This window comes from Tachypleus tridentatus, chromosome 5, assembly GCF_004210375.1.
Source record: "Tachypleus tridentatus isolate NWPU-2018 chromosome 5, ASM421037v1, whole genome shotgun sequence".
In the NCBI taxonomy this organism is placed as follows: domain Eukaryota; kingdom Metazoa; phylum Arthropoda; class Merostomata; order Xiphosura; family Limulidae; genus Tachypleus; species Tachypleus tridentatus.
In genome coordinates this window covers 20,947,645-21,090,330 of record NC_134829.1, presented here as the reverse complement: position 1 = coordinate 21,090,330, position 142,686 = coordinate 20,947,645, and the positions used below count along the sequence as shown (strand labels likewise).

At 33.3% G+C, this 142,686-nt stretch overlaps 3 protein-coding genes across 10 annotated transcripts; 2 read left to right on the top strand and 1 right to left on the bottom strand.

Annotated features, from left to right (window-relative positions):
• The first annotated feature begins 23,615 nt into the window (after positions 1-23,615).
• On the top strand, positions 23,616-91,734 carry LOC143250671 (phosphatidylinositol-binding clathrin assembly protein LAP-like). 5 transcript variants are annotated; one of them, XM_076501560.1, is made up of 20 exons: positions 23,761-23,988; positions 40,643-40,785; positions 46,322-46,427; positions 49,407-49,482; positions 52,225-52,327; positions 55,608-55,647; positions 56,245-56,301; positions 57,287-57,398; positions 58,188-58,294; positions 58,799-58,840; positions 63,493-63,584; positions 78,365-78,521; positions 80,658-80,702; positions 82,566-82,860; positions 85,488-85,580; positions 86,915-87,092; positions 87,197-87,332; positions 87,716-87,814; positions 89,467-89,646; positions 90,057-91,734. In XM_076501560.1, exons 5-19 carry the CDS (start codon positions 52,233-52,235, stop codon positions 89,641-89,643), a joined length of 1,725 nt encoding a protein of 574 aa, XP_076357675.1. In that variant the 5' UTR covers positions 23,761-23,988; positions 40,643-40,785; positions 46,322-46,427; positions 49,407-49,482; positions 52,225-52,232; the 3' UTR covers positions 89,644-89,646; positions 90,057-91,734. The 5 variants fall into 5 exon arrangements, with proteins under 5 accessions (XP_076357672.1, XP_076357673.1, XP_076357677.1 ...); XM_076501557.1 differs by lacking the exon at positions 46,322-46,427 and having other exon boundaries at positions 23,616-23,988; XM_076501562.1 differs by lacking the exon at positions 46,322-46,427 and having other exon boundaries at positions 23,684-23,988; positions 52,225-52,409.
• A 2,787-nt stretch (positions 91,735-94,521) lies between these two features.
• On the top strand, positions 94,522-101,840 carry LOC143250672 (interferon alpha-inducible protein 27, mitochondrial-like). The gene is made up of 2 exons (XM_076501563.1): positions 94,522-94,732; positions 101,384-101,840. The coding sequence occupies exons 1-2, from the start codon at positions 94,699-94,701 to the stop codon at positions 101,710-101,712; spliced, it is 363 nt and encodes a 120-aa protein (XP_076357678.1). The 5' UTR covers positions 94,522-94,698; the 3' UTR covers positions 101,713-101,840.
• Positions 101,841-110,626: 8,786 nt separating this feature from the next.
• Positions 110,627-124,797, bottom strand: LOC143250669 (cilia- and flagella-associated protein 298). Of its 4 annotated transcripts, none has more exons than XM_076501554.1 (8): positions 124,678-124,797; positions 121,535-121,688; positions 117,990-118,157; positions 116,283-116,350; positions 114,466-114,624; positions 112,799-112,930; positions 111,204-111,299; positions 110,627-110,867 (listed from the first exon to the last, which is right to left on the bottom strand). In XM_076501554.1, exons 2-8 carry the CDS (start codon positions 121,671-121,673, stop codon positions 110,757-110,759), a joined length of 873 nt encoding a protein of 290 aa, XP_076357669.1. In that variant the 5' UTR covers positions 121,674-121,688; positions 124,678-124,797; the 3' UTR covers positions 110,627-110,756. The 4 variants fall into 4 exon arrangements, with proteins under 4 accessions (XP_076357669.1, XP_076357671.1, XP_076357670.1 ...); XM_076501556.1 differs by having other exon boundaries at positions 124,561-124,708; XM_076501555.1 differs by lacking the exon at positions 124,678-124,797 and adding an exon at positions 124,143-124,306.
• Positions 124,798-142,686: the final 17,889 nt, after the last annotated feature.

Genomic DNA, 142,686 nt, shown 5'->3' with positions numbered 1-142,686 from the left:
CATTCATAACCCCCTCTTACAGTTCACGAGAGAAATTTCAAAATTAAATCTTATGTACAACACAGCCACACTGTACAAAAAAAAACAACAAAGCCCGACCTGTTAACGTGACAGCTAGAACGAATGGGTTAATATATTGAACAGTCTCATAATGTATTTCTATAGAATAAGAGAGACGATTTCATAACAGAGTAGCTACACCTCGACCACAGTTGTTTAAATATATTTAAAAAAAAAAGCCCAGCGTGGCTTGTTAGGGGGCTCGACTCTTAATCTAAGGGTCGAGAGTTCGAATCCACGTCACACCAAACATGCTTGCTCTTTCAAGAGTGGGGGCTTTATTATGTGACAGTCAATTCCTATATTCGTTGATAAAAGAGTAGCCTAAGAGTTTGGCAGTGGGTGGTAATGACTAGCTGCCCTCCCTCTAGACTTACACTGCTAAATTAGGGACGGCTACCGCAGATAGCTCTCGAGTAATTTTGAATGAAATGGAAAAACAAACAGACTTTTCTAAAAATATTCAGAAAATCATAGTCAGAGACAATTTTAGAAAAGTTTGTTCAGTACAACATTTTTCAGGGAGATTAGGTTACTCACACCGTATTTCTTAAATTTAATATCGTGAGATAAAACACTCTGATAATTCCGTTCGTGATATATAGAGGCATTACAATGTTAATTAGAGCCATAAGGCAATGCAAGGACTTGTGAGGGAGTTAAAGCTATATTGATTATTTTTCTAATCTTTATTAATTTGGGTTATTTTATAAAATTTTCAACACTGTTGAAAGAAATGATTTTGAACATAGTAATAATCATATTTAAAAATTATGTATAGGATGCTGTATTTCATTCTCTGTATGTTCACATATTAGGGTGTGTGTGTTTTCTTATAGCAGGGCCACATAGGGCTATCTGTTGAGTTCATCATATACTCTGGCCCGGCATGGCCAGATGGGTTAAGGTGTTCGACTCGTAATCTGAGGGCCGTGGATTCGAATTCCTGTCGCACCAAACATGCTCGCCTTTCAGCCGTGGGGGCGTTATAATGTGATAGTCAATCCTACTATGAGTCGGTAAAAGAGTAGCTCAAGAGTTGGCAGTGGTTGGTGATAATTAGCTGCCTTCCCTCTAGTCTCACACTGCTAAATTAGGGACGGCTAGCACAGATAGCCCTCGCGTAGCTTTGCGCGAAATTCAAAAACAAACTTATAATTATAAATTTATGATATTCTTTACAACCACGGAATGCTGCAGAATGTTTATTTGGGGGGACCACTGCTAGTACAGCGGTATGTCTACAGATCTACAAAGCTAAAATCAGGGGTTCGATTCCCCTCGGTGGGCTCAGCAGATAGCCTGATGTGGCTTTGCTATAAGAAAACACATACATTTGGGGGTATTTTCTTTTGATACTTCTCAAAACTGTGACTTTCATCACACAGCACGTGACAGTTTGTTTAAAAAACACTCGTGATATTGTTTTTCTAAAAACGTTGATGGAAAGAAAACAAAACGTCTTATTTTGTTTGTTTGTTGAGTTTTTGCACAAAGTTTCTTGGTGGTTATCTGCACGAGCTGTTTGTATTTTATAAGTGATAGATTAAAGGAGAGGTAGTTGATCAACTAACCCACTATCAAATATTGTGCTAAATGAACAGTGGAATTCACTGTCACATTACAATGCCCCTATGGCTGAAAGAGCGGGAAATTTCAGCGATTTAATTATTACAAGTTAAGTTCCCTTACCGCCAGGTGATGCCAGATGAAGTACTTAACACATGTTTGCTACTTTCTTGTTTAACATAAAATTTTCAGTTATTTTTATTAATACAGCTGTATGTAGTTTAAACATAGAATGTTAGTTAAGAAAGTCCACACGTTTCTTTTCCTATAGCTATCCATTGTTCAGAATAATTCACCTAAGGTATTACTTTTGCCTTCTCGTGGAAATGATTATTTTAAAGTTGTAAACACTGTGTGAAAGTAGAGAGTGATTTTTCCCATTATGAAGGAAATAATCAGCATTTGTGTGGGTAATGCATGTGGGAAAAGACTAGCATTATTATTTTATGTATATAAAGCTATGTTTTCTCACTTTGAAGAGGTTGAAGAAATTTAGAGATTTTGATACCCTTGTGATTCTACTTTCATAAGAGCTTTAACCAGCTTTCTCTGTTGTGAAATGCATCTTTTGATTCTTTTCAGAAATTTGAATAAAGATTGTTTAATTTTGTCGTATATTATGGCCATTTTCTTTTGTTCTTCCAACCCAGTGAAAGACGTATAATCCAAAATTGCTTTATAATACATTTTCTATCCTGTTATTCTGAAAAAAAAAAACTACCTTCTGACTATTAGTGGGCTCTAAGTGGCAAAGCAGTAAGTCCAAGGAATATAACACTAAAAACCGGGTTTCGATACCAGTAATGTGTAGCTTTGTGCTCAACTCCAAACAAACAATAAATCAAAACAAAAAATACTCTTAAAGTAAATTAGGGCATGTAAAAGTACAAAAATGTAACTAAGTAAGTAGAGTTTACTAATATTCAACATTGTAATATGACAACGTTGTATTTAAAACATGTAACTTTAGTCTCATTAATTTATTCACAGATATTTGTTTTCATTGCTCAACTAATTAAGTCGCAAAATAAAACAATTAAAAATACAAGATGCAAAAATAATAAAATAAAAGTTGTGAAATGTTTAACCCTGCTATCGCCTAAAATGTTGAGATGTTGTACAGTTACAATATTCAAGTTGATCAAAATACAGAGAATACTATTTTAAAAAAAAAATACAGCCAACATTGGTACAGTAACTAATTTTGACTCCGTGAAAAATTTGTTCAAAGTCGAATAATATTGTAGAAAAGGTTAAGGATTCAGTTACGAGAAGGTGAAATAGAATCTCGTGTTCGTAGTTTTTAATGCATTTCAGTTAATAATTTTAATTTCTACAATTTAATTAATAATTAATTGCAGTAAAAAGCTTACTTTAGCAAATTGTTTTATATATTAAATTGTGTCAGGAAAACTTTGTTGAAAATGATGTTTGTGCTACAGAATTAAAGTTATCTATTGCATTCTTTAGCACTTCGAAGAATTGAAAAAAACAATAGTTTTAACAATAAAACATTTAACTCTAAATACATTTGAAAAATTGCTGAAAATGTTCTTACAACATTTTAAACATTTACTGTAATGTATGAAACAACCACACAATTACCGAGACAAGATAACAAATTACAAAATTATTAGCACAATACAAACTTTGCTCTGGCCAGCACTTTGTAAGTAAATGATTCAGCTACGTTGTCAGTATAAATGTTTAAAGCATATGATATTATAGTATTAATATTGAGTTATTCAATGATAAGTGAATTAAGACTCAAAGCCAGTTAAAGGTAGTAGACACATTTCTGAGTTTGAAATGAATTTTTTCTCAAACTCTGAAACATTCACTTCGGAAGTCAGTTTCTTCAATGTTCAGTTTTTTCATCCAAAGTTGTTTCAGAGGTAATCTCGCTAAATTAAAAGGTTTGTTTAAATATTATGATAACCATCATTCGAAGAATTGTTTTCAGATCTTAACGTTATTTAAATTTAAGGGATTGAAAGAACTTTTTTCTGTCTCGTTTTTGACAACAGGTGTCGCCAATTTACTAAATTCGCCTTATTGTTTCATATTATGTGTAACACTAGATGTCGGTGCTGATGAATAAGTTTAATAAGCAGTTTGAATATGTTTATGTTCAATCATTATTCAGTAAAACAACAACATTGTGAATGCTGTCACAACTGCTCAATTATTCAGTGTACAGTAACATATAAGAGAAAGTTTGATACATGAACCTAGATAAATAAGCCTGCTTCTTATTACTAATTCTGGTATGGCCAAGCGCGTAAGGCGTGCGAATCGTAATTCGCGGGTTCGCGCCCGAGTCGCGCTAAACATGCTCGCCCTCCCAGCCGTGGGGGTGTATAATGTGACGGTCAATCCCACTATTCGTTGGTAAAAGAGTAGCCCATGAATTGGCGGTGGGTGGTGATGACTAGCTGCCTTCCCTCTAGTCTTACACTGCTAAATTAGGGACGGCTAGTACAGATAGCCCTCGAGTAGCTTTGTGCGAAATTCCAAAACAAATTCTTATTACTAACAACTTTGAATATTCTAAAGATTCTATTAATGTTGGGGTCAATTAGAACTAGACAAATATTTTGTTATTTCAATATATGTCAGTTTATATATGTGTGCAGTACTGTGCAAGTGTGTTAGTACAGGAGAATATATTGTCATTTTTTTTTCATTTTATGGGGCTAATTTTTCATGCCATGACAGAATGTAAATTTTAACACCATGTTAATGCTTCACTGATCCTATGGTAATGCTTCACTGATCCCTGATGATAACTCAATGAGCCAGGGACAAGAGGCCAAGTCCGTGAGCGGATGGAGGGCCACATTAAGTTACAAACTTGAATTATTTTTTAGGACCACCACGGACCGGGTGGATGTAATATTTTGTTTGGGGACTGAGGGTCGAATCTGGCCTGCAGACAATATGTTTCCGACTCCTGCATTAGAGGCTGGCATGGCCAGGTGGTTAGGGCACACGACTCATAATCTGAGGGTCGCGGATTCGATCTCTATCATACGAAACATTCTCACTCTTTCAGCCGTATGGGCGTTATAATGTTGCGCTCAATCCTACTATTCGTTGGCAAAAGAGTAGCCAAAGAGTTGGCGGTAGGTGGCGATGGCTAGTTGCCTTTCCTCTAATCTTACACGGCTAAATTAGGGATGGCTAGCGCAGATATCCCTTATGTAGCTTTGCGCGAAAATCAAAAACATATAAAAAAGTCTTTAGAATTTCCATATACTTGTACCAAGAGTATGCCATAAAGGTTCTACTTGAGGGAACATACTGATCAAATTTAGTGTCTTAAATAACTGTCATGGTATTCCGTATATAGCACCCTGTGTAGAAAGAAGCTAGAATATGGGTATAGCACTCCACAAATATGTCCTGATAAAAGCAGTGTTTAACACCAAATATTAGGTTTTGTTATCATTCCATGGCCAAAAAAAATGTAGAAAATTGTCAGTAGAGCTTTATGTGATGTTATTTGTAATCTCTGACAAATTGTTGCAGACTTGAAATGCTTTCAAAACATTGTCTAGTACACCGTATGTCGTCGTGAGACCGAGACAAGTAAATTTGAACATAGGAAGGAATAAGGCAGAACACCTAGACTCGATGATACTGATATTACGTATCTTTGTTTATGTAGCCTTCGGGACAAAAGAATGATTGTTATTTATTTCAAGCATGAGATAAGCCACCATGTACCAGATGACAATAAAAGTTTCCACATCTACAATATCTGGAGACTCAACTATAATGGAATATTCGGTCGCGTGGTTGTTAGAAATCCTTTTCTTCGATCTCAAAATATTGTCAAGAGACTGAAATTGTATTTTAAAAAAATACAAAACTGGACTGTTAACGATTAGAAAAACGTGTTATGGACGGATGGTTCGATGTTTGAAATATCTTATTCAAACGTAGGTTGTATGTTCGGCGGAAGAAAGGTAAAAGGTCACTGCATTGTTCTTACCATGGACGAGGCATTGTGATCATTTGGGTGTGTTTTTCTGCTGGTACGACCGGAGATATTTGCAAAACAGATGAAATAATGGACCAGCGCAAGTACCATCAGATAGTTATCCGTGTTGGTATACCTAATGGTTTGTGTATTAGTGGTAAAAGGTTCCACTACCAAGAAGATGATGACCCCAAACACTCATCCAACCTAGGCAGAAATTACTTATATAAGAAAGAAGCTACTGGAGTCATTTAAATGATGCAATGGTCCCCATAGAGCCCCGATCTCAACCAAATTGAGCAGATCTTGCATTTAATAGATCAAATACTTTTCAAATGAAAAGTTACTTCTAAAGAAACTTTAATGGAGTGTATTAGAGCCATTCGGAGTAAAATTCCAAACGATACTTTGATTAAATAAGTTGCATCAATGCCTGAAAGACTGTTTGCAGTCATTAAAGCTTAAAGGGGGACACACAAGATATCAACTGTTTCCTGAACTCAAGCACTTCCACTGAGTTTTGCTTGTTTGTACTAAATATGAAGACTAATAAAATATTGATGTTTCACCTATAATTTGCTTTCAAGTATTCTTTAAAAGTAGTTTGAAACCTCATTTTTGACTATGTCTGAACACTTTTGTACAGTACTGTATATTTAATGATGTGTTGACCAGACCTAAAGCTAACACGTTAAACCTTGTAAATTAATAAAAAGAAAAGTTTCTTCAAGATTAATTTAAAATAAGTATCATCAAATATGTTACGTAAACAGATATTATATTGGATTCGCCAGTTGATGTACAACTTTACTAAAGTTTAATTTAAGTTTAATAAAAGTAAATCCTTCAGCAGTTTTCCGTGTTTTTTGTTGTTGTTTTTTAACTTTGATAAAATTTATATCTGAAAACTAACCTAAATGTGCAAAATATGTCAGTAAAATTACACATGAAAAAAAACACATTTTTGTCGATAAGTAACTGCTATGTCCATTATGTGTACAATGATTTCCGTTCCATATGATTACACACATTATGTGTACAATGATTTCCATTCCATATGATTGCACACATTATGTGTACAATGATTTCCGTTCCATATGATTGCACACATTATGTGTACAATGATTTCCGTTCCATATGATTGCACACATTATGTGTACAATGATTTCCGTTCCATATGATTGCACACATGTGTACAATGATTTCCGTTCCATATGATTGCACACATTATGTGTACAATGATTTCCGTTCCATATGATTGCACACATTATGTGTACAATGATTTCCGTTCCATATGATTGCACACATTATGTGTACAATGATTTCCGTTCCATATGATTGCACACTATACAATGTACTAACATAGCCTTGGAAGCAAGTTTATGAAGAGAATATTATGAAATATATGTGACAGTAGTTGGTAATTCACTCGATGTTGTATTACCAAACGAAATGAGTAACAACAATTAATATGAAAAACACTGCATTTTTCCTGATGTCACAGGTTACAGAAAAAAGTCATAACTTCTCTGGCTAATCATAAAGTAATGCAACACTTTAACTTATTTAGAAATCACTGAATGACTCAGTTGTTGTTTCCCTTTATTTTTCACTGAATGTTAAGATAATATGTTCCATGAAAACTGGTGCGTTCTTCTCAGTATCTCATTATCAGGGGTTCGATTCCCCTCAATAGACTCAGCAGATAGCCAGAGGTGACTGCTAAATGAAAACACGCACACATACACACACACACTTTCTTTCTTTGAACATTTCATCATCATTACGATAACAATTTAAACTCGAATTCTTTAAGCATTTGCATACGAAATTAAAACGATAGCGAATTTTATTTGCTGTTGTCTAAACTTCAGTTTTTATTGCACTAAGCTCGTGAAAACTATTACAAGATGAATCTTAGATGACGCGTCCTCACACATGCTTCTTATTGACCCTTCACTGTATCGGCTTCCAAGATCACATTTAAGCAGACCAAAAAACAAAAACAAAACAAAACAAATGTTCATTGAAGGCGCATAAGTGGACATTTTAGATGTATCTGGTCAATTGCATGGTCGTTACTGATTTCAATTACACCCTAAGAAGTAATTAGGTCTGTACTACTCGCAACTAAAACTAATTCTTTTATGTCACTACAGAATGTAAATTTTAACACATGGTAATGCTTCACTGATTATTGGCAACTGTTGTATTAGAATGAACTTAAATAATTGTAAAGCTGCACATAATAATAAGTGAATGAGACAGTGATCTAATCTGGCTTTAAAGTTGTTCATAAGTTTAACATCAATTTCAAACTTGCTATAAATAAAATGTTTATCCATCTCAAACACTTCAGAGTTTACAGTTTTTAACATCATGTCCAACTTATTTTTAAACAACAATCAATAAACAGCCATCCATTAATTATTTTTAACTTCATGTCCAACTGACTTTTAAACAAAAATTCTTCACAAAATAAACTTAATAATTATTTCAAACTTAATGTCCAACTTACGACTAAACTATGCCAGGTGGTTAAGGCACTCGACTCGTAAACCGAGGGGTGTGGGTTCGAGTCCCCGTCACATCAAACATGATCACCCTTTCATCCGTGGGGGCATTATAACATAACAGTCAATCTTACTATGCGTTGGTAAAAGAGTAGCCCAAAAGTTGTAGGTCGGTGGTGATGACTAGCTTCCTACCCTCTAGTCTTACACTCCTAAATTAGGGACGGCAAGCGCAGATAGCCCTGGTGTAGCGTTGCGCGAAATTCCAAAGAAACAAACAAACATTCTAATATACAGTCAGCTTTGAAAATATGATGCATTACTTAACAACTCGTGATATTCCAATGAAAGTGGAACACATTAAGATCTTATTGCGAGTATCTTAGTTACAATTTTGTCATTAAAATTCTTATTTTTTTCATTTCTATTTCCAGACCAAGTTCGTTAAAATGTTTCTTTTAAATTACAGTTTTTTTACAAACGACAACCCAATGATTATTTTAAAATGTCCTCCAAGCAATAACAGGCAGCAGAACAAAAAGTACTTTATACTTAAAAAAATTAATACATTCAAGTATATTTTACTAAGTGTTTGAAAGTATATAATCTCAATAAATAAAACTTATAGTAGCTAATATATTTTAAATGTTTTTCTGTGTCTTTACTCTTAATATAGTAGCACAATGTGTCTGGAAAAAATATGGATCTGTAGTCCTTGAAATTTTTGTCCAAGGAAGCATTTGACTGCAAAAACCAGGGTAGTTTGGATTATCTAAAGATGTCTTTTCAACTAAAACTATCTTAGATTACATTGACAAACAGCTATCAATCTGTATTTCAGGTACAGTACAGTAAATCATGATTAATGTTCTACTACCTTTGTATTTTTCATTTTGTATAATAAGCACATTTACCCGTATATTTTATACAATGCCCTGATTTTCTTACTTAATTTACATTATAATCCATGTGTTTATTCAGCCTCTCATTTCTTCTAATTTTTCTGCTAAGTTTTATATATTTAAATACCATTTATATTTCATTAATTTGTATGTATCATTACATAATATTATTTTAAAACTTCGCTTGTGATAGAACAAACGGATTCTGAAACATTTGGCTCATGTAAATAAAATATCAAAATTATTAAAAATAGACACTAACAGCGCAAAAATGTAACCAAATATTAATATACTGAGAATTGAGTTTGATTTTCTCACGTATCGATTTTATTAAATAACGAAGATTTCATACGTAACAGCACATTAAAATATACGATTTTTTTTTTTACTTTTATATTTATAAGAAATCAACAGATGGCAGTAAAATCATTTATTTTCTTTTATATTACTTCTCTCCTTATGGACATATATTTAAATGAAACCCCTGAAATTTGCATATCCGAATTTTCACGTAATGATATTTTGCTGAACCTCAAATTAAGACCGTGTTGAGTCTTACAACAAACAATTCAGATTTCTTATTCGACAACAACCTTTTTTAACAAACAGATGGCGTATTGGTTGCCTTCTCTCTGGGTCCAACGACAATCAGTATGTTTCACTTGTATCACGAACAGAAATGGTTGACACCTGTTCCTATGACTTCAGACCTACCCTTTACAGAAAGTATGTAGACGATACTTTTATTCTTTTTTACAATAAGAATCACTGTTTTAAATTCTTAGAATACTTGAACTCGCAACATCCTACCATCAAGTTCACTTGTAAAGTTGAAACTACTTTACGTTATTTTTAGACTTCGTCACTACCTGCAACATCAGTGAATATAATACATCAGTATACAGAAGAAAGACGTTTACTGGACTCTTTGGCCTAAAATAACTGTGTGGACAAGGCACTAAAGTCGTACTCTGAGGGTCGCGGGTTGAAATCCCCGTCACACCAAACATGCTAGTCCTTTTAAGCCGTAGGGGTGTTATAATTTGACGGTAAATCCCACTATTCGTTGGTAAAAGAGTTGGAAGTGGGTGGTGATGACTAGCTGTCTTCCCTCTTGTCTTACATTACTAAAATAGGGACGACTGGTGCAGATAGCTCTCGTGTAGCTTTGTGCGAAATTCCAAAACAAACAAACTGGACTCTTTACACAGTGTGACAGCTTCATCCCGTTCATGTACAAAATAAATCTTTTAACATGATTATTAAACACAGCTTATAATCTATGTTCCACGTAACTTAATTTACCCTCATAATTTTTTCTCACAAAGAATACTCTAAAACGTAAAAGCTACCCATAACATTTATTACAAAAAGTTATTAATACCTTCTTAACTAAGAAACTTACAGATCCACCCAGACTACCATTTGTAGCCAAACTTACCCTATGGTTTTGTATTCCATGCATTGATAAACAAAGCTTAACTTTAAAAAAATCAAATTAAAACTGTAGTCCATTCTTACTTCCTCCAAGCTGATTTCAGGTTAGTTTTTAAACCCATTTCATGTATACAGGATCTTTTTCATACTAAAGGCCTTCGAATTCCTTTTCAGTCATGGCTTGTATATCTTTACACGTGTAGCCAAACGTCTCCTACTAGTTAGAACTAATGAACATAAATATGAGAATTTCCAAAAACCCCGACACCACCATAGTGTAAAAACAGGACACGAACTTAATATATGAAATATTAATATTCTTTGTAAAGCAAACATTGATCTGTAGTTACTGATTAAAGAAACTTTCTAGATTAAACAAATTTCATCAACACTGAATAACATGCAGTCTTCTTTCAAATTGCATATTTTGATTAAGAATTATCGTATATTACACTCCAGTGAGTTTCTGATGAAAACCCTCCATTAACCACAGAATAAGAAACATATGGACTTTGTACTCGTTCAAATATTTTATACCCTCATCAGCTCCTGTGTGACTTATTCTTAACGATCGACCTAGACGAATGGGAATACAGTGATTCCAATTTCTTTAACAGAATTGGGAATTTGTGACTAAGTCTGTGAGCCTTCATGAACATCAAATCCGTGTTTATTAATATGTTAACAGGTCTTAGCTTCAACGCAATAGTTTTTTGGGTAAAATGATTCTTTTACAACCATAGAATAAATGCTCTGCTGTGTTAGTTTTTCACTTCTTAAATACGTTATGTCCTCATAACACTGCATTATTTAACAAGCTCACTAAACAAATATTCCTCGGGATGGTTTTTGACATAATCTTCAATTTATAAGTAAACATTTATATTGGCAGTGTACTCATATGTTTTGGAAATTGACATGCCCCAGGGTTATATACAACTAAACAAACTGTCTATATTATGATGAACAGACTTTTCCTTTTAGTATTCATTTAAAAAAGAACCAACCATTAACAACATTAAACAATTTCTCAGCTGAAAGCAGTACCAACTGTCCAAACAAAATAAAGCTTCCGGATAAAATATCGAGAACATAGTATAGAGAAGAAATAGAAAAAAATGAATGCTTTAGATGAACTCATGGAAAACTTGAAAAGGTTTATCAGATTAGTTTATCTGGATACTCCACGAGAAGGAATGCATCAGCCTATGATCAATTCATAAATTCGACAAAAGGAAAATGAAGTATATATTTCTTCTTCCTATAATCCTTATTATGGTTGCAAATAAACTTTTTCTTTTGGTTCAAATCTTCTGTCAAAAACTAATTACGTTTTCTACGGAAATTGAAGGGTTTCTGAAAACAAACTTTAGTGGGCATGTAAGTTTAACCTTTCTTTTTTGGTGTCATTGTGTTTTCTCTAATGAACAAGCTTTCTCGAAATATGAATTCAAAAAGGTTAGAAATTATCTGTTTTTAACACCTAAACATTATGACGTATTAATATTATTAACGTTTGGAAGAACAATTTAGAACTTATATTGTATATTGATGGATTTTTGGTTTAGTGTTTATTTTTTGTATCATGATTTCTAAGGTAGAAAATAACTGTGGTTACCGAGAGAGAGAGAGAAAATAAAATCCTTTTCACACGTCATTTAGATGTCAAATAAACAAAGCTCTTTGAGTAAATAAAACACCTTTCAAACCAAAGTTTGAAAGTCAACCAGATGAATCCGAGCTGTTATTATAAAGGATATAAAATGATGAAGGTAGTAAGACAAAATTTGAAACAATTGTTTAGATGCCAGTACATATATATGGTAAACAATTACAAACAAAATGAGGAAAGGACGCCAAATACGAAATGAATAACACCTTTGGAGTTTACCAATAAAGCTTAAAGCAAACAGTGTAACATCTCATGATACGACTACAACCATTCTAGAGATATAAGCAGCAGTAGCACTCTCACTGAAATTAAAAAAAGGATAACAAAGATTCTCATAACATCCAGAAATCTAGGCAAAATTTTCCAGAGTAAGACCCCATGGAGAAATATGTTGTTTACTTTTTTACATAATAACAAAAACCGTGAAAAACAATCATAATAAAAATTTCCCTTTAAGAAAGGTATCCATAAGTAAATGGAATCCATCTGAGGATATTTCAACAGGTTTAAAGGAGTAGAGAAACTTCTGTCCAACCACCACACTCATGCATCCCAAGTGTCCAGTGAGAGGGAACTTCGAGGATTAGAAGGCTTCATGACATCTAGCACTTATAAGCCAAACAAAAATATAAGAATCGAGAGTTCTAACTGAAACAGAACTCTGGCATACAGAGTAAACCTCAAAATGTAGAAAGTTTCTCATCTAGAATCTTTAGTTTCCCAATTTAACAGATTAGGCATTCCATTTGAGTTTCTGTACATTTAGAGGCCTCAGACGCCCCAAATCAGCCACAAATATACCTTTAACACATTTATGCCCCAACACAAGTTAGCAAAAGACTTCAGAAGAATGAGACCATTTCACTTCAGACTACCTCTGTGCTGTAAATAAATATATTTTTCATAAACGAAGAAACCCATAGCTTTCACTATTTTAATGAACATAAACAAAACTGACTAGCAGACCAAAAGAAAGCGTCTGATAATGAAACATGGTCACATAAATAAATTGAAGGTAGCAATAAAAATTGGATGAATACATGTATAACAAAATAAGCATCTACATTATCTGCTTTCTTCATCTACTATCACCTATACTGAAGAAATCAACCTAGCAGCTCTTCCCTGAACCTTTTACAATAGTCAATATCTCTTGTTAATTAGTCATAAAGATTAATTTGTGTACAATGATAATTAACAATTCGGACTGTGAGCAATATACTTATAAATATATCATTTTATTATATTATCTTCACTGTTAACAACAGAATACTAATCAAGTGGCATGACTAATTTATTGACCACCATTCCATGATCCTTTTTGTCTGTCATACTATCAAGTAAGTTCTCATCTGTATTAAACTTATGATCCAAATTGTAATTCAGATGCGTTATCTTGTATTCACTATAATTAAAAGTAATTTGCCAAATAATCAATTCAATTAAACAACAGATCAAATTAGTTTTGCACTACTTCAACATTCTCAACACAACTATAAATAAATAAAAACATGCACAGTAGTTTGAACTCATGAGTATGGCATTCCGTTTTCAAGCAAGAAAATGGAAAAGATTTATTGGAACAGGAAAGCAGAGAAGAACGAGTAAAAGAGGCAATAGAATCTTCCATGTAAAGCAGAGAAGAACGAGTAAATGAGACAATAGAATCTTCCATGTAAAGCAGAGAAGAACGAATAAAAGAGACAATAGAATCTTCCATGTAAAGCAGAGACTTCAGGGCTCAAGAATTAGTCATCACTTCATTCTTTCAATGTTACACAAACCATTCCAGACCAGCATCCTAAGGTACCACAGATTTTAGATGAAAATGAATAAAATAAATGACAACAAACATTCACATGGAAATAATAGATATTTAAAAAAAACAATAACAGTAATCCTTGAAGAGTGAGTGGAAGTGGCAGTCGACTCAAGATTTAAAAAATATAGCCAGAGAAACAAATGCACGCACACGAAAAGAGATGAAATTCTCGAACAAAATCTTCGAGAGACTATTGTTAGAATAATTACCATAGAAACCAGTTCATTAAGAATATCAGTAAAACACAATCATGAAAATATCGTCACGTTACAAGTAGCTTTAATACTTAAAGGTAGCATAGATACATACCATATTAATATAGTCATGTTACAAGTAACTTTAATACTTAAAAGAAGCATAGATACATACCATATTAATACAGCAAAATGTTAGAGAAATGAAAGTCACTAACCTCACCATAAAATACTAAATAACTACTCAGAATAACATAAAATGCAAACAACTATGGACTATTCGGTCTTTAAAAGCTGTCCTGCACACAGCACCTCGAACAAATATAAAAATCTAAACCTATCCTTCATTAAAAAATTGTTGATTCTCTTTTAAACCCTGTAAAATGTTGGCTTTCACTAGTGGAAGCGTTGCTGGTAGTAATTAATCACATGAGTCAATAAATAGATTGTCTTTTCTGAATTTTATAATTGTGTCCTCTCTTCCTACTATATTCAGAATATAATAGAAAGAAATACGTTATTTATTCTATTAATCTCCTGAATAATATTTGATAATATCATCATTTATCCCTCTTTTCTTAGGAGAAATAAATAGAAATATTAACCTGCCATTAAAAGACATCCTTTCTGTTCCCGGAATCACTAAAGTAGCTCTCCTTTGAGCACTTTCCTGTAAATAAATATCCTTTCTCTATGTATGTAGCACAAAACTTCAGTTATTCAAGGAATTGTAGCTCAAACATGTTATTCTTTTATCTTAAAAAGAATCTAGAAGGTTAAGATCTACACAGTTAAGGACTATGTAAATCTAATTGTGAAGCACGATTTTTTTTCGGTAATCAGGTGCACCTAAACACTATTATTTTGTAGACGTAGAAAATTATTTTTAAATTGTAGGCGAGCTAACATTAATAAAAACGTTCTCGAAACTCGAAAATCTCACATTGTATAATCTTACAAGTTTCATGGAGACCTATATGTCTCTAGACAACTTTAATGCAGCTAGAGCTATGAAACATCACGCTTGTGCAACTAATTTTGAAGGTTATCAGGTTATGAACAAACCTTTAATGTTAGTATCTTGCGTTATCTGGAAACTAAAGTTTTCGTCCACTTTATAATAAAGTGAAAATCATGTTAATATTGATCGTTCCCTTGACATTTTTGGCCCCCGCTAGTACAGTGGTATGTCTTCGAATTAACAACGCTAAAACCAGGGTTTCGATTTCACTCGGTGGGCTCAGCAGATAGCCCGATTTGGCTTTGCTATAAGAAAACACACACACCCTTGACATTTTATCTAAATTACCGCCTACTTTTTCGTTCTACTAAAATATATCTTCTATTTTTACTCAATACTTGCGTTCCTTTTTTTCTTTTGAATTACATTATATGGTACATTATACCAATTATTTTCAATGTGCCAAATACCCCACAAAGATTATTGTCGAAGTGAGTGAAGTTTCAATACATTGTATCACAAAAATAATAAAAGCTTTAAACTTATTAACACATATAATGTTGTTATATCAGTTGGCCTTTTGACAAAGATCTCGGGAAGATGATAAAGTCTGAGCTGATTAAAAAGTTTGACGCGAACCGTGGCAAACTCTTCGCAATCATCCTGCTGTTCATAAGCAATAATAGATGTAAAAAAACAGTTTCACGTCTAGCATTGGCAAATATTGTAAATTTACAAAGATGAAAAAAAACTAAAAAATTGAAAACAAATTATCGGGTGCTAAATAGAAAATTTAGAAGTAGCAGTAGTAAAAACATTAAAGTGCAGAACTCGTTTAAGGTGTCTCTGTGTTGATCTTCAAAAAATGAGTTTTGTTTCTCAGTTAACTACGTCCACTTGGTCCCTAGAAAAAAAGAAGTAAAATAGTTTTGAAGTTTTTTTTTATTCGTGCAATTTCAAAGTCCAAAGCTCACTGAACATTTCAAAAGGGATCAAGTTACCAGCTGTCAAAACATTCCAAAGTGGTTCAAGGCATGGACTTCAAGCCAAGTGTAAATGAAACATATTAATCCATTGACCTCAAAACATGCAACTGGTATCAGCACGAGAGAGATTGTATGTTTGGTGTTTGAATAGATGTTCCTGAAGTCTGATCTTACATATCAAATATCTTCTGACATCGAAGAGGGAGTAAAAATATTTGGATCACTAAGTTGAACATAGTTTTTGCTAAACCAGACCTTGGTTTGCATAATACGAGGCCTGGAATCTAAAGAGAAACATCCGCTTGAACACTTCCACAATAATAATGCAATTAACTTTCATTACTTTCAACATTTATAGCCTGTAAAACCTGCCTAGTATAGCATACGACATGAGTTCTAACAATGGCAGTTCTTTAGTAACAGTAAGAGTTAACATACCATGCACTTAAGATGATGGAAAAAAAGCATGGTATGTAAGACTTTGAATGTTTATTGAAATGTACATACATCAGTCTAAATAAACTTGATATTCAGGTAATAGAGGGAAAGGTTAATTGAATTAAAATCATATTTTATGGCAGAGACTCAGCAACTAATTTGATACTAATGCCTAAGCTTATTGAAAAACATATAAACATACCCAACCTATTTCCAACTATGAATGTCATACTAATAGCTCTAGTCTTCGCCCTCACCACTGCTTAAGATGTAATGGCATATTCTATTCTAGAAAACTACAAAAATTGCATATTAATGAGATTAATTTAAATATTTTGATTTTCTCTATTGTCACTTTAAGTTGATAGTTACCCACTACTTCTGTTGTGAGTCGGCCCGGCATGGCCAAGCGCGTTAAGGCGTGCGACTCGTAATCTGAGGGTCGCGGGTTCGCATCCGCGTCGCGCCAAACATGCTCGCCCTCCCAGTCGTGGGGGCGTTATAATGTTACGATCAATCCCACTATTCGTTGGTAAAAGAGCAGCCCAAGAGTTGGCGGTGGGTGGTGATGACTAGCTGCCTTCCCTCTAGTCTTACACTGCTAAATTAGAGACGGCTAGCACAGATAGCCCTCGAGTAGCTTTGTGCGAAATTCCAAAACAAACAAACAAACTGTTGTGAGAAGATATCCATGATAATCACGATATCTTCTTCCTCATCACTTGAACCAAGATTGCCTACAAAATCTATTCACTGTCCTTTGGCAGTAGCTCAGAAACAATAAAAATCCAAATCCAGAGTCCTTTTCACTTCAAGCAACTCGTAGTTGCTTCCTTACTAAGTCCAACAGATGTCTCAAACTGCGAGGAAGAAACTGATGAAGTTTTGACAAACTTGTCTATTTTAGCACAAATTACGAAGGCAAGTACAACAAGTGGAACTATTTCTAATAGATGCAGTACTTCAAGCATAGATATGTATTGCATTGCAATAAAGCTAATTCATTCAGTTATGTAGAGGATTATAGCGACAAAATTCCAGAAGTGTTCAACTTCTAGTGACACATTCATATCTTCCCCTAGCACATTATCTGACGACATAGAATTGTTACACTTATCGAAAGCTCACAAATTTACTGAAATAAATTAATTTCGTAGAATTACAGTCGAAACAGAGATAATGATACTATTATAATGGTTTCAATAACTGTGCAAGTTTCTTCAATTACGCTATGTAACAAAATTATTACTTTTTGTTGTTCCTGGGCAGAAAGTGTCATTTCCCAATTGCTTATGCCTAAAGTAAATGTAAAAGACCTACTTTTCTCTTCAAACTTTGTGACGTGGGAAATGAAATTTTCAAATTTACTCATTTTTCAGAACATTCCAGATAGATTCAGTGCTGAGTAGCTGTTATGGAATATTCTCGAACTTACAAGAATTTTCAAGAACCTTTTAGAGTTTTTTAGAACTTTCTATAGTAATATATATATATATATATATACAGTGGCTCACCACTCACCGCTTCCGTTTAGTTCTAGCTGCCTAAGTGAACACACAGACCTATCTGATTTTATCAAAGAAGGCATCAGACGCATTCTGCTATGTATGTGGACAATTTATCAAGACAAGAGCAAAAAAGTACTCTGTGACAGCATCTGCTAAAATGTGTGAAGCCTACAAAGCGTATTTGGGCATGTCTGTCAGGGATCAAGACAAACCCTGGGCACCTCGTTTTACCTGTGAGCACTGCACAAAAACTCTGGAAGGTAAAACGGACAATTTTTGCTTGCTTCAATTTCAGACCTTTTAAAATTTAAATATCTTTCGGTGCACCTCAAAGAGGAATACAACAGCGTCAAGACCTTGCTAGAAGCCTTGAAATATGATGAGTATGGCTGGGATGTTATCCGAGACTTCAAAATGGTGGCATTCCTGATGGGTCTCCAAAAAGGCTTTTCCAAGTTTCCCTGTTATCTTTGCCTTTGGGACAGCAGGAGCACCGCAGCATACTACAACAGGAAGCACTGGCCACAACGAACCGAGTTCTCTGTGAGGAGGAACAATGTCAAGTGTGAGCCACTAATGGATCTTCAAAAGATGTTGTTCCCACCATTGCACATAAAATTGGGTCTCATGAAACAATTTGTCATAGCCCTTGAGAAAGAGTCTGCAGCCTTCAAGTACCTTCAAAACTTCTTTCCTAAGCTGCCTGAGGCAAAGGTCAAAGTTGGTGTCTTCGTTGGACTACAAATAAAGAGGATCCTGGAGTGCACAGAATTCCCCAAGAAGCTCAGTAGGAAAGAAAAAAACAGTCTTAATTGAAGTTATATAGTTGTCTGCTCCCCTTTCATCGTTCTTCCAAGTACGATCACTACAGGTGACTTTCGGTTTGTTGCACTAACTGTTCGTGATTGTATCGAACTCCATATCAGCTATGTTCATCACCTCAATACACCCATTTTTGTTGTTATTTTAAGTCCAGCTTTTGGTAGTGTAACTTTCGTATAGCGCATATGTGTTATCTAGATGAAAACTGTAAAACTATTTAAAGTTCGTCTAACCTCACTTATGTGTCTTTGCATACGATCTGTTGCGAGGGTAAACACTTTCTCGAAGTCAATTACTCATGCACCATTTTTACAGAGTGAGAATGAATTCCAACTTTCTTCTTGTTGAAAATTTACGGCCACGTGCTAGTCACATCAATTCATATTTTACTTCATCTCTGAAGGCAATTTCCCACCTTTCGTTATCAAATAAGATCAAACAATTGTTGTCATAGAATCAGTGTCAGCCAACAAAATGAGAGGCTTTCTATCAATTAAATCGTTTTTTCGTAGACTAGACATTGTTTCTTGGTTCATTATCAACAAGTAGTTTCTCACATTCTCAAACGTAATGTTAACGTTTTCCATACTTATAGCAGTTTGTTTTCCATACTTATAGCAGTTTGTTTTCCATACTTATAGTAGTTTGTTTTTCATACTTGTAGCAGTTTGTTTTTCATATGTATAGCAGTTTGTTTTCCACACTTATAGAAAGTAAAGCGTTTATTTCTTTACCCATAGTATACAATTTTACAGTAATAAGGACAAATTAATCAATAGCTTGACCAGTGAAAGGGAATGGTGATCCCGACCTTATGAACCGTCAAGTGGCATTTTACGACTGAATGCATATACAGCAGTTCTGTTGTAGCCATTTCATTATTGTCCAGTTGATTGAACGAAATGGGTTTTCCTTGCTTTATTATGGAAAAATGTTATAAGAGTGTTTATTGAACAGTTAGAGCAGCTGGTTGGTTGAAAAATGACAAAAGAAAAGTCGTTGTCACTCTTATATTCGGAGTTACATAGCAAGCTAGTTTGACATTTTGTGTTAATTTTTCTATATAGTTAGTGGGTTATAGCAAACGTTCTGTAAAACTGAAAATATTTGATAACATCGAAGACTAGTAATCATGACTGGTGATTTTGATAATCTAACATATTGAAGAGAATTTGTGGATATTACTTTTCAAGCACTCAAATTAGGTTTTGAGAGAACGTTAGCAGGTATTTCTGGTATCAGTTTGCTAAGCAGACTCATTCTCTTGCATGTAAGTTGGCAAAACTTTACGCTGTTTCACTTTGCAAAACTGCGCCTGGTGATATAGTTGATGAATACCATTCTTTCCGACGTTCTGTAAGTGAGCTGGAGTATAGCAAAGCAATACAAATGAACATGGATTATATAAATAAATGTATATCATTTTATTATATTTATGTCTCTTTTTTTTCGTTTATTTGATATACTGGGTTGTTCAAGACCTTTAGATGATAACAAGCAGTTGGGTGTGTTTTTTCTTATAGCAAAGCCACATCGGGTTATCAGCTGAGTCCACCGAGGGGAAGACACAAGTGGGACAAAAATGGTTATTTATGTTGATGAGTGTGTTATAAGAGTCAAGGTATTCCTCCTGTCATCCCTTAGGTACTTAATATATTGTATTGAGTCATATCCATGAATTTTGTGGTTACTGACTTAATATGGGATTTTTTCCGAATGAATAATTATACCATAGTCGGATAAATTCTGCTTATTTTGGTCTGTAATTACTTTTTACGATACAACTTCATCAGGTGAATTTCTTGCTTTATAAGTGATATTTGTAGATTCTAGTCTTAAAACTCTTTTTAGTAAATTATGGAAGTAAGTAATAGGCACTATTCTTGCTTGTTTGTTTGAGGAACATTGCACAAAACTACAGGAAGGCTATCTAAACTAACCACCCTTCATTTTGGAATCATAAACTAGAAATGACACAACTTTAACTCCAAAGTTCAGAGCGCAAATTTTTATTTGGCAATAATACGACATAAAATACCAAACTTCAAGTCCCCAGTCGTTCACGCTAACCACTGGAACACATTTGGTTCAGCATTAGTAAGTTAATTAAAGAAATCACAAAGGCATGTTTCACTGGTATCGCATGCTACGCCACACACACTAGGCAAGATATGAAGCAGAAATATAAGCAAAGTTGAATTTTATTCGTGTTTATGTGCATATTAATAAACTAGTTTGTGTTGCTACATTCACAAACGTAAATATAAACAAATTATAACCTATTCAGGCAAATAAAGTTTATTAGCCTAGAATATTAAGATGTGATACATTTGATAAAAGCCACAGAGATCAGTTTTACTGTAGTGACATTAAACACGTCTTTGTTTCTGTGTTCTTAATGTTATAACGCAGTTTCAGTCTGGGTGCAAACTGAAATATTCATAAGTATCTGATTTTTTCTGAGAGAAAAACAAGGATTTGCTAAAAAATCTAAACTACACTAGGTGAAAAAAACGTGTTGGACCCATAATTTTCCATTGCTTTGATGAAGGAATAGCTTGCAGTTGAAATGTTTGTAGATTACGTGATTCAACCATTAGAAAGTGAAATCGTGATTCCTTGTTCATTCGAAATTCTAGGGAATGTAGTAGCTACCTATTGCATTTGAGCAGCTGTGAGTTAGAAATTTGTATCATTTGTTTGGCTGAAAAATTTCTGAAATTTGTGGATGGTTTCAAATGTTTTATTTCAATATTATTTCTGAACAAAGTAGTCATTATTCGTGAACTTTGTGTTAACTGTAATCAGTTGTTAGTTTATGACATAATATTTGTGTTGATTACATGAATATAATTCTAGATTTACTTGAGAAATTAAGTGTGATGTTACTGATCTGTATTTAACTTGTACCTAGAAGCGATGTGGTTTATAAGCGTTCTTTTATTCTCCAATTTAGAGACACTTACTTTCATAGACATTGGAATCAAGTTCATTATCCTTACTTCCACAGAGAACATAATCTCTGCCAATGAAGCCAGACACTCGTGGGATACATCACACCCTCAGAATTGTGGTTGGAGATATCAAAGAAATAACAGCACACGCCCAGCCTGAAGTACAGCAGTTTCATATTTTATTTATTTTTGCATGCTAACAAAATTTCAAACAATCTAAAAGTAACTTATACATGCTAGTGATTAAAGTACATTGGTAATAATAAATTATTTAGTACACAAAAACTTGAAAGCGCAAAGTTCTGTCTCCACTAGTTATAAACCAATTGAGAATCACATAGACAGAGAGCAGAAAACCTTATTACTGTCTTGATGAAGCTACACTGCCCTCTGTATCCTTCCTTGCAACCACAACATGCCTGTATAGTCTCCAGAAGAGTTGTTTGCCATATATTCTAGCTACCTTCATCTCTCTTACCTTGTAATTATTCCCTAAAAGATAGAAGCTTAGACATATAATATATAATATGTATCAAAGAGTGAGTAAATTGGTAAGTAGTCCTTCTGGTGTGCTGGAGTATTGCAACTTGTGTTGGAGGAAGAACATCTGAGCGTAGAGTTATTTTCATCATCATTGACATGCTCTTGAATGCTGGCTTGATCAAATAAGAGTACAACAAAACATTCTAGTGTCACGAATCAGTCAACTCAAGTTTAGCAGCCAAAGTGCAGAATGTTGATGTGACTTCATAATAATACTTCCATTTATCGAGTGTTGTCTTTTTACTCCTATCTCAAGACGATGACACTGTATCACACGCATTAAAGTGGTGAAACTTGGATATGGCTCGACATTTGTCAACGACCAGTGTTCTAGTAGTTTCATGAGTATTTAATAAATCGAAAAATCTTCTTGTGAGATACACAACCCACAGCCTAGTAATGTTTAAGTAAGGGATTAAACCGTCTTGCATATATATCAAGATGCACGTTCTTGTCTCCTCATGTATATTGCTCTTTTAGAAGTCAAGGAAATCTTCAACAAAGGTCTTGTAGCTCTTTTCGTGCCACACCTTCAATTAAATGTACAGTGAATTACTTCAGAGTTGTCTTCCTAACACAGACCACATTAGATATTTGAGGTGCAAAGCTTTTAAGTGTTTTCTATCTGATATACTTTGATCATTTTTCTTTATTTAAGAAAGCTGAGATATAATATGGTAGTATACAAAAAATAAATGCAGATAGAAGGCACTAATATAAACATCAAACACATTTTGTCTTTATTTGCAAAGTCAGCAGTGCGAAATTTGCACATTAAAATCCAACTTTTGTAGATTTGCTACGGTATAAGTGGCATGCATTTTAAGTCATTGCTTATTCAAGAGAAATATAGAGAAATGAAATTAATGCTTTCATCAGAGCAATACAAACATGTCACACATAGAGTTTCGTAGCACACATTGCATGGTGGTCACGTTATAAAATAGCAGCCATGACAATAACAACGAATCAGCAATGTTCCTATAACCAACAATGTCATATTTTTTTTCATCAATGGCAAAAATTATTCATATATATCACTTTCATTATGGTGTACGTAATTTTCGTAGAAAATGCCTATTGTATTCACGGATATTAAAGTAATGAATATCTCAAAACTAAATTACAGCAGATTTAAAACAGAGAGAAAAGTTGGGAAAAATGTTTTGTGGGCGTTTATTTTTCCAGTTTAAGAAACTATTTATGTGAACAAGTAAGTTCACTGATTGGCTAATAGGTTGTTGACTTCATAGTAACGTCATTTCTCTAGATGGCTTTCAACATCGAACTTATAAAGAAGAGGTGTAAATTAGACTTGTGCAATGGAGGGGGTGTTTACGAGTAAGTATACGAATTAAAAAGTGGTGATTGAAACTGGACCATAGAAATTTTGTCTTCACTGTAAATTCTAAATATTGAGTATTCAAGTATAAGTTCGTCACTTATTGTTTGATATCGAATAAATAAACCTAGCAACAGTTAAAATATGATGTCTGGGGGACAAACGCTAAACGATAGATTGACAGCGGCGAAACACACTATAACAGGCCAAGGCTTAGCCCGGACTGTGTGTAAGGCAACGACCGCAGAAATCATCGGCCCAAAGAAAAAACATTTAGATTGTAAGTAAAGCAGAAAACCAAATTTTGCTTGTTTCATAGTTTTTAATGTTTAAAATATTTATTTGTTACTTGTGTTTATTTAAAAATTAATATTTTCTTAAAATTATTAAAATTTGTCATTATTGTCAATACTAATACAATGATAATTATAAAATTATAAGGAACAAGTTGAAGTTTAAATTTTTAATTTATGTAATTTCACTAATTTATATTACGTAATATACGTTACTCTAAGCAAGGTAAGTAATTAAGAGGATTTAATTATCATACCATTAAATAAGAGTATTTTGCACAAAAATTAGATACATTTTATGTACTTTTAATTAGCTTAATTTTGAAAATATATTTCTTTAACATTAACGTTGCAGTACTAGTATTAGTAATAGCCATTCTGTTAATAGAATAATTACCTTCACTTTTGCTTTAGGTTTCATTTATTTTGAACTTTGAAATTAAAGCAGTAAGTACAACAAAACTGAAACCAGATGCCTTTGGATTAGAAATTACATTATTGCTTTTAATGATTTAATATATTATATATTATTTTAAAAGTCTTAAACTTTCTTCTCTCAAGTTATTTGTGTGTGTGTGTGTGTGTGTTAACAAATCTGTCTATGGGAATTTACCAGTGTTTTGTGAGTTTGTGTTTTCAGTTAATATAGATTTTGTGTTGTTTTGGTATTGTTTAGTAAATCTCTCCAAGTTCTGCATTTAAAGTGACATTATCATTACACAAGTACCAGTTTTTAGTAGGTGTGAGTGTTATGCTGGTGTCTATTTTTTTTAATCTGTGAGTACAACTAGAACATCTTTTTTTTTCAGTCTTGAGACAAAAATACTTTTTACCTTTATAGCTTTGTGTCAGAATTTCACACAGATTTAATTTGTTACATGTTTATTGTATAAAATCATACTTCATATTGTATGTATTGTCTACATTGTTACAGTACATATGAATAATATTTATCTCAATTGACTGTTTTGTAAACTGTTTGTAGTGTTGTGACTTAATTCATGCTCTGGTGTATTAACATTTTGTTAAAAAATACAAACCATTAAAACAAAACAATATTTTAGTTTTAATGAAAATGGACAAAAAGTAACTTTACCTTTTAAACCATACTGTATTGTAATAGTTGCCAAATTGTTCCTTGCTGGTACAGCAGTAAGTCTGTGGATTTACAATGCTAAAATCAGGGGTTTGATTCGCTTCAATGGGCTCAGCAGGTGGCTCAATGTGGCTTTGCTATGAAAAAACACACACACAGTTGCTAAGTCGGACAGTAAAGATGTGTAAATAACTACTTTCTTTGATCTTTTGATCTTTAATAATCATGATTATGAAGTGAGATAATAGTGTGCTTATTAAAGAACCTCAGATTTAAATTATACCACTGTCATTATTTGTACATTGCATTATAGTACATAAAATCTTGAGACTTTGATTAATGACAATGAGCAACTACAATCAGTTGCAAAATATTAGGAATGTTTCATTTATAACTTTCCTTCCTATCAGTGATATAAAGTAAAATTAATGTAGAACATAAATAATCACGTAATACAGATGGGTATTTCTTATACCTTAACACTCCTGAAAATAAAGCCCTGGGCAAAGTTCATACCCATTTTTTAGTGTTTGCAAAGTCAACGGGAAAGTGATGTAAGACAATAATAGACCTATTGGTTCATCTAGACCAGAGGTGTGCGACTTATTTTTCGTAGTGGCCACACTATTAAAAGAAAAAATTTTGAAAGATGTTAGTTTAATCAAAATAATTGCATTTCAACTAACCTTCAATGTGAAAATTTATGGGGGTTTTCATCAACAAGTTTTGTAAAATTTGGCTTAATATCTGTGCTCAATAAGCATCTTAGCTCTGCCTCTAAATTTATGTCAGCAAGCCTAGATCTGTATCTAGATACTAGAAAATCTGGCATAGCAAATGTTGACTTGCACACCCATGTGGATCCAAACATGGAAAATAATTTTGAAATTGTTATCTTTAAACTTAGAAGACTCTCATTTATCAGAATAGTGAGCCACATCTCTCTGACATAACATTTTTGTTTACCTTTTATATATTCTACACTTTGCAGGGTATGCACCTCGTCTTCAAATCCACACTTATCCAAAGACAAAGAAGATGTAATTTTCTTACTGAAATTTCCTAAGTCAAATTGAAATGGATCATGCAAAAATTCAAATATCAATTTCAAATGTTTAAATTTGGAGAAACGTGATTCAAATTCTTGTGATACATTTTTGATCCAGTTTACACAGAGATCATCTTTAGCATCAGAGAAATCATAGCCCTTATTATTTTCTATAAAACTATTCAACTTTGCAAAATGTGTCAAATCATTCTTTTGTAATTTTTCCGCAAGGAGGTTTAGTTTTAATTGAAATTCATGAATAGACTGTGATTAATTGCTTATTATTTTACCTCTTCCCTCAAGCAAATTATTCAGGTGAGCCATCATGTTGTACAGAAAGTACTAATCACACTGCCATGACAAAGTTTCAATTTTAGGAAAATTTTCAGTATTACCTTTTCCAACAAGATACTCTTTTATTTGAGGAAATAAGGAAGTAAATCATTCCAAGACTATTCTCTACTTAACCATCTTACATTTGCAAAATCAGAAAGATCATCAAAAGTACAGTCACTGCTTTTTTCAAAGACTCAACAAACTGTCGATGGATGAGGGAGATTTCACTTCTAATGTAATTCACAATTTTTACAACAATATCCATCAAATTTTTCAATTCATCACTTTTAGACATCTGAGCACATAAATTTTCCTAATGCAAAATGCAATGTAAAGATGGCAGCGTGGACTTCACATTATTTTCAATTAAAAAAGAGAAACAAATCCTTATTGCACCACAGTCATTGCAGGAGCACTGCCTGCTGTAACAGAAACCAGTTGTTTAAGATCCAGATTCAGTTTTTTGGACATTTTAAGAAATTTCTTAAAGATATTATTTACACATGTTCCATCTTGTAATCCAAAAAGGCCAAGCATATTTCCCCTCACTTGAAGATCTAAAGTTACATATCAAACCCAAAATATCAGCTGTACTGTGTCACCAACATCTGTTGACTCATCTAGTGCTAAAGAAAAAGTCTTTTAGTTCTTCAAGCAACTGATTTTCTGTGTCTTTTGCTAACTTTAGCATTATGCAAACAATTGTTCTTTGACTTAATAGCAAATTATTTACCTTTTGAAGAATATCATCTTTTATTTTTATACTTTATTATTCCTAAGAACTTTGTTACACAAAAGAAACACTGGCTTACTATTTGTTTTAATAACTTAAAATTTCAACTCCTAACTTCCATTAAATTTTCATTTCACGTTTTTCCAGTCACGTGCCATTATCTTTTTGACAGTAATGTCAAAATCAATTAAAATGTCTTTATTTCCCGAGTGTTCACCATCATCTGGATTTTGTTGTTTTTGAATTATCCACTTATTCATATTATGGAATTAAAAACAAAATATATTTAAACACTTGAAAATTGCAAAATAAATATATGTTTGCAAGCACATGCAAAACAATGCACACTCCATAACAAACATCTAAACCAGACTGATGTTACAAAATGGGCAGAGTCTGTGGCAGTGATGAAGTGCTCAACATTAGTGATGATGTGAGGCAGTACAGTTGCTGCTAACCAAATTTGCAGAAAAAAATTTGATGGAAACTAAACTCAAGATGGCCACATTTGTGCTATCCACTGGCCATGGAGTTTCCCACCCCTGATCTAGACCATCCCCTCCATTAAGAAAAAAAACACTCAAAACCATCCCTCATATTTCAAACATTTATTAAGCCTTCTCTTAAGTAAACTGCTTCTACCAGGTCTAAAGACAATTTATTCCAAAGATCAATCACCCTGTTATATAAACTGTCTTAATCCTGTTATGGATTATGGGTCAAAGGCCATGCTCTTTTGAGTTTCTTGACTTACATTCAAAATTTTATTGAACTACTATTTTATGAATGTGTATCAGTAAGTTTGGTATCAAATTATAGTGTATAATTTATATTTTACTATGATCCATTAGTTAATTTCTTAATGTGAAAGCAAATATTAAAAAGAAACCTTTAAATGTAAATTTTTGTGTGTCACGTGATATGTTGAATGCAGCATTGGTTCAAATTACATGTTTGTGATGTCCAACTACAAAGTCTGTAGCTTATTGGGAACTAGGAACTCAAATGACCAATTTGGAAAAACTAGAATATCAAAAGGAAACAACAACAAAACTCCTATCTTTCCTATTTACTGAGCTATAACTACTTACACTAGATAAACATGGTGGCCCTACCCAGTTCTTCCCCTTTGTGGAAAGATATGCTTCCATACACTTACTTCTGTCTGTGTATGACCTGTGAATAACCAAAACTCATTTTTTTCAAAGCTTATAGTTAAAAAGTTTAGGTGAAATTTTAGTGAGCTCAAAACTTCATAATTTTTAGACCCAAATACATTATAGTTACTAAGCTTAAAATTATAGTGAAATTCTGTGGTACTGATATAATCTATGATTTTTAGTTATTTTAAATGTGTGTGTGTGTGTGTGTATATAACTTAATTTTCACATCCACCATGTACAAAACCAGAGTTACTTGTGGCAAACAACAAATTCCTAAATGTGCTATCCTATAACTCTTCTTTTTTTGAGAAAACAAACTATCAGAGATTTTAACCTACTTGCAAATGACAATCTCTCCATCCTAGTTGCACTCTTCTGAACTTTTTCCAACAAGTTAATGTAATTTATAATGTAAGGAGCCAAATACTTCAATTGCAGCCTAACCATTTAATTATTCAATATATATAACCTTTTTTGATTTTTATTTAGTATTTCTTTATATAAACCTAAAATTCCATTTGCATTCAACTAGCAAGAACACAATTTGAAAGGCTTATGAGACTAATCAACTGTAAAACAAGATCCTTTAATTCCACAACATTGCTAAGGTTATTTCCATTAAAATAATATTTATAACCTATAAGTATTACCTTTCATTATTATAAGTAAGAGTCTTGCTAATTATTCCTCTGCTCAACAAATATCCAAAGTCATTTTGCAAAGGAGCAGACTCTTCCTTAAAGCGAGCAACACCCAAAACCTTAATATCTTTAGCAAAGCTAAGTAATTTATAAACCATTCCAATATCTTTATCATAGATGAAAAACAACAGAACAAAAATTCTAACTTTGAGCTCTTAGGTACTTGTGATATTTTTTCATCTAGCTACTTTTCTATCCAGTGAACCAGTTTATTCCCAAAACATAAAGAACTGTTTTTGTTGTTTTTTTTTATTTTGTAACAAGCATTTTATGTTGCACATTGTCAAATGTATCTTCAAAATCTAGATATACCAAATTCACACTTACTCTTATACATGTAAACAGGATACATTGTAAATTAACTGAGATATTTTGATAAAATTTCATAGAGTAATTGCCATATTTTAATAGAAATTACCTGTATTAAATATCAAACAGAGTTCTTAACATTGATTTGTGAGTATAGTATTTTAAAATAAATTATAATAATAAAATATCTAAGTCTGTGTCCCTGTATCTTAAAAATAGAAGTTAGGTTTTGGTATTTGAAACTGTTTTCTGTAACATGTTGTCAAAGTTGGTTTAAAAAACATAATAGGTGGCAACAAATAAGACACGATAAATGTAATTATGTTACACACTGGTAGGGCTGAGTGGCTTTACTTGCTGCAAATGTCGTGGAACTTAAAATGGTGACTATCATATATTTAAACTTATTTTGACATTTTCAATTCATGTGCAAAGCCTTGAAAAGAACTTCAGTTATTGTTAAACTATCGTTATAGTAATATGTAAGCATAAAATAATCTCAAATATATTCAACAAATAATCTTGACGGAAACCTCTTAAGGTTATAATAAGGATTTAAAGGTTGTTTTATATAATTTAAATGTAAAAGACAAGACATTTTACTATGTTGTACACATGTCTATAGTGGATACATTTAGAATTTATAGGCTAACTTTCTTCTAATAATAATAATATTCTGATGTAAAATAGTATTTCTAAATAGATTTTCATTTATTATTTCCCTTTTTTGTCATCTGTCAGCAAATTTTTGTATTTTTATTAAATTTCATTTTGGTTTATCACAAAAAACGACTTCCTAGTACAATATGGCATTTAACTCATCGATATAATTAATCATATATGAGCATCAATTACTTTGATTAGTGTTGCATGAAATAACTGATTAATCCAAAATGTTATTAATTCAATTAATGCCATAAGAATAATCAACTAAGCTAAATTAGTGCTTTCAGTTATTACTGTTTTTGATCATTTCAAGCATCCAAGTAAGTGAAATATTACCATTATGATTTCTTCTAATTAGTATGGATTAAGTGTATCTGAAGATTTTTCAGTCTAATCAGTTAGTGTCATAACTTATGAAAATAATCAACTGATCAAAATTAGTGTTTCAAGTTATTACATTTTTTTAGATTATTCCTACTATCCGAGTTTTGTGTGAGAAAAATCAATCAATTGATTGAATGTACTTAATGCCTTCTATTGGCTCAGTGGTAAGTCTGAGGGTGTATAATGCTAAAAACTGGGTCGATGGTTCATTATGTAGCTTTAAGCTTAATTACAAGTAAACCGCTATAATTAAGGAGTCCAAAAATAATTAATTGTCCAGCTCTATTTTGTAACATAACAGATTGATATCACTAAACTGTTAGGACAATGTGTCAGTTTTGTTATTTCAGCAAATAAAATCAGTAATTTGTACAGTTTAACTCATTAAAATACTTATGGTATCTTTGCTTGTTTCATGCATGTTACTCGTACCATTTAATTAACTTAAGATGCATTCATGTATTGCAAATATAAAGAGAAATAAAATATTCACCTTCACACAAAAGTTATAGCACTGGGAGAGAGCCATCAGTACAGAAAGTGTTAGTTGTATATGGTTTTATTAACCTTTATCATTGTATACTCAAATTTAGTGATTTTAAAGATACTTGTTTGTAAGTACTTAATTCAGGGTTAAAGTAAAGAAGTGGTAAAAGAAAAGTATTTATATATTAAATAAAGCTTGTCAAGATGGTGGTACATCTCTCTAATACAATAGTTGTTTGACAAGTATTTGGGGGAAGGGGTGAAAGGAGAACTGAGGAAAAAAAACATGTTTTGTATAACAAATAAGTGTGGTTCTATGTATCTTGTGTTGGAGTTTTTAAAGTTCTGATTTTAGTTTTTTGTTTTGTTTTGCTAATACATACATTGATCATTGCTTGCAAAAAAGTTTAAAAAAAAGGCCATTGTAAATTCTTGTCCTTAAAAAGTTTAATCGTACTGTCAGAATTTGAGATGATCTTAGAATTAAACCAGTTGTGTATGATTTCAGTTGGTATATACATTTAATGACAAATCTTGAATAACAATGAATAATATTTCTTCATTTATAATAAAAAAAAAAAAAATTAAGTTTGTGACTAAGTATGCATCTTGCTACTCCTTTCACAAGTTCATTACAATTTATCTTGTATTTTGAAATTTACAAAAGTTTATAATTCAGAATTTTTATGATACTGTAGATATTACTTTGTTTTTAGAATTTTTAAATTAAATGGTTTGTTTCTGTGTAGCTTATTTGGTAGAAGGCAGATGTTGCAGAGTTATTGGTGGTGTGATGGTGTAAAAATTTTTTTTCCAGAAAGATAGGCACAACTGTATATGTAGTACTTTAAAATGGGTCAAATTGATTCTTCAACTTGTAAAGTGAGTTACCAGGTGAGTTATATTTTTGGATATCTTCACCATTTTGTATGTTTGATCTTCTGTTGAGCAGTATTTCTTCATCGGTTTCCTGAAGATGTAGGCAGTCGAATAGACCTGCCACTGTTTTGTGTTACAGATGTCTGATTATGCTGTTTTTATTTAGTTCAACAAGTCCATTGTTATTTCCTACATCAGCTGACTGGTAGACACTTTCTCTTTTTCTCAGCCTCTATATTTTGGCTCACAACAGCAAATTCTTGCTTTCATGGCCATTGTTTTCTTCTCTTTGTTTCTCATGTACCTCTTTCAAGCCTTTATGGTCAGTTGTTCTCCTTATACAACTTTTGTGTATAGGGAATTACTCTTTTCTTTTTTTTTAACACCAATTTCTACAGAATTTTTATCATGTGAATTTTTTAAATCTGGTGATCGACTTTTCCTGGGTGTGATATTACAGGCAGAATGTGAGTAACCTCTAACACCTGTGTGTCACATTATTTTCACTGAAATGTACTTTATTACACTTTTCAATTTTGTCTCTCTCCATTATTCCAGGCTATAATCTTTCCAAAAGCACCAAGAAGATAAACTGTACATTTCTTGTACATTTCACGAAAAAACTCTACAACTGGAACCACCACTTAGTTTTGGCCCTGTAGGAGCTTGACTTTTACATTTTGTCCACCTGTTGACTCGCTTTATGGGATACTCTTGTATCCTACGCATTTTCCCTAAATGACACTCCATGAATTTTCTCATTCTGTTGCTATATTCTCTGAAAGAAACTCATTTTTTAAATTCCTGTACCTGCATAGCATCCTTACACAAGTCTATCTACACCTTCTGAGTGCCTGCTGTTGAAATGTTGTTTTTTATGAAACTGCTTTGGTGGTATTTTATTTTACCTTTCAAGCCATACTACTACTTCAAAAGGAACAAAACAAAAAGCACCTGGGTATAAATGCCTACCATCACACATGCCTGTGTTCTTCTGGTGAAGTGGGAGAACCCTAACTTTCCCAATAATAAGCTGCTGGGAAGGTTGCTATGAAGAGTTCTTCAACAGGTCAGCTTGATCTCATTGGTATGAAAATGAATATACATTCTTCTAGATCAAAATTAGGACAGACATGTTTACCTGAGGTGTGGTATATTCCACTTTTACATTTGACCTTTTCCAGTGGGTATAACCAGCCAGATGAGTATTTCTTTCTCCTCGTGATACAGATCTGGGATGACTCATTTATATGTATTTATCATATAGCTTGACTTATTGCTGTAAACACACTACACATATGCAATCCCCTGAAACATACATACTGGTTGAGCAGTGTTTTCTTTCTACCATGTTTGTATTATTTTAGTTCTTTTGACTACATTTCTGCATTATCACTTGTACTGAGTTGAGAATATTCTCTGCTTAAGATTTAGATGTATGCATTCTTCTATTGAATGATTCATACACACACACCCTATGAATTTCTCTTTGTTACTATATTCTTAGAAAGTGCATCATTTAAGTTTCTTTATCTATATTATCTTTGCATTGTTGGATTCTAGTTTTGTTCTGTGAAGAGGTTAGTAGCATTTCTGAAGTTAACAGGTAAACATATTTTAGATAGATATTTACCTCTCCACATAATCACCCACCCTTTGTTTCTACTTCTAGCTTCTCTGTTTTATTTTATCAGTATTGGGCTTTTAACATATACAAAGTACTCGTTGTTAGTGTAAGAGTATAAACTAGTGTATGCTTCAAAACTTTGTTCCTTATCAAAGCATCCCACCTGGGTTGTGTTCCTTCCTCTGTGGGCCATGTTTTTTCAAAACAGATGATCTGCCATTGCTCCTTTTGGCCTTTGAATCCCGGTGCAGTTGGATGAATTGGGTCTGACCTTGGATAACATTGCTATATCCACTGGTCACCAATGGTGCACCAATATGTTGTCTGTGTAACACTCAGGTCACAATAAACCATATTATACTGTCTTGGCATCATTATGATGCTCGATGACAGCACAATTTTAAATGTTTTGTCCCAAGGTTTATCCATGACGTTAGACAGTGTTATTGACAATGGTGACACTGTCCACCTTAGAAATGTTTTTAGTTTTTAAAGAAAGAATCTTTTAATGCTATTTAAGTTGTTTTTTTAATTTACACATTATACCTTTTTTGATGTGATTCCCTTTTAAGAATCACAGCACATCTTGTTTGATTTGAAATTAGAAAATGGCCATAACATCAAATAATTTGAAACCAGGACTGGAAAGGCTAACTTCAGGTGACTAATGCTGCTGTTTGAACTACCCGTTAGTCATCTTGACGAGTTATAATAATTAAAATTTTGCTACAAATCTTTTAAAACTTGTATTACTTTACTTTCTGAAAATGGCTATAATGTCAAATAACTGTAAACCAGGACTGGAAAGGCCAACTTCAGGTGACTAACGCTGCTGTTTGAACTACTCTAGTCATCGTGGCGAGTTTTAATAATTACAATTATGTCACAGAAAGTCTTTACAACTAGTATTACTGTAGTTTTTCTCTTACTGCTGTAGACTAAATATAAAAATCGGATTTAATGCTATTTGTTTTTAATTCAAAAGTTAAACTTTGTCTTGTTTTACCTTAATTTCCTTTTATAAATTTTAATAATTTTACTTCAATTTTAACTTTTTACCAGATGTTTAGAACAGATAGCCTAGTTGCTTTGCACCATAAAACACCAAACCAACCAACCAATAAAATTTTAACATTTTAAATGGCCTTGAAAGCCATATTTTCTCAGACTTTAAAAAAAAAAATTTTTATGCCACTGATGTAAGACAAATAAGCAATAATTACCAGAAAAATTATTACTTCACTTGAAAAGTGACATTAGCCAACTTCCAATCTTCTGGCACCTGCATACTATTCAAGGATTTAGAACAAAATAGTAGGAACTTACTCTGATATCCTCTCATTACTATTTCAGAATCCTTGGGTAAGTGTCTGGTGCAAGAGGAATATCTTCCTCTACTGTTTTCCCCTTGATGTGGATTCCTGTACGTGGTGAGGGGGACCTCTCAGAGAAGGTTCTGTACTTTCCGTTTATTTCCTCAGGGATCTAAACATTCACTTGTGTGTTTGCTGTGTGTGATGACCCATGAAGAGGAGGAGAGGATTTTAGTGGTTGAGGGGTCCAACTCCAACACACCACTTTGGCCTTGAATTCTTGTAAGTGGGCGGTCTTGGGGTGGCAAGGGTTAACCGAGTGCCAGCGTAAGACGTCCTCAGTAGGTGTTGTAAGCATTGTGTGTGACACTGGTGTTTGGGTATAGTGCTCACAAAACCCTGGCATCACTGCAGTAGCCTTATATGGCACTGTAGTGTGTCCCCTCTTAGGGCTTCATGGTGGGTGAGGTCAGTGGGCACCGATATATTCTTTTTTCTTTTATTATGGATACTCCTCAAAATCAAAAAATAAACAAGCATGATAGCAGTGAGAAAAATCTGACTTCTGGCAAATGACCACACATTGATGACTCTGTACAGTTAAACTCACAATATGATTCTGCCACAGTTTTTAATTATATATTCTTTAACTGAAAAACCCTTAGGGCAGATGTCTCTGTTTTTTATTCAGAAGGGTTTGGAAGGGCTTGCTGGCTCTCCTATATCAGTAAAAAAGTTGTGGTCTGGAGACATTTTAGTGGAAACATCTTCAACACATTCCAAACTCCTCATTTGCTTTGAATTCTTCCAAAGAAGTTATAGTTGAGAGGGATTTAAAGACAATTCTTGAGTCAGAGATCCTTGCAGGTTTTGCCAGCCAAGGGGTTACAGCTGTGCACTGAATTTTTACTCTTAGAGATGGAATTATGGAGCCAACAAATGTTCTAATATTAACATTTACAACATCATGTTCTACCACAATCAAGGCAGGATATCTGAATTATAAGGTACAACCTTATATACTTAATCCTGTTAGATGTTTCTATTGTCAACTATTTGGTCATTCAAAAACATCTTGCTGTGGTTCCTTGACATGTGTTCATTATGCTGGTAACAACCATGATGCTTTTGAATGCCAACTAGAACTGCATTGTGTTAACTGTAATGGTCCACATCCTTCCCATTTTACTTCTTGTCCTAAATGGGTGGAAGAGAAAGAAGTACAACATCTAAAGACAGTTCACAATATTACTTACCCAGAGGCTCGGAAATTACTATTCCCAATTCTGTCTCAGACTTATGCTGCTGTAATCCATTCCACTACTGCAGTAGGAGTCTAGACAGATCTTTCTGTGCCTCCTACAGAATCATCAACAGCACATTTTAATCTAGTACCCTCTAAAATCAACAAAGTTAATGAATCAGTATCTACTTTTATCTCTGTCCCTACTACAGCTTCCAGGTATTACCCAATTCCACCTTGTTCAAGTCCAGGTATTTAAATGGGGTCTTCCTGTCTTGACACCCCAAAAATTAAACAAACCATTCGTTCACATCCTCAATCACTGAAATGTGTGCCTACAAACACAGACCTGCCTACTAGATCCAGAGCAGGATCTATAGAGGGTGAGAGACCTGCATCCAGTAAAGAAAAAAACATGGTCACAAGCAGAAGGTCTCTTTGCCATATTCTCCTCCAAAATAAGTAAAAATGACCATGCTAATCCATTGGAACTGTTTTCAATCAACTCTGAACAATATCAAAGATTTGATTGTCTTTTATCATCCCAAATGTCTTTCTTTGCAGAAAACATTTTTAAAACCTACTAATACAGTCACAATTCAACAATACTCCTTATACTGAAATGGCAGGTCATGTGTAGGACAAGGACATGGGGAAGTTGCACTGTTGGTTGATCAGCATGTGCCCACCCAGTCCTTGTCATTGAATATGCCTTTGGAGGCTATAGCCATCCATATATCCTTGAGTTGTACCATGAATGTTGGCTCTCTGTGCCTTATCCCTTAAAAAAAAAATTATAAACAATAAGACCTTGATGCCCTCATTTAGCAACTGCCAACCTCCTTTTTTAATTTTGGGGGATCTTAACTGGCATGATTCCCTCTGGAGTGGTTCTAGTACTGATGTGAGGGGTTGTGCTATAAAGCATATGCTCTTGAATCACAACCTGTCTCTTTTCAATACTGTCTCTGACACTTATTTTCATGCACCCAGCCAATCATTTACTGCTATAGATCTTTCTACCTGCTCCTCTTCACTTTTCACTTGCTTTTCTTGGGAGGTTGACATCAATTTATGGGGTAGTGATCATTTTCCTATCATATTAAGAGAGATTGGCTGTGGTCAGTGCCACCTGACTCGTGTGCCTCGGTGGAAGTTGGACCAGGTCAACTGGCCCTCTTCCACTGCTCTCTCTTGGAACTTGATCCTGCCATTTTATGTAAATCATCGATAGATGATTGTGTAGTAGCAGTAACTAACTGTATTGCCCAAGCAGCTGCTCAGTGCACCCCTTGGTGGAATTCTGCTTGTTATATAACAAGAAAAGTTCAGAAACATGCTTGGGATAAATTTTGTCGATACCCCATGTTTTCAAACTGCATTGCATTTTAGCAAGCCTGTGCAGATGCTCAGTGAGTTAGACATCAAAGCCAGAAAGAATCTTGGATTAAATACACCTCTAGCATTTCTTCAACCACCCTGTCTATCTTAATATCCAGTGGCCATGAAGTTGTTGATGTTCAGAGCATTGCCAGTACTCTTGGTGAATGTTTCTCTCATGTATCTAGCTTTTCAAACTCATCCCCTTTCTTCTTAGCTTTTAAAAATTGAGTTGAACATCTGCCTCTTTCCTTTTCGACTGATCATCTCTTTAACTGCAATCCCTCTATTACAATAGTGGAACTCAAACTTGTGCTTTACCGGTCTGGCAATACATCAGTTGGACCTGATGATATACATTATGAGATGCTATGCCACCTTTCTCCTGCCTCTCTTACTATTCTTCTGGCTGTCTTTAATTGGATGTGGCAGGAGAATGTCTTTCTTGGTGCTTGGTACCAAGCTATTGTACTCCCTATTCTTAAATCTTGGATGGGTCCAAAGATTCCTTCAAATTACTGTCCAGTTGCTTTGAGTTGTCTCAGTAAGATCTTGGAGAGAATGATTAATGCTCATCTTGTTTGGTTCCTTGAATCAAACAGCCTTATTTCACCCACTAAGTGTGGGTTCTGAAGACAACACTCCATGACAGACCACTTAATTAGCCTTGAAACATCAGTCAGAGAAGCCTTTTTGAAGCAACAACATCTTGTTTATATTTTTTTCTTTAGGCTTATGATATAACATGGAGGTATGGCATCTTACAAGACCTTCACTTATACAGATTGTGTGGCAATTTGCTACTTTTTATGTAGCATTTTTAAAGAACTGCCGATTCCAGGTCCGTGTGGTCTCAACACTTTCCCATTTTTTCCCGCAGGAACTTGGAGATCCTCGGAGCTGTTTTCTGAGTTTCACTCTTCATTATAAAGATTAATGCCATCATTGAACACCTACCCCCTTCAGTTGCAAATGGTCTTTTTGTTGATGACTTTCACATGTCATGTCAGTCATCAAACATGAGGTTTATTGAGCAGCAGCTACAAACTGCAATCAATCATATACCTAAGTGGACCACAGCAAATGGTTTTCAACTTTCTCTCTCTAAAACTGTTTGTGTACATTTTTGCCACCAACATGGTTTTCATCCAGATCCAAAACTTCGTATTGATGATGTACTTCCTGTTGTCTTGGAGGCAAAGTTCTTAGGTCTTATATTTGACTGTAAACTAAACTTTATTTCACATATCAAGCAACTTCATGTCAAATGTATAAGAGCACTGAACATCCTCCGTGTTCTCTCTTCTACCTCTTGGGGAGTGGTTCGATACTCCATGCTTAAAATTTAACGTGTCATTATCCAATCCAAACTTGTTTATGGTTCTGCCAGAACCTCAGCACTAAAAATGTTGGATCCAATCCACCATCAGGGGCTTTGGCTTTGCATTGGGACCTTTTGTACTTCTCCAGTCCAAAGTTTGTATGTGGAGTCCCATGAACCCCCTCTGTATATTTGCTGTTTGCAATTGTCTCTCATGTATGCTTCCAAACTTCAATCTTTACTATAGCATCCTACTTGGGGTTTTGTTTTCCATCCTTAGTGGCCCACACTTTTTTATAATAGAAAATCTGCTGTTGTTCCTTTTAGTCTTCGAATCCAGGCACAATCAGAAAAGTTGGACTATCCACAGATCAGCCTCTTCTATCATGGCAAATTACTCTCCCCAGCTGTGACCTATCTTTGAGTCATCTGAAGAAGACAGATACTCCTGACTGGAAATATCACTCTTTATTTGTTGAACATCTTCCAAATTATCCATTTATTCCCATATATACAGATGGTTCAAAGTCGGATGACTCTGTAGGCTCTGCCATGGTTTGTTACAGTTCAGTTGTAGCACACAGAATGCCCTTTACAGTTTCTGTTTTCACTGCCAAATTGTATGGCATTTCTCTTGTCCTAAACCATATTGAAACTGTACAATATACGAATTGTACAGTATACTGTTTCACATAGCTGTCTACTGACCCTGATTGAAGGGAGGAAGTTGTTTTGGCACAGACAAACTTTGCCGCTCTGTCAGTTAGCTTATTCCCATGAATACCATGTGACCTGGTGTCCAAAAAACTGGACAGAGATAGATGATAGAGAGATGGGCCAATTTGTTTTGGACGCCAGGTCACATGGTATTTGTGGGAATAAGCTAACTGACAGAGCAGCATAATTTGTTTGCTCTGGCTCTATCATCACCATACTTGTTCCATACATGGACTATGGTCCAATTATCAAAACCCAACTGTACACCAGTTGGCAGTCGACCTGCAGTGAGCAACAAACTAATAAGCTTTTTCAAATCAAACTTTCTTTAACTCTTTGGCCATCTTGTTTCTGTAAAGATTGAAGGGAAGAAATTGTTTTGGCTAGGCTATGCATTGGTTGCAGTTTTTCAACTCACCACATTCTTTTATCAGGTACTGATGCACCAACGTGTGGTCCTCAGGTCACAATCATACATATTTTATTATCATGCCATTGTTACAACCAAGAACGACAATGTCATTTTAAACATTTTTAAGGTAAATTTGCTTTTGACATTAGCAAATATCATAGGTGATACTGCTCACCTCACTCATGTTTTTACATTTTTAACTTGAGGTTTTTATTGGACTATATACTGTTTGCGTGATTTCGTTTACACATTTTAATTTTTATTTTGATCTGCCAACTTCAGGTGACTGACAGCAGGTTTGCACTTAGTGCTTCAGTCTTCCTGGTGGGTCTTAATTTTACATATTCTTACCTTAATTGCCATATACCATTATAGTATATTACATCTTGTTTGGCACAGATAGCCTAGTAGCTTTGTACCAATAAACATGAAATGCCTACCTACCTTTATACCTTATATTTTTTCTCAACAAGATCATAATTAATATGATAATATTGTTTCCATCCAATGGCTTTTCAGCACCAGGAATAATGCTTAGACCATCATTAATAGAAATTGAAGGAAATGTTTAAAACATTCCTTATGTTTTTTCCACTCTTTTATTTTAGCATTAACATTCATTAATTTACTAGAAGTTATTGTGGAACAGGAACTTTAGAATAGTAAATCTGATTTGACACCAGACAATTTTTAAATGGTTGGGAAAGAATGGATATTTGTCTATGATATAAAACATGTCTTAGTTAAATATAAATTTGGCATAAGAATTATTGAGTTATTTATGTTATGTACAGCACTTATTATACATTGTGGATTTCTATTTATAGATCTCTTACACTGCACAAGTGAACCAAATGTCTCCATCCCAGAATTAGCAGACCTACTGATAGCAAGAACACTAAATTCTTCATGGGTTGTTGTTTTTAAGTCTTTAATTACAGTTCATCATCTTATGTGTTATGGAAATGAGGTTAGTAGAACTGCAGAACTAACTCCTAATCCTTAGTTTTGTATGAAATATAACATCTGATTTCTTCCTTTTTTTTTCAGTAAAACTTTATTTGATAATGTATTTAATATGCATGCATACTTTATATAATGGTTTTCATCAATGTATGTTATGAAAATGTAGATGTTTCATAGTTCTAAAAACATACATGCCTCCTCTCCCATTTACAACTATTACTCAATCACTAGGGTTTCTTCCTTTGCTCATTTAATCATTGGTCTAATTTTTTTCTCACTTTCTACAGTCTGAGTTGGTGATACCTATCTTATGATATTCTTTGCTTACATCAGAGCACCATCTATCCTGGTATTGTATTTTTTCATTCAGATAATGTTATCACTTTTTATCATCAAGGTGTTACTAATGATTTTCCAATTATTACAATTGTTTGGAGATACTTTGAATTTTTTTCATGTTATCTGATTGATTTTCAACATTATCATCTTTTTTTTTTTTACAGTTTTTTTCTTCCAACTGGCAATCTGATTTATGGCAATGAGTTTCTGACATGGAAGCAAATTTAGGTCTCTCCTAGGGGTTGGGAGTCACTGTCAGTTGAGACTGTCAGTGATCTTATTCACAGTAAAATGGATATATATATATATATATATATATATATTAGTATCTGTAGGGCTCTTAATCTACAATTGAGGGTGATCCATGATATTTTGTAGAGACTTTACATTTGATTTTTCTTGTCTTCTTTTAGTTCCCCTGTAGAACAGTGGTATGTTTACAGACACACAGCACTGGAGTTTAGTTCCCTAGAGTGGATATGGCAGGGGACCTAAAGCTACTTTGTTCTAAAAAACAACTTTACAAAACCCTGTTTCAATCAATGTTAATCAACACAGTCATTAAATTATCTATGAAAAATGAAGGATGTAACTTTAGGATAAGCTGCTTTTGTTGTCCTTCTGTTGGTTCTTAGAGTGTGTGATGTTTTGGGTTTTTTTTCCCAACTGCTTTTGAATCTGTACCTTACTTGATGGCTACAAGGTCTGGAGGCAAGGTTTTAGTCCCTCACTAAAAATTCAGACGTAATGGTTCTTTCTGGAGGGTTTACTTCTCAGTTACATGAAGGGAGAGTTAGGTCTTTTCTGACATATGTTGTCAGAACTTTGTGATTTGCCCTACCATTGCCAGGTAGAGGCATTTTTCAATTCTCAAATAATGTCTGCTCCTCAAATTTCAGAGTTCTTAGGTGGAGTTTGTAGGTCCACTGAATAGTTTAATATCCACTGATGGGACTACAGACTTACAAATCTAAAATTTGTCATTTTGTTTTCTTTCACTTCACTTTGTTAGAAGACTCTCAGAAACACCATCTTTATTTATGATGAACTGAATCAATTGTGGGCATTCATTTTGGTTTAAAATTATGGCTTCTACATTTTTCCTGTTAGTCTCAAAATTACATCAGCTCTTGCAGAAGGTCATAGTTCCATTCCTATTCATGCATCCTGATTCCCAACATCAACCCTTCAGTACATTAGTGACCAGAATATATTGTCTGTATTCAGGGTTTTTATTGCTTGGTCAAAGTGCCAGCATCATTATTGATTATTGTATACCTTCAGTGGCTCTGGAAGATCGGTTTCAAGAATTTATGGATATGTGGTAACCTTAAACATGTATTCAAGAGTACTGCAGGTTTTTGAGTCACAATTAGTCATTCAGTTTACATCTTTATCATCAATATTATCTATCAAACCTGTAGGGTTTCCATCTCCTGCAATTCATTGGAAGTTGAAACTTAGTTCTAGGGCAATCTGTGTTTTGTTTGTTTGGGGTTAGGGAGAGTCATACTAGTTCTTCAGAGTTGTCTTGTCAGTTGTTGGACCAATGTAAACTGGAGATGGTGTGCAGTCATTGATTTTCCTTGTCTTTATCAAGGTACAGGTTCTCAAAGGTAGAAAAGTTGCTTATTCTTTAATATGCATTGATTTTTTTTTACTGGGATTTTAGATGTCTACTTTGGTTGTAGTTAGTTCCTATCTGCACTTTGTCATGGAGGTGGTGCCCTACCACTATCAGTATTTGTGATGCACAAGGGTCAAATATTGCAGTTATAGGCTTTTTCCTTTGGACTAATATCAGCTTGATATGGATTGCACCATATCATACAAGTTTTTTCTCGTCCTCTTCATTCAAATGTGCTGTGCACACACCATTCCATGAATGACTGGTTACTGCTGGCACCATTTTTATCAGTTGTCAGAGTCCACACTTGTGCATCACTTTATCTGCTTTCATTGCATATATAGTTCTTTATCTTCTGGGAATGTGGATATCACTCAAATTCCTTGTGCTTTTGGCACAAGAACACAATTTCTCCTTTTATTTGTCTTTATATAATCAAGGGTCATAAACATTGAATCACTAAGTTCCTTAGTTAGGAGGGGCTGTTAAGTTGGTACACTACTACAATATGGGTTTATCTACTGCTACATCATCCAGAGTTCCATCTCTTCATTAATGCCTTGCCTCAAGGATGGGTTGCATATACCAATAGTTAAGAATTGCAAGGTCTAAGCACAGGTGAAGATTTCTTGTACATTGTTTTTGTCTTCCTTGCTTTTCAACATACAGTGTTTCATTGTCTGGGTTTATTAAGGGATAAATCATCAGTCTTCATTCTGACAGTTTCATGGTGGTGTTTTCTGTTTCTCATGAAGCAAATACATGGTTTAAGGCTCCTTTTTTATAAATTTTAAGCTTTTCTTGGGACCAGTCCTGTCGTATCGCCCTTGTAGCTTGCCATGTTCCAGGGGTGGTGATGCCTGTGGTACCAAGTCAGTTGTCTCAAACCAAAAGGATTCTCCTGACAGAATACATGCTGCAATACAAGATTCTATTTGATTGGCTCTCATTTTGCAACTCCAGTTAGTGAGTTGGTCAATCACTCAATCATCCAAACTTCTGGCTACTTGGTCTCCAGTAACTCATTTTTGAGCTTTGGAAATAGATGTGCTCTCTCAGGATAGGATGGGATTAGAACTATAAGCCTTCTTTCCACTTCATTTATTACCCAAAGTACAAAGTATGATTTGTTCTGTCCCATTGTCAGATCATGATGACAGCACCAGATTGGCTGTTACTCCTGGGTTTCTGCTTCTGCTGTCACTTTCAGTGTGTCCAACTCCAGTTGTCTAGGAGCTCAAGTTTCTGGCATAGTGGTTATGCTATCTTTCACGTATCATTGGGGCTTATTTTTTAAGGTTGCCATGTATCTGTCTCAGTTTCTGCTTTGTCTGAAAGGCACTTTTATCAACAGTAATGATATGCATATTGACTATGGTGTATTAAAAGGGGATTGAACCCTGTTCAATCAGTGGTGTCATTTGTCAGAGGTTTTACACATCTTCCACAATAACTTTAAGACAACCTTATAAACTACTGTTTGATTATTATGACTGCATATTTTTTGCATCTACAGTACTTTCCATATTCCTCCCATCTCCTTGGGTACTTGGTTCCAAGTGACTATTCCAGTTACCTACCAGGTATATTTAGGTTACATAATGTGTTCTTTTTCAACACCTGTTTGTAACCTGACTCTTGTATGCCACATATCCCTTTACAAACAAGTTTATTTTTCATGACTGCTGATATACAGACATCACCAGTTAGTCATTTGTGCTGTTTGTCCACGGAGTACTTCATGTTTTTACCCAACATGTTGTCAGACAGGAAAAGGTTCTGAACATTTCTCTGATTTGTTTGATCACTATTTCTTTCTTCTGTGTTTAATCAAATTTTGATCTTGGTCATGTTGAGAGAGGTTATTGAATGTTTTTTGTCTGTACTAATACCTCTAGAGATACTAGAAAATGCTTTTTATTCTGGGCTGTCTTTAAAAGTGAGTTATTTTTTGTAAGTCACATCTAGCCGGATTTCACTTCTCTGTCTTTAGTGTTCCAGTCAAATTGCCTACTGGAGGTTACTGTGTGGACTGGTATGTGGACTTCCTCAAGTACCTTTATCTCCCATTATTTGCCCTATCTGGCAGTCTCTTCATCTGAGGATTTTTGCCTATCCTCTGTAGCTATCTTAATCATTTCTACTATATTATCTAGAGGGGCAAGTTTTTTTTCAACCTTTCAGGGTTCTTTATTTCGTTTTCTTGGATTCTCACTCTGTTGCGAGTGGTGCCTAGATAGGTGTGCTTTTATCCTACCAGTTCCTCACTATCAACCCCTAATTCAGTATACTTTATTCAGGTTGCAACAAGTTTTGTATAGATGAGGTATTCCATTAGAACACTTGAGAGCTTACCAGGTGGTATTGTTGTTCTATGATGGATAGCCATTCATGGAGTATTATAAGTTTAGCACATGACCCTGCCAATTTTTGGATTGAATAAATTGAAGTTTGGTTTGTTCCCCACTAGGGTACTAATCTTCTGTTTGCACACACACACACAGTTTATGCAGATGCATTCTGTATGGATAGTCCTAACCAATATGTTTTGGATGTTTAATTTCAACAAAACTTACCTCTTTTTACACACACTCATCCTACCTACCCACAAATAAACAGTGTTAGAAAAAGTAATAATATATGAATGATGTGCTTCTATACAGCGTGAGGATAGAAGGCACATTGACATTGGTGGTGAGATAGAAATAGCCAAGGGCAGGCAGTAAAGTGGGGAATAAAAGACTCAAAGTTTGAAAAAGTCAGATCAATGCTTAAATGAAAAAGAAATCCCTAGCAGTCAAGTGACAGCTATAGTGTGAGTAAAAGTAAGTATTATTAGAAATACATTTTAGATTTAAGGAACCATTAACTTGAATGGAGAATCAACATGTTTCACAATGGAAATCTTGCCTTACAAATTTTTTGATATTCTTTGGAGAGGTTATTTCATATGTAGATGAGGGTAAGGGTGTTGATTTGGTATATTTGGATTTTCAGAAAGTATTTGACAAGCTGCCATACTAAAGGCTTATTTTAAAAAAAAAATCTCTATAGGTGTAGGAGAAAAGTTCACAAATTAGGTAGAGTGTTTAGATGCATGTGGGTTATCGTAATTGGAATTATAAGTATGATTTAGATGGGAATATAACCCTAACACTTTTATGAAAGAAAAGAATTATGGTGTTGTAGTTGATCATTCTCTTAATATATTTAACCAGTGTGCTGTTGCTAGTGCTAGGACATAGGATTTGAGATTGTATCCGAAGAAGTATTGAATAAAAGTCTAAAGAGGTCATTTCATTGTGTGGATCACTAGTTTGGTCACATTTGGAGTATTGTGTTCAGTCTTGAACTTCTTACTTTAAGAAAGACATTGAATTTTTGGAAAGAGCTCAGAGAACAATTACTAGAATGTTGCTTGGGCTGGAAGGGGTTATTCATACAAGGAGAGGTTAAAATCTCATACTTTTTCTTGAAAAAGAAGAAGAGTTAGAGGGTACCTGAATTAATTATTTAAAATTGAAAATGGATTAATAGTATTGATGCATCATTTTTTTTTATATATTTTTTTCAGCATACTTAATAGTGAGAGTAACAGAACTAGAAGACCGTTTTATTTTTCTAACAGGATTTTTGACCTCTTGGATGGCCTTCAGATGTTGTGGAGGCAGTAAATTTGAGTGAGTTTAAAAGAAATCTTGTATGAATAAGGGCTAGCTTTTAGTGTGTTTTTTTTAATTTATATATTAATAGTTGTAGTTTAGGGAATGGGACAGCTGAGATGGACCAATAGACCTCACATTGTTCCAAAATATTATATTACATCTTATAAGTTTTAAGTGCAAGTGAAAAGAAAATTCTGATACAATATCTTACCTCCTCTCACAGAAAGCTTTCTCAATTTATACTGTCTTATACTGGTGAAAGTTTTCAATCACTGCTAACCTTGATACCCCTACTTACTTTCATGGATGTAAAGTATCTGAATTGTAACACCTTAGTAAATGATTATGCAGCAACCCTCCATTAATAGGAATGCAATGATACCATAGCATTCTCTCCAATCATGCAATTGTTAACCATTTATCAGTTGGCATTCTTCTTTCACTTTTTCCACATTTAGAGGTCTTTTTGTGGTCAAAATATTGGTTCTGAACATTGTCTTGGAAGGTCTGGTCCTCCACTTCCATCCATCTTCCCCATTGTCTCATTTCTGTTTCTAGCCTTCATTTAGATTCCATTTCTTGCTAATATCTTTCTGGAATGTTTTAAGACTTACTTCACAAGTGTCATTGAATAAGATCATGCATCCAGACAACATCTTTGTTCTGTTAATGATGGGCATGTTTCAGTTTTAAGAAATTCCACTCAGACTTGCATCAGCTCCATACAAGATTTGTTGAATGGTCTGGACTAATGTCAACCTGCTTCATTCCAGAGATCATTGAAGCCTTGTTCAGGATTTTTAGATGCCTGCTTTATCCTTTTCCCTCATTCTTACAAGGCTAACTTTGTATGATTCTTGGATCAGAAAAATACTACTGAAGTGTCACATTTTTATGAATGTTTCTTTTTCTGGTTTGGTGGCAATCTCAACACTCGGGAGGTTTGAGAGTGTCAGACTCTTGAGTCCTCTGTCTGTATCAGTCTCTTGGAACTTTTTGCTATTCATTAGCTTTACTTCATTTTCTGCAGGATCTTTGTAGCTAATTTTGCTGCCAACAGGGTATTCACCCTGATCCTGAACCTCATGTTGGTGAAGTTGTGTTTCGTGTGGTCCCTGAGACAAAGTTCTTGGGGCTTATCTTTGACCATAAGCTGACCTTTATACCATACATCAAACAGCTACAAGTCAAATGTACAAGAGCACTGAACATCCTCTGTGTCCTCTCTTCCACCGCTTTGGGAGCAGATCAATGTTCTATGCTAAAGATATATTGTGCTCTTACTTGATCGAAACTAGACTGTGAGTCTCTGGTCTGTGGCTCTGCCAGGACCTCAGCCTTGAAGATGTTAGACCCTGTTCTAAGAAATCAATTTTCATAAAAGAACAAATACAAATTGACTGCAATTGAAAAAACATTTGCCCCTCTTAGAATACCCACTGTTTTTTTAGTTACTCGTTCTTTAAAAGTAATAAGCTATTATAAACACAGAAATGAAATATATTTTTACTTTGAATTTTAACAAATTTAAATTTTGGAATGTTTATTTCTGTATTTACAATATTATTGAACAAGTCATTGAATTCCCTGATTAATCCTTAAACAGTGGCCATCATCAATTGATGCTGCTACCTACAACATTCCTGCTGTTTAAGGGTTAAATATTTCAAATCTATGTTAGTATACAATGTATTGAAATCATATTTATAAATGGAGTTTGTCGTACCTGATGCCTTAACTTACATAATCAAAAACTGGAATGTTGTTTTTAATAATTCAGAAATAATGATTTAAAACAGTGTTTTAATGTAGATTGCATTCTGCCTCTCCAACTGAGGCATACTCCTTCCCACTGTCCACTGTCAGTTTCCAGGTATCTGGTGTTTGGTTGAAGCTACATCAGCCACGCATGTTCTCATATATGTTTGATAATTACCCTCCTCCTACTCCAGACTGGATGATAAATTCCCAATCCTGCCAAGGTTTGGACTGTAGATACAAATCCATAAAGTTGTTCCTCTTACTACCATCTGCTGATTTCCATTTCCAGTGGATTTAGTGTTGGCTGTAGCTAGACAAGACTCTTCAATTTCCACAGGTTTAACATTCAGTACCCTCCTCCTAACATGAACTGTATGAAAAATTCACAATACTATCAGTTGTTTGACAAGATACACACCCATCTATACTCCCATCTTTCTACCATTATCTGTATGTCATTTCCCAGTGAACATGATGTTGGTTGTGTTGGAGGTGAATACCTGCAGAGGTGGGTTCTTGGCTCAGAAGGTCCTCTTCCTTGCCAATACCATTCTTGAGGTGAAAGATAGAGAATCTTCTTCCTATCATGGATCTGATGTACAATTTCAGATTTCTACAGGTGTTGGTTGAGGTTGATCTCCCATTTACAGTTTGTCATGCTTTAACTACTCTGCAATGAGGAGTGTCCCATTGTTTATGGAATTTTTGTTTAGGTTCCTCTTTTGTTTCAGCATATTTGATAACACATTACCCACTGATGATGAGTATACCTTGGCTAAGAAGTGGTTTAGTCTCCCAAAAGTGTGTTGTTTTTAGTTTCTTCTCATACTTAATGGCTTTCATTTGGATGCTTTCTAAATGGAAAAATGTATATTCAATGGATACTTCAACTTACTCTTCTCACCTATCCTTCCCACTTCAGGTGTGGGTTAGGGTGATATGAACAGTCTATAAGTGGTTAACATCTGCAAGATTAGAGAAGATTCTAGTTATGATAGGGGTAGTATCGTGCTTATTGGTGAGGAGTTGCTGAATAATCACTTGCATCACAATATGCAGGTATTTTACATTAATATGCATGAGTGTGAGATTATGAAGGCTAGTGATGAGTGAAGAGAGATAAAAGGCAGTATAAATCAAGAAAGCTTATTGAAAAAGGAGGTATGTATCTTTCAGGAATACATTTCCTATTTAATAAAATGTTAACAGTTCAAACTGAGTATTTATTTTCAGAGATTCACACAGTATTTGGCATCTAGCAATTGTACTTTCCAACTCAGTAATTTTGTGGATAGAAGTGGACTTCAAAGTAAGTGCTATTCCTTTTTTATTAAATAACATTTAATTGCATGTTGAGAATAGCAAATGTTGATAAAAAATTAGTTGAGAGTAGGATAATTGATAGTGGACGATATTGCAAATTAACCATAAAATTTACATGTTATATAACATTATATGGTTTTATATATAATAACTATATATATACATATTTGGAAAGTCAAAAGATCCAGATTACTTGTATCTTTTGACTAGCAGTTATCCTTATAAGAGGTGCCCCCTGCTAGTACAGCAGTGAGTGGCTTTGCTCTAAGAAAAACACCAAACACCTAATAAGAGGTGTGCTAGACTTAAATTAGTGATGTTAGTAATTTCAGATACTAAGCATAGCTATTTACGTATATCAAATAATTAGTTACTTGAAATATTAGATATACTTTCATGTACGTTCTTTAAATTAAGTTTTTTTTATTTATACTTGCACAATTTTTAGTACTGGAGACAGAGAATAAAATTACCTTCATGTTCTTCAATTAATTCTATGCAGCATCATATAGTTTTCAATGAAATTTAGGTATTTTTATCTGTACTTTGCATCAAATAAACACTACAACATATACTATGGTGTTGTGGGCAGATACTACATGTCATGTTTTACAAAATTCACTTTACATGGCAAATTGACTTGGTTGCACTTTCACCTATCTTCAAATTGTGTACCACCTGACAAATTCAATGTATAAAAACATTCAAATGTTATTGTAGTTAGTAAGTCATTGATTAAAAAAATTTTGAATGGGAGAGTGGCACACTTTCATGCTCAATAATGTTCCCTCTGCACATACACTCGTGAAACTTCGTTATTTTCCTTGACAGTAAGTTTCATTTTATTATCCTAATCGTCTTTATCTTCAACATATCAAATATGTGGTATTGAACCTTTTGGACAAATAAAACATGAAGAGAGTCCATGACCCATATCTGGGTTTTTACTCTGATCTTTCTATAGTTCCCAAGAAGACCAGGAACTGACATCCAATGATTTATCACTTTTTACTTACTCGATATCTGGTTATCCCACACTATCAAATGGAAAATTTTATATTTCTTCAAGTTGGTCATTTTCTTCCAGACTGTGAATAATCAAGATCAGTGTTTAAGATGCATTCTTCCACATTCCAACTTCCCTGTCTTCCAGACATTTCCTTTGCTTTATTCACCATAATTGTGTCTTCTAGTTCTAGGCTGTTCCTTTTAGGATAGCATCAGCTTCTATTACTTCAACTACATTATGAGAATCTTTTATCACCATCTTCACAAGCCAGGTTTGAGATCCTATTTTTACATGGAATTGACCTCTTCCATCTCATTCCCAAGCAGAATCATTTCTCTACACTTTTCATCTTCATGAAGCTGATCATCTGAGGTGGCTCATAAAATTTTCTAACTCCTTTTTTACACCTATTCAATGTGTTGTACACTTTGTAATTTTCTTCATCTCTTCTCTCAGTACTTACCAACCTTCTTCCATTCACCTGTAAACTCTGGAGTGTCTGGTCAGAACATAATGAGGCCATTTTTCTTTCTGTTCTGAGAATCATATTTTCTCTAAAACCTCTTATCCTCTGTTGCATACAAATGCATCTCTTGCAGTAAATATTGCACAAACAGTGAAATCTCTCTTGAGATCCATTGTCCTCGATTGTGCATCTTTCTCCTCTTCTTGAGGAACAGTATTTGTGGCTGGACTGTTCCAACACCATTTTCCAGACTAGATCTTCATCTCCTTAGTGTTGTTTCCCTCTTAGGTTAGGAAGCATCTTTTAATAACAAACTGAGTGCTCTTTCAACAGCAAATTTCTTTTGGGTTCTCATCCATTTGCTTTAGCTCTCTATGCTATTAGCCACATTTGATATTTTTTTTCCTAAATTAAATTCCATAGTATTGTAAAACTAAAACTTGAACTGGAGGCAGACATAAATGTTAAATTACCTGCTTTGTCTACAACTGTTTAGCCTATATCTAAGTTCCCTAAAAGTTATTGCATATTTTCACACACACATGCACACACGCACAGTTAAAAAGATAAAAGTTTCACATTCATTTTCTAGTGTACTCAATATATGTGCCTCGAATATGGTCATATTAATCCATTATTGGTTTCCTTACATTGAAATAGTTTGTGATATTGCATCTATCTTTAAAAGAAGAAAGTATACACACATGCATTTCTGTAAAGTATGTACTTGCAAAAACAATTAAAAATAAACTAAACTTAATAAAACTACTGCTACAAGAACAATCACTTGCATGTGGGCACACACACCATATATAACATACAAATACTTTGTAGCTACCAATCTTGCATCCCAATTATATGGACTTAAGATAGTTGCTAGCCTGTTTTTATGAAATGGAAAATATTTTGAGAAATGAATTATATTGGTTGCTTTAAATCAATTTGTCATTACAACATTTTATGTATACGTAAAAATGGCTCATTTGGGTTGAGATATTTTTTTTCTTTTACGTAGGGGAGTGAACAACTTTTCGATCTTCTTTGGTCATTTGTGAACCTGGCAATGATCGAAGAAGGTCGAAACGTTGTTCACTTCTCTACGTTAAAAAAAAAAAATCTCAACGCAAACGAGCCATTTTTACATGTATATCTCTCTACAATTAAGTTTTCTTGACATCACTGATTACAACATTTTGTTTCTTACCATTGAAATTCATACATTTACATTCTTTGTATTTCTGTCCCTTCTTCAGGTTATAATATGTCTACTTTTATCAGAAGATATGCAAAATATCTTAATGAAAAAGCTGTGTCTTACAGAACAGTAGCTTTTGATTTCTGCAAAGTCAAACGAGGGTAAGTTTTTCAGAAAACTGAAGAATTCAAATGAAAATCTCAGAATATTGATCTTCTTATGGATTGACAAACTTCTTTACAGGTATTTGGGTCAGAATGGAACCAGTTTTGAGAAGTTTCAGAAACTAAAAATATAAAATGTAATTTTTTTTAACCATGTTTTTCTCATAGTTTGTTTTGTGTTTTTCGTACTTGAGCAAGATTTGCTCAGATCTTAAAGTCCTTAAATTACAGGATTGTCTTGAAGAACTTCTCATTCAATTTTGCTATAAAAAGCCCTTGAAAAATCCTTTAATCTAAGTGTTCTATAACATTTCCATTCTAACACATCCTTTAGTTTTATGTAATTGAACTTCTAAAACATTTACTGAGGTTGAGGTCAGTCAGTTGCCAAGTGATTTATTTTAATTAGTTGTTTTTGTCAGAACAGCACCTGTTTAACTCTCTTAGCTTCCAAGAAGCTTGATTTTTCACCATAGTCTTTTTCCTGCCATAAAACTGTTTGCTAACATGATTTTCCAGTGTAAGTATATTGCAGCATGTGTTGAAGGTGAAGCCATGCAGTGAGTAAGAGAAAATGACAATATGTTAGTTTATATTATATTCTTTGCTGAAAATGCACGATGTTTGATGTGCACCTGTTTTCATTGGTTGAATGCGATATTACCGTTCAGTAGGAAATGGACTAAGATGAGCTTAAAAACTTGGTAATAGAATAGAAGGGTTTTATCACTATACAATGAGCTTAAGATTTCATATACATGAAATGAAAAGCATTGTATTAATGTGAGGGCTCTCGAGAAAAGCTGTAGGTTTAGTTTTATTTGGATGGTGGGACAAAACTAGGAAGTTGCCAAACATGTTATGAATTTTTGTTTTGGGAAAACTGTAATTGACATAGTCTTTAAGAAATCCTTGAATTCTGTCATCATGGCTGTGTGCAAACCCTGTCAGTTCATATTTTCTGTTGATTTTTAACAGTAAAAACATTTTATTGGGAATGCTAAAACAAGATATTTGTTAACTGACTCAACATTGTGAAACACTAAAAGTGTTGTCAATATGTCTGGTGAAGTACTGCTTAAAATGTTCAAGATAGGATTGTAATCAAACTTTACATGGAAGCAAAGAAGAAAAAAAAGTGGAACCCACATTGTCTACTAATTATAATCATGCTTTCCCATCCTGGAAAGGATATTCACACTATAACAAACAATAATTGTTGTAACAAATGGCTTAAATAAATAGTGTTCTGAACAGTACTGTATTTGATGTATTTTTTCTGATCTAGATTGGGCCCGGCATAACTAGGTGATTAAAGCACTCGACTCGTAATCTGAGGGCCAAGGGTTCGAATCCCCATTGCACCAAAGATGCTTGCCCTTTCAGCTGTGGGGGCATTATAGTATGACAGTCAATCTTACTGTTTGTTGGTAAAAGAATAGCTCAGGAGTTGGCTTTCCCCTTAATCTTACATTTCAAAAATTAGGGATGGCAAGTGGAGATATCCCTTGTGTAGCTCTATGCAAAATTCAAAACAAACTGACCAATATTGAGTGATATGCATTATTGAAAATATATATGCTGAACTTAACATGGGTGAAATACTACATTATACATTATTTTCTTTCTTAAACATTCTTAAGGGACTACATAAAGAATGCAGTGTTAAAAGACTGTAACAGACCTGATATTAATGTCTAATGACAAGTGTAACTAAGAGAACCATAATATGGCTGAAGTACTGTTAAACATTTTTCTCAGTCTTAAACATTCTTAAGGGACTAGGTAAAGAATGCAGTGTTAAAAATAATAAGAATGTCCAATGATAAATATAATTAAGAGAAATGTAGTTTTTCATAAAAAGTCATAATTGATTGTCTATTTAAAATGTACACATAAGAAAATTATATATTATTAATAAAATCATTTCAAGCAAACAACATAAAAATAGGATGTTTAAGATGAAAGGAAGTATTTTCATTCTATTTTTATAAAAATGTGTTTCTGAAAATTTATACAATTACTAAATCAGGTTAATTTTTATTTTCTCCACATAGAAATCTGATATTACATGAAAAGTTTGTATGAAGTTTCATGCAATCTGATTTGATAGTTTTGGTTTGTGAACTCAGAATACTATTTGTGTTAAATCAACACACACTGGTGTGAAAAGGGTTAATTAGGTTTTGTGATTGTACTATAATATTGATGATCAAATTCCTAAAATACACTCTTAAGTTCACTCAAACATGGTGGCACCTGAGAATGGGCTTGCATAATTGCTGAACTTAATTCTGGAATCAGAATTTCTGTTCCTGGCTGCTTATGGTATCTATTTGAATTTTTTTTTTTTAATTTGATTTAAACCTTCATTTATAAGCTTGCAGGACAAAACTTTACACATGTGCAGAGATACTGCAAGTGGATGTCCTAAGTTTGTATTTTTATTTTTACTACACAATGCACACACACCTTTGTATAGGGGTAAAGAAGAAGTGTTTGAAACCTGCAACAGAGCATGGGTATTTTATACTAATTATATTGTTTTCAGTATTCTGTTTTGAATATCCTCTCATGAAATCACATCTTTGAAGAATGCCATTATGTTTTCAAGTGTCATAAAAAAATATATATACGTACAGCTACAAATAATCTAAAAAAAATGTAGCTTTTCTGTTATATATTGTAGGTTTCTTAGATAACTTTTTCGTTTTTTGCCTAAATTTAAAAATAAACATTTAATTGTTTTACACTTTCCTGAAACTCTTAACATTTATCTAACAGTTATTTTTTGCATTTTTTTCAATGTTCACATTCAGTATGGTCATATTTATCGAAATGTTGCCTTTATTGTTTAATGGAAAAACGTATACTGGTTTTGTGAAAAATCTACATATATTACATAATGTTTTTTTTATTTTTAATCACCCATCATCTTCAGGTGTTACAACAATTAAATGTAGCACTTTTTTGTAAGTTTATTACTCTATTTAAAAAAGTTAATAAAATGTATGTAAAATAAAGTTTTGATTCTTAAAACTTCAGTTACAGTTATATTTTATAATGTAGTTGAGGTGGGGTGGAGATAATGCCAGACAGAATGTTTTAAAAATAAATGTGGTCATGTGCCTTCAGACAAAAAGAGAGCTATAACAAGTTGGAAAAGGTTAAGTGTGTCTTTAGTTAAGTTTGTTAAATAGAAATTCTATACTTATGCTAACTATTCAGTTTTTATAAATTTGTGTTGTGATTTATCAAAATAAGTTACGTCAAACAGGAAGGAAGATGGTGTGCTCAGAACTATGAACACGGAAGGGGTAAGTTTATTTACTTAGCTATTTTTTGTATATAGAAGTTGACCAAAAGGTTTATTCATAGTTTTTAATCATTAGGTAAATGTTACATCACACACAGATGAGACTGTATTAAGTTAAATGACCAAATGTGACTGATTTGTTAATAAACTATTTTTCCATTTTCACATTCTTGCAATTTTTAAAAAAATTAGTATTATAGTATTTGAAATGCCTTTTCTTAACATAGACTGCTTTTGGGTTACTGATGAAGATTATAATTGGTCAAAAATTGGTGTAACTTGGCAAAAACATGGCAAATCTGAAAGTAACATTATGGTCTGAACTCCACACTTAACTTTATGTGAAATTCATGATTCTAATAATGAGCCATTTGCAGTTTTTTCAATAATGTTTTTTACTGTTATGAAAAATAACTACCAATATAATCTTAAAATGGTTATTTTAATATTTTGAAGATTTTTACAAATTATGGATTATAAAAACACAAATGTGTCAGAAAATATATACATATTGTATTTATAGTGGTGTCAAATTTAAAAAAAAGTTTATAGAAGAAATAAAATATTTCCTTTTTTGAATGTGATGTTGTTAACCTAGTTACTGAAGACTCTACCAGTTCTTCAAAATCATCTGGACTCTCTTCTAGAATTTGATGTAAGTGCTATCTCATTTTCTTTTCATCATCCTAGACTAAGAAATCTTATTGTTTGAGTGTTTGAATTTAAGCCTTATTTGCTGAAGAATTATGAAAAACTGAATTAATTTTGTTTCAATGATTGGTTTTATTTTTTATATCAAAATTCAAATTAGTTTTTCAAATTGAAATGTGGTAGTGTTATATTATTGTTTTGTATTAGTGCAAACAATATTATTTGTGTTATTGCATGTTGCATAGTCTTTTAGACTCTGAGTCTTATAAGATAACTAGAAAGTAACTTAAGATGCTGTAGAAATGACCAAAATAAGCATAACCTTGTACAAGAATTAATGGTCATTTTGTGATCATAGTAGTCAGTATGTCATAGTATAATCCTGACAAGAAAGTTAATGAGTATTTCACAGATTTGAAGTACAATAAAGTTTTTTTTCAGACAGAAGAGTTGATTAAAGGTGAAGGCTTAGTTCTGGAATTAAGGTTAATCCATAAGGATGAAAAATGTGCAGAGTACAAATTTGATAGGCTTCTTACAAATCTGTATTTGATTTAGTTTGTTATTCAGTTTCAGTACCTGTATATGTGTGTCTGTGTTTATGCACATGTACATAAAGGAAACCAGCAAGTATAAGTACTATTGTTTCTTGTTTAAGAATTACTGAAATACTTATCAGTTGTAATACTAAGTGAACTCTGAGAACTTTCCTTGGAATACTTTGGACTTATCAACCAAGATATTCATGTCATCAAATTTTATTGCCAGATTATCATAGTGATGATATATTTGCTACATAGCAGCTTTTAAAATTAACATATAACATGAAATCTAACAATCTATTTTAAATCTTTAAATGCTACATTAATCTTAGAACATTTTAAAAAATATTATATTCTTTCTTTAATATTATTTTACAACTGATCTTACTTTTTAGTTTGAATATTTTTAAGACTTTAATATTTTGTGTTCACTCTTACCTTTTTCAGTGTAGCTCCAGTGATCTAACCAATGGAGTGATAAATTCATGTTTCATACTTCTTTTTCGAGATCTAATTAGGCTTTTTGCATGTTACAATGATGGAATTATTAACCTTTTAGGTATGTATTCACAAGACAGTAGTTACTGTTTGTTGGGATGTGTGGAATTCTTTGCAAGTGCTAGAATATAAAAGAGTAAAATAAGCAACTGCATATAAAACTAACTTGTTTCAGTAAGTATTCTCATTGTTGTTGGGAAGTATGATCTTGCTAATCTTTCTACTCTTCCTAATTGTGAGGTATAATGTGCATCAGCTTTAACTAGGTGATAATGACAAGTCTTATCAAAGATTTATACTATCATATTTCTTAAATCCATGAAACAAATTTTAGGTGAATTTTTATTATTTATCTGTTGCATACTTAACTTTATTTAGTATAACACTTGTCATGTTAATTGTGTAATATATTTGGATAAAATAAAATGTGTCAATCATATTCATCTGTATTTGTAAAGTATTATGAAGTCATGTTAAAATATATTGTGACTCTTGTCTGTATAACATTCAATAAAATTGTTTATTGTAATCATTTGCAATAAGTTTTCATTATTATGAACATTTTGTGCAAAATTCATGTACTCCTGCAGTATTTGCAACTGGATCAGTGGTTATGTGTTTTTAACTAAATGGTTAATTTAAATATGGAAAACTGTAATTTTTAAATAAATTGTTGGAGTAAAGAAAGGTGTTTTTTTAGATAAGTATATTTACTTCATGTTTTTGAAAAGACAAAATCTAATATGTTTTGTACAAATAGTTGGATTATTCTTGTAATTATTTTAGATGTAATTTATATACCGTCAACATATTTATTGTGCTGTTAATTAGTCATGTAATTATCTTCCAGAAAAGTTTTTTGACATGAACAAAAAATATTGTCGAGAAGCATTGGATGTTTACAAAAAGTTCCTTATTCGAATGGATCATGTAGCAGAATTTCTTAAGGTTGCAGAAGTAAGTCAAAATATGTCTTCATTAGCTGTGTTAATTAAGTGTTGCAGAGTATTTAATAATATACTAATATTAATTTCTCTTTGTTTTTTGTTGTTTTTACATTAAATTTGTTTCTGATAACAGCATATATTTTTACAAAGATCTTATTAAAAGGGCAATAAATTTCATTTAGAAATTGATATCATAACATTACTTACATATCTTTCAAACAAAAAAACTTGTGTAATCTTTGGTTATTTCATGTATTAAAGTAATTCTTTTATACTTGTAAATTTGAAAATATAATGTATTTTTCAAGTGAAATCAGAGTTTAAGTAATTTTGAAATATGCATAATACACTGTCCCACTTATTTATATAATGTGATAATGGATTCACTTTGCTCTGTAATGCTTGTGTATTGTGTTGACAAAAAATAGTTTTTCGTAACTATAAACCTTGAACAATCATTTTATATTTATGAATTAACACAAAGGCTAATATTTAAATTATGATACCATTACAGAATGTTGGAATAGACAAAGGTGATATACCAGACCTTACTAAGGTAAGCACAAATTTTTGAGCTTTAGGTTGTGTTCAAATACATCAGTCTTGCTTTAATACTTGCATATATTCAAAACTTGTTTATTTGGAAATAAAAATTCCTAAGTACAAATGCATGGAGGTTTTTCTTGTTAAAAAAAGAAACTTATAAGAAAATATTGCAAGAAATATTTTTATTATTGAGAACTGTAAAAGTTTATATAAAAATTAGATTTTTATAAGAAATAGTTTATACAAAAGTGTAAGGAGAAAAACTGAAAAAGGTAAAGAGAAAGAACAAGCAGGTATATAATGGTGTTGTATTATAATAAATAAAGGTGTGAGTGTGTGTATGTATACTTTTTGTAAGTAGTCACATGAAAATTTCACATTGCACAACTTAAGATGAAAAATTGTGTAAGGATTTGCCCTCCAGTGGCTCATCACACACCTGCAGCTCTAAAAAACAAAACAGGTTTCAGTACTCATGGTGATTAGAGCACAGATAACCATTGTGTATTTGTTACACAATAAATGAATTAAACTGTATAAGGATTTTATGGTTAAAATTATTTTTTTAATGTTGTTTATCTGTTATGTGTATTGACCTTTGACCTATCATGAAAGGGCCATGTCATTGCATTTGTTTACTTGCTTCAGAAATTTTAATTAATTACTATTTTATTATTTTACGTCAATAAGTTTGGTATCAAATTGTAGAATATAAGTCAACCTTTAATATTATATATGAGATGATTTCTTAATTTAAAAGCAAATATTTGAATAACACATCTAAATATTGAGTTTTCTGAGTTGTGGTATGATGAATGCAGCACTTGTTAAAATTAGATGTTTATGATGTCAAAATGCTGTGTTTATAGTTGCATTCAAATTAGGAACTCAAATTACCAATATTGACAGACAAGAATATAAAAAAAAAAACTTGTATTTTTTCATTTTGTTGAGATATACTGAATTAAAAACAGTGGCCCTGTTCACCTCTTTCCATTTTTGGAAACTGTTTATTATATACACTTACATCAATATGTGACATGTCGATAACCAATCAACAGCTTAGAATCTTCACCTAGTGGTTTTTTTAGTCGTTTTAATTTATTAAAATGCTATCACGTTCTTTCTAATCTGGTAGGTTGTGTCTTTAGTGTGCTCAAAGTTTTGTATTTTTTTAGACCTAAATGCAACTTAGTTACTAGCTTTTTAAATTATAGTGAAATTCTACGGTATCAATATAGTAATTTGTGCTGTTTTTAGTAATTCAACTATATGTATAAATAAAACCTGAGTCCATATTTCCTGATCTGTCTGCACACTAACACAGTAGATTTTGTTCCTCTTCCTTTTTATAGGTCAAATTGACACTAAATGTTGACTTCTGTATATCTCATCTTCACTCAGTGCTCTTAGGTTTAGTAGGTCTTCATCTTTTATAATTAAGTCACTGTTTTTAGATTCTGCTTCTACAACAGTAACACCTGCCATGTCCATTTGTATTTCAGTAAGTACACTCTCAAGGTATTTTCCCTCTCAGAGTATCTCTTCAACAGATTGACATGGTAGACTTTAGTCACCCCATTATAGTGCATTCTGTTTACCACTTCATGTACTGTGAAGGATTCTTTCCACAGTTGGGTAAATTTATTGTTGCATGTTGGTAACAGAACTGAAACCTTCTATCTGATCTTGAAATTTTGACCCTTGTCTTTGTTGTTATAAAAGTGTTTGACTGTCTTTGGGTTTGGCTTCTCCAGTAAAACTGTTTTCATAGGTTCAGTTTAATTCAATTTTCTGATTCTCTGTTTTGTAAGTCTCATTCGATATTTTATTGTGTTTACTATCTTGCTTGCTCCCTTTCTTTTGTGCTCTTCTGATGACTGCAGTTACTTCTGTAGTTTTCTTTTTGTCTGGTTCCTCTAAATTCTTCCTTCATGTTTTGCATTACTAAGTTGTATAGTGGTATCTTAATACACATAGTTTCAAGGTCTCCTGCATAATATGGAGTATCAACCTTTATTTTTACCATGAGAAAGTTTCTTACTGTTCCATCAATTAGCACATATAGGTGTACTTTACCTTTTGTCTGATCATAGGATACTAGACTGGTACTCACTGCTTCCCTATTGCAGCTAGTCTCATAGAATCTTTTTTTTTCTTGTCCACAACATATCCTTTACATATTTTCATATGATTTGTTGGTACCTCTTGATGTTTATCATTTACCTTCTCTATTAGCACTATTGATCTGTTTGCTTACTGGAACTGACCATTAGTTGCACACTGGTCAATCTGAGGAGTAGTCTTGATTCTCTTTTCTCTGATGACAGCATTCATAGTGTCAGTCACTCTTCTTGTTTCTTACCAGCACTGTCTTTACAAATAGCTCCAGCTGCTGTATGTTGAGATTTCTGCTGTTTGCTCATGATGGGCTTGCACTCTTTTGCAATGTGTCCAATTTCATAACAAACAGTTTTTCTTTTTCCTTTTTCCTATTAACCTGCTGTAATGTTTGGTAAACTCTTGCTTCTTGGCAACCATCAGTGGTATTAAATTTAACTGGATATTCTTGGACTTTCCATTTATATTACTTCAATAGGCTTCCATATTCTGTTCTGCCAGGTTTATCATCTTTTGGTGATCTCTCTCCTTTGATAATAGTAACATGCTGATAGAGCACATGATTATGAACCGTTCTCACACTAATAGATCTGCCAGCCCCTTAAAACTATTTTTATCCATGGCCATGTTAGTCCATCTGGTGAAATATCGCAACAGATGTGCCACAAATAGAAACAGTTTTTATCAGTGTCAGATCTGACTTCAGTAAGTTCATATCATTTCAGGAAAGCCACTTTTAATTTGTCATAGTCCATGGCATCTTCTGATGTCATGCCTGCATATATTTGTAGGACTTTTTCTGTGAGAAGTGGACTTAGACAGACAGTGCAGTCACCTTTGTCACAGTTCTGATTTTTGGATGAGTCTTTCATATCTTTTTCTTTGTATCCTTCAAATTTAGGTATCTTTATTTGGCTAGCCTTTCTTTGTTTGGGTGATCTTTGCAATCTAAGTTTGTATTCTCATTCTACCTATTTTCAGCCTCTCTTTTTCTCTCTTCTAAATTTGTCTCTTCTGTTGTTGTTTAACAGACTCTCATAGTTCACTGTCTTTTAACCTCAGTTGAGATCCTCTTTCTACCCATCTATTAAAATCATCTGACATGGTTTATAGTAATTGTAGTCTTTACACTATTTTCAACTAATAACGGTGTTGGGCTAAGGACTCTTCTTCAGTAGGTGAACGTGGCTTGTTAGTGACAAATTCAAAAATAAATGAACAGTGCTAATTCCACCTGTTTTCAAAATATTATAATATACATTATACAATTGAACTAGTTAAATCTAAGTATGACAATATTCTTTATACTATAGAGATAAGAGGCATATCATAACACTGTATATAGTTTGTTTTTTTATTTGTTTTTTTTACTTGTCAAAAGTCCATATATGCCTATTCAATTGTTTTCAGATTTCACTTGTCAGGCCAAACTACTTTTCTCTGTTACTATTGCCAAAGTATCCTAGTGTAGCTCACGTTTGTTTTGTTGAGTTACAGTGGTTGTATGCTGTACTCTAAAATTGTCTGTTCCTTTTTGGTATTTAGGCCTACTTCCAATAAATTTCTGCTTCTTGCATATAGGATTACTTCCAAATTATTTTCTACTTTTGTCAGAGTAAAATAATCAAGTTCAATTACCTCAGAACTCTCTTTAACTGCATAATAATAATAATATGTGCTTATATTATTCTTATCTATTTCAGCACTGTTAGTCTCACTTTTATATATGTATCAACCATTAGGCCTATATTATAGGATGATTAACTTTGCATTTAACTTTATGGTCAAAGTCCCTCTCGTAACTTTATTTCTTATCTGCTCTGTCTTTGTTTGTCTATTGTTTTCATTCATTTTGCACTATTTATTTTATTACATAACCATCTATTTGTTATATCCTTGACATCAATACATTTCATGCAATATTTGATTGTTGCAACAAATGCAATGTACAACTCTTAACAAATTACATAACTAAACTCACTATAACATTTTCTTAAAAATAATTGCTCTCTCGTTATGAATAAAACTAAACAATCAAAGAATATTCACTCGCAAAATAAATATGTACACTAGACAGTATGTTATAAAATGAGTCTGACATTTACAATATACATAATAAATAATAATCTTTCACCCTCCACACTTATTTAATGTTGTCCCCTGTTTTGTATAAGTTACTAATTATATTCATACTTGTACAAAGTCTCTCCTGAGCCCTGATGCAGTAATATCTGCCAGAATATATAATTACAAGCTATAATTAAATTTGTTTCATTGAACTTGTGCACAAGTTTCTCACTACACAAATATCAGTTGCATATGTTTTATAATCTCAATATTTCTGTATGGTCATTAAATGTCTAGCAAGGTTTGTAAAATATGTAGTGGAGTACTTCTTCATGGTTGTCAAAAATTAACTTGTTAAAATTGAATATTTAAAAATTAGTTTGTTCTGTTTGTGAGATTGTAAGTGTTTAAAACACGAAGTGAGAAAACACTGGAACGATAACTATGTATTAATAGTTCCTTGTAATTTTCTAGGCACCAGGTAGTCTACTTGAAGCTCTAGAACAACATTTAGAAGCACTTGAGGGAAAGAAAGGTGCACCTTCTCTATCTGCTACAGCATCCAGGTAAATTCATTCACAAATTAATGCACTTTTTGCAATTAATATCAGTCATAATTGACTTGCCTATTTTTGCACTTTCTAGAACTAATGCTTAAATATGCTACCTTTCCCATTTCCATACTTTTTGCAACTAATACCAATTGTAAATTATTCTCATCTTTTTGTACTTTCTGTAACATGTTAAGCATTAGCCATTGTTGGATCTTATTTTTACTTTCTGCAGCTAATGCTAAATATAAGGTCCTCTCCTAACACTGTTCTTTCTGCAGCTAATATGAACCTAGTTATTCTCATGTTTTTATACTTCCTGCAATTAATGCAAGTTACTCTTATTTCTCAAGAGTATAATGTGTATAATATATATTATTATACATCTATAATATAACATAATAACTTATGATGCAATTTGTTTATGAAAAACAGTCAAGTGTATTACATGAAGCAGCTGCTCTCATGAACTCGTTAACTCCTTTATTATTGCTGTCATCATATTAATTTATTTTTTGCCATTGTGTTCTTTAAGTACTATCATTCAATATGTTGAAGGCTGTATGTTTGTTAGCTGCTTTCCTCTTAGCATTTAGAAATATGAATAGACTGTTTTGAGAAGTTTATTTTTGTGTAGCCGTAAAGTATTACCATTCACCAATAAATCTGCATTTTTCTTTCTTACAGTATACATTGACAAAAACAGTTATGATGAAAAATGTCATTCAAAATTAGCAATGACAATAATGCTGATATATTTATAAATATCTAGTGGCACTTTATTTGTAATTGTTTAGTGGTACTTCATTGAAGAGGTAACTCACACAGCCATGATTACATTAAGTCAAATATATTTATGTGGGAAGAAAAAAGTATTGAAACTTTGTAATTGTTTATTAAAACAAATGCATGTACATAGGCATCCAGGTATTGTGATAAGGAAGGTCACTTGGAAGTATATGTGATTGTTTGAAAAGTTATGTTAACCCATCTAAAAATATGAACCAGGAAGCAGAACTATTTAGGCTAGCTTCCAGACTTTTTCCATCAGAAACAGCTCAGGCTTTTACAAACAAAACAAAATTTTCTAGAAAACACTAAAAATTAACTTTACATTATACCACATACCAATTTTTTAATATAGTTGTTTTTGTAAAAGAGTCAATATAAAAGTGAAGCAGAATCCAGTTGGTACTAGTAGCTTGTTTTGATCAGAAGTTAAATTTTTACTACTCTTCCCCCATCGAGGTAGATTCTTGTGCATGGTGAGGGGGACCTCTCAGGGGATGGTTCCGTTTTAAGTTCTTCTGGGATCGGAACATCCACCCATGTGTTTGCTGCACATGGCAACCTATTAAGGGGAGAAGAGTATCCTGCTGGTTAAGGGGTCCAACCTCAACACACCACTTTGGCCTTGAATTTCTATAGACAGTGTCCTTGTTTGACATTGTAATGCATCCCCTTGTTGTGACTCCATAGTGGTGGAGTCACTGAATGTTTCATCTTTCATTGTGAATCCCCAAAATCCTCAAAAAAATAGTCATTAAACAAAACAACAGCTAATTGGTAAATAAACACATCTCAAAGACTGATCAGCAGTCTCTGAATTATTCTACACCTATACACTGTTTTCTCACATTCTGTTCTTTGTCTGACCAATCTTCAGAACAGTTGTCTTCCTTTTTTATTCAGAAAGGATTAGAGGGACTAACTGGCTCTCCACAGTCCATTATGAAACTATGTTCTGAGGTCACCTTGATGGAAACATTCACACCAAAACACAACAACCCCCTCCTGAATTCTTAGGCCATTGGAGATATAACCATTGTGGTAACTCTCAATCTCTTTTACATTTCTCATGAGGAGTTATTATTTAGAGGAATTTGAAAAATATCCTTGAGTCTGAGATTTTTACTGATATCTCCAGCCAGGGAATTGGTGCTGTGTGCCATATCTTCACTCACGAAGAAGGAATTATGCTTCCGACCAGTGTCTTAATTTTGACATTTATGTCACCATGTCCATCTGTTCCTGTCAAGGAAGATTATTTGAACTATGAGGTATAGCCATACCTTCCTAGCACTGTCTTATGTCTCAAGTTTCAGCAATTAAAAGGCTTCATGTCATGGTTCTTTGACATCTATTCTTGTGGTGTCAGAGACCACAATGCCTAGAAGTGCAAACTGGAACCTCACTGCATTAACTTTCGTGGTTCCCCACCCTTTTACTTGCCCTAAGTGAGTATAAGAGAAATAGATACAACATTTAAAAACCATTAACAGCATCTCATACCTGAGGCTCAGAAGTTATTGTCCCCAACTCTATTTCAGACATATGATTTTACACTGTGCACCACTGCTACAGTGGGTGTGCAGACAGATGTTTCAGTGGCTCTAATCACATCAAGAACTTCTTGCACTCTTGGAATAAGTAGGTGTACAAGTCTATGTCTACTCCTGTCTCTGTTTCCACCATTCCATCCAATGACTGCCCTGGTCTGCTTCCTTAGGCCCTGGCTTCTGTTGTCTGCTTGGGTCCACTTTCCTTGACCCCAAGATGTAGAACAATTATTTGTTCACACTCTGTTTCTGGACTCTGTCTACTAATGGAGACCTGCCAACTCAACCAAATGCAGGATCCATAGAGGTTGACAGACCTCCTACTAATAATAAAAACCTGTATGGTCTTAAACCAAATGGTTTTTCACCCAGTTCTCCTCCATCTAAATAAAAATGGCCACTTTGATGCAGTAAAATTGTTGAGGTTTCCATTCTAATCTGGATAATATAAAGTCCTTGATTGAACCTTATCCTATGTCTTTGTTCACACAAAACATTTCTGAAACCTGCAGATTCAGTCACCTTTCAGCAGTTTTCTTTATACTGAAATGACAAATTGTATGATGGACAAGTACATGGAGGCGTGGTACTGCTGGTGAGCCAGAACATGCTCATATTGTCTTTTCCATGTACACCCTTGGAGGGCATAGCCATTTGGGTTTCCTTGTATTGTACCTTCACTGCTTGTTCTCTCTACCTGTCTCCTGAAGAGACTTATGATTAATCAGACCTTGATGCTCTTGTTGAACAGTTGCTATTTCCACTTTATTGCTAGAGGACACAATTCTCTCTGGGGTGATGCTCATGTTGATGGGAGGTATTGTTACATTGATCAAATGTTCAGGCTTTCTCTCTCTTCAGTATTGGATTTTACACTTAGTTTCAAGAACTTAGTCAATCTTTTACTTCCATTGATCTCTCTAACTGTTCCCTTTTACTTTTCTCTCACTTTTCTTGGAGTTTTGACAGTGACTTAAGGAGTAGTGATCATCTACTTATCAGAGATTGGTTGTAGTCAATGCTACCCAACCTGTGTGCCTCCTATTCCCTTTCCATCTTTCTCTCCAGTGTCCAGGAAGTTGCTGATGTACAGAACATTGCTAAAACTCTTAGTGAGAGCTTTTAATGTGCACCCAACATTTCTGTTTCTTCCCCTCTACCCCACCTTCTTGGCCATCAAATCTCAGAAGGAACAATTACCTCTTTCCTTTTGGGCCAATCATATCTGCAACTATAATCATACCTTTACAATGGTAGAACTCAAATTTGCTCTTCATCAGTATGGCAATACATTGCTCAGACCTTATGATGTTCACTATGAAATGCTGTGCAATATCTCTCCTGCGTCCCACCCCCCCTTGGTGTGAATTCCTGTACATGGTGAGGGGACCTCCCAGGGAAGGTTCTGCTCTTTCAATTTACATCCTCTGCAATCTAAACATCCACTCCCATGTTTACCATGTGTGGAAATCTGTGAAGGGAAGGAGAGGATCCTGATGGTTGAGGGGTCCAACCCCAATGTACCACTTTGGCCTTGAATTTCTGTAAACGGGCAGCCTTGGGGTGGCTCCCCTTGAGTCAGTCGGCTGATCCACTTGGGCTAGGGTCAGCCAAGTACCAGTGTTGGACGTTCTCAACAGGTGTTGTGGACATCGTATTTGATGCTAGTGTTTGAGTATAGTGCTTACGAAACCCTGGCATTACTGCAGTGTCCTTGTTTGACATTGTGGGGTTCCATGGTAGGTGGGGTCAGTGAGCACAGAAATTTTCCTTTTTAGTTATGGATCCTCCAAGTAAAAACTTAAATACACCCTTGTGCAAATTAATTAAAACAAGACAGAAAATTATGACTTTTTCAATTTTTTGCATTTTATTTCTGAGAATCCAAAAATTACTCACAAATTAATACATGATATGACTGCCTTTATTTTTCAGAAGATCATTAATCCACTTTGGCATTGAGTCCAAGAGTTGACTGCAATCTTTACTAATTTTTGGATCACGGTACCACACCTTAATTATGGCCTCAATTAGATTATCTTTCGTAGTACAGTCTTTTCCCTGAAGTCTTTCTTTACAAATTGCCCAAAGATTTTCAATAGGATTTAAGTCTGGAGAGTTTCCAGGCCAGTTCAGTACCTTTATTCGCATGTAGTAATAAAATTCTTCACAAGTTTCAATGTGTGCCAGATCTTGCAGAAAATTGCCAGATCCACTTGGAAATCTTTTTAAATTCTGGAACGACTCTTCTCTGCAAAACTTCAATGTACTGTGGTCCTCTTCTACGATATGTTAGCCTGCAACGCCATAGTAGCTGAAAAAGCCCCAAAACATCTTCTTCAAGGGATGTTTTACGAACTGATTGATGTGAGATTCTCAAAGTTTCTCACCTGGAGATCTGCGAACATACAGACTTCTTTGACCCTGTACAAAGAAATAAGTCTCATCACTGAATAACACCTTCCTCCATTGTTCTTGCGTCCAGTTCTTGTATTTCAGACCCCATTGATACCGTTTTTTGTTCATTGAGTTGGTAAGAAGTTGTTTTTTGATTGGTCTCCTTGCCCTTCTAAAGCAATTTCGAATGACGTAATATTCCTCAAAATTTCGTCATATATCCCAAAAATAGATCGACTGTACTGCAAAACACAGCTAATGACGCCGTCTGTGTGAAAAAAAATTACTATTAAAGGAAATCAGCGGGTCCAGCAAGCCTACACCAGCCGCCATGCTGAAAATATTGTAAAATTACCATTTGTTTCAATTAATTTGCACAAGGGTGTAAAATAATGAAAAAACAGTTTATAGGTAAATGACCATGTCTTGAAGATTTTTAGCAGCAATCTTCAACATCTGTAACACCTTTTGTACCTCATTTTTTTTTATTCTACATTCTCTTTCTGACAAATCGTCAGGGCAAATGTTTTCCTTTTTCATTCAGAAGGGACTAGAAGGACTTGCTGGCTCTCTCAAGTCAGTAAAGAAGCTTTGATCTTGTGACATATTGGTGGAAACATCCACATCTCAACACAGTAAACTCCTCTTGCATTCAAAGGCAATTGCACATATACCTATTGAGGTTACACCTCATGCTACTTTGAATTCATCACAAGGAGCTATTGTTGAGTGGGATTTGGAAAACATTCCCAAGTCAGAGGTTCCTGCTGGTTTCTCCACTCAAGGAGTTTCTGCAATGAAGCGCATCTCCACTTGCAAGATGGAATTACGATGCCAATCAATATCCTCATTCTGATATTTACATCACCATGTCCACCTGCCACCATCAAGGCAGGTTATCTTAATTGCAGGGTACAGCCATACATTCCAAATCTTCTCCGATGTTTCCAGTGTTAGCAGTTTGGTCACTCAATGATGTCATGTCATGGTTCCTTGACAAGGCTTATTGTGGTGGCAAGGACCATGATGCCTATGAGTGTAAAATGGACCCTCGTTGCATATATTGCAATGGTTCTTAACCATCCTACTTTCGTTCTTGCCTTAAATGGTTAAAAGAAAAAGAGCTGCAGTGTTTGAAAATGATTCATAACATTACTTACCCTGAGGCTCAAAAGTTGCTGTCCACCACTTCATCTCAGATGTATGCTGCTGCGCTTCGTTCCACTACTACAGTGGGAGTGCAAATGGATCTCTGTGCCTCCAAAAGAAACGTTTTTCAAACAAATGAAAAGTCTTTTGACCTCCATGTTTAAAAAAGTTGATGAATCAACTTCAACACCTGTCTCTGTCCCTTGCACACATTCCAACAAATCCCAAGATCCACTTCTTTTGGTTACTGGTACAGGCATCTCCTTGGATACATCTTCTTCTCCCACCTCAATATACAAAAACAATCATTGTTTCACATCCTCATTCACTGGAATCCTATTCCAACAGCAAAGACCTGCCCATTTGGCCCAGGACAGAATCCTTCTTACCCATCAAGACTTGGGCAGAGTGATCACCTGTTTCCTTTTGAGCTGATTGTCTCTATGCCTATAATCTTCCCTTTACACTGGTGGAATTGAAACTGGTCGTTCATTGGTCTAGCAGTACATCAGTTGAACCTGATGTACACTATGAAATGCTGCACCATCTATCTCCTGCTTTTCTTGCTATTCTTCTAATTGTTTTTAACTGGATCTGGCAAGAGAATGTTTTTCCTGATGCCTTGCACCAGGCTATTATCCTACCTTTCACTAAGCCTGGGAAGGATCCCAAGATTGCTTCAAACTACTGTACAATTGCTTTGAAGAGCTGCTTCTGTAAGACCTTAGAGAGGATGGTTAATGCTCCTCTTGTCTGTTTCCTTGAATCAAACAACCTCCTTTCGCCCACCCCGTATGGGTTCTGAAGACAGTGCTCCACTGTGGACTACCTGATTCGACTTGAAACATCAATCATAGAAGCCTTTCACAAACGGCAACATCTTGTATCAATATTCTGACATTGAGAAGGCTTGTGATACAAAATGGAGGTATGGAATTTTGCAGAACCTCCATATATATGGGTTACATGGTCATTTGCCCATTTTTATTAAATATTTTTTAATGGACAGGAAATTCTAAGTTCGTGTGGCTTCAACACTTTTCTGTTCTTTTTTACAGGAACTTGGAGTCCCTCAGGGCTGTCTTTTGGGTCTCAAACTTATCAGTATAAATATTAATGCCATCACTGAATAACTCCATCTCACTGTTGCAAACGGGCTCTATGTCAATGACTTTCACATCTCGTGTCATTTGTCGAACATGAGATACATTGAGAGGCAGCTACAGACTGCCCTCAATCATTTACTGAAGTGTACCATGGCAAACAGCTTTAACTTATCTCTTTCTAAAACCGTTTTCATGCAATTTTGCTGCCAACAAAGGTATTCACCCTGATCCTGAACTTCATATCGGTGAAGTAGTGCTGTCTGTGGTTCCTGGGACAAAGTTCTTGGGACTTATCTTTGACTGTAAGCTGACTTTTATACCACACATCAAGCAGCTGTGGGTCAAATTTACAAGAGCACTGAACATCCTCCATGTCCTCTCTTCCACCACTTGGTGAGCAGATCAATGTTCTTTGCTAAAGATATATCATGCTCTTATTTAATCGAGACTCGACTATGGATTACTTGTCTATGGACAACCTCGGCCTTAAAGATGCTGGACCTCATTTATCATCAAGAACTTTGGCTCTGCACTGGGGCTATCTGCACTTCCCCAGTTCAGAGCTTTATATGTAGAGTCTCATTAACCTTCTTTGCACCTCTGTCATTTGCAACTATCTTTACTATATGCTAGGCAACTTTCCATTCCTTACCAAAGCATCCAACCTGGGGTTGTGCTTTCCTTCTTTGGTGGGCCATTCTTTTTAAAAACAGACAATCAGCCATTTCTCCTTTTGGCCTTCATATCCAGGTGCAGTTGGATGAATTGAGTCTCTCCTTGGATAACATTGCTGTATCTATTGGTCAGCCCATCCCACCATGGGTTCTTACAGTTCCCAAATGTGACCTGTCTTTAAGTAATCTGAGAAAGCAGACACTCACGATTGGAAATACTGTCTGTCTGTTATTTGCTGTACATCTTTTGAACCATTCTTCCATTCCTATTTATACAGATGGTTTAAAATCAGGTGACTGTGTGGGCTCTGCCATGGCTCGTTGTGGTTCAGTGGTTGCACGCAGAATCCCCTTTATGGCTTCTGAGTTCATTGCTGAACTGTACACCATTTCTTTTGCCCTGGATCACATAGAAGCTGAGCAGTACTTAAACTGCACTGTTTATACTGACTCGCTTAGTTTTCTACTGGCCCTGGAATCGCTTCTTGTTAGTTCTCACCCTTTTCTCACAGATATTCAAAACCAACTGGCCCATTTCTCTTTTGACATCTACTTCTATCCAATTTTTCTGGATACCAGGCCACATTGGTATTTGTGGGAACGAGCTCACCGACACCTCAGTTAAATCTATCTGCTCTGGCATTATCACTGCTGTGCCTGTTCCATACTTGGACTATGGTCCTGTATTCAAGGCTCGGCTCCTTGCCAGCTAACAGTTGACTGGGAGTGAGCAACGTGAAAACAAGCTTTTCCAAATAAAACCCTATATTGGGCTTTGGCTGTCTTGCTTCCATAAGGATCAGAAAGAGGAAGTTGTACTAATTAGACTATGCATTGGTCACAGTTTTTTAACACATCCTTTTCTTTTATCTGGAACTGATGCACCAATGTGTAGTCTGTGTAACACTCAGGTCACAATAAGCCACATTTTGCTTTATTGCCGTCATTACAACTCTCAATGATGGCACCATTTTAAACATTGTTTGTCCCATGGTTTGTCCATGATGTTAGACAGTGTCATTGATGATGGTGACACTGTCCACCTTGGAAATGTTTTTAGTTTTTAAAGGCCATTAATCTTCCTGATGCCATACAAGTTTTTTTAATTTGTACATTAGGCCTTTTTTAATGTAATTCCCTTTTAAGAATCAAAGTACATCTAGTTCGATTTGAAATTAGAAAAGGGCTGCAACGTCAAATAACTCGAAACCAAGACTGGAAAGGCCAACTTCAGGTAACTAACACTGCTGTTTGAACTACCCATTATTCATCTTGGTGAGTTATTATTAAAATTTTGCTACAAGTATTTTAAAACTTTTGTTACTTTACTTTTTCAAAATGGCCATAACGTCAAATAACTCGGAACCAGGACTGGAAAAGCTAACTTCTTGTGACTGATGGTGGTTTTCGTACTTACCTGTTAGTCTTTGTGGCGAGTTATGATTATTACAGTTATGCTACAGAAGGTCCTTTACAACTTTTATTACTATAATTTTTCTGTTAGTGTTGTAGACTAGATGTAAACATTGGTTTTATGCTATTTGTTTTTGTTTTTTAACTTTGTTTTGTTTTACCTAATTTTCCATTCATGAATTTTACTAAATTTAATTTTAACTTTTTACCAGATGTTTGGTGCAAATAGCCTAGCTGCTTTGTGTCATAAAACACTAAATCAACCAACCAACCAACTCTCTCCTGCCTCTCTTGTTGTTTTACTGATTGTTTTTAAATGGATGTGTCAGAAAAATGTTTTTCTGATGCTTAGCACTGGGTGATTGTCCTCCCTTACTCAAAGCCTGGGGAGGATCTCAAGATTCCTTCTATCATCTAATTGCTGTGACTAGTTGTCTCTTTTGGGTTTTAGAGAGTATGGTTAATACTTGTCTTGTTTGGTGTTTCAATTCAAACAACCTCCTTTTTTCCACCCAGTAGATTTTGTTGACAGCACTTCACCAGGTACCACCTGATTCAACTTGAAACATTGATTGTGGAAGCCTTCTTCAAGACAGAATATGTTGTTTCTTTATTCTTTGACCTTAAGAAGACTTACAATACTATGTGGAGGTAAAGTATTTTGTGGGACCCACACTCCTATAGGTTGCATAGCCATTTACTTTTTATATAAGACAATTCCACATCTGTGCGAGTTCAACACTGTCTGGTTCTTTTTCACTGGAACTTAGTCACTCAGGGCTGTGTCTTGAGTGTCACACTTTTCAGTATCAAGATTAATGCCATCACTGTACAACTTGCTGTTGCAAATGAGCTGTATGTTGATGACTTCAACATATATTGTGTCAGCCATCAAACATGAGGTTTATTGAGTGGCATCTTTAAACTGCCCTCAGTTGCTTGTTGAAATGGATCACAACAAATAGTTTTACAATTTCTTTCTCCAAATCTATGTGCATGCACTTTTGCCACCAACAGAATATACACTCTGATCTCATGCCCTGTCTCAGTGATGTTGATCTTTATATATATATACACTCTGATCTCATGCCCTGTCTCAGTGATGTTGATCTTTATATATATATACACTCTGATCTCATGCCCTGTCTCAGTGATGTTGATCTTCCTGTGGTCCCTGAGTCAAAGTTCTTAGAGCTTATCTTTCACCATAAGTTGACTTTCATTCCTCACATCAGGCAACTATGCCACAGGTATATAAGGGCACCAAACAATTTTTTTGTCATTTCTTCCACTTCTCGTATGGGGGAATCAATGTTTTAGGCTCAAGATCTATTGTACCTCATTTCAATCCCAAATTGACTATGGTTTTATGGTTCTGCCAGGACCTTGGCCTTGAAGAGGCTGGACACTATTCATCATCTGGGGCTTCGTTTCTGCACGAGGGCTTTCTGTAGTTTTCTATTCCAGAGTTCCATGACCTCCTTTTTATTTTTCCCATTTGCAATTTTCTGTGCAGTATGACATTAAACTTTGATACACTTGGATTTCTGTTTTTCTTCCTCACTGGGCTATGCTCTTTTGGAACAGAAGGTCTGTCATTCTTCTTTTTGGCCTTCATATCCAGATACAGCTGGGTAAGTTGAGTATGCCATTGGATGACATTGCTTACTCCACTGATCAGCCCATCCTGCCATGGCTTATTACCATTTTCATCTGTGATCTTTATGAATTATTTAAGGAAGGAAAACACTACTGATTGGAAGTACCATCTTCTCTTTGCTAAACATTTTTTGAACCCTTATTTCATTCCACTTTAGACTGATGGTTCAAAATGTGGGAACTGCCATGGTTTATTGTGGCTTGGTAGTTTCTTTGTTCATTGCCAAGTTGTTTGCCATTTTTCTTGCCCTGGATCATGTAAAAGCTATGTAAAACACATTCTATGATTCACACTAACTTTCTTAGCTCTCTACTGCCCCTGAAATCGCTTAGCATTAGTCCTCACCCTGTTTTCATTGATATTTAATATTTAACAGTATCTAGCTTATTCTTCTGATATCATCTATTCATATCCAGTTGTATGGATACCTGGTATTGTTGCAATTCACGAGTATGAGCTCTCTGACATCGCAGCCATGCCTATCCCTTATATATGGTCCTGCAGTGAATGTTCAGCTTTGTACCAATTAGCAGTCAACTTTGAGTGAGCAACATCATAGCTAGCTTTTTCAGGTCAAACTTTCTGTTGTTCTTTGGTCATCTTGTTTCTGTAAAGATTGGAAGGAGGAAGTTGTTCTAACTAGACTATGTATTAGTCACAGTTTTTAAGCATAATATTTTTTATCTGGGACTGATCCACCAATGTGTGGCCTTTGTGATGCCCAAGTCATGATAACCCACATTTGATTGTCGTGCCGTATTACAATTGTTAGTGATGGTATTATCTCAGACATGTGTTTTCTGAAGGTGTAGCTTTGATATTGGATGATGTCATTGGTGATGTTAACACTGTTTATCTTACTTGTTTTTAACTTTTTATGAACCATTGGCCTTTTTAATTCTATCTAAATCTTTTATCTGAATTTTGGACATTGTTTCATTTTACCTCAGTTTATTTTTATATTTTTTAACAATTTTACATTTTTACTGGTTATTTGTTGCAAATAGCGTAGTTGCTTTGAGTTAATAAATGCCATCCAACCAAGTATTATTCCTCCATAAAACATACTTCACATGTGCCTTTCTTGCTCTCAGATTAGGTGTGTAGACACAGCATTAGAAATTATTGATGGTGTAGTACATGTATACGTATGTTATGTATCTACAGGTCAAACTTTCAGATCAAATTTACCACTCTTATTTTGTAAAATGTATCTTATCACCATTCCCAATAGTTCCTTTAAAAAATCACCAGTTTGTGCTGCTTTTTATAATTTTTTTTTCAATGTAAATATTTGTGGCTCTTCAGTTTCCCATTATCTGCTAGTACCTATAATACATGCACCATATTGTGAAGCTGACAGTCACATCAGACACTGTGTAACTTGCTGCTCTTGTAACTACTAATAAATTGGAAATGGTGTTCCATAGACTCGTTTATTGAAAACAAAGGGTAATTTGGTAGTATATTGATTATTTTATATGTTTCTGTTTTTTTTAAGTACTCAACCGCAGGACTTGCCCACGCCTAATGCAAGTTTGTAGTTAATATTCTATTTACAAAACAAGTATTATATGGTAAATTTCAAAACCTATTCTTCCAATAAATTTAGCTGGTTGGGTTCTGTATTTGTAAATTTTTTTTATTTTTAGTTTTGATATATAGAAAGTATTGTTGAATGTTGTAACCACAATTAGTTTTCATGTAAGTTATAAAGTTGAATATAGAGCTTTGCGACTGTAAACGTGTTTAAGAGAGAAAGGTGGTGCACATGGATACATTTACTTGCATATAAAGCATTGGAAATAATTTTAGATATACACAAGCAACACATAAGTATTACAAACAAAGAATAAATGCATATAAGTTATTTGTTTTTAATACAATACATTATTACAGAAAATTCAAAAGACAAACAAATATTAAGTTATGCAGTGTGGATGTATGTATCTTGATTTTCAAAAATCCTTTAACAATGTATCATAAAAAACTTTTTAAAAAATTTAATTTTTAGGTGTGAAAAAAGGCAGAAGGATGTTATTAAATGGAGTCCAGTCAAACTGAATGTCACATTGGGTACCTCATGGTTCACTCTGTTTTTGGTTTTTCTTAATTCCAAATAATGTTTCACCATACTTACTGCATGTTTGAGATTACCTTATTGAAGGTGTTATTGCAAAGGGGATAACATGATGGATAAGAATTTACTATTACCTCTTAAATGCTATTGATGACTGAGATGCAGACCATATCAGTATTGGTTCCTTAGCTTGCTTCACTGTAGCTGCTATACTTTAACCATGGTACTTTTCTTTGTTTTGTTATTGAAAAAATTAATAGGATAACTAGGAATCATCTATAAACAGCACCAACCTCCAGTTTTGCTCATTCTGTTATATGAAGTCAGATATTCATTCTATCCTTTCTTTTTGTTTATATCTTCCAAGAAATGGCTTATGAGCAGCTAAACATTCAGTGAGGCCACTTTATGCTACTGTCTTACTGTTCTGAAAGTAACATTTATGTCAAAGGATGATGATAAAATGCTACATCCTTATAATATTGTGGATTTTTAAGTGAGATTTGGTTTTTATTTTTATCTTTAGAAATTATGATTGAGCAACAAAAAATAACTAGATTTAATAAGATTGTTTAAAATAGTAGGTATAAGCTTTTGATTTAGATTTTTGTAGTATAATGTTAGATTAGGCTTAGTTGTACTTTAACATGCAGTAAGATTGTAAGACAAATTAAATATAGCTTTATTTAATGAATATAATCTAAAAACTAGTTAATTGTCAAATGTAGGCTCAACACTGTTAAGCACAGGCTACTAATTTAATTATGTTATTGGGTGTTTATTTTAATTCTACAAATAATAAAACAATTAAAACTAGTTTTGGGGGTAAGCATTCCCAGTTTGTTAGGTGTGATATGTGCAGTGAATGGGTTTTATTTGGAAACTATGAACTACCATGCACTTTCATGGAAGCCAGTAGTGAGGATTTTCAATTTGTATGTAGAGATCACAGGTTGGAGGAAAAGTGAGGAAATAGATTAAAGAGAAGTATAAACTATAGGAAGTGACAGCAGGAATTCAAGAGAAGCTTAAGGTTTTACATGCAAAGGAGGTATCAGCTAAGACTAACAGTGACATTCAGAAAGTTAGAAAATGTAGTGTCAGGGTTAAAAGTAGTGAACTTAATTGTAATTGTAAAGGCCCTATGCTATTGAGCAACAGATTTCAATCCTTGGCATATATAGATGAGTAACTATTGGAGGGAGGAAAAGAAAGAGAAGGATATAGATTGTGAACTTAAAAGTGGTTATAGTTATAGGTAAATCAATTCCTTGTCATAGCATGTGGAGAGAACAGTTTGTGGAGCAAATAGGGAGGAAAGAGTCAGATTATTCTATCTTGAAGTACAGGTGAAATACATGTGATAGGTATATGAATACTAAGGGATGACTTTAATTTCTCTTTTAAATATTGTTAGTTTGGCTTAAAGGTTGGGACAGCTGAGATGGACCAAGAGATTGATTGTTGTCCCTAATCATATTCTTATACCAAGAATTACTTTATCTCATTTCTGAAGGTTTGGAGCTTCCAATTGTAACTGTCTATATAATCATTAGTACTTATTTATGATAATTTACTTTCTCCAGTATCTTCCGTACAGATCTTCCTAACACATGGAGTCTTGTTACAATTTTCACATGTAGTATCCTTCAGTCTAAACTGTTTTCACATGTTTGTTATGTGACATTTCTGTCAGGAAGACATGAGTGAATTAACTCATTACTGCTGAGTATAGTGTTGACCATTTGTACATTTCTGTACAATAGAGGGAAATAATTCTGTTATACTTGCATTTTACACCCTTTTTATTAAATGCTAAATCATATAAATATTTTGAAGTGTTTTAGATAGGTATGTGTAAAAATGTCAAATTTGTAAAACTAATAAACCCTACATTTCTATTTCATTTTCAATAATTACAACAGCATTAGCTAATGTTATACTGAAAATACTTTTCTTTGGTCTGTGAATTTGCAGAGGAACTAGCAATTTGAAGAGTGCTGTGTCTGCTCTCTCTTCAACAAGCGATGCCTTTGGAACTGTGGGTGGTACAGATACAGAAATTAATGGCTTAAAACCAGAAGCCATTAAAAAAGCATTGGAAGAGGAAGCTGCCTTCATGAATCAACTCAAAGTAAGACATGAAACTTAGAATCTCTGATATAAAAAATATACAAAGGATAGTAGCCACAGGTAATGGAATTTCTAGATTTTTCATAGAGATAAAATTAAGTATTAAGATACAATAAATATAAATTAATGATTTTAATTGGAAAAATTACTTCGAAACAAGTAGGAATCAAGAATGAAGTTTTCTTCTGTTATTATTCTTTTGTATTAAACTGATTCATCAGTGATATGTGGTTAAGATATCAATAAATATAAATTAATGATTTTAATTGGAAAAATTACTTCGAAATAAGTATGAATCAAGAATGAAGTTTTCTTCTGTTATTATTCTTTTGTATTAAACTGATTCATCAGTGATATGTGGTTAAGATATCAATAAATATAAATTAATGATTTTAATTGGAAAAATTACTTCGAAATAAGTAGGAATCAAGAATGAAGTTTTCTTCTGTTATTATTCTTTTGTATTAAACTGATTCATCAGTGATATGTGGTTAAGATATCAATAAATATAAATTAATGATTTTAATTGGAAAAATTACTTCGAAATAAGTAGGAATCAAGAATGAAGTTTTCTTCTGTTATTATTCTTTTGTATTAAACTGATTCATCAGTGATATGTGGTTAAGATTTATAAGTATTAAACTATTGTGTTGGTGGTAGACATTTATTGCTTTTACCTCTTTTTCTGAAATGTTACTACTTGTAATGCTTGTTTCTTTTGGTTTACAAAATTTCACTGTCAGTATGCAGTTTCATGTGTGCTAATTGTTTTTGTTTAATAATTAAACTGTAACTTGGTTTGAACAAATAGATTTTTACTCCTGTGTAAGTACATTTATTTAATAAGCATTTCTTGCATGTAAATCATCCATTTCATGAGCACAAATATAAAAATATTAGTTATCTAATTCATACATGCTAATGACTTGCATGTTGTGAATATATAAATGGTTTTGGAATAGTCTTATGTCAAGTAAAAATGTTATGTTGGCAAAATAGGTCTTGTCTGGAAAGCATGATTTATAATATATAGAAGTACTTGGTTCTGTTATTAATTCATGAGAAGGCTATGAAAGGTGTTTGATTATTTCTTGCATAAAAATAATCATTAAAAAATGTATTGGTCTTTCATTTTCAGATGGACAAAGTTGTAATACATCCTTTATCCTTTTAAGTCTGAATTTGTTTCTTTTATTACATTAAATGTTGGTGAATTTAAACGTGGACGTAAATATTATATAATTTGTGTTGAAATCGTGACCCTACAGTAAAATACACTACAAATTTTTCATTCAATTTTTACCATATCTGCAAGTTGTTTCTTTTTACTGGCAAACATCTGTGTTAGTGGTACATTTTAATTATAGTTTGTCATACAAAATCAAATTTAAATACTGCAGCATAGAAGTAGCAAATAGTAGTTTTTAACTTACAGCACTCTTTTGTGAGTATTTCAGAGCATGGTTAGCACATTATGAAAAATAGCAAATTAAGAGTAGTGCAGAACAAATAAGATAGGCAAAAAATGATAGTACAGTAAAAATTGACAGCAATGCAAAACATGATTAGAAGCAAGTAGTTTTGAATTGCAGAACAGATGGTAGACTGATGTAATATTGTGTTTGATAGTAGTAAAAGAAAAGGTAATTTTACAAGTTTAAGAGCAAGTTTACTCTGAGTTATGTACTTTATTTTTTTATTGGATATACATTGAAATATATTTTTAACAGTTTTTGAATATCCATTTTCATCTATTATAAAGTGAAATTAATTCAGTAATTTCATATAATTTTTGTGTAAATTTTTAAAGAAAGTTATTAAATGGTAATATTTACAGAGTTAAAGATATTACAGACAAACCTTTGGTTAATTTTGAGTGTTTCAAACCTTGGTTGTAATTTACTTTATAATTTGTAAAATCTAGTATGTTGTAATTATTCAGATACACTGTATTTGCTCAAGCTTGAATTTACTTGTAGACTCAAACATTAACAAAAATTTTCTGTTTTTAGTTTTTTTCTAATTTTGCAATAAATGTAAGTGGCTAACACACAGTTTCAGTGGATGTTACATGAAATGCTTGAAACTGGTCTGTGCATCAGACCAGAGAGTTTTATACTTGTTGTCTTTACTATAGAAAGGGGCATCGGGTATGTCGGACTCCACAAGATTGATGTCAGTGGTTAGTACTTTTTGTTTCATGTATCTAACTATGTTAAAGATGGTTGTACATAGAAGGATTGTGATTCCTTTAAAAAAGTTTATAAGAATAAAAGTGGCATTTTAAACATTTTTATACAAGTAAACATGAAAGCAGTAATAAGGAATAAAAATATTATTTTTCCCCTTGATAGAGAGTAAAAGAAAAGAAAATTTGTGCAAGTAAAGTTTCCTTGTACGTATACATGGACTAAATACCTGTATGATGATATAAAAAGTAAAGCCTTCCAAATCACCATTACCCTGTTATACATAAGCTCAAAAAAAAAAAGAATTACAGTTAGTCATATTAAACAAAATATTATGGTTTTACAAGAGAAATATATTACTGATCAAAGCCCACCTAGAAAGTTTATATTTTAAAAACATCTTTTCTTTTCAAAGGCAGAATTTAATATTATATTAGTTTTGTTAAACTTACTTATTTTTTTAACAAAAACTTTCCCTGTTTTTTGATGGAATATGTTCATTATCTTGTATAATTATTTTTTTTTTAGTTAGGGAAGAGGACTACCACAGTGTATCCTTAGCACATGTTATGCTTTTATAAGTTATATGTTACTTCTTTGTGTTGATTCTCTCATTATGTTTAACAAGACATTAAACTGGGATGTTCAGAAAGAATTATCATATACTAAACATACTTTTTTTCAGAATGTATTTTGGAATATGTATCATTTATTTTAAATGCTAATGTTAATTTTCATTAACTACAGTAATTTTTCTCCACATTCTTAGATCAAAATATTTAAATCTGTAATACTTTTCATAATTTACTATCCCTTTTAACTTTCAAAATTACATGAAAGTATAAAACTATAGTCACAATAATAAGAATGACTTTAAATTAACATTCTTCTTTTTTAATTACCATAATTTACATTTACCAGAATATTTTATCTTTTATTTGATACCAAACTCTACTGTTTGTTTAACATTGTATATTTTCTTTTGGTTTCTAATTTTTGGATATGTTCAAAGCACTAATTAAACTTTTTAGGAAAGACCTTCAGCTGTCAGATCAGCAGTCTTTACTATTATAACTGCTTTTGAAATAGTCATATACTAAGTAAAAGTGTTATGTACATCAACAAAGTAAGTCTTGTGTGGAAATTGTAATTAAAATTATACATGTGCTGTTGTTTTAAGCATTTTGGATTGTACGTGGAATTAGAACTTAAACTTTTAAAGTGGTAGCAGAATTAAAAACCAGAGAAAATCGAACAGAACTATAAAGCTCAAAAGAATCAAAAGAGTAAGAATTTACTCATAAAAAATCTTCAGTAGAAAGCTTTAGTTTAGAGATAAAACTTCTACACCAAATTTCAAGTTGATTTAATCGATAAAAGGTTCAGACCAAGAAACGTGGCTTCATAATATAAAAAAAGATTATTTTTAAAAGGCTAATCACAATGTTTTATTCAAATAAACATCCAAATACCCTTTTAATACCCCTGTAATTAAGTTTTTTTGTTTATATGTTAAGTTTTGATATTGTATGATTTGAGTGTAATAATATTTTAACATCTATTTTTCTTTATTTAAATTTTCTGTCAGTGAAAGTGTTTATATTGTGTTTTCTGGAGGAAAAGGAAATCTTACGTAATATGAAAACAAAAATTGAAAGGCAATAATATAAGCTGTTGGTAAAAATAAGATTAAAGGGAAATTATCTAAGTTTTATGTACAGATTTTGAGATTACTGTACAAGTGTCATTGAAATAAAGATTACACGTATTTGATATTTTGTCATATAAAAAAAATTACTTATTGATTTTTATGGATTATTGTTCTGCTAAATTATTGTCTGTCTTTATAAAAATAGGAAAGAAGAATGCAAGAATTGGAGAAGCGTGGAAGTGACGGTGGTGATGATAAAAATGTCTTGAACAAAATGACTACTCAGTATAGTGAACAAACCACAATGTCCAAAAATCAAGACACTATTGATTTTTTATCAACAGAGCCTCCAAATATAAAAGGGATAACAACAGATAGTGTCATTAAGGCTAGTGATGATCTTCTTTCTCTTAATGGTAACCCTTTTGCAGAAAATATTACAGGTGGTACTAATCAAAAGGAGAATCAACAGGCAGCATTTACCACTTTTGGAACAAATAGTAAGTTTGGTTAAGTGGGTTTTATTTGCTAAAGGTATAGTTTTATGCTGAAACATATAATAAACAATGAAATAAATGTATACACACACACACACACACACACACACACACACACACACACAGAACCTGATGATGACTGAAGAAGGTCAAAACATTGTTCGCTCCTCTACGTAAAATATTTTCTCAACCCAAAGGAGCCGTTTTTACTTGTGTATTTTTCTCTACAAGTGGGTTTTCTCGACATCACTGAATGAAATAAATGTTTGTTATTCTTAAAATTTGATACTGCTCAAGGGTAATCAGTCTTTTATATAATCCAGAAATAGTTTTCTCTCAATATAATAAAAATGGAAAGTTCTCCTTTCTTCCTTACGTGTGTGTGTGTGTGTATATATATATATATAAATTATTAAGGTTTGAAATATTTATATGTGAGAGATCAAAACTTTTAAGCCATATTTGAACATCAATCTATTTTAACAGTCATTCACACTTAAAAAGTAAATTTCAACCACATCTCGTATTAAATCATCCAACTCCCATTGTTTTTTTTTGCATATAATTATTATTTAAAAAAGTATTGGTAAATTGTAGACTATAGTGTTTAATAACATGCATGTCATATAATGTGATTAGTGTAGTAGTATATAGCAGTATTGAATTATTTGAGTAATACGAGGATGAATAAATCTGTTTCTTGTGCAAATACAGATGTATGTTACTTTTAGGCTTTTTAACTGTAAAATTCAGAACTCTGAAGTAAAAATTGACCATATATTGATCAAAAGATGTTTATGAAAACTTCAGCCATGATCATAGTCCTAATTCTTTTAATACTTGCACAAAACATGCTTTATTATTTTAATTGTTATGATAGAAAACAAAGTTTTGTTAAGAATGGGTTATACTCAGTTGGATAATTTTTCTTGACCATATCAAGCTTGAATTTACCAATGAAATTGCTGTTTGTTAGGACATGTTTACATTATTGGCTAAAGTAATGGGCTAAAAATCACTGAAAAGAAAATAGTGAAAGAAATAGATGAATCAATATAAAACTTTGAGGAGATCATTAGAGAGAAGAGAGCCTTTGCTAAGACTATTACTAAACTTCCAAATATATTATTATTAGGAGTAATAGCATCAAAATAATCTTATTTACACTGGATACTTCATCTTTCCATCACACTTTATTCGAACAACATGTAGAAATTCCTCACCCTTACTCTTGGATCTTCCTCTTTTGTTAAGTTCCAAGAAGGTGGGAACTTGAGACTTATCATAGATCTGTGCCACTCAAACCAGCTGTGGTCAATCCAAAGTTTGAGATGGACAGTTTCCTCATTGTGAGGTGGGTATTCTCCTGGGATGTGAATGGTTAGAATCATTGTCTCAGGTGCTTTCTCCACATTCCAACATATCTGCCTGTGTCACTTTCTTTGCTTTATGCACAATGTTCAATCATTTGTTTCACAGCCCTTCCTTTCATGGTGGCCAAAGATCCATGTATTTTGTGGTGGTGGTCTGCTCAGAGGATACACACCTTAGATCTGAAGAAAGTTGGCATTCACTGTTTTGACTTTCCTTAAATAGATATCTTGTTTGGGGATAGCTGGTTCAGCTTTCCAATTCAGTCTTGATCATCCCAATATAGTATCTTGCTCACTTGGGAGTCTTTCTCAGTTTGTATTTGGGGAAAGATCAGCAATCTCCTTTATGTCTTTAAGACATAGTGCTTCTGATACCAAGACTTGTATTGTTTATTTTCCTGTGTGAAAAGACCCATCCCTCTTTTTTATTTCTTGGGACTGTTCTTGAGTTTCTTGATCCTCTTAGATCCATCCATCCCCTTCAGTTGATTGATAAATGCAACTCTATCCATAGATCCACTGTTTTATCTTGCATCTTCCTCATCTTCCGACTTCTCTGTCTAGTCTTCTAGTCATGATCTCTTCATACACCACCATCTTTATTTCTTTCAGTCACCAGTAGAGTACTTAAGAGTTTATCCTTTGGATCCATGAGCATCATGTTTGCCAAATATCTCTTTGAAATACATTTTCAGTTGAAGAAATTCATAATATACTGATGTCTGTAATACAGTTCAAGAAGTATTTGGCTTGGTAATCATCTTTGGTCATGTGGAACAGAAAAGTTTTTTCAGATGTGTTAATGTTTTTCATGCACCTGTCATAGTCTTATAGCATTGATATGTATTGATATTGTATTGTAAGCATCTTTTGAAACTTCTGTTTGTCTTTCAGCAAGTGTTTTAATTATAATATTAGTGAGAAAAATATTTCATCTTAGTTGTTCTTTCAAATAGCATATTAATGTTTTTAAAGCAATGCTGCCATGCTTGTGTTTAGTATTGGTAAAAAACTAGCACATTATATTCTGAAAATGAGTATTACTGTAGTTAACTGTATTTTTAAAATGTTAATTGTTTATAAATTTGTTTTTGTCACATCAGTTTTGATAAAGAAACATAATTAGGTAATTTTTTTTCTCTAAACAGAAATTAAAAATGCATATTTGCTTCATAATATATCTTACATCTTGAGTTGAAATTAGGTTCTTTAATATGATAAAGGTTGTTTTAAATCATAACCTCTTTATGGTTACAGGTGTTGCATACACTACATCAATATCTCCTGGTAATTTCATTCCAGAAGCTTCTTTTGCTACAGCTTTTGGAAATGCTTCAGTTGCCTCTTCTGGTAATTTAATTGCTTTTCTATTTCACTTATATCAGATGAGATGCACCTTGCATATTTATGAGTAATATTTGAAATAATATTTTTTAAAGTAAATAGGGATAAAAAGTAAAATGAAATTTTAATGGAAAGTAAGGATAGCTAGTTATTCATTGAATTACTGTAAGAAGAGCCCAAAACAAAACAAGTGTTGCAATAAAAAGTACACAAAAGTTGTAATTAGTAGATATACATATTTATGTGCTATGATGTCAATCAATGCCAAATTTTGATGATGGTTTTGGAAAATCCCTGTTAAGGTGTTTTTGCAAAATACAGTTGTTTCCTAACTGGTTTGCTGAAAAGTTTTACCTTTGTGCAAACCTTGGAGCCAAGACAGTTTGTTTGGTACCACTTAGAATGGTCAGTTGAGCAGTTTACAAGAGTTAATGAGAAATCTCCAGGTTTTCCAAGAGGCAGAGTGAAAAGTTTTACCTCTTTGCAAACCTCAAGACCATTGCAGTTCATTTAGTATCACTTACAACTCAGTGTGATTAGCAGTCTTGTTATATAGATTATAACCTACTTTGAAAATATATTTCATTACATGTGCAAACTGTATTATGATCAATCATGTTTGAAACAATAGTATCGCAAAACACTTCATTTATGAAATACATTTTTTAAAACTTCAGATTTTCTAAGTCAGATATGATGTGCTTTTTGAGAAAGACTTTTGACATTTTTAATCATTCTTCATTTCCCCAAAATGTAAGTGTATATTTGGGATAATTTAACATTTTGAATATATGTGAGTTACATTAGGTAATGCTGTTGAATCAACTCTCTGTATGTACTTTGATAAAGTGAGAAAGCTGTACTGTGAGTGAAAGTGTGAATTGTGTAAAATCAGCATCTTTGAGATTGACTGAAGTTTTTATGAGGTTTTATTACCAGTTTTTATGTAAGTGTAAATAAAATCAAATTAACAAGTTAATAAATTACTTTGAAAAGATACAAAACCCTTGCTGCTTTATATTTTCAGAGTTTAATACATCTATATCATTTATTACATGTGATTGATTGTTGCCAAACTTGCATATAGGAATATACAAATGTTTCTCTGTGTTTGTAATTTGTCAGGATTTAATTATATACAAGTCAAACCACACTGTATTTTCCATAAAAAAAACAACAACATGTATAGTAAAATAAATGTCCCAAATATTACAGTAATAATAATAAATCCCAACTCTGATTCCTTAACTATTTTTTATTAACTTGCACATAATTTGAAACCACATGTTTGAAAAAAGTTAAATATTTCATGAGTTTTTGTATTATTGTTACAACTACAGGATTTGATGCCTTTGGTGATGTTCTCCAGCCTCAGCAGTCAACTGTTACTAATGTAGCAAAAGTCACTACAGTAAGTAAAACCAGCCAAAGTGGTATAATGAAAGGTGATCTAGATTCAAGTATAGCCAGTCTTGCTCAGAGCCTGGATATATCTGGTTTGGGCCCACAGATAAAAAAGTAAGTTTACATAGGCTGATTGTACTGAACTTGTTCAGTTAAATATATTTTTTAAGCTTCCTCAGAATTTATTCACCTAAAGCACTTTTTGTTTTGTTTTTTAGACAAGGAGGTCATCAGTGGAGTTCCCCAATGAATGAAAGTAAATCAGTTACTGGAGCAAGCTGGACGCAACCCACGCTATCAACTGGAGTTCCTATGGGATGGGTATCACCACATCATATATATCAACAATCAATGGTAACTGAAATGCTGGTATTTTCTGTTATTGAAATTATACAATTTTGAATTATTAGGTTTTGAAAGACTACTGAACTAGCTAAATAACTTATAGCAGAACTATGATGGATAATTAGCTCAGAATAATTGACTTAATGAAAGTAATATTTATATATATTACTTAGATCCATAACTACTTCATGCCATGTGCAGTATTTTTACTGAATGATTGAAAATTTTTCTTCCAATTTTTACATTGCAAGTATATGGCAGCTAGGGTAGGATTTTATGTCTCAATATTCAGTTACAATAAAATCTAATGTTTTTCATGCTTACCACAAGAAATTACTTTTTAAGAATATGATATTGTGTTTTTGTGATGGGTTTATGATTTGTCATCACAGACAACTCCTGCAAGCCACTGGGGTACAGCAGGTTTCATGCCAGGTCATTACTCTCAACAGACTACAGGTCCAAGTATAATTACACCACATACTTATATGGTGAGTTAGAAAACTGAAGTGTTTCTAAAATGTTGATTGACGTGGTTCAAATATTTTTTCTATGTTTATAGAACATGGTCAAAGTCAATAAAGTACTGTTCATTGCTCAATGCCATTATCTCAGAACTCTGTAATAGTACAAGTACCTAAGTTCATTCGTTGTTGTATTGGCAACTACTGTTATGCCTAGTGTCAAAGGAATTAACCTTTTTGAAGGCATTATTTGTGTAAGACATGTATAACATGAATTTGGGTTTCTGTAATTAATGTTTATTTTTATTCCAGTGAGAAGAGTTAAATGTATAGTAATTTAAGAAAATAATATCTCTGTTAGAATGTCTTAATTTTTAACTAGTGTTTTTCTTTATTGTTTTTTAAGTTGGTCAAAACCAATGCTAGTTTAAATTTCATTAAAATCAAGATATGATTCTTTCAGGCCATCATGGAATAACTTATTAATGTTTACTCACAATATCTCAAAATATATATAAGGTCAGTAGAGAAAAATTACTATAAGAAAAGAAACAATAATGTTTTAGAGCTTTCAGAAAGAGACTTTCTTTCATTGGGGATAAGTTGCAAAATTTTCCCTTAGTACTGCTTTGTAAAAAGACAAGTAGGAAAATTAGAACTGTTTACTTTATAGTATAATCTTCTGCAGTGAATAAAAAATAAGATATAAATGGTCTGTTTTTAAGTTCCAGTGTTTTCAAAAATCAACTCTTATATACTCTATGTAAACCTTGTACACTTTATCGCTTATTGTCTTCAGATGCAACCATATTTTTCATTACTTCTAAGATGAACCTGTGCAATTTTTAAAACTTGAGTTTCACATACATTCTGTTATAACTTAATATATAATTTACATTTGAAGTATCACTGGCTATATCCTGAACCATCACTCCATTATCTCTTGGCTTTGTTTCAGTTTTGAAAACTGGTTAAATTGATACTGTGTCAAAGCAATATTAATTTTTGTATTATAAATTTTTAAGTGGATAAAATAAAATATTTTATAAACAAGTTTTGTTAACGATTTAAATAAAGTATTTAAAATGAATGTTATTCTCTAATAAGTTTAAACTTAAGTTTCAAAATGAGACAAAGGAACTAAAATATTTTATACAATGTAAATTTAAAATCCAATAAGCATGTATGAAAAAGGTTTACTAAACAATTATTATTTTTATAAATGTGTAAAATTTATATAAAATTAAAATAGCTGTAGTAGTACTATGATACAGAAATATTGCTAAACTATTTTCTATTTCATTTGCTTTAACCATGTAAACTAAATAGTTTCCCTGAAAATGTAATAACATTTCAATCCAATATACTTTACATGTTCTGTAAACCTTCATCTAAAAATAAAAAAATGTAAGATTTCATCACAACTAGATTGATTTGTCACAAATGTAAATGTTCTTCCAGTTTTAATGTTAATATAGTTCTTTAAATTTACATAAATGTAAAGGGAACCATCAAATTTGTAATGTTGTAAAGTCACTAGTTTCCAGATTGTAAATATTTTGGAATATATGATTGTACTAGAGATGTTTCCTAGAAGTTGAAATATAATGTGATATAAAAATTTGATAAATTTCTACATAATTGCAGTGATGTTTTACTCACATGTTTCTCTCCTACAGTTAGCAGGTATGAGAGGACCTATGGCTCCACTTGGTATGGGAATGAGTTTTGGTGCTCCTTTACCTTTACATCAGTCTCCTATGAGAATGTATGCTGGTATGCAACCTGTTTCCTCTCACACCAGTAAATCTCAAACCACTGCCTCAACAGTTAATGACCCATTTGATGCCCTGTGAAGAGTGAGTTGGTTCAGCCTGTCTGTTTTCCATGATCTCACGAAAATGACCTGAACCTTGATAAGTCAGGCTTTTTGGAATAAAATTAGGCTTTGTAAAAGCTATATACTTGATTACTATGTTCATTTTTGTGTATTGAAATGTAAATGAAATATTTATGGGATATTTGTTTTTATAACATATTTCACTTTTTTTTTAAGATTTGAATTGTATCAAAGAATTTAATCGTTTTTATTTTTGCATTTAAAATACAGATATTAAGCCTTTATCATAAGAAATTAACCTTTGAACACGTAAAAATAAGACTGTGAGTAAGGGTTTTAATTATTGATTAGATTGTGGCTGACTATTACAGCAGAAGAACAGCTACATAAGCCAGTTAATCTTAATTTATTATTTTTTTGGCATGACAGGGCCACAACTACGACATCTAGACGTTACCAGACATTCACAGTTGGGGACCACATGTTTCTTCATAGGAAATAGATACCCCACCCCAACATTATGAATCCATTGTAGTTTTTATTTTATTATTATTATTTCCTCAACAAATTAGATATTCGATTTATTTTGAATGTGCATAAGAGAAGATGTATTTGCAAATTAAGAATCTTTGTTGATGTTCACATATTCTTATTATAACTATAAATATGCAAACTGTAATCTTGTTGAAATTCATTATTTTCGTAACCTTGTACTACGTATCTGTAATATCTACCTCTAGAATAAAATGCGAAGGTTATAGCTAAAACTTTATCCCAACATGGAACTCTTATTTTGCTGATAATGTGAGGTTTAAGTATCTCTAGTTAATTTCAAGGATTTCACATGTATATAAATCAATAATATAATTGTTATTAAATGGTCATTTTCATGTGATTTTGTCCAACTTACAAAATAAAAAACATTCATATTATTTTCATTTTCTAATTAAATGTCCATTCATGTTTTCTAAAACTGTATTTATTAGAGTATGATTTATCTGCTTATTTTTCTTCCTTTAAGACAATGAAAAGAAATAGTTTAATTGTGTAGAATATTTTACAGGAAACAAGTAAAGAATTGAACTGTATTTTTAGTAAAATAGTTCTGCAGTTATAGCTCATATTGACAAAATGTTTTGCAAGTTCTTTGAATCTGTTGTTATATTTATGTTTTGAGTTTTATTGTTTACTCAAGTTTATTTTCATTTTCTTTGCAACTATTTTAGTCTATGTTAGTTGAATCTTAACCTCTGAATAAAAGGTATATCTGTAGTTGTAGTAATATGACACGGTGTAGAATAAATCAGCCGTGGGGTAATATACAAAAAAAGTGTATTTACAATTCTGATATCTTTCTAAATTGTTCTTTATCATTAAGTAGTAAATCATCTAATTACGTTTTCAAATTAAATGTTGTGTTCTTATTTGTTGAATTTTTATGTCAACTTTATGTCAAAATTTGTTAACATTTTTTCTGTATCTTAAATCCAATTCTCAATATTTTTCACAATGTATTTTACACTTTTTAAACACTTTTACCAACAAAGATGTGCTTTTCAAAAGGCTTTTTTTTTTATAGGTATTTACCATGAAATTACACTTACTGGTATTTTTATATTAACAGTATGAACATCATAAAAAAAAATGTAATTGTTTTTAGTATAAATTTTTATCTTCTGTTTCTCTCATTTACAACTTGCATATTGCATATTATTCTAATCTTGAAACTTTAGGTTTCAGTTACTTGTAAATCATAATCTGATTTTATTTTATTGATTGCTAATATTCTATTATTAGTAAATATTATGTTAAACATTTAAAACATACCAAGTACTAATAGGTAATTTTTTTGTAAAACATGTATTTTTATGAATTTGCTTTGAATCTTTCACATGAAAGTGTAGCTTGGATTAGTTAAGCACTGTTATATATCCTTTCAACCTGGTTCAAGTAGTTCTTCTCAAGAAAAAATGTAAGAAACCTTAGATGAGGTTGAATTATTTTAGCCTTAAAACTACATCCAGAACTGTCATATTATGCATGAAAATTATAACATGGCTTTGTATTGTATTCAGTAGTTTTTCACAAAAATAAATAAAATCAAGTGTCATCTAGTTTTTTCATAACAGTTCCCTAAAAACACATTGAGTATTTATATTCAGCAATTTCATGAAACTTTAAACTCTGTTTTTACCGTTTCCTTCATTAATATTGAAGAAAATGTTTATATGTGGCACAAGTACTGACATTTTTTCTTTACTTTGATCCCACACGTATATGAATATTACAGTCATTCATGAGTGTTTCATCACGAATAGGTCAGTTATGCAGAAATAACAGCAATGAAAATGCAGAAAGGGCATGGAAGTAAAAGGTTGATTTGAATCGAAAAACTTAACGAGTAAGAGGTTAACAACTGACCGGTAAAGCATCATTGAAAAATATGGTAAACCATGTAATTATCATAACACTAGTAAGAAAATGTTTTTGTTATGATATTGAAATGTTTCACAAAAGAGATAAAATACCAGGAACTAACAATACGAGTAAAAGAGACTCGTAATCTGAAGGTCGTAGGTTCAAATCTCTGTTGCACCAAAGATGCTCGCTCTTTTAGACGTGGGGCGTTCTAATATGCCGTCATTTCCACTATTTGTTGGTAAAAGTGTAGCCCAATAGTTGGTGGTGGGTGGTGATGATAAGCGCCTTCCTTTAGTCGTACACTGCTAAATTAGGGACGACAAGTGCAGATAGTCCTTGTGTAGCTTTGCGCAAAATTCAAAACAAATGAGACAAAACTCTTTAGCCTTTTAACGTTACTGCCCAGCAAATGGGGAAAAGTGTGTGTGTGTAATAATAAAAACCTAGAGATTTTAATATCAATATATCTATTTCATTTGGTTGAAGGAGTAATAATTAACTGTTTATAATATTTAGTTTATTTAACTTTTATAAACATTTATGATTTACTAAACATTTCGTTTTAGCATAGTGTACACGTTGATGGCTTTCATTCTTCTGTAGCATGAAGAATATTTCACCATTAAATTCCTTTCAGTAGTTCTCTGTAGAGGGCAGACTACTGCTGAGGTACGCACACATACAAAACAAAAAGCGCATTCAATTTAAAGTACTTTCATACTCAAAACCTAGGAATGGTGAGTATGGATTTGGGTACCTAAATGTTTGTAGGCTAGATGTGATGTGTTTAAATTCAGCATAACTACAGATGCTGAATAAAAAATTAAAATTAATAACGCTTGGTGATGTGTTTAAATTCAGCATAACTACAGATGCTGAATAAAAAATTAAAATTAATAACGCTTGGTGTTGTAAAAGTATTAAAGTCTTTACATGTCCGTGTTTGGAATGAAGGGAACGCTGAAGCTAAGATATAATGACATTTTCACAAAATGAAGGATGATGAACTAAAGGTTACGTTGGCCTTTATTGGTTGTAGTTCTTGTTTGTTTCATTTTATAGGTTCATCTGTATCTAAGCAAATATCCAGACCCTAATGGAAACACAAGTAGACGAATTACTTTTGGCTTTATTTAAATTGGGGAAATGTTTTGCTGGGAATTACTTATGGTATAGATTTAGCATTCCTGATAGACACCAATGAAGAAGCTACAACTCAATTCAATGTTTCACTAACATACCAGCTTCTATCTTCAGTAGTTACACAAATTATTAAGAAACAAAACAAAACCCTGACATAATTTTTGAAGTATAATAAATGAAATATATAAATTTAGATGAAAGATATTAATATAATGGAAATAACGAAAACATGCAGATAAATCTCGATGGCAAAAGTTTTCTTTCGAGGGGACCCGGCATGGTCAGGTGGGTTAAGGCGTGCGACTCGTAATCTGACGGCCGCGGATTCGAATCCCTGTCACACCAAACATGCTCGCCCCTTTTAGCCGTGGGGGCGTTTATAATGTTACCGTCAATCCCACTATTCATTGGTAAAAGAGTAACCCAAAAATTGGCGGTGTGTGGTGATGACTAGCTGCCTTCTAGCCTTACACTGCTACATTAGGAACGGCTAGTGCAGATAGCCCTCGAGTGTCGGCCCGGCATAGCCAAGCGTGTTAAGGCGTTCGACTCGTAATTCGAGGGTCGCGGGTTCGAATCCCTGTCACACCAAACATGCTTGCTCTTCCAGCCGTGGGGGCGTTATAATGTTACTGCCAATCCCACTATTCGCTGATAAAAGAGTAGCCCAAGAGTTGGCGATGGGTGGTGATGACTAGCTACTTTCCAGTGGTTCTTAACCTAGGGGTCGTGACCCCCTGGGTGGTCGTTTGAAGTTTTTCCGGGGTCACGGAAGGCTTGGGAATTATTGGGGAAATCGCGGAGCAGTTTGTAGTTTTTTGGCAAGTGCCTGTAACTGCCCACCAATGAGAAACACGCTGAAGTGCGGCAGTTGAACCGCGTCTAGATTCTTGTTGCGCAACCACGTCTAATTTTAAGTAAAAATTGTCATATATTACAACGTTTTGAATTGCCTAAATATTTTAACTATATAATATTAATACATCGAACTTAAAATTTAAATATCAAAGTTTTCATGGTATTTAGTATATTTTCTCATTATATATATATATATATATATATACACATAATATATATATATATGTGTATATATATACTCTTCAAAAAAAGAAACGCAAAAGGCAAAATTTCAGACAGATTGTTAACAAGTTTATTCCAGGTAGTTCTGTATGACATGTGTGAAACTTTGTACATTCACTGCTGAACATCCAAAGTCTGCAAAGGCGAAGTCCACGTTCACTAGATAGCCTTCGAGTAGCTTTGCTCGAAATTTTAAAAAAATTATTTCGAGGGTACGTAACGTAAACACTCTGCTGCAGGTAACTCTAGCACGTGACGTCATTTGCGATAAAAATTAGTTTTGGTTTCGGAATCGTATTGTTAAATGTTCGTCTTGCGTGAGTACGAAAGCTATTCCAGAGGAGGTATTAAGTTTAAAACTGTCAAATTCTTTCTTTAATCTGAATTAATTTGTTATAAACAAGCTGTCTGAAGACTACTGCTTATCATGAAGTGCCATGAAGCAGCTCATCTACTTGCAAGTAAGTTACAATACATTACACTCTTAAACTAAGTCCTGTATTCATTCACGTTGTTAGTTTATGAATTTGGTGTTGCTAAAGTTAGGACTAAATGTGGGAACACTTAAAAAAAAACAAGCAAGGTGTACCAGTTGCATAGCAGTATGTCTGTGAATTTCGAAGTTTATTTTGTTTATCACATAAAATTCAATCAAGCGGCACAACATATTCACTTAAATGTGTTAATACACGCGACATGGTAGCTATTTTGCTTATGACTGGTATATCTTCGTCACTATTTAAATAGTCAATAAGCAGAGTTATGCATAATTGTATGTTTATTCGTGACCTTCCCAATTACCCTTTCCGCACTTATTCTAAGCGTACATTTTTTTTTGCTCAGTTTCTAAAGATGACAACACACATTTTCCTTTCATATTATTTGCGTGTGCAAGTATCATGCAAACATCTTCCTGTGTGCCAAATTCACTGTCACTAAGAATTACATCTGCGGACCATTGGCCCGGCATGGCCTAGCGGGTAAGGCGTGCGACTCGTAATCCGAGGGTCGCGGGTTCGCGCCCGCGTCGCGCTAAACATGCTCGCCCTCCCAGCCGTGGGGGTGTATAAAGTGACGGTCAATCCCACTATTCGTTGGTAAAAGAGTAGCCCAAGAGTTGGCGGTGGGTGGTGATGACTAGCTGCCTTCCCTCTAGTCTTACACTGCTAAATTAGGGACGGCTAGCACAGATAGCCCTTGAGTAGCTTTGTGCGAAATTCCAAAAACAAACAATCTGCGGACCATACATCTATTTTAGTTTAATCTTTTATATGACCACCATATGCCATATTGTACACAGAGAATTTCTGTTTTAGTCTCATTAGCAAAAGCATTAATTTCTGGAATTTTGTTCAACTGGTACAGCTTACTGTACTTTCAGGAAGCTGGAACAAGGCCAAAGTGTCAAATATTATGTTAATAATACATAATAACATACTAAAACGGTGAGCTTGCTCACAATAAATCCTTTTGTCAGAGATGTATAACTTGTTTCGTTTGTTTTCCTTTGTCTGACATGTCTTGTACACAGTATCCTATTGTAGTCGAACAATTGGGTGTATATGTTTTTGGTATTTTGTAAATTTCCATCTGTAGTTGGAAAGGGTAATAACAATGAGATTTTTCCAGGATCCTACACTTGTGTTTCTTTAGACATTCTTTTGTTAAGATTGGTTCTTCTTGAATTCTTACCTCCAGACTCAACCTTCTTCTTGTATCCAAGCACTGGAATTGGTTCTCAGGCGGGATTTGTTGTGGCATACAATTCTGAATGCTCACCTGAAGATGGAGACATATATACTACAAAACACAATATGATATTTATAAATTTTGTACAAGTCCTTAGTGCTCTTTAAGCTTCCTGTGTCTTTTGGTGGTGTCCCATTGTTACATAACAGTTGGAACAAGTATTAAAAGCCAAACTGTATGCTATCTAGAGTTGTAATAACGATACCACTATTCGTATGAGAAATATACTGGCATTATTTGATAACTATATGATTATGAAGCATTCTATACATTTTTTCGATTTATTCAACTTAGAAATTTATTTGTGGGTATTATTGGTGCCATTGGGAAATGTAATTGCCGATACAATAACGAAAGCATAGTTAACAAACTTTCATTACAATTTCAATAATTTTTCATGATTTTCTTTCGTATAAATGACGAAAATAGCCGCTCTTCCCTACCCTTGACGAAGAGAACAAATCTTGGATATCCATTATTTAAATTTATTGTTAACATAAAATAAAGCATTTCGAATCGATGAAGAAACAGTCTAAACTTATATAAAATGATATTCGCCACTGATATGAAGCAATCCCAGTATTCTTTCGAATACATAATAGGAACAAGGTAATCTCTGTTCATGTTAGCGATCCACAGTGCTAATCGTTTCTCGCTAAGTTTTTTGCTGTTCGTTTCCTGTTTAACAATAATCAGCTATCAACCTGTTGCAACACTTGTGAACAGAATAGATGTTTACCTTTGTGAAGTTTCTCTTTAGGGAACTTACTGTTTAAATCACACAAGTATTTCTCTATCGAGATTAGCCACTGTTTGATTTAAAGCTAAACTAAACTAAACTAACGTGGCAGGGGTTCAGTTTAGAGAGAGAGAAATTAGAAGAGTTCTCTCTCCAACTGGGGTGTTCAGGAACTTTGTAGTTCCTCTTCGTCCCCTTTCGTGGATTGTTATTAAGATTAAGTGGTGGTTTTTTTTTATTATTATTTTAATAAATTAATTATCGTTATTATTCTTGACTTTTTTGGGTGGAGAATGTCTCACTAAATGTTCTTTTGGGTGGAGGCAAAGGCAGCAGTGGAAAGAAAGGCCGGGACCTGTCCCGAAATGAAAAAGTTGGGCAGATGTGAACATGAATGTAATTCATTCAAATTCAGATCAAATCAAACAGCCCGATTCTGGGTCTGGCAAAAAGGTTGCCTAGGCTGGGATCTAGAAATCCAATGCCTGAAGAATTTGATGTGGGGGGAAACGGGAGTGCCCCGAGAAAACCCACTTTCACACGACAGGCGCCGAAAGTTTTGCCTGTCGTGTGCCCTGTACCTGAAAAAAAAGGAATTCATGTTAATAACATAGATTTTATTTATTTAGATTCTTTGTTGAGTGGATTGTAATTCTTGAAATATGTTGTAAGGTGATATGTATTTCGTTGGTGCACTTGATAATTTGTGTAGTGATGCCGTTAGTTTGTTTCTATTTTCTGCTTTTAGATAATATTTGAGAGAAAGTTCTGTTATTCTGTCTCTTATAGTTGGTAAATTACTAATTTGGTGTAGATAATTCGTTGGCGTAAAAGATGGTAAACTGAATGCGGATTTTAATATTTTGTTTTGTTGCACTTGGATTTTTTGGAGTGTGTTGTTTGACATATTGTATGTTACTTGACATCCGTACTCTATTAGTGGACGGATGTAAGCCTTGTATATTTGTATAATGGTGTTCGGTGCGCATTTCGATTGTTTACCAGTTATAGTCTTTAGATATGAAATTCTTTTTCTGATTGATGAGTGTATATTGTTTATGTGTTTTTTCCGTGTTAGTTTTGTGTCGAAAGTGACGCCAAGGAATGTGATGTTTTTGCTCATGTTAATGGTTGTGTTTCCAAGTGATAGTTTTATTTTTTCTAGATTTTTTCTTTGCTTCTTTAGTTTTCTATAGAAGGTGATTGCTTGTGTTTTTGTCGGATTTAACACGACCCTCCACTTGTTACTCCATGTTGAGACGTTGTTTAGTGATTCTTGTACGCGAGACATGGCCATTGCTGGGTTTCTGGAGGTGCTCCAGATTGCGATGTCGTCTGCAGAAGTAATGTCGTCTTGATTTAAAAGATGGCAGAAGACCAATATGATGCACTTATATGTGACGTCATGTGAATATTAAATTGCAGTCGACAACAGGGAATGTGGAGATTCCGATACTATTCAGCCTTTTCATCACAGGTTACATTTTAAATTTTACCTTTGGTAATCATTAAACAGTTGGCTTGCTGTATTATACCGAAATATAAATGAGATACAATACTATGATATTATTCACCCACTTAAATTGATTGAAGTTACTATATGATGTGTTAAAAAGAACTAAAAACATCTACATATGTAATTTGGATGATCATCTGCCTTACTTTATTTGCATGCACATTACTGTAAAAGGGACTAGACTTGGATAAGATGGAATATGGGGTCACGGTGGTTGTCCTAAGATGACGTTTGGTTTGGAGTACAGTCCACTCTCGGTGAGTGGAAAAGCTGGAGTCTGTAGTTTATGAGTAGCCTTTGAACCTCCCAGCAGAGGGTAGATATTTTATTCTACTCATATACACATGTTTTTTGGTAGTTCGGTATTTACTGTTTAATATATTTTTACGTACATGCAAACAATAGATTACACCGCAGGTCCTTTTACACATTAGCGTTTAGAAAAGTAAAAATTAAACCCATCTTATATTTTTCAGGAAACGATGGGTTCCCATCTAAAATTTTTCAGGTGACGACATCCATTACTGTCGGTGGTAACTTCATAAGAAAAAAAAATTATAAAATATCGCTGTAACTGAAACCTAACTTGTTTTTTACCAAATCTCGTGTATTGAACTGATGTAAGGTAAACATTAATACAGCATACATGAACTGTGAGTCGTGGCGTATTGGAACTTGGATCACCTGTTGAACTAATTATGGATTAAAAATTTTCTCTGTAGTATTGTCGTTTTAGTGATTTGATAATTATTTTTCTTATTTTTGCTGAGAAATTTTGTCATTTATTTCTCGTAAAAGCTCAATTGCAAAGGTGACATACATTATAATTCCCAACCTGTGTACAGCTAATCTATATGGATACCAAAATTCCATCAAACTGTTTTTATGCATTTTGTTCCTGGTTAACTGATTAATTATTTGGGATTAAATTTGATATTAAATCAAGCTTAAACATGATGACTTATTTTTTAAGAACTTGACATAGAGACCTCTTTAGAATGGATAAAACTGTTGTAGTGGCATCTCTTAATAATGCTTGTTTTTTTTTCTGTTATTAAGCACAGAGCTACCCAAAGGACTGTCTGTGCTACGACAACCACGGTTATCGAAATTCGGTTTCTAATAGTATAAATTCGCAGACGTATCACTAGGGGTGTTATAATGCGGAATGGATTAACTAACTAAGTGTATTTGGTCTGAAGGCCATCGCGTTAAAACAGTTCAACAACAAATGGATAAGAAAAACAAACAACAACTATGTATACGTGAATGATTTTCATTTGGTCTCAGAACTTCGAGAGAAAATCATGACATTTTATTTGTATATGACACAAACTGTAGTTGTGTGAGCACTTACACCCCCATGTCTTTAACCACTGCATTGATTAAGCTTTTAATTATCGCAATGTCCTTGTAGAACTGTGTGTGTTTTATTATAGCAAAGCCACATCGGGCTATCTGCTGAGTCCATCGAGAAGAACTGAACCCCTGATTTTAGCTTTGTAAATCCGTAGACTTACCACTGTATCAACTGGGGACCTTTGTAGACTTGATTAATAATAATGAAATGTAATGTCTTTTTTTATTTTTAGAACTCAGCCTTTGTAAAATGTGAGACAAAGTAACACGTATAAGTTATTTTGTTACATAAAGCCAAATTAGCTGAACTATAAGTTTTAATGGTAGTAAGATATTACCCTTTTTTCGAGTAATTTAAACATATTAATATATGTGTGGTAAAAAACAGGGTGTTCGGAAAGTCACTGTGCAGTTTTGTCTGTTAATAAATATGTAAGTGCACAGTGACTTTCCGAACACCCTGTATATATGGCCGTGATCGTGTAACGTTACATAATATATTACGTAACTAAAAACTTGATTGGTAGTTAAAAGAGTAAGTTTTAATTACCGTATCGTCCTTTTAGGATAAGAAATTGAATTTACTGACGAATTAGTATTAGGTGTTCTTTTAAGAATGAACGGATTAATTAATTATTGACGAGATAATGTGATGTACGAGTTATGACCATCTAGGAACATCCTCTCTACTTTATAGTCGGATGATTTAATTATAAATTAACATTCACTGTACTAATTAATGTTAAACTTTGTTTTTGGTGATGACTAAAATATAAGTGAGTAAATGAATTATTTATACATTATTTAATGAAACAGTGTTAAGTATCCTTTTCAAGACGATTTAATTAATTAATTATTGACATAGAGAGACATACACTGCTAGCCTAAATCTTAAGGCCAATGAACATAAAGAAACAATGCTTTTTGTTTGTTTGTTTTGGAATTTCGCACAAAGCTACTCGAGGGCTATCTGTGCTAGCCGTCCCTAATTTAGCAGTGTAAGACTAGAGGGAAGGCAGCTAGTCATCACCACCCACCGCCAACTCTTGGGCTACTCTTTTACCAACGAATAGTGGGATTGACCGTAACATTATACACCCCCACGGCTGGGAGGGCGAGCATGTTTAGCGCGACGCGGGCGCGTACCCGCGACCCTCGGATTACGAGTCGCACGCCTTACGCGCTTGGCCATGCCGGGCCTAGAAACAATGCATATTGTTTTCTTTATTGTTGTTTTGAATTACGCATAAAGCTACTCAATGGGCTATCTGTGCTCTGCCCACCACGGGTATCAAAATCCGATTTTTAGCGATGTAAGTCCTCACACATACCGCTGAGCCACTGGGGGTCTGTTTTTTCTATATATTCGTTGGCTTTAAGATTTTGGTCAGCAGTGTATATACGAGTCTTGATGGTCTCGCAACGTGCCCACTGGTAACAACATATGGGAACTATGTCATTATCTTTGATAACATCACCCCTCTCCAGCTTCCATCTTCATGTGTTCTGGCGTGACGGAACTTCGGGCTGTGAAATGGTTCGATTACTACTTACATTTTGATTCTAATGAAAGATGACGAGAAGCATAATGGTTAAATTTGTGAATAATAACCTTCTTTTTTAATACAGTTGTTAACATTTTGTGTATAGAACTTGAATCTGAATTTTATTTTAGTCATTTTCTTTACGTTTTGTGTCTGAAATAGGTTCTTAAAATAACAAACTTTTCTTCTAAACTTTATATTCCAGAAATTATCCTTGGTGTGGGTGTAGGAAGTACCACTGTGTTATCTATCCCCTTGATACTCTCTGCACTTGGTTTCTCTACCGTTGGTGTCACAGCAGGATCAGCTGCGGCCTTGTTTCAAAGTGTTTTTTACGGAGGATCAATTGCTTCTGGAAGTCTGTTTTCGTTCCTTCAAAGTATTGGCGCTGCAGGAATATCACTGCTTTCTAGCCTAGGAATCGGTTGTGGAGCAGGAGGTTTAAGTACTTTTCTAGCAAAACATACCGTAAACTCGTTAACTGAATTACTAATAAGAAAATTTTGTCCACCTGAATGTGTTGACTTGAGATAGGGGCAAAAATATTATTTAGAGTTATTGTAAATGTCCATAGTTGTCCTCAATTTGATTTTTTCCCTTCAAAAGGTTCATGATTTTGTTATGTAAGCCAAAAGAGATAAATATTTCATGAAAAAAATACATATTTTTGTCTCAACAATACTTACAAATATTGCTTGAGTTAGGTCATCTAATATTTAATTAAACGAGTAAAGTAGTAGGATTTATTAATATAATAGTACATAAAGACTGACTGAAAAGTTACTGCAAATAACATTAAAAATTTTTAGTTGTGAACCACTGCTGGCGATTAAAAACGATTACAATAGCAGCTGGTGATATTCCGGTGGTATAGATGTACTAGCATCTACATCTATGTAAATTTTATCGAAAACACTTTTGCAACTTGTGAATAGGAATTAAAAAAGTCTTATATGTGCCACCCCAAATTGAAATACAATATTGTAAGAAAGACTGAAAGAGAGCATAATATACACTTAACAAAATATGATAAGGAGCACAATGACTAAGTTCAAAAATTAGCATAGAACTATATTTTAATTTATTAACTAAAGAATTAATATGAAATTGCCAATTTAATTTTCGATCTAAAATAATTCCTAAATATTTAACAGAGGAAACTTGAGTCAATTTGGGACACTTACAATTAGGGTAAGTATAACAATCACTAGAATGATAAAAAAATAGAAGGAAAAGCTGGAATGACACCATAAAGGTTAAACTGAAGAAGAAAAGATTTAGATATATTTAAGGATAAGTCATTACAGAAAAGCCAATTTTTAATTTTATTAAGATCACTAGAAATAATGGCTTCATTAATTAGATTTGACTTACTATAAACAACAGCAATATCATCGGCATAGGCTTGGATATCTCCAAAAAACTGTTGGTAAAGAATATCATTTATATAAATGAGAAATAATAAAGGGCCCAGAACAGAACCTTGTGGTACTCCAACATTAATTGTAAGCCAATCACTATAATTATTATGGATACAAACTGATTGCTTTCTATTGTGAAAGTAAAAAAAACCAATCAAAACAATGCCTCTAAAACCATAATAAGATAATTTATTTAACAATATTTTATGATTAACAGAATCAAAAGCTTTGGCTAAGTCAAGAAAAACAGCAATTGGATGAAGATCAGAATCCAAAGCTTCTGTAATACTTCCCACAAGTTTAGCAACAGCAACCTCCGCTCCAAGCCCAGGCCGAAAGCCAAATTGAGAAGGAGACAAAACTGAATGTCTATCAAGAAATGATAAAATTCTAATCTTCATAGATTTTTCAAATAGTTTAGAGAAATGTATTAATAAGGAAATAGGTCTATAATTCGTAAAATCAGAAATATTACCAGATTTATAAATAGGAATGACCAATGATAACTTTAAAGCATTAGGAAACTTCCTTGAGTAAAAGATAAATTAATTAAAAAAAAGTCAAAATTGGTGCAAAAAAGATTAGCATTAGCTTTCAAAATCTTAACCGAAACACCATCTACACCATTAGAAGCTGAATTTGATAAGGAGAAAATATTATTCATAGTTTCAGATACAGTAACAGGATATAGGTAACAAGAAGAAGAAACAATATATTCTGTTTTGGGTTTAGCATTCTTAAACAGGTTATGATAATAAGTCCATTTAGTCTTACGGGTCAAGCTAACAACATAATTCCTTAAACACTTAAATCTAATCTTTAGATAAATATCATCAGGAAATTGATGTACTTTCTTTTTTAACTTATCTCTCATAATATGCCACGATTCAAGGAAAATAATTCATGGCATAATTTTTTCTATTTATTTTGTAACAACTTTAAAAATGTATACCTTGAATAACACTTTTCAATAGTTTAATCAAACTGCAGTTGTATTAAAAAGTATTTAGATTAACACAGTAACCAAATTTCACAGTAGTCTACAGTTGATTGTATTATGAAGATGTATCTGTATTCGTGTACATTTATGCTGACAATTTGCAATGCTTCATAAATTCAGCTTAAATATTTTGCCTGTCTTTATGACAAGTATATAATTTTTACTTGAGGAAAGAGAAAATATAAAGACACCTAATACATCATTTTATTAGTGTCTTTCTAGAAAGTGCTACTCCATATACTGTTTGTGTTAGTAAAGAGACATGTAACATTAAACTTAGCAACATTTTTATCACCTTTTGATGCCACATTAAAGATGTAGGAAGTTTCTATTTTCCTTAATATCTTTTGATACTTATAAATTTAAAAAAACGTAATGGACAGTTTAGACTTTTTGAAAACCATATTTTGTACACAGTGAAAAAGTATTAAAATGGAAATATGGTCATGAAAAAAATGTGGTAACTTGCTTCTGTCAACTAACCCTTGACCTTTTGCTAGGATACACAGGCATGGTTGTTTGCTGTTCATGGTAACTGATAAAACTCAACGTGAGTTATCGATCTTTTTCCTAAAAAGAAGTTCTCAGAAATGTTTGATTGTACAAAAAAACATTTGTTCTAATTCAACTTTACTGCACTCATAAACTAGGAAAGAGTCTTCTAGTTGATCAGACATAGTACTTTTTCAAACTTGAATTTCAATAGCATATTGTTTAGAATAAATCTTGCATTATCAGTCACATATGGGTATGTAATTATGCTTTAGAATATTTCACTGTCAAATTAACAAGAAATGTTTTGCATAACCAGGGGCATAGATTTTTTACACCGATGGTGGGATGATTTTTGCAGCCACTTATGTGGACTGTTCAATTTGCAAATTGGTAATCTCTGATTACGTGAACCTGAAAGCTGTAAACATGCAGTCACAGAGTAATCTTTTGTCACAATACTTCAAGGTTTCCATGTAGGTTTGTGTAAGTGAGGTGTTGTGAATAGTTTTCGAAATGTTAATAGAATAAAGACAAATGTGTCACAACTTAACTGCCACATGAATTTATTGCTGCACACTGCACAGTATAAAAGATGGTCATTATACTTGACAAGGTTACTAATAACTTACATTGCATGAATTACGTTTTCAAATATTAATAAAATTAGTAATTACCCTTGATAAGTTTATATCTCATGAAAAACTGTTCATGTTGTTTGATAAAAATAATTAAAATGTCTTTGAGAACTCTTGAAAATTACACATCAATACAATGTAGCACATAATTATTCATACTTTTCATTGAAGTAAGATTCATTTAGTCCTCTAGTCTACATGTTCCCAAACGTAGAACCCCCTTTGTGATGATCTGTTTATGAATTATTTCATAAGCCCTTCTATATTTATCTTGTCGATCTCATCTTTGTGAGTGTGACAAACTGCTACATAGTTGAGGCAGCACTGAGACATAGTTGACCTTAACCACGTCTTCAACCGTCTTTATGCAGAAAAGCTGTGTTCACATTCGCAGCTGGATACTGGATATACAAGTAAAATTTTCATGAGAAGAAACACTTCACTAAACATCTGCTGGCTTGTTTCATGCATTTTACAGTAAGCATCCTTTGCACCTTTCAGAGATACTGCTTTTGTTGTTCCTTTGAACATGGGCAACTGAAACTCGAGCCATTGTGCAGAGATTTCTGGATAGAAGTTTATAACTGAGTTGTCAATCTTGCCAGATGTGATTGTGTTCTCAAGTGCCAGATATTGCCTCAAGTCATTGTTGTCTGCATTGAATCTAGTTGTCAGATGTTCTATGACTGTATCCACAAATTCAAAATATTGGCTTCTGTAGTAATCTCTAGCTGTTGCAGAATGGTGTGCTGAGCCATCACCTGTGATCCTTCTGGGGGTCTGCAAATGCGTGGTAGTTCAATAGGCACCAGATTTAGGGAAGTTACCTTTTTCTCAGCTTCATCAAATATCTTGTTGTAATTTTCTTCTGTTCGCAATACCCGCAATTGCTCAACTGTCATTGCAGATGCTTCAATCATGCCAGATACTGTCACTGATTTTGCTTGGAATGCACGGTTTAGTTCCTCTAATGCAGCTAATGGATGCTGAGACATCAACAATCCTAAAACTGTCTTTCCTTTGTCAAATCTGTCCAGCAGAACAAGTGCTTTCACTGCTACATCTGATTTTTCATTTGCTAATTCAGACAAAGAATCAACAATGTCACTGTAGTGAACATTTGCACATGTAATTGCAGATAGGAAGCACAACCAGCGTGTTGGACACAGTGGGCAGATGTATTTAACTGGACTATTGTGGCTGTCTGATGATACAGTATTTTCAAATATTGTCTTGTATTTGCCTGACCTTTGAAGCAAGACACCAATTTCATGTACCCACTGGATAGAATCTCAAACACATTCATAAGCCTCAACTGCATGTTGCATTATTAAATTAGCCTTGTGTGCTCCGCAGTGAAAAAACAAAGCTGATGGTTGCTTCTCTTTTATGGTATTGTCATGCTATTAGTTGTACGTATGGATGATATGACTTTCCACAGTGTATCTGTGGAGTGTCCAATTTTTCATTACTACACAAACTTGTTTCACAACTATCTGGTGGTTCATGATGTGCAATAGTTGTACAAGCATTTTCAGACTCTTCCTCTGATGAACATGGTATTTCCTATGTATGGCAAGTTTCTATTCCTTTGCTTGAGGTTGTTGGATATCTGCATCTGCATTGTTACTAGAAGTACTAGTAACTGGCTTGCAGAACTGTCCAATATCGGAAAGATTCAGACGCTTGCTTGTCATTATTGGAATCTGTTTCCCAGATGATTCAACAGGCTAAAATACAGTCTTTGTTGAAAAACTCTAACGTACAACGAACGAAGATGGAACAGAATGGAAGTAGGACTGAACTGTAAAATGTATTTAAGTTGAACGCACAAACCTCACAGTGTCTACCGAGCTGACTGACCGCCTGGGCATTGCTGAGACAATAATGTGTGCCAGTTACAACACAAGTAATTGCAAGTTTCTCGAAAAATACTTAAACAATCACAAATATATCATATTTCTGTTAAAGCTCATCAGAAGGCAAACACGTTGTGATATAATGTCTATAAGCACTTCTATTAAACAATAACTATCAATACAATTCGAGTAGAAGCTTCATGCTGTTGAAATTGCTCTTTTTGTGTTCTAATTATACAAGAAAATACAATATTTTTACCATCTATGATAAGAGAATATATCGTTATTTTACCATAAAGCACCAGCACTTTATTGGAGGGCGGTGATAATCTGAAATTTCATGGATTAATAAGGGCCACAAACACAGGTCTAATGAGCCCTGTTGTAAAATCGAGGCTCAGACTAAAGGGGACTGAGTGGTGTGTTGTAGGGCTCGTCTGGATCCAAGCGGTCCGAACCTGTTGTTAACTGTACACTATGGTCAATGGATTCGGCAGCTAGGGAGAGTAAGGCGTTCGACAATAAAACCGGCTAGACATGCATAAGAACGAATGGCGTAGGAAATCCACACAATATACACATAAGATTGATGCAGCTACAAGCCTGCCAGATCTAGATCACAGGAATTTATGCTTGGGAGTAATATTTTCGAATTTCATGCTCTGTTCAATCTGTCATGATGAAAATTTTACTTAATCTTACACTACGTACAAGACGTAGGTAGATTCTGCGATAGTACTTGCAAGCCTTGCATGCATACTTAGGCCTACTGACTGATACTTACGAACTATTGCTGAGATTGAAAAGCTTAGAAGCACTCCTATATTAAAAATGTGCATTTCGGCTACTGAAAAAGCCTACATCTAGGCCAAATTATGCAATTCGATTGGTAAAAACACGAGGATCACAAGAACAAACACAGAATTTGTAGGCCTGTGATGCAATAAAACAATTCAACAGACCAAACTGTAGGAGGGATGATTGTATGCACCATACCCCTCACCTAAAATGAAGGGAGGCTGTATCCCCCCAGGATCTATGCCCCTGCACATAACCCCAACCAAGAATGAACTGGTTTTAAGAAAGAAATATGCTTCAAGATTGAATAAAAGCACCTGTGAACAACTCAACAGTATATACCCACTGCTTGTAATTATTTATTTGTTAGGTGACACTTCAAACAAGTTAAATTTTCATCAATGAAGCATTAGTAAAGACAATTCATTTACAACAAACTAGTGTTAACCTGTAGAATCACAATGATAAAGTAATGTAAAATGAAATTTAGGTAAGTAATATACATTTTAAAATTATGTAAGGTAACAGAAGCATCAAAAATTGTTACCATGTTCAAAAGGAAAAAATATTCCTCTGGAATGCTAACCTGTTTGTGAAAAGTAATAGTTTTGAACTTGAAATTGATCTATATATCTTTAACCTTGATTGATTGATATTTTAATATTTTTATTGGTGATAAACATATCACAATTATTAATGCATTTCTCTTGAAGAAATACTAATGCTTTAGTATTATTTCATGCTCCGTTAACAGTGATCATAAGCAGTTTATAAATGTGATGAGTGTAATGCCTATTTACGTTAAGCAACATTAAGCTGATGTTTATTAATGCCATCATGAATACAGTAGTTTATCATGAACAGATTTGCAAGTTGTTATCCTGAAAAAAAATCCGTAATTACTCGTGGGCCTGCATTGGCTCACTTATCGGCTGTAAATAACTTATTGACAACTTGACAAGCATCATTAATACGAAAGTATAAAATACCAATCATCCAAGTACAAAAGTTTTGAGTTAAGTACAGAAAACGATGTGCAATTATTTGTTACAAAACTATTAGGCAGCTTGTTCTGATATCTCTCTTTCTCCCACACACAAGTACACATATTCTTCATGAAGTGTTCATCTTATCTAAGATACAGGTGTACAAAACACGAGCATTTGGGGAAAGCTAATGGCACAGAAAGAGGAGGGAAAAAGAGAATATAGCAACAAAAATACTAAACCAGTGAATTTATTGTCCTCTAGTGCTGAAAGCATCATTAATCAGTACAATGGAAACAATAATATAGGTACTAAATCTCTGGATACTGATGGTCATCAGTCTCATCAGATGAAATTAAGATTTTGTCCTCAATGAGAAAGTGACAATATTATAACTGTCAAACAAGATTGTGAGAAAAATTCACATAGAGACTACGATTTTCAATGCTCATGATTGTTGACATCCTAAAATTGACTCGAGCACTTACCAACAGGAAGAAATCAATTATTTCAAAGGCCTTCCTGTTGTTATCATTGGACAAAGGTTTCTGTTGAAATGAGATTAAATATTTTTTATTTTGTCAGAGGTTACCTCTTGCCAGTAGATGGATAAAGATTTCAGTTTTATAAAATCAATTCTGGGAGACAAGGGTAAACATAAAGACTCTATTGTATCATAAACAACTGTATGTAGAAATGGTTAAAAAGTATGTTTTTTCCAATTACCATTGAAGGGGGGATGTCTTTTTATACTGTAATCAAACTGTTTTCAACAGCATTGGAAACCTCTTTGCTACCAAAAACATGTTACTCTGATTGGGAACAAGCTCACTGAACCAAATTTGTTGTTCGTAAAACTAAAAGCAGACAAATGAGCAAGACTTTAATAGAGTGAGAGGAAAAGTACTGGAACAAAATTCTAGAGTGTATTTTTTCATAATCAAAAAGGTTTTATTGTTCAAATGGCTAGCATACAGAGTAAGTGTTGAAGTACTTGGTTCATTGCATGATGGCAGTTACTTCGGAATGCCAGAGCTATTGGCTGATTATGATACATTTATTACTGAATACATTAGAAAATGTTCACGTAAGGGAAAAGGTCATTATCCAAGAAATTGAAACATCCAACTATTATTTAGTGCCAACTGTTTTGACTTCAGACATATTCCACATGGATTAGCTGTCAATAATCTTTAGATACATTCTAGATCAGGGGTCCCAACAGGTGGGTTGCCAAGCCTTGGCAGGGGAGTCACGTAGCCTTGTTAGAAGTAGCTTGGGATAACATTAATTTTATTTCATCAATTACATTTTCAAGTTGCGAGTACCAAAAGGTTGGGAACCCCTGTTCTAGATGATGGCAGTGTAAAGACATTGCCACATTCTTATCAATAACACAGGTGTAGAACTTGGTAGAATTCTCAATAATTTCTTTGAGAATAATGATATAAGAACTCAGGCTTGTCATTGGCACTCATGACAATATATCCAATATTTAAGCATGCAAGCTTTAATCAGAGAGAAAAACCCTTTGGCAAAGAATGTGCCATGCTTTGCTCTTCTGTTCAATTTGGTTGCACAGTACAATATGGACTGTTGCACTAAAGCTTGTTTATTCTTTGCCTTTGTGTGTTTTTCTCAGTTTCAATCTTCTGATGGAAGTGCCTACATGATGTGTTTCAAAATCTATGGTTCTCGTTGAAAAAGAAGTTACCTCACACAAGATGGAGCACCTAGAAGTTATCTGATACAAGACGGAGTGTGAAGAGGTTACCTGACACAAGATAGAGCTTCCAATTCAGGTTGGCATTATAATGTGGTCAATTCCACTATTCGTTGGTGAAAGAGTTGGCGGTGGGTGGTGATGACTAGCTGCCTTCCCTCTAGTCTTACACTGCTAAATAAGGGACAGCTAGCACAGATAGCCCTTGTGTAGCTTTGTGCAAAATTCAGAAAACAAATATCCAATTCAGGTGCATTGCAATTCTTAAGAATGGGGTGCAAAGTTTTCATTCAAGCCTTTAACATGCTCTGAGTCAAGAAGCCTTTTGCTACAACTATAAACAGGTGTAAATATGGGATTAGAAAGCTTTTGTCTCTTTTGCTGTTTGGACCAAGCCCATGTACATTAGGTGAAGAAACATTCATTCAACAGAACTTTCACACTCTGGGAAATCATAGCATAAAGTATTCTGAAAGAATCACATGACTGAAGATTATGATATTTTGGATGAACTGATTGTATTTTACTAAGTTTCTGGTCATGGAAAGCTGAGAACATTTAATGAAATGTATTAAAAGTATATTTACACAAGAGAAACTTATTTAAAAAGTATACTGTAAATAATAGCTGTTATTGATTTTGTACAGCTTATAATAGTATTTCATCTTGGCTTCCATTTCACATCTTTCAAGCCATGAAAAGATCGTTTAAGTAAACTGTTATCAGCCCAGCCTGAATTCATATAGTCATCTTCGTCATTATCTTCCAGTTTCTGAAACCCAATATAAATATACAGCATTAATACACACACACACACATATATATATTGATTCTGATTTTATCAACACCAGTTTTTTTCATATAGTGTTTTTTCACATAATATTTTAAGTTGTCATACCAATATAACTTTCATTGAATGTTCTCTCAAAATGTTCAAAGTAATGTTTTACTTTCAACACAAACTAAAATATCATAGTCATATAAGATTACTGTCAGTACAATGTACAACTTAGAAAAGGATTCAATATTCATGTTTTGGTGGGTAAGTTTGGAGCTTATTACTGATATGATTTCTTATGTTAAAGACTTCATTCATAACATATTTTACCTTCAATTCTTCCTGCTTCCTGTATGCATAAAGCATCATTTGTTTTTGTTGTTCTTCACTCATCATAGGCTCCCTAGCTGGAGCACCCTGACCAGTCTATGGGTAAAAAATAATAATATATAATGTGCTGAAAAAGGGGAGTTTTTTTTTTTCTCTCACAAGTAACTGTGGATTCAATTTTGAGTTCAGGTAGGTGTACAGTTAGATTTCTACCATTAAAAACATAAAATTCACCAAAGTTTCTTCTCTTCTAATACAACGCTCAAAATATAATATTATTCCATTGGTCTAAACCAACTCAGTTTTGCATAGATAACTAATTACCAGCCCAACTGATGAGTTCTGGAATTTTGTGCAAAACTATAAAAGGACAACATTTGCCATCTGTCCCTAATTCAGCGTGACAGATTAGAGGAAAGGCAGCTAATTTACATCACCCTCTGCCATCTCCTGGGCTGCTCTTTTACCAATAAATAATGGGATTATCCATTACATTATAACACCCCCACAGCTGAAAGGGCAAGCACATTTGGCAGTGTGGATTTGAATTGACCCTCAGATTGCAAGTTAAGTGCCTTAACCACAAGGCCCAACCATACAAAGTCCTTTGGTGAACATATCATAACACCCCCTATATCATTGGGCAAATAGTGATAGTTTCTCTTTTTTGAAACGGATGCTAGCCATCTAACTTGATTATTAGCTATCAGATTAAAATAAGTTTTTAACAATTTTGTAAATGTTTTTGACGTAAGGAAATGTTTTGATTTAGGTTCTTTTTTTATCATGAATGTGGGTTAGAGTCACAGTTAAATAAAGCAGTAAGTGTTCATCTAATTTAATTTATGAAACTACCGGGTGGCCTGTAAGTTCCTACCCATCCATATATCTTATGTATCCAGTGCGTCTGTGTGCTGTCCCTCATTCTTGCTGCATAATATCATGCGATGTCATGTTCTGTGAGACATTTTCCTCAACATAGCAGGGGTTGTTGTTCCAAATGCCGCAGTAACAGCTGCATTCAACTCGTCATTGTTATTATAAAGTTGTTTATAATAACATATGGATGGGCAGTGACTTTCGGGCCACCCTGTATATATCCTCCCAATTTTTTTAAAAAAATAATGATGCCTTCCAGTAATGATTATCAAGTTAAAGTTATAAAAAATAGCAAAACACAAGAACCAATATCCCAAACAACTAGAGAAGATATACTTTAAATGATTAGAAAATTTAAACTAATTTCTAAATACTTCCATTAACACAAAACTCCTGATACAGATACAACTTATAAAATAGGAAAGTTTCTTTAGTCTGATAAAGAAAACTTATCCAACACTTCATTTTCATGACAGTAAATACTGATCCCTTGTGTCATCATTTCTAAATCATATTTCTCATGTGGATGAAATAATGAGTAATACTTGTTATATAAAATTTTGATAGCATCTTAAATTTGAATATAACATTTCTCAAGGACTTATTATATATATATGTATTTACAAATTTTCAAGTACTCAACCACACAATTTTTGGCTTAAAATCTATGCTGATCCAAAATGGAAAATACTTCAAAGTATTATTTGTAAACTTGCCTTTTGAAGTTTTGCAACAATTTTGGTTTTCTCATTTTTCCCAACATAATTAGCTAATTTTTTTCCAGTCTCTAACTCCTTACCAGCCCACCATAACTGTGCTTGTGTTATTTCCAAAACATCAAGAGCTGCCTAAATAAAAGTAAACAAATGCAAGAGAGCTGGTTTATCACTTTCAAAAACAAAACAAAGACACTAAACTATAGATAAAGTAAAAATAATATTGAGATTATTTTTATGAGACTTCTCAAAAAACTATCATGAAAATTGAAAAGAAAAACAGAGTAAAACTTTAGTTCCCCATTCATATACACATAGAAGACAACCATTCAGTGGCGGCATCCTGGGGAGATGATCCTCCCCCATAGTAGGCTCTGCTCCCAAGTAAACATTTGTTTAAATATTGAGGAAGTAACTAAGCAGAAACTTTTGATTAAAATGTGTAAGGATTTGTTTTTAAAAATACTCAGATTTGGGTTATTAATCCATTTTGATAAAACTTTTGAGACACATAGTTCCTCCAAACACAATAACATCTGCCTCCCCAGAAGGAGGACTTGTCCACTGTTGAGAAAAATCTGGTACCATCACTGCAACTATTTATGGAAAACATTTATAGCTTATTAATACATTATAAGTTAAAAGCGACCTTATCTGTATGCAGGGTTTATACAGTCTCACTGGAGTTTTCAAGGACTTTCACAAACCTTCATGACAGTTTGTAAGGACTTAACTCTACAACATTTTCACACTAATATAAGGGTCATAACAACATATCTGTATTAATAAGGAACTTAAACTTTTTCTTTGTCAGTTAAAGAAAATGCCATAAATTAGATAATAGAGCTAGAGCATCATTACTTCAGATGAATTAGGTATTTAGAGAAATTTTTATGGACTTTCAAGCACATTCCTTCTCAAAAATTGGATTTTCATGGACCTCTACATAAAAGTCCTTCTATGTATCTTAATAATAATATAGTTTAAATGTGTGTTAAGGGTGTCACTTATGTATCCATTGTTAAGTCCATATTGTTTACCTTAAAGTTCTTCATACATTTTTCCTGCTATAAATGTCTACCACCTAAAACATTATTGCACTTTCGGTTTGTTGTATTCAGTGCCTTATATTTACACTATGTGATGGTAACAGTTTTATAAAACATATGACACGTTTTACTTTGTTTTGATTATAATGTTCAAAGGCATTTAAATTAATATTTTTAGTTTAATAAACCAAAAAGCATTGTTAATTGCTAATAATATTTGTAACAAATATACATTATCTTACTTACACAAACAGACAGTGTAGACATACTTTAAGGAAATGTATCTGGTATAACTGGAATTGACATTTGTATAAAGTATATTATTTGTTTGTTTGTAAATATAAAGCTGCACAATAGTCTATCTAAGCTGTGTTGACAATAGGGACAGTGCTTTAATTTCAGTGTAATAAGCCCTTAGGGTATTACTGAGCCACTGGGGAAGGTATTAGGTGGTGGTAAATGAAATTTTTATCTATGAGTGTGAGAACTCTTTGCTGTAATAAAGGTGTTCAATTGGAGAACAGAATGAAATAGCTGTCTTTGTAAATAAAGGTAAATTTACTCTCTTTATACAAGGAAAATAACAAACAAATAAATAATTGTTTAATTTGTTTTCACCTGTGTTCCTGAAAGATCCTCTTCATTGTCCAGCTCTTTCTTTATGGGTTCATGTGGAGGTAAACCCATTGGATACACAATCATGACTGCACCTTTCAGTATATCAAGAGCTTCTTTAACTATTGTCTGGGTCAAACAGATGTTGGCTTCAATTTGTTTCTAAAATTGATCATTAAATTTATTTCTTTATCACAGTAAAGTTTTATTTAATGAAATCAGTACATGAAAAGGTACACATTGATACATTAAATTTATGTATTAAGTTCCATATGACTAACACAGATACTAACAAGAGAAATTCTGCAACAATTTTCTTGCTGTGAGGTAAGAAGTAATATCCACAGAACTTAGTGCAATGGTACATATGTTTATAAATACAACTTGAGCACAAAAAATACTTTTCATCATTTAAACTTCAACTGTAGACTAATTTTCTGAAACATTACTTAATCCTAAGAACTTAAGAATACAAGTGAAGGCAAATGTAAAAAAGTACATCACACACTATATCTACTATATTCATGACCAATTTTCTTAATATCAGAATTAAAGAGACTGGCTGGAATATAACAGATATAGCAGTAGTTGGGATGCAATTTATATTATTAAACTGTGAGAACCATAAATGATATGATGTGAACTACATTAAGTTGGTGAAGTGTAATTTTCTATTCATTTTATATAAGTCATTTACAAATCAGAAGGGATTAATAACAGATTGTACTTTTTTACGCAAGTTATTTATGATAATTATTCATTTCAGTTGACTATTCATCATTCAGAAGGCCTAATAAACCAGCAAGCTAGTCTTCACGTTCCCAGAATGTGTCATGTCAGCAAGAGAATACTATATTAGTAATTCTAACAACATGACAGTGAAAATAAAGATGGAAATAAATTACACGGAGGATTTAGTAATTATACTACAACTAATAAAAGGAGAATGTAGTATTTATTAACTTGAGATTTTTTTTTAAAAACTTTATATTTAACAAAATAAATAACATATTACATCTCTTAAGTCAGCCTTCTACTCATCACATCATCCTTCATTGATCATTTTTGATACAATATATTCTAAAAATTATAATTTTTTGCACCTTAAAGCAGATATGTAGTATTCTGAGAAATTCTGAAGACAAAACTCTCGCCACACACACAAGTTATAGTTTTAATAAACAAAGAAATACTACGTTACATTGCAGTGGCCACAAGGATAATAATTATAGTGTAGCCTGGGCTGGTACTTATTTTAAAAAGTACACAATATTAAGAGGAAAAAGAAGAAATAAATAATGCCCTTTTCTTTGTAAATTTGTGTGTGTATTTCTATCTAAATAATTTATTCAAATCTGTGTTTTTTCTCATAGCAAAGCCACATTGGGCTATCTGCTGAGCCCAGCGAGGGGAATCGAACCCCTGATTTTGGCGTTGTAAGTCCATCGACTTACCGCTGTACTAGTGGGAGGCTTTATTAAATGTATAGAATACCTAAAAAATCAAAGTTTTATATTCTCTTTATAATGCATACATACAACATAATTAAAAGGCTTCTCAACACTATATGAGCATGGATGTATGATTAGACTCTGAGCCTTAGAATGTTATCTACAGGTCTGTACATCCCAAAAGAAACTACTTTACAGTATATAAAGGCAACCACACATCAACAACTTTTATAAAGAAAATAAGGACAGTTACAAATTTAAGACACTTATTTTGTTTCGACTACAAAAATAAGTTTAATAATCACATATAAACAAAGGGTTGTTAAAGAAAGTTTTGTCCTCTTGTTTACTGCTATCTAACAAACTTACTCTTGAAACCTTGGCTTTGGCCTCACTCAAGGTCTTAGTTAACACCTCTGCCATTTTCTTATTTGGAGCTAGAACATAAATAGTTTAAAAGGAGTTGAAATTAGCACAGATCGTAAACTTAAAAGAGAAAAACTGAAAATAAATTTTACCAATGACTGCAAAGTTAAATCTCATGAAATGAATATTGAAAAGGGTAAATAAAAACAGATACTGTGAAACAAACAGATGAAATGTCAACAAACGACTAATTTAACAGTCGCACAATAACTACTAATTTTAATTTCATTTCTATATTTCAGAACCAAAATAGGTATTGTATATTTCTAATATTCGTACTAAACGAGATGAGTGTGGAATGTTCAGAGAGCAACAAGTTCCACTAAGAATGACAAGACAGGTCTACTGAATAATGGGAGGTTTGTCAAGTTATTAACTGTATTCTCTGACCATCCAACTTTGTGAGAAATAAAAATAGACTGAACATCATTTTACAATCACAATAAACAATCTCACTATTCATTCTCATGAGAGAAACATGCTTAGTTTAACTTACAGGTACCTGTAAAGGTGTCATCAGCTTTTTCTACAATGGATTTTCAGCTAACATCAGACTGATACAACCTATACATTAGAGATACAATATAACAAGCATACTCAGCAGTTCCAATCCATTGAATAGTAAGCTCCTGGTCCAGGACAGTAGAACAATGACTTGTCAACAGCTCTAAAGAACCATAGACTTTTACATTACCTGTGGATGCCCTAGCAGAATATCTGCTGGCTCATAAAGGATTATGATTGCCCTATGATTCATCATTTTCTCCATTACATGAAATAACTCTTGTTGCCAGACATTAACTGCTCTATGCACCTCTAGTCTTTTTATAATACTTTTTGATGGGTTTGACCAGAACTGAGATGGGTTATTCTGGATGTTAAGGCTTGAGAATTCTGCAAGAGACTGCCTTATTTGATTTCAGATTCTCCTGGTATTATATCATAACAATGATTAATTTGTTCATGCTTTCTTTGCACAGTACTCAGTCGTCTCGGGAAGAATTCATTTGACTGACCTGAGTTCATCAAACATTACCACTTCTTCTTCCTGGGTCAATGGTCATAATGCAAAAGAAGGTCAAGGACTTAACAGGATTAGCAAAAGTTATAAATCCAGGAGAAGTTTTCCTCTAGACCCTATAGCTCTTTTGGACAATTGTCTCCCTTCAGGAATCAACTCTCACTCTGTTTGAACATAAATCCTTAGAGCTGTTGAAGATGTTATTACCTCAAAATGAAGCCTTTTTCAAACCTAAATACATAGCTGTTTAAATAAAAGATGAAACAGAAAACCCTATAATGTGATATCTTGTGGTCATGGCAACAAAATTTTGCCTATCTACCTAGTCTTTGGTGTTTTTTAGAATACACTGATTTACCCTAAGAGTGAGAAACATCTGCTTAATAATGGGAGATATGTTAACAACCTTCTTGTGGAGAATGCATGTACTTGCACAAATACCAAATACTGAAAAATCAGTAGAATTGTGTTCTTTGCTTTAAATATTACATTTAATAAAATGAATAGGAAAAGCACATTTAAAAAGATGTTTTTACATATTTCAAATAAATGCTATTGGTACATCTTAATAGAAATACAGTTTGTTATAAATGATAGCAATTTTATAGTAATGACTAAGTTTCACTAACCTTTTCCATTTCTTCTTCCTATAGTATCTTTGTTTTCTATGAATCCACCACTGGGAATACATTTTTCTCCCCATTCATCTTTGAGTTTTAGTTCTAATACCTGCTCTTCAGTTAACCCTTGCATGTTGGGAGGAAGCGTAGTACCATGTTTTGCCAAGTCCTCCATTTCTTAAAAAAAAAACATGTAATGAATAAAATAAAACAACAAATGTTCACAATAATTCTAATTTGCAATTTTTCAATAATTTCATGACTCCATCGCTTTAGTGGTTGGTTGTTTGCTTGTTTTTGAATTTCGTGCAAAGCTACACAACGGTTATCTGTGCTAGCTGTGCCTAATTTAGTAGTGTAAGACTAAAGGGAAGGCAGCTAGTCATCACCACACACTGCTAACTCTTGGTCCATTCTCTTTCCAATGAATAGTGGGATTTACCTTCATATTATAATAATCCCATGGCTGAAAGGATGAGCATGTTTGGTGCAACAGGGATTCAAATAGCTTTTCAAACTCAAATAATCACTTTACAATAGATCTTCTTAGTTGAAGAAAGAAAACAGCAAGGTAAACAATTATTCATGTGAATAATGGGTCATAACATCATGTGAGACTGAACAATAAATCATGATAAAGATGTAGAAGAACTTATCTTAGACACAATTAGAAATAAGTTACTTAATATTAATCACTTTAGCTTACTATCTTTAGCAATATGCATACAATCATTAAGGCTGTGACAGTGATACAGATATTCATTAATTTAAAACTAACAAATGATGAGGGGTTCTGTGGAGTACAAAAATATCATGATATTGATATGGAAAAAAAAACAAAGAAAAAAACATTTAAAATTATTTATGAAAATGTCAAAATGTGGACTGCTATGTGAGCTAGTTATGTGGAGTTCAAGTTAAGGCCAGTTTTTAATAGATTTATTTCAAATCCAGGTTTATAGTCATGAGTGGAGCACACAAGTCACTAACCTGAGGAAGTTTAAAGTTAGAATAAAGAATTAATGTTAAGATATTTGGCTACATCAATATTACCAAAGGTATCTTGATATGTTTAACTGTCAAAGCTATTAAATTCTTCAGTCTGAATTAAGTATTTTAATTAAACTTTTTATAATACCCATTAAATTACTTAATAGTATCAATGAGATATTAATTAACAAATGGGCTGAAAATTGCTCAGATGTAATTTTCATTAATTCCTCAATATTAAACATATTACTTACAATTTCTAACTACATTACTCAACTTTGAAAGAGCAATAGTTATTTATACCGAGCTTGAACAGGAAGTGTTAGACATCTTCATCCTTGTTATGGGCTCATACATAGTTGGATCAGGTAGCATCAGTTTTCTTCAACCAACAGCAGGTTGTTTGTCTTATTCATACAAATCAGAAGGCTGACTTTTAGCCCCAAAACATGAGTTCTTATATGAAAGGATGAGCATGTTTGGTGCAACAGGGATTCAAATAGCTTTTCAAACTTATGATTCTCCAACTAGTGTGCCCATCCAAATAGATTTTTCACTCAACTGGATGAATTTTGTTGGCCCATTGTAATTCTTGGAACTAAAACCAAAACTACTTCAACAGTTGGTTACGACTGAGGATGGTAAGTTGGCAGCCTGTTTGCATGACTTATCCTTATCCTGTTCAGATCAATAGCTCCACACAGTCTCTGATTTGCTTGCTTATTCCTTTTATTGAAGTTGTGTCCAGTCATTAATGGAGTTAATAATAAATATTCTTATAGTTGTGTCTGCTGCTGTAGCATCAGTTTACAAATAATGTAAACAGTTTATTCACAGTACAGCCTGGAATGTATCTTAGTTTATACTCAGCATATACATTTCCTTTGTTGACCAAGTATTGTTGTGTAACTCCTTGTATGCATTCATTAGATGTGCCTAACTTTTCACCATATTAAATATATGTATTCATAGATGGAGGTTTATAAAATTATACTTTCCAAATCATTTGAAAATAGTGCAAAATGGCCTCAAAATGCCAAAAACCTTAATGAAAGTAATCTTCATAATTGCAAATATAAATTTCCCCATTTATATACTTTTCCCTCTATGTTAGTTCATTATAAACAATGAACTTTCATCTACAACTTTTGGAATTTAAATAGGCAAACAATACCTGTATTAACAGACTTGATTATGATAATGTGATTAAGCTGACTTAACTCATCACTGAAGAAAAAAAAAGTTAAAGTTTCCATTGTTTTTCTATTTCTCCTCATACAACTAATGTATCTGAAAATAAACTATAATCAACCATATCTTTTCAATATTTATGTTTTCTTTTGGTACATATGTTACAAAATAATATATAGACTTTTTTCAAAACATAATAATTCAAAATAATAATAGATTCAGAAACAAATCTTAAAATATATGTGGGTTCAAATTTTATACATAGATGCAACTATTTCAAATGACTGAGCGTACTGATTGTAGACAGAGCCCTTTATCATTTGCAGCTATTAGGCCTGACCAATGTCTCTAAGCTGTTTATTATTATATTATTATTATAACTATTATTATTTATTGCTGCTATAGATTGCGTGAACATCACTTCTGCATTTATGGTTTCATATTCTGAATTCTTACTCATAAATGTCGTTATCTGCATCATTTTTGTCTTCGCCTCAGCCTTTTGTTGGTGAGATGCCGATTTTGTATGTCTGGAACAATCGTTTATCCCGCCATGCGCCACAGAAAATTCGATGTGACAAACTGTACAAAATGCATGACTGTCACTGACTTTTGATGCAATGACCAGATATTTTGTACTATACTCTTTCCTAAATTTTAGATTCATATTTTTAGTCCTTTTAGATTTGCCAGAAACAAGACAATCTATTGAATGAGACCTCTTTTTTCCATCTTATGAACAATTGCATTGGTGTTTCTATGCCACTTAGAAAATGAGAAATACTTATCTACGTGAGCACTGATTGGCTGACGAGCACTGATGACGTAACTATGGATTCACCCATGTACCTGTATGGAGAAGCACCGCACTCAAACTATTGGTAGACGTCAGAGATACAAATATTTTTTATTATTTCAAGCACAAACATGATTATCGCAAGTAGCCATTTGGATTATGACTTATTTATTATCAAAATTTATTTGTATCTCACTAGAAATTTTCTTTTCAAGCCTTGGGGGAACAATTTATCACTTTATCATATAGGCCTATATAATATATAATAATTTGGGAGTTGCAACAAGTCGTAATATTTGTCTGTATGAGCGTATAGTCATAATGTATACATCAAAATCGTAATGGTTGGCATCTCTGTTTATAGTAAATCAAGATCATTCCTAAAAAAAGCACCAAACTAACAGTATGTATGATTCTTTTTATAAGAAATTTCAAATTGTGAAGTAGATCAGCATGTAATTAATTGACTAATTAATTTAAAAACAGACTAACTTTTTGTGATTAATGAATTTTGCTGTATGACAACATAAGTGAAATATATCTACTTGGTATAAATCAATAAGGTATATACTCTTACCATTACATATTCGGCCAACCTTTAGCCTTCCATTGTAAATAGCAACCACATCTTTCAGGAGTTCTGATATTTCTACATTGACTGTTGTCTCATACAAAAATTGGGATTCATTTTCATTTTTAATGTGGAGCTTTACCATTTCTGCTTTTTCAAACTGAAACTCAAAGAAATGCAGTTTGGTTAATTTAAAAACACAGGTCAAAGATTGGAAAAATTTCAAACTTTAATATGAAAAAACAACAACATTAAGTGACTATCTCATACCATTGCAAACAAATAAACAGTTGATATTGATACTGAACTACTTGTAATGAAAAGAAAGTAAACAAAAGGAATTTGAAAAATAAGTACCTAAAAGATAAAAATCTATAAACTTCACACTAAATGTGTAGTTTTTCATACATTTTTAGATTCAAAATAAAGTAAATAACACTTATTTTAGCCTTAGCATCATTTTAGTACAATTAAAGTTCAAGTGATTCATTAAAACAAATGTATTTTCATACCAAATTGGTTTTGTGTAAAAAGCCTGTAAGGACAATAGCAGAAAAATTATTTATTTTCACATACTTTAAGTTACTGTATAACTTAATCAGTTATATTTCCTGTTAATTATACCTCAAATGATAATTTCAGTTCTACAAAATTCATACCTTCCATTATTTTCTATTGTGTTTTTCTTAGTTTCTTAGTGACTTCTAAGCAATCATTACATACAGAATTATGAATGTCTGACTACAGACAATTTAGTTTAAAAAATAAGACTATCAGTTGATCCCTATGTATTAAATAGGCATTTAACGATGCATTGCTTAATCTCTAAGGCAAACATTCTTATAGTTTAAAAATTAGCAAGGAGGAACCTTCCTTTGGATATTTGAAGAAAAATCTATACCTTAAAATCGTTTGAAATTCACCATTAGATATTTCCATTGACTGTACAAAACTATGATGACACTCTTATATAAAAGGTAAATAATATGTATAATATATCTGAAAAGTTTTGGATAGAACAATCTAATGCCTTCAACACGTTAACTCCTGCAGTAATTATTGTTATCTATAACAAATGCTGATAAGAGTTTTAGTGCACTGTCATTGTGTTTTCAATTTAATCATAAGCATTAATAACAAATCTAAAACATGCAAACTTTACATTTCTATATTTATAAAATACAAGTGTATCAAAAATGTGTTGATTGTACTAACAGTTAAGGCAAAGAAATTTACAAATTAGTGTAATACTTCAGTGTATTTGTAAATAACAATGAAATCAACATACTTTATCCTTGATGACAAGAAAACTCACTTGTACAGAAAATTATATATTTAAAAATGGCTGGTATGGAGAGAAAAAGCATTAACAGAGGAGCGAACAATGTTTTTATCTCCTTTGATCATCGTCAGGTTCACAAAGAAAGAAAGGATTACTGACCAGTAGCTGACCACATGTTTGAAGGCAGTTGTGTAATTAAGTGTAGGAACATAGAGGGCATGCTTAGATGTTGGATATATTTATTAATATAGGTATAAAGATGTTCCTTTGTATTGGTTTATTTTGGGCTTGACATTCCAGTTAATACCAAATTTATTCAAAAACAAGGCACAAAACTAAGGTTTATCAATATAAGAATAAAGGTGTTCCTTTGTATTGGTTTATTTTGGGCTTGACATTCTAGTTAATACCAAATTTATTCAAAAACAAGGCACAAAAGGTCTATACTATGTAAAAACTACACTGACAAACATAATACCAACATTATTTATAAATACAATGTGATAACTGCCACGACTTCTATATTGGAGAAACAAGTAGAAAAATGGAAACCAGGTTCAAAGAACACAAAAGGTCACCTTCACACGTTTTCAAACACTGCAAATGAAATAAACACAACATAATCATAGAAAACACCCAAATACTAAATAAAGAAACAAACATAAACAAATGCAAAATTAAAGAAGCCTACTTATACAACAACTCAAGCCCAAAATAAACCAATACAAAGAAACATGTTTATACCTATATTAATAAATATAATCAAACATCTTAGCACACCCTCTACATTCTTACCTTCAGTTACACAACCCCTTCAAACATGTGGTCAGCTATTGGTCAGTTACCTCTTTCTTTCTTTGTGAGCCTTATGATGACCAAAGAAGGTTGAAACATTGTTTGCTCCTCTATTAGTGCATTCTATACCCAGCTGTTTTTAAATATAAATACTTTATCCTTGTGTATTATAAATATTAAAAGGTTTATGATTACTATACATAATGTTAAACAAACTAAGATAAATAATTCCATAAATTATTGTACATGTACCATGTTATAAATCATTATAAAACTGTAAATGTGAAATAATTATTTTAACTATAAACAATAGGTGACATTTGTACAAATCAAAACATTAAATGAAAAACAAGCCCATCTCATGGCTTAAGTGCTAAACTAGCATTCTCAATGTCTACAAGTTATAATGAATACTCCCAGGCTTAGAAGAAAGTCAGTTTTGACATTTAACATATAAAATCATTTCATTTTAACTTTGGTTTCTACTACACATTTTTCACTGATTCTTTGTTTACTTCTGGACTGAGCTTACCACACCTGTCATCAAACTATGCCATCAAATTACTTGTCTCTAGCTCAGATTGAGTTTCAGGTGTTAAGAGATTAAAATAATTACTATTATATTTACTCTGAACTCTAAATCTAATAGGCCTAGGCTTCACTCAGTTGATAATCTTTTTGGCCCTCCAATTGGAAAACGTGAAACGATTTTGAAACTAAAAATATACTATTACACTTTTGATTAAAATTAGTGCAATGTATTTATTTTTTAAAATTGTTAAAACTTCCAATTAATGGATCTCTAAATATTTATTCGTTACATATTATCGTGAGTAATAATTTGGTATTGATACAGTATCGCTTTCTTTCTAGAAACGGTATCACATTTTCTAAAGGCTAAATTGGCGGATTTAAAGTTTTGACTAGATAATTTGTATCGGGAATGTAGACAAACCTGAGATATGGACTATGTTCAGAAATATCATTTGTAGCATAAAATGGCCAAAATAAACCTGTTATTTCATATAAGTTAGACAATACATATAATTATATATAAGCACTCTAGTATCACCTCACTACATAAATACGTTCTTCGTCAGTACGGCTTGAATTACAACGTTGCTAAGGAAACTCAATATTTCTCCTAGTGTTCGTTTAGTGGTACTTATTTTGATAAAGGTTAAGAAAAAACGATCTTTACACTCCAAATAAATATAGAATAATATATTTTTATTTAAACCAGCGTTTAAATAAATATTAACCGTGAAGAAGCCGCAAAGACGAAATGTTGGTTTAAATACTGATTTAAATATATACTTTTGTATATATCTGAAGTGTAAAAGTCGTTTTTTCGTAACTTCTGTAAAAAATGTGTAAATCCCTTCAATATGCACTACAAATAGTGAAAGTCAACAAAAAATTGATACTTAGTCGTTTATTTAAAAATATTGTTCAAAATTTCGAGGCATACAGGTTTTATAGTGTTTGTTTTAAAATACAAAAGGTAAAATTTAAAAATAGCAAACGCTTAATATTTTAAGAGTTAAAGATATTTAATAAAGAATTATAATATTATATTTTTCGGTTAAATTATATTTAAGGGCATTTTTATTACTTCCTATGGCTTGATGGTTATGGCGCTTGACTCGCAATCGTTGGGTCGCGGGTTCAAACCTCCATCAGCGAATAAGCTCCTCCTTTCAGACGTGTTGTAGCGTTACAAGTTATAGTAAGTCCCACCATTCAATAGCAGAAAAAAAAAAAAAAAAAAAGCTCATTAGTTGTTGGTGGATAGTGTTGATTAGTTACCTTTCCTCTTGTTTATCACTGCCAAATTAGGGACGACTAGCGCAAATTCCTTCGTATAGGTTCACGCATATTAAATAGATAAATAATTACTTTTAGCTTAGCTCGTCTTGGTCGTTAGGGTTATCGATTCTCACCCTGTGAGTCGCAGGATCGAACAGTAAATACTCGCTTTTTCAACCGTGAACACATTCGATTGTGACAGTCAATATCACAATGTAAAGAGTATCTCATAAACTGACAGAGAGTGAATTTGTTTAGATGTCTTCCTCTGATCTACCACTTAAAATAAAGGGCGGCTAACACAAACAGTTCTAGTGTAGCTTTGCAACAAAACATTCAAACCAAATAGTATTTAGATCATTGGAAATTTCAAGATGTCTCATTTCATTGTAATTAAAAACAAAGCAAAACTAAATCATAAATTATTTCTTGTCATACTGAGTTATCCATACAAAAATGGAAAAAAAAAGCAGTGTTTACAGTTATCAGTGCTAAAAATGTCTATCAAAATTACAGTTTTTCTTTGTATGTAAAACATTAAACATGTTATTTAAATTTCTAATTTTTATTATTTGTATAGTTTTTGTTCATATATTTGTGCGCATTTTACAAAGGCGGGTGGTGCTCCTATGGGCGAACAGGAATGAAAGTGGATTCTAACTTGTCTCAACATATGTTTACAATATTAATTTATATATTTATATGTATTACTTGAGTTTTACAAAGGCGATATAATGTACAGTCAATCCCACTATTCGTTGGTAAAAAAGCAGCCCAAGAGTTGGCGGTGGGTGGTGACGACTAGCTGCCTTACCTCTAGTCTTTCACTGCTAAATTAAGGACGGCTAGTGCAGATATCCCTCGTGTAGCTTTGCGCAAAATTAAAAAAAAAAAAATACAAAGGCAGATGATGGCGAGGGCGCTGCTGTCTCAGGATCACAATATCACGTTGTGGCGCCAAAGAACGCGTCGGAAAAGGAGGGTGAGTATGATGAGACATTAACACAGATAGTTCGCGAGCGAACCACCAGAGGTTGATATAGATCAATAGATATAAACTTTATAGTAATAATCAAGGTATTAAAATTAGTATTTCATCTAATTTATACAACATTGTATTTACAATTATTAGTCTTGAAAATAGCTTTTTATCACAATTATAGTTACAGTATTACTCTACAGCATACAGTAGATATACGAGATATGTTCAAAAAATACGCGGACTGACGTCATAAAACAAAATGTACTTTATTTAGAAGCTACAGGTCTGGGATCCCTTTAAATTACTCTCTTCCCCAACGCACACACTTATCCCAACGGTGTTTCCACTTGTTGAAACAGTCCTGGTATGCTTCTTTTGTAATGTCCTCCAGCTCCTTCGTCGCATTTGCCTTAATCTCGGGAATCGTCTCAAATCTTCTTCCTTTCAAGGGTCTTTTGAGTTTGGGGAACAAGCAAAAATCGCAAGGAGCAAGGTCAGATGAGTAGGGGGGTGGGGAAGAACAGTGATCGAGTGTTTGGCCAAAAACTCACGAGTTCTGAGTGCTGAATTTCGCAGCAACGCGGTGCATCTTCAGTTTTTCGGTCAAAATCTCGTAACAAGATCCAACTGATATCCCACACTCTTCAGCAAGCTCCCTGACAGTCAGACGTCGACTTGCCCGCACCAGGGTGTTGATTTTGTCGACGTGTGGGTCGTCAGTTGACGTGGAAGGACGTCCAGGACGCTCATCATCTTCAATGGACTGTCGACCATCCTTAAAACGTTCATGCCACTTGAAACATGCCGTACGCTTCATAGCAACATTGCCGTAAGCCGTGTTAAGCATAACAAAAGTTTCAGTCGCAGATTTTTCAAGTTTAACACAAAATTTCACAGCAAGTCGTTGCTCCTTCAGGTCATTCATTCTGAAATCTGCCAAACGAAAAAATCGCACTTCACTTAAAACCGCGTAGCTAATACACAAATGAAGATATCTGCAATCGGGAAATGGCGTCGTAATCAGCTGATCTGTGCAAACCTAGTGACACCAAGCGGATTCCCCTGGAACCAACTGGAGCCGCGCAATTTAAGCAGTCCACGTATTTTTGAACATCCCTCGTATTATTTTAATCTGTAGTTCTTTTCAAATTTATAGTTTTCATTTATATGTTTAATTGCTTTCATTTTACATAGACTGATGGGGTTTCTATAGGCAGATGGTGTTACCATAGTCAGATGATCCTACTAAGGACTATGCTACTTTATTTGCATAGCATACTTTTTTCAAATATGTGTCTTGAAAAGGACGGATTTTTTCGAGATAGCATCTCTAAATACCATGGAATAGGCCTGGCATGGACAGGTGGTTAAGGCACTCGGCTTGTAATCTGAGGATCGCAGGTTCGATTCTCCGTCACCCCAAACATGCTCGCCCTATTAGCCGTGGGGGCGTTATAATGTGACATTTAATCCCACTATTCATTGGTAAAATAATAGCCCAAGAGTTGGCGGTGGATGGTAATGACTAGCTGCCTTTCCTCTAGTCTTACACTGCAAAATTAGAGATGGCTAGCTCAGATAGCCCTCGTCTGGCTTTGCTCGAAATTCAAACCAAACCACGGAATAATTAAACATACAATCTTAATGTTACATTTTATACCCACGCTTCACAAATGTGGCTTTATGGATCAGATATATTCCTATGTTATTTCTCTACCTACATAACTATAATTTTTATTCATTGTATATGTATAGCAGTAAAAAGAGTTCTTGACAAAATATTTCATTTTACACCTCTTGAAAATTACTTTATAGTTTCCACTTACATATTACATGTGTTTTACAAAGGCAGGTGTTCTTGCTAAGTATATTATGTTATTGTAATTCTGTAAGACTGTATGAAAATTTTAACTTCTGTCAACTTATATAATAATTTTAATTTATATATTTAACTGTGTTTTACACATGCAGATGATATTATTATGTGGAATATGTTATTAAAGTTTTAGGGGCATGTGACAAGTTGTGTTACTAAAGTTAGTATCACTATTGTGAATGGTATTTCTTCAAATGGATAGTTTAATAGGATGATGAGCTCATTGTACGATGTCTCTACATATAATTACCTCATCAACATTGTAGTTTTATATTTAACCATATGCCCTAAAATTGTAATAAGAACCATTATTTATGGAACAATTATTGTAATACTTCTAAACGTGTTAGTTTCAGCACAACACCAGCTTAATTAATTTATTATTTGAACATGAATATTATAGCATAGCCAATAATTTACATAATTTTACAATTGTCTATCCTGAAAGGATTTTATAATACATAATGTATTGTTTTATATATTTTGATTGAGACAGTTATTATGGTCAATTGTGTTTGTTTATATGTTTAATTTCTGTGATTTGTTTTTGCATTTTTTGACGTTATGTAATATAAAACACTTATTGGTAATTCATTTCTACGATTAATACATGACATCTATTCATACTGAAAAGGATGCTTATTTAAATTCCTAAATAATGTACAATAATTTTCTGTTTAGCTTTTTAAGTTGATTTGTTCTACTAAAGTTTAAAGAATCTACGCAAATGGTTATTTGTAACTATTACTATTCTTACCATTCAGTAGATATTTTTACAAATCTTTTTCTCATGGTTATTTCTGGCTAACTTTAAACTTCATGTATATAGGCTCTATAAGTAATATACCTACAATTCTGAAAAATGAATGTTTAATACAGATAGGTCACCATTTCAATCCTATTACTGACACATTCCAGTTGACATATTCACCTAAAACTACGACTTCAAGACCACTGACAGGCTTGGTAAACTTTGGTTCTAGGAAATACAAAAAACAGGAGAAATCATCATATGGCCAAATACCTGTCCCATCTTACAACTAGCAGAATTAAAGGTCAATTGCAAAATCAACACTCTTCACAAATCTATAAGAAGATAGCTGTTGCAAATGGCTCTTTGATCTACGTGAATGTCTTTAGGTGCATAAAACTGCAATATCTCTTGTTAAGTTAACACATCAGAGACAGACCCTACTAATACGTATCAACCAATGGATTTACCGATTCGATGAAGTAAATGACAAAAATCAGAATATAACAGAAAATGTCCAGCTATAACCATAATTATTCTCTCTGGTGTAGAACCCACAGTTTTCTCTTTTTTTTTTTACCTTGATGTAGTCAGGACTAGGCAGCACAAAATGTACAGTACCTGTACAATTATTCAACGTTTCAATGTAAACATGGCCAGATAAATCACTTATGAAAGTTGTTGCAACATTCTTGTGACCTCAAGTCCTTGTATTATGAAAAGCCTGAAGTGTTTCCTGCTTGAGAACTCCAGGAACTGCTAACTGCGTCAATGATTGAAAGCCATATCTTAGTAGTTTACTCATAAGCACTTGTAAAATTGTCTCAGGTTACGTGTGTCTCCATTACGTTCTTCTATGCACGATACATATGCTTCACCTTGATCTATGATCTATGCTGTATTTGAGTTCTTCAACTACTTTTGCCAGAGCTCCTTAAGCATCATTCATGAAGTCTTTTTACTTGTGAACTCATCAGATATTATGTGATTGGTTCTTAAAGTTGTAATTACTTCCATGATTGCATTGCATTCAGGATTTGAACATTTCTAGAAAGGGTATGCTTCGTTTGGTAAAACAGTTTGTCTGTGTTGTTTATCTAGTTGATGATGTATTACAAATGCATACTCCTGTAATGTTGTTTTCGAATGTGTGGTCATTCATTCCAGATTTTTCATGCTCATGAGCCATTTTAGACAATTTTTAAGCCATTTTTTACCATATAAATAGTAGTAATAATGTTTAAAAGTTCTCTGTTGGTGAACAATTGAGCAGTGGATACACATAGAACCAATCAGTATGTATGTAATTATACAATATACTTTGTACTGCAACAATACTGCTTCAGTTACATTATAGTTGGCATCAGTATCCTGGGTATATGGACTATTTAATATTCTAGCACAGCCCTCTGATAGCTCATCAGCCACTCAAAATTGTTAGGTACATTATAAAGTCTAAATAGAAAGATATAAAATTCATACAAGCTATTACAAATGGTAAAATAAATATCGTAGATATGATCAATGCTCATTTTGACTTTCAAGTAATGTTTAAAGTAATGAATCAGTGGGCACTTTCCATTATCCAGACATTTATCTGTCCACTGTAATAAAAATGCAAAGGCATGTAGCACAATATACATCCACTTAAAATCCACACAGAACATTGGTATATTTTTCTTTTTCCTAACAATCGTAACTGAAGATGACTAAGCACTCTCTAAAAATAGTATTACTCAATCTTTTTAATATCCTCTGTAGTTTACTACTAGTTAGTGCTACTGGAAAGCCTGTACAACAATGGTTTTATTGGATATGTATCACTTGTGTCTATTCATTAGTGAGTTACTGTTGTTTAACTCAAATGGCCATTTGGTTCCACCTTGACATATACAAACAAGAACTTAATGAGTTTCTAAATCAAATTATTTACACAGTCAGCTGATGATCTAATATATCCTGCATTCACAGTAAAACCAAAAAAGCAATTATACAGCTAATTACAGCTACCTTTATTTCATATATTATTCCAACAGAAAAATGAAAAGCTGATTTGTCTGTAATTACAGATCAGCAACAATATTATGACAACGTTTTAACAGATAACTGTTCAAGCTACTACAGCTTGCTTTCTGGACAAGAAATGGTGTTTCATATATGTATATACTTTGGTTGTATTACCTCAGTAAAAAGTGACAACGAATTAGACTTTAATATGTATTGTACCATTGAACACCACCTGTATATTCTGAAGCATTATGGCTTTCTTTATATCTTATGCTTTTCTCTCAGTAACAGAGCCAAATGGAAATTGCATGGGCACTAAAATAAACTATATTTATACTATCGCTAATGCAACAGGAGAGACTGTAGGTTCATTCCTGGTCATCTGCTAGGCAATAGCTATGGTTGCTATTGCTAGTTTAATCTAGTAATTCGTAAGTTGGTTTTGACAATAAACTAAAACATAAGCAGCAACTTGCTTGCATCCAGAGATATGCAACAAGCTCTGTTCATCCAGGGCTATGTATATATATTTGTGTATGTATATTGTTAAATGGTTGTGACTTTGATATTAAGGTGGATGCTGATCATGTCAGGAATTTGTAGAACTTCACATTCTATCATATGCTCCTAGTGTTGTTGGTAAATACTAATTTCACTCTGGCTAAGGAGGATATATTTGAAATAAGCAGGTTTGTCATTGATGGTTTACAATGCAGGATTTATCATTAATATTTCAGAGATGGACATGCTGCAGAAATTCTCAGCCACTATAGCCACATTAACTGAAGCCCTGTTGTAGAATCACCTAATAGCTTTCAGAGTCCAGAAACAGGGAACTGGTTGGTTAATTTGAAGAAAGAATTTACAGTAACTCAGACTGTATAAGTAGCATTCATGGTGTTGTATAGAGTCCATTTGGTGTTGCCATTATCTGTAGTGATGTGGGAACCAAAGCAAAAAACATATTTTCTGTTGTGAAACTAAGTTATTATTGCTCAAACATTTATTTATCCTAGAATCAGTTTTGTGCCAATACTGATTTCAGTTTAGTAAAAGATATCATTCAGTTTCCAGTCAGAATGGTTACTAGTAAAGAAATAAGGCAAAAATGTTTAAGTCTAGATACACTGCTGGCCAAAATCTTAAGGACAATGAATATAAAGAAAAAATATGAATTTTGCGTTGTTAGACTCAACCACTTATTTAAGTAGAGCTTCGAAAAATGAAAATAAGAAAAGAGAAAATAAAAACTTTTTATGCATTTAATCGGGAAAATGTGAACACTATGAAATTAGCCTAAATACTAGCTGGTCAAAAGTTTAAGATAAGACCATACCAAAAAGAAATCCTAAACAAGGTAGGAAACGCCCAACAAGAGGTTTCAGTAGTGAGTTGCATGGCTGTCATTGCGAATAACTGCAAACATTTGCTTTGGCATGGTCAATATAAGCGTTTGCAGAAGGCTGGCTGGAATGTTATTCCAAGTGGTGAAGATAGCTTCACGAAGATCATGCACTGTTTGGAATTGACGTCCATTTCTATAGATTTCCCTTGCCATCCACCCCCAAACATTTTCAATGGAGTTCAGTTCGGGCGAACACGCTTGATGGCCCCCAAAAAAATCATGTTATTCGCCATGAAAAGGTCCTTGTGGATTGCAGCATTGTCCTGCTGAAAGATGCAGTCATTTTCACACAAGCGAAGGCATTCAGTCAATAAGGATGCTCTTTCCAACATGCCAATGCAGCCAGCTGCTGTTTGATGCCCCTGTATAATCTGAAGCTCCATTGTTCCATGGAAGGAGAAAGCATCCCAGATAATGATGGAACCTCCTCCACTGTGTTGCGTAGAAAATGTCTCCGGTGTGATATCCCTATCGTGCCAGTAACGTTGGAAGCCATCTGGACCATCTTGGTTAAAATTTTTTATCATCAGAGAACAAAACCTTCTTCCACCTTTCTACGTCCCATGTTTGGTGCTTCTCAGCAAAGTGTAACCGAGCTGTTTCGTGGTGTGGAAGGAGGCGTGGCCCTTGAAGACGTTTACGGTTTTTAAAGCCTTTCTCTCGTAGATGCCGTCTTATTGTTCTTGAGCTGCATTCTGTGTCCATAAGGACCCTAATCTGGTTCAATGATTGGCTGGTGTCTTGTCGGACAACCCGTCGAATCCTCCTGCTCAACACCAGCAAAATTTTCTTTGGCCGACTACTTGAAATTCTCGTTCCGTATCCCGTAGGGTCTTTTAAGAAATTTGCAACAGCAGTTTTACTATGCCCTATCTCACCAGCGATGGCACGTTGAGAGAGACCTTGCTTTTGCAGCTCGACAATTCTGCCACGTTCAAACTCTGTTAACATTTTAGCCTTTGCTATGTTTTTACCCAATGTAAGACAGGAGATATTAGTGAGAAATGTTGACGACGCTAATGCTTGAACACAAATGACTAAATTTCGTTACATGTTTACCGATTAACGCTTTGTTTCAGTATGGTCTCAAATTTTTGACCAGTTAGTATTTAAGCTAATTTCATAGTGTTCACATTTTCTCAATTAAATGCAAAAAAAAAAAAAATCCCTTTTCTCATTTTTATCTTTCGAAGCTCTACTCAAATAAGAATGGTTGAGTCTAACAACGCAAAATGCATATTTTTTCTTTATATTCATTGGCCTTAAGATTTTGGCCAGCAGTGTATATGATTGCAAGTTATTCAGTTGCATTGCATCCAAGATAGCTCATGTATGGCTAACAGTACATATGACTGTGCTGAAAAAGCATTGTAAAGATAACCTTGACTTGAAACAGTAATAGGAGCTCAATACATTGCTGGTATAATTATCAAAATGTTTATAGGACCACATGAGTGGTTGAGTAGAAAATAAGTCACTTTTCATCACATAAATACAATAAAGCAACCACTGCACAGACTTTTATGGATCTGCCAGTTACAAAATTGAGTAAATTTGAAGGCCTTGGAGTGCTTGATTATCATCAGTAGTGAAAGTCAATGTAAAAGAAGGAAGAAATGGTAAGATTCTGTGTGGAATTTAGGTGTGTGAATGCAGTAATACATTTCCTTTGTCAGAAACAGGTCAATGTATTGATATACTAGAAGAAGTTCTCTTTGGTGCAGTACTCTAGCCTTAACCTTTAGCTATTGACAAGCCAAATTGAAAAATGGAAATAGACTGGAGACTCATTTTAGTGCTGGATGAATTTTTATCATGCCATTTGAATGTGTAACGCACATCTGTAATTTCCAAGAAGATGACGTAGTTTACACAAAAAGGACTACAATGGAAGAGATATCTACAATGGGCACAGTGCAGATAGCCAGTTTTACAGATTTGCACTGATTTAAACAAAGAAAGCACTGTGGATACTTTAAGCTTATTTCCTACATTAGGAAACACATCCACTGGGAAGTCTAATTTAAAATATAGCCAGAGTTCTAAAACTGTTTGATTTGTTCCTAGTCACTAACTTTGTGATAAACCTGGAGACAGAGCTAGTAACGAATTGTGTGGAAGAAACTGGCCTCTCCAAACTTACTATATGAAGAGTTCAAATACTGATATGGTAATTTTTGTTATGAAGCAAATGATGGGTATTATGTTACTGTGCATGATTGACAATATTTCAGTTTGTTTACCCCCCGAAATTAATAAACTTTATAGGTATTAGCCAGGAGGATCTGTGTAATAAGTAATGCAATTTAACCTCATTGGTGAATTAGCTTTCTTATCAAGTTTTAAACTTTGTTATTAGTAGTTTTGTTTACTTAACTTCAAATCTTTGTTCATATTGCTTTAAGTCATGTTACAAACTGAATTTATTTTTTAAAATGTGTGTACTGTTGTGAAGAATTGAGTTTATTTTATTCTTTTTTAATTATATATAGAAATGCATTATATTAGTGAAATCAAAAATTGTATGAAACATTTGTTAACTGAAACTCTAAATGTTTGTTAAGGTAAAGAGTAACACCTTTTTAGTTTTGTTTTGAGTTTACTTACTGATAAAATATATTTTATTACAGTTTACAGCTTTTGTTATAAGTTTTATGTTGTAACTCCCTGAAAGCTTCATCTTCAGCTGCCTGGTTTTGACAGTGTTTATTGTTCAGAAACTTGTCTACGTGCTTGAAAAAATGAAAATCTGTAGGGGAAAGGTCGATTCCCAATTTCTTCAATTTTTGGAGTGTCATCCTCGACAAGTTTCATAACACCAATTTTCTTGATTTTTAGTCAGTTCATGCAGAACCCACTTATTCAACTTCTTCATCTTTCCAAATGCACTCAGGTGGTTTGCAATGCTTTATTTGTTGTGCCTGGCTTTTCTGCAAGTTCACATAATGTTGTGGGAGGGTCTGTCTCAATTGCTTCCCTTAATGTGTTTTCATATAAAGAAGGCTTCCTTCCACGACCTCGTGGTCTTCAAGACTTTCATCTTCTTATTGAAACCTTTAGAACTGATGCTGAACTGTATGTTTAGTAACAGATCCATGGCCAAATGCCTGGTTGATGGTCTGTGTAGTTTCAGTAGCTTTTCATCCAAGTTTGAAGTCATAGAGGAAAATCAGACGAAAATCTTTCTTATCCATGCTGCCTTGGGGGTTGCAAAACTTACTCTGAGTTGAAACACTAGACAATTAAGACATCTTGTAAGTAATAAACACTGGATTAAATCAACCAACCAATGACAAGTTACTCAATATTCAGCTTCTAAATGTCATCATGAGAATTCTGATATTTATTTCTGGACAATCTAATTAAATTAGTTTTTTTAGAATAGGTACAACATTATCAAGTACTTCATAATGCTTGCACCAGTGATGAAACGTCATATCTGTTCTAAAAACTAATCTTACTGACTGTAAAATTTGTAAATTGTAATAAAAAGAACAAAGTAACACTATTTGTAGAATCGAGTATATATAACGTCCACCAGCTTGGCTATATAAAGGATAAAGTTTTCATAAAGGTTTGAAGTTCCACACATCGATAACCAAGAAGCAGTACCATTTGCAGTTTCATCTTAAGAAATCCATCAGTGAATTCATCTTGTGCCATCTTTGCTTTTTATATATTCCTTGCAGAAGATTAGAAGACATTGCTATAGTTATTTCAACTATATTTTAGTGCATGAGTATCCACATTATTACTGTTTTAACATTATTATTTTAAGTTAAATTTCTGATACCAGACAACAAACAATATTTGTGCCTGTATCTCCAAGTTTTTTTGTGTGCAACTTGCATTAACCTTTATTTTCATTCAAAGACTGTAAATAACTGTCACAATTAAAAGAACTGTTAACTTTATCTTTTCATTAAAATAATCTAAAAAATGTAGAAACTTAATGATGTAGATAGTTATGATACTATTTAAATCAATAATGAGTTTTGCAAAACTTTTCATGATTTTTGTTTCTGACTCTTAGCATATACACATGTATATAACCTTTGATTCATTTTAATGATTCCTAGATTACATTTTTTAATTAAATGCAATACATGGTTTTGAATGCTTTAGAAAATTATTATTCTACTTTCTCCAAATCTCTAGTTTTTTATATTGCACTTTTACTCATTTCTGAAAAATTATGGTCTGCTCCATTTGATTTAATTTCTCATTCAATTAACAAAACTTTACATTTTCAATTCAGGTACATCAGATGTGGCTAAGTTTACTCTAAAGATCACTGGCTTCTCTGTATATATTGCAGTTGACACAAGGTGCAAATACACTGAAAAATTGTTATGGATCTTTTGTTCAAACAATTTGTGCCATTTCATAAGGTGAATTCTGACCATTAACTAGCTTTACTTGGAACTAGATTCTAACTCAAGTTTTGCCAGAATGCTTTGCTATCAATATTAGAAGAGTGGGTTTTATCACTGCATTTCCAATACACTAGACTTTGGTAGATACACTTGCTGTATTCTTGATCACCTAAATAAAGTGTTAAGAACAGTTTATATTTGCATATATCATATTCATATAAGCATAAGCAACCTGTACTAATATTTGACTTTTGAGTTAGGAATTACTTCCACTTTTACATAAGCAGCACTAGTATTGGGAACAGGTATATGGAGATCAAATATATAATCAGGAGTTCTGTGAGCTTCAACCCAATTAACACTTTTGTCTTAATATTGGGACTAAGCATATTGACACTGAATATATTCTGTGAGCTTCAACCCAGTTATCACTTTTGCTTTAGTATTGGGACTAAGCATATGGAGACTGAATATATTTTGTGAGCTTCAACCAGTGATGGGATTCAAAAATTTTAAGAAGGGGTTCTCTCAAGGGAAAGCCTCAATAATAACGGGTTCTCTTACTTTTCCGGAAGTCTATACTGATACATCATTTGAAAAGGAAAATAATGGAAAAAGTGCTTTAAAATCTTTTATTTATTTCATTTTAAAAATTTCCAAATAGTCAATTGATTGTCATCATATTTGTCCGTTTTTTTCTGTTTCACTCTATTATCATCTGCACTGTGATTATTGCGAAGCCATGTTTTAACAAAAGGAGTAGCATCCCATAAATCGAAAGGAAGGCCAATAAGATTAATCGTCAATAGGTTTCTGACATTTTCTACTGTGAGGCGGCTTCTTTTATCTGAGTATATAATATTCATTCTTGAAAACCCTCTTTCTGCCTCTGCAGAACTGATGGCAATCGTATTCATAATGGTTTTCGCCTTTTGTATACTCTCAGGAATTACAGGATTATTAAAATCTTTCAGGACATTTTCCACATAATCACGAAAATCATTAATGGGAATGTTGTGATGAAATATTTTACAGAAGCCATTCAACTTTTCTTCCGCAGCTTTCCATGGGACAACAATTTCCTGAATATTCCAAGTATTTGGTTCCAGCAAGTTCAGCAATTCATGAAGTTTGTTGTCAGCTTTCCGGTCATTGTTCTTGGATATTAAATGATCGCAGTCCATCAGCCTTTTTTTCATATTTTCGATTATTACATCAAGTAAATTGTTACGAGGAAGTCTAACAAATCTATTATTTTTGATAAAATGGATATCCTTAAATTCATCAGAAGAAATTCTATCGTCGATTTCTTTTCAAATGTTCCAATACCTTCTTTCAGTATTTCAAAAGCCTTAATAGATCTCTTTATCAGTTTCTCAGCTCTTGACAAGGTTAAACATCTAGCTTGAAGGGCATCAGAAAGTAAAGAAATTTCTGTCAGTATATCTATCATCAGTGCCAAGTCATGAAAGAAATATGTATTGCCAAGACGCGCAGCCATTCCTGAAAATTTCGTGTCACTAGAGAAATATCTGTACAATGCTGGATAAACACGCCATACAGCAAGTGCAGATCTCAAACTGCAAGCAGCCCATCTTGGTCCCAAAACTCTTCCTATCTTCAGAATTTGATGGCCAAGTTCTTCTGAAATTTTGAAAAGGTCCATTTGGTTTTTTGTTTGATTGGTGAAAGATTGTGTAGATTTTATCCATGAATATTTTGAAGTGATTCACTTGTTCTACTTCTCTGACAGAATCATCCAAAATAAGTTGTAATCGATGATTTAGGCAATGCCAAATGATAATATTGGGGAAATTGCTTTTAAATCGAGCGCCCACTCCAGAATTACGGCCAAGCATTACGCTTGCCCCATCTGAACAGAAAGCAATCAAATTAGTTTTCAAATATTCATTATCGAATCCGGCACGGTGCAAACTGTTCAACAATGTCCATTCAATTCGACCAAATCCAAAAAAATAGTTGGAGATATATAGCAGTCTTCAATCTTTAAGAAAGTAACGAGTACGGGCTTACTGGATATGGTTGAACTTTCATCAATGATGACACAGATCTTTAATTTCTGTTCAATAATTTTTGTGAATACCTCTTTCCTTATCTCATTTGCAATGTGATCTGTTATTTTCACAGCAGTTTTTCGAGAATGGAGTCCAATACCCAAATCTACTCCATTTTTCATTTGAAGCTGAATCTCATCTTTGACATCAGAAAAGGGACGATTTCTTTTTGCTAGACTGTAGATTGTATTAAAAAACTCTATTAGTAGAATCCACATACTTGCTGTTCAATTTGTCAATGCATTTCTCAATCGAATTATTAGCACGATCTTTTCGGTGCGTAATACAAATGCTGTGAGCTTTTGATGAAAAGTGTTACTTACTCTATCGATTTTCCCCCGTAGCGGGAATGGTAATAGGAAAACGGTCACACGCGCCGACATGCAAATGGGAGAAGTGTGGCTATCTACTTTATCTATTATCTGTGGTGCTGAGCTCCGGAGACAGTTTCCAGATAAGCCTTCTGTCACCCCACAACATCTGGGGAAAATTTGTCATGGAATGCTTTTCACTCTGAAGAAACTGCAAGCCGCCCCAGCCGACAGAAATCGGCCTGACGTGAAGGCTGAAAGGAAAGACTATGCCCTGTGGTTCATGGAGACGGTACTTCGCGCACCCCGTGTCATCTACATCGACGAGATGGGGTTCAACGTATGGACAATTAAGAAACTGACTGCATTCACTTGACGAACTTTGTCAATAATACGGTCTGTGATTTTCTCATTAAATCTTTCTTGTCGAAATGTGTGATGAAGTGTGACGCAATCAGTTTCCACGACATCAACAATTCGACGGTATAATTGAAGCCATCAACGGATTCGCTAAGCTCAAAAAATTTTAAGAACGGGTTCGCGCGAACCCCTGCGAACCCCCTGAATCCCACCACTGCCTTCAACCCAATTACCACTTTTGCTTTAGTATTGGGACTAAGCCTATGGAGACTGAATATATTCTGTAAGCTTCAACACAATTAACACTTTTGTTTTAGTAATGGAACTAAGCATATGAAGACTGAATATATTTTGTGAGCTTCAACCCAATTAACACTTTTGTTTTAGTACTGGGACTAGACAGACAGACTTGGTAGGTATTTAGGTTAAATTATTCTTTCCTTCTCCAAATGTCGAACGAAAAATAACCAGGCGCGGTCAGAAACTATTGTTTCTCTTCACCCCACACAAGGCGAGAATAAATTAGTTAACTGATTGCAGAGAAAGTTATGTGAACAGGAGTGGCATGTTAGTTATTTTTCCAACGCGATGGTCACGAATGACCTAGAAGTTGATAGTTTGTTGAATTTAATTGAGGGGCATTGGGAAAAGCTGAGAAGAGTTCCTGCCGGCTGGAGAGACAACGAAGAAAGATGAGGAAGGTTCAGCACAACACCCACAAGCGTCCGAAGAATTATGTTGTGAGAATATAGTTGACATGGAGAGAGCCAAGAGATGCAAACACAGTACGCCGACATGATTAGGTCTCGTGACTTGAATGTATTAGCCTTTAAACACTTAAACTTTTGGATATTTAAAATTTAGATACCAAAGTGACGTACCTCTTTTCAGGGCTGGGATCTATAGATCCTATGAAATGGAACTTTTGCTGTGGGGGGAAACGGGAGTACCCCGAGAAAATCCACTTTCACAACTGGGACTAAGCCTATGGAGACTGAATATAGTTTGTGAGCTTCAACCCAATTAACACTTTTGTTTTAGTATTGGGACTAAGCATATGGAGACTGAATATATTCTGTGAGCTTCAACCCAATTAACACTTTTGCTTTAGTATTGGGACTCAGCCTATGGAGACTGAATATATTCTGTAAGCTTCAACACAACTAACACTTTTGTTTTAGTATTGGAACCAAGCATATGGAGACTGAATATATTCTGTAAGCTTCAACCCAATTAACACTTTTGCTTTAGTATTGGGACTAAGCATATGGAGACTGAATACATAATCAGGACTTCAGTGAACTTCAACATAATTCATAATTTTGCTTTTGCTGTCTGAGTTCAGCCATACCACAAGTGTAACAACATGATAAGACTGATAACATTATCATAATTTACTGGCCACATATAAGTTTCTAGTGTTATATTATTTCAAACACACTCTGTCTTTTTTGTCACTGTCATTGTTACTCAGGCATACTATACCAGAAGATTCCATGTCTAGACTTTTACTTTTCTGCACTATTCATAGTAAAAACCTTTATTTTTAATCAAATTATTTCACGCTGTTTATTTTAACAATTTTATCCCTCATTTTAATTTCGTTATCAGAAGTTGAAATATAATAAAGACTTTTGAAGGAATCACATTTCATTTTATTCACCTACTCACGTTTATTCACAGAAAACTTTAATCAACACATGCAGAATCAAAGGAGTTTGTCTTGGTAAATTAACAAAGTATACCACTCTTTGTAACTGTAAACAATGCCCCAAATATTTCTTCACTTGCTCTAACCCTTGACTGTAAAAAGACAATTTGTTTGTGGTGTATTCCAGACTTATAGACTTTTAAGGAGTCAATACATTTTTCTGAATTATGATAGAATTTCCACTTCGAGTTGAAAACTTTCTTGTTAATTTTTATTAGAAAAATTCTTTCATTATAACTATTTAGTCATTTTAGATATTATATTATGAACAATTCCCCTAATGTAAAGACTCCCATTATTTCTTTGTTATCATCAACTTTTCTTTCCTCACACTCTCCTTCGCTGAGTTGATGATGGTTGTATTTTATTAACTGTTATGGTATGAGAATTACTTTTAAGTATCACCATGATAAAACACCCTACATCACTTCTAAAGCTTTTGACCTGAGTCTGTTTTAATACAGTTTCTATAGGTAGAGGAGTGCTTCTGGTGAACCAGCGAACTTGTATCTAAGCTTACATTCATATAATCACCAATTTTATAAATTTTAATTGACTCCTCACACAACCATTTACATATACCATTCTCCAATTCTGTATTTTAATATCTATCATTTCTTTATTCTGTAGTGAAATAAGCTCAGGTTTGCTTTAATGAGAACAGGAATGTAATATAAGCAATCATATTAAAACAGATGAATGTAATCACCAGTAACTATGCTGAAAGTTTTGTAGATAAAAGCACTGTCTTACTCCAGAAATATTTTATAACATTTTTCTCACAATTCACTTGGTATAAGGAACATACTTCTAGTACATAATTATAATACTGTAACTTCATAAATTTATTTAATAACTTACTCTTTACAAAAACTCTGAAAAATGAAACTTGATTATACATGTTATCCACAATCTCTACTAATGTTTCCAATTTTCTTCAACTGTAGTTTTTTTTAGACTTTATGTCAACAAATGATTTTTTGCCTTTCAGCTTTAATAACACTTTTTCAACATAACACATGAAAGGTGATGCTTAGTCAAGTATTGTTACTTTCCACGGACAGATTTAACAGTCAGCTAAAGCTCACCAGGTCCATGTTTGGTTTCACTTGATGTATAATATTGGTGTGAATAGAGCCTGCTGGGTCCCATGTTTTGGCTGACAAGACATTTAGGCTTAAATCTGCCCCTGTTACTTTTATTTGTGATGTTAGTGTATCAGAAAATTTGGGAATGCTTTTTTAACTTAATAATTACCATATCTAGAATAGGTTTCTTTGGAAATTATGTTTATATAAGCATGTTACTACAATTATTTCTTTATTCAGCACAAGTATTTTTCTTACATAAAGCATTGTACGGAAAAGGCATATTTACTTAAATTTGAGTCTTTGGTATTTAAGCATATTAAAATGTAG

Bases quoted from the DNA above. Each gene is read 5' to 3' on its own strand.
- LOC143250671 (XM_076501557.1), top strand. From the start codon at position 23,853: ATGATGTCTGGGGGACAAACGCTAAACGATAGATTGACAGCGGCGAAA. The intron at 52,328-55,607 runs GTAAGTTTTTCA...TACGTCAAACAG, and splicing joins TTCTGCAAAGTCAAACGAGG to GAAGGAAGATGGTGTGCTCA. The intron at 55,648-56,244 runs GTAAGTTTATTT...TTGTTAACCTAG, and splicing joins GAACTATGAACACGGAAGGG to TTACTGAAGACTCTACCAGT.
- LOC143250672 (XM_076501563.1), top strand. From the start codon at position 94,699: ATGAAGTGCCATGAAGCAGCTCATCTACTTGCAA. The intron at 94,733-101,383 runs GTAAGTTACAAT...TTTATATTCCAG, and splicing joins AGCAGCTCATCTACTTGCAA to AAATTATCCTTGGTGTGGGT.
- LOC143250669 (XM_076501553.1), bottom strand. The intron at 116,351-117,989 runs GTTAGTGAAACT...TTTATGTTCTAG, and splicing joins AGGAAGAAGAAATGGAAAAG to CTCCAAATAAGAAAATGGCA. The intron at 111,300-112,798 runs GCAAGTTTACAA...TTTTACCCATAG, and splicing joins TTGTTGCAAAACTTCAAAAG to ACTGGTCAGGGTGCTCCAGC.